Source organism: Phoca vitulina, unplaced genomic scaffold (genome assembly GCF_004348235.1).
Source record: "Phoca vitulina isolate PV1807 unplaced genomic scaffold, GSC_HSeal_1.0 scaffold5, whole genome shotgun sequence".
Lineage (NCBI taxonomy): Eukaryota > Metazoa > Chordata > Mammalia > Carnivora > Phocidae > Phoca > Phoca vitulina.
The window spans coordinates 55,478,520-55,591,980 of NW_022589708.1; the positions used below are offsets into that span (position 1 = coordinate 55,478,520).

General features: G+C 46.4%; 1 protein-coding gene across 1 annotated transcript; it reads right to left on the bottom strand.

Moving 5' to 3' along the window:
• Nucleotides 1–36,381: 36,381 nt before the first annotated feature.
• On the bottom strand, nt 36,382–101,490 carry SIAH3 (siah E3 ubiquitin protein ligase family member 3). The gene is made up of 2 exons (XM_032402995.1): nt 101,131–101,490; nt 36,382–38,040 (listed from the first exon to the last, which is right to left on the bottom strand). Exons 1-2 carry the CDS (start codon nt 101,263–101,265, stop codon nt 37,372–37,374), a joined length of 804 nt encoding a protein of 267 aa, XP_032258886.1. The 5' UTR covers nt 101,266–101,490; the 3' UTR covers nt 36,382–37,371.
• Between the last annotated feature and the right edge of the window lie 11,971 nt (nt 101,491–113,461).

Here is a 113,461-nt window from a genome sequence, read left to right on the forward strand (position 1 = left end):
TCTTTCTTTCTTTCTTTCTTTCTTTCTTTCTTTCTTTCTTTCTTTCTCTCTTTTCTTTCTCTTTCTTTCCTTCCTCCCTCCCTCCCTCCCTTCTTTTTTTTTTTTTTAACTAGGCTCCACACCCAGCATGGAGCCCAACACAGGGCTTGAACTCATGACCCTGAGATCAAGACCTGAGCTGAGATCAAGAGTCAGACGCTTAACCAACTGAGCCACCCAGGTGCCCTGTGTCTTCTGTTTCTTATAAGGGCACATATCATTGGATTTATGGCTCATTTGGGTAATCCAGGATGATCTCATTCTGAGATCCTAACTTAATTGTATCTACAAAGATATAGAAGGTCACCAAATAAGGTTATCTTTATCCAAATAAGGTCATCTTTTTCCAAATAAGGTCACCGTCACAATATCTGGGGGTTAGAGATGGATATATCTTTTGGGAGGCCATCATTCAACATACTACAGTGGTCATCTCTCTCCCAACTTGCTGTATTGGCCCAAAATTGCCACTGTTTAGAAACACAACTGAAATTTAATCACTATACCTCTAGCAGGCCCCTATTAAAAAGTAAAATATCTCCAAGAAAGGTCATTTGAACATTTAGTGCCCATTAGTACAGGGTAGAGAGCAGGATCCTGGGGGAAGGGGACAGAGAAGGCCAATATTAGTTAAGCAATAAGAGGCAAGGATGGTCTGGTACATGGGATATCATGGGGTAAAGGACTGGATTGTGTTCAGTTGAAGACCTTGTACCCCAGCAGATTGAACCCATGAAAGAGCACTCCCATTGGGAGGCAAAGGCAGAGTTTGACCATTCCTAATTTTGCATCATATTTTTTTTTAAAGTAGGCTCCACGCCCAGCGTGGAGCCCAATGCGGGGCTTGAATTCACAACCCTGATATCAAGACCTGAGCTGAGATTAAGAGTCAGATGCTCAACCAACTGAGCCACCCAGGTGCCCCCTAATTTTGCATCATATTTATGCTGTGCTCCCCTGCCTGGACTGACCACCTGACCAGGGACACTGGCCACCTTTCTGCCCTCATCTCTTGGTTCCTGGAGCATCCCAGAGCAAGTGGGAGGCCTGCAATGGAATTGAATTGGGTTTTTAAACATGGACAGGATGTCAATAGTCATTTATCCCATCATGAAACATAGGTCCATGAGTTGAGAGTCTGATGCCTAACAAGTGGCTAAGGATGGACTCCTAACTCCCAGGTGAATGTTTCTCCTACTACCTTTGGTCATCTCTAACGATCTCAGTGAATTTTAGGAATAGGTTTCATGTATACAAATCTTTCTGTCAGAATTGGACTTTCTTTAGACAAACAGTTGACATCACAAAATCCCACATTTGTAGAGATTCCAGTGGTGTACAGTACTGCTTGCTCCCCGGGGGTATGGATTTGACCTCTCTATTATATTTCAACTATGCCTTATGAGCCATTTTGTAATGAATACATGAATGAAGGAACAAATACATAATTTAAACCAACCTTCCCTTTCAGGATTTTATGTGTTTGCCCAATGTAAGAACCGACGTTAGCAAACACAGCCCCAAGGAGCGGAAGTCTCATTTAAGCCTCTTCTTACTGATAAGTGGGAACCTGAGGTCTACTAAGAGAATTGTCCATGCCGTTTACTCCATGAGACCGCACAGAGCAGAGCGGGTAAGTTGTGTTCTGGAGCCAGACAGCCTGGGTTCCCATTCTGATTATTCAATTAATTCACTGGGGGGTTTGGGGGCTAATTATTTAACTTCTTTAGGATTCAGTTTTCTCATCTGTAAAAGGAAAGGAGAATAATATTGCCATCTCTTAAGGCTGTCAAGAGAGTTAAAGCAAACTTAAAGAGTGAGTTTTTAGGAAGTGTTCATTGTTACGACTTCTCTCAGAAGCAATGCTTTTCATAGAGAGTTTGTCAAGATCAGATGGGTTGGAAACACAGGAAGTATATGGTCAATGCACTGCCCTCTGGGCTGGTGTAGGGATAAGGAGATGACAGTTCTTTATCTAAGGATCCAGTTTTGCCAATCTGGCTCTCCACCTAAACATCCACTCCCTGAACCCCTCCAGGCTCTGAACCTGTCTCGCCTATGATCTGCTCTCCATGGAGCCCAGCTCTATGTGCACAGGTATTACAATGAAATTCATCATCAGAAAGATTTCCTCCAGGCTCCCCAAGCACATGGTGTGGCAAGTTGGTAATTACGTGTGTTGTTTGGAGTGTGAGGTATTATAAAACTAGAAATGCCATAAACTTTTTAGAAGTGAGGGTTAGTGTGGAGATTACCCACGACTGTAATGGTTTCCAAATGCAAATTGAACATCTTTCTTTTGATCCCGGATGATGGCAAGAAGTGAACATAGATCTTTGATCCCATGCCAGTGTCTAGAGAAATTATGAGGTCTCTGGGATGGGATAATAGACCCTCCTCAAGACTTCTAGCTTCAGGACATTGTTTAATCTCTATTCTCAGGGGCTACAGAGTTGAGGCAGCTGTGACCGCAAGGTCCCAAGTGCTATTGAAAACAGCTCATCAGTTCAGAACAAAGCTGATTATGTAAATTGTGCATTCAGATGCAGCTCCAATTTAATTTTACTCTGTAAATAAATATCCCATTAACATCCATCTGTTGAAAGTCAGGTAAGACATTCTCTAAGACTATGTGGCTAGAGTCCCAGCAAATGCCCCGTAAAAACTGATAGGGGCAGAGCGGGGAGGGATTAGGACATACAAATTCACTATGTAGAACTTCGATTTTTTTTTTTCAATGGCAAGTCAGCTATAAAATCAATTTTGAGCAAGAAGAAACTCTGATTGGCCAAGAAAGACACTGCATCTATTTCTGGTCCTGCTCTTTTGAGGGCACACGAAAGCTTTCTCTGATTGCTGTCACAGAGATCAATAATAATTATGGCTCACCAATTCCCTCCCAAAATAAAAACATTTCAGCTGATGAGAAGCGAACACTAAATTAGCACCAGCTCTTTTTGCTGCAGGGCAATTTACCCAGCCAGAAACGCCACTTGCGAGAGTTGTCTTTGCTGAATGGGTGCAGCTGGTGTCGTAGAGTCCGGAGTGGTGGAAAATCCCACCCAGCCTCTGGAGGGAACCGGAACCGGAACCAGAACTGCCAGTGGGATTGCAGGGAGCGGAGGCAGGCTGCCTCCAGAGAGCTGTTCTCTTCTCTCAGGTCAGGCCAGTAACGACCGATGGCTCCCCAGCTCTAGGAAGAGCTTTTGATACTTCTACAGTAGCCTATTAGTATCAGGTGCTCCTAGGGGCATAACGCTTGGGTATTATTTGCTAAGATTTTGGTGGGGATGAATTGCCAATCAGCTTCCATGTGGTAAGAACCTGTTGTATTTTTGGGTGGTGCTGCTTGGTGGTGGTGATGGTGTGGGAAAGAGGCAAGGGGTGGGATTAGCAGGAGGTTAGGGACAGTCCAGGGAGTGACCCATCATGGGTTATACACTGTAATCCTAAGGTGCTGTTTTCTAAACTATTGGTCACTTTTCCTGTAAAAATTACCATTACATGTGGCTGGGGGCATCTCTGGAAGAGTGTGAAGCAGAGGCTCTTCAACCAAGGCTACCAAGCCCAAGGCCACCAGCATATATGGTGCTTTGTACATATTGCAAAAAGAACCTCTGAGCAGAAAAATTTCACAAAGGGGTCCCTTCTTTCCAGCCCATGAAGCCCTGAGTCAAGGTCCATAGATTCAGGAGAAGAAAGTACATCTCCCCTGTACCTGTCTCTAAAATATACCCCTTCTCCCAAGTGTGAGGCCTGGGCATCAGCCCCACCTTTTGTACCACAGGGATGGGACTGAGGCTAGCTCCTCCCCTTTTCTTCTTACTGTCTTGAAGGTGGACATGATGCTGGAGCTAAGCAGCCGTCTTAGAACCATGAGGCAACAACACTTTAAACTGCTTAGGAAGGTGGAAGGAAAGTTGGCTGGGGCCTGGGTTCTTAATGACTTTGTTGAATTGCTAGACTATCTCTGGACTAACTACTCCTGAACTTCTTGTTATATGAGAAAGATAAATCCCTATTTTAAACTACTGTTAATTAAATGTTCTGTTATTGCCAAAATACCCATAATGGAAGAAGGGAATGAGGGAGCTAGCAGATAGGTGAATGGTAGAGGAGTCTGGATTTCTGATTCTTGGTGAACTTGTCTTCAGAGATTCCACTCACACTTCCTTTACAAGGGGACTTCATGATCTCCTTTCCTAAATGCTTGTTGAAGACCAAATGGCTAAGTCCAATCTTACATTGTGCCCTTTTTGCAGAATTCCATTAAGCTGTTCATCCCAGGATTATTATTTTTTTTTCCGTGCTATCACCATGAGTCTTGAACCAATTAAGGATACAGATTGAATGAGGCATTATGGTAACTGTCAGCCCTAGAAGTAAAATATCAGAAGTGGTTCTGTGGGCAGGAGTGAGGCGAAAACCTATCAGCATGTGTGGGAACTATGTGGCCAAGCTAACAGCTCCAGCATCAGCTAGTTCTGCAAGCCGTGTTCCTTATGAGATTTGAAGTGTTCCTGTGATTTGAAGTGTCAAAAAGGCAAAAAGAACACTTCACATCCTGGCTTCTTCTCTTCCACAGAAATAAACAGGTGTGTGTGTGTGCACGTGCACGTGCACTCGCTCACGCGCACACACGCATGCACATGAAGAAATTGTTATAGGCAAGGTCATGATGCGGGAACATTCATTCCTCTCTGTTCCCTTCCTACTATATGTCCTGCCTCACCTTCACCCACACTGGCTCCTGGTGTCTTCATCCTCCTTTGTACCTGTTAGAATAGACTAGGTCATGCTGTGGTAATCAGTTGCTTACACTAATAAAAGGGTTTTTCTTGCTTATGCTGCATGGCCTTTGAAGGGAGCTGGAGGGCTCTCTCCACATCATTGTCATTCTTACCGCAGGCCCTTGGCTGTCAGAAGTAGCCTTATCTGGCACATTCCCAGTTGTCTAGCAGAGGGGAAAAAAAGCTCTAGGGCAGCACTGTCCAGTAGAAATCTAATACAAGCTCCATATGTAAACTCAAATTTTCTAGTAGCCACATTAAAAAGGTAAAAGGAAGGTGATTAAGGTGAAGTTAATTTTAATAATGAATTTTATTGAACTCAACATTATAATTTCAACACATAATTCATATAAGATATATTAGTGCATTTTTACATATACTTTCCTTTTTGGATACCAGCTCTTTGTCATCCAGTGTGAGTGTTTCACACTCCCAGCACATCTCAGTTTGGACCAGCCCCATTTCAAGTGCTCAGGAAGCACCTGTCATGATTGGCTACCACCCTGAATAGCAAGGTCTCGGGTTCCCTTTCAACAATTACATGCTTGGTCTAGAAGTGACTAACACACATCTCTTCCACTTACAACTCACTGGATAAAATTGGTCAAGTGGCTCCATCCAACCTCAGGGAAGCAGCAAGGGCGATCCTTCTTTGTGCCTTAATGTGGAGAGGTGGGAATATTTGATAAAAAGCAGTCATGACCAGCAAGCCCTCCTACTGCCCCTCACTAGGACACCCTGCTGGCTGGTGTCTCCTCTGCTAGGGAAGCCTTCGTGGCCAGCCGACTGTTTTGACTTGACTCCATTCCTTGCTTGACCAAGAAATGGGAGGCACATATGCCCAAATAACACAGTATATGACCCAGAAGTTGCGCCATATTATTTTTTAGAAATAGAAAATTCTTGGAAATATGAGGTAAAATACTAATGAGTTCAGATGACTGGGAAGGCCAGAGGCTGAGGTCCAGGGAGCAGAGGAAAGGCATTCATGGAGCAGAAGAGGTTTTTGTTCGTTCTTTACATTTGCCAATACGTTTAGCTTCCTTTCTGACTGCCTTGTTGCTGGCGTCCCTGAGCTCCCCCCACCTCCCAGGACAACACAGCTCGGAGGCCAGGAGCAGGAGCACTGCCCATTACACTCTATAAAATAGAAGGTGATATTTAGTTACTTATTTTTTATACTGGAAGCTCTTGGAGGTCTGGACCACAATGGATTTTTTCCTGAATCTCTAGTACTACCTGGTTTATAGTAGATGTTCAGTAAATATCTGAACGAATGAATTTTATGTTACCTTTGACAGAACCATCTCATGCACTGTTTATCTTGTTAATGGCACAGTGACCAAGAGAGGAGCTGGCCCGCATGCCAACCATGCTGGGGCACCGAGCAGTCATCACCACGCCCCCCGGGAAGGACCTTCAGGTGGTCAACAGGAAATGTACTTTGTAAAACGTCCGTAACGTGTGGATTTATATTGTTTTAAAATGTACACTTTATTATTATTTGGGTATGGTGAGGCCAGTAGATCAGGAGATGGCCGCAATTGAAAAGATAGCTTACGACTCACGGTTCTTAAGAGGAGGGTGGAACGCTGTGCCATGTAGGGGGGGCCACCCGGGAAAGCACCACAGTCGATCAGGAGACAGAGGGCATGCAGGGAAGATGTGGGCAAGCGTCTTTATCATGGTTCCTGCAGGACATGCAAGGCAAGGCAGGGTAAGCAAGCTTAGGACTGGCTAGTTTAAATAATTTCAGCGAGTTCTGAGCTACAGGGGCCATCCGTAGTCATCTGGTATGTGGCCCTGGGGTGGATTGGGACAGGGAGATAGTGACTCAGTATGCGACAGTCTGAGAGAGGAGGTGGTGGGGGTGTGGGCTTGGGATTGGTTTGTTAGCAAATAAAAGGCACACCTGCAGAGGGGTCATTTACTGCCTCTGTGAATTGGCTAGCCATGGGAGGGACAGTCCCTCCGGGGTCAGCAAGGCCCCAGATGTCAGAGCAACAGAAATACAGAAAATAAAAAGGCATTATTAATACATATATAAATGGCTCTACTGAGTTCAAAGATGCCATTTCAGTCTCTCAGGCCTAATAGAAAACTGAAACTTATATGCCCTTTACTTGTAAGCGTTCAAAAGTGATTTTTATCACTTGTCTGGCTGTTTGAAGGGCAAAAATATAAGTGCAGAAGTTAGAGACCTGAGCTGTATTTGTGGTTCTAAGTGGATCCCCTGGCATCGCCATTCTTGGAGAAGAAGTTTCTGAATTTTTGGATTAAAAACAACAGAGCTGTGTACACCCAAAAAGCATAAATTTTTAAAAAAGATTTTATTTATTTATTTGAGAGAGAGAGCAAGAGAGAGTGAGCATGAGTAGGGTGAAGGGCAGAGGGAGAAGCAGGCTTCCCGCAGAGCAGGGAGCCCGATGTGGGGCTTGATCCCAGGACCCTGGGATCATGACCTGAGCCGAAGGCAGATGCTTAACCGACTGAGCTGCCCAGGCGCCTCCAAAAAGCATAAATGTTACTTGGAAAAATTATACCTCAATCAATGTGACTTAAAAATATGTAGGTAAGCAGAATTGTCCTAAATTTTCCAGGGATGAAATTAGGGTTAATGTACTTTTTTCCTTTTTCACTCTAACCCATAGAGCAGACTCGCATTTGGGTGAGAGAATACAACTGGAGGAGTTGCGTGGGTTGGAGGATGCAGGGATGATTAGCTACCAGAACTTTCCGGCACGGCTCAGGCTGCCAGAGCTCCACATTTTGAGTGCCATATGATGAGTCCCTAGCACCTTGGAGAGCAATTGGAGGGCTAGCAAGGGAAGGTTGATATTTTTGAAGCCTGTGGTGTTTGTGAGCACACTGAGCTCCAGGAGTTCCTCCAAAGTGTGTTAGATGCTTTGGTGACAGATACTTAGAAAGTCAAGTGGGACTGAGTATATCACCTGAAAAATGTCGATGCACCATTTGGTGTGCCTTGAGCTTCCTTATGCTTAAACCCATGGTCATTTGATAGAATGGAGCGCTGAGTCCAATCAGAGGTTAAAAATTGTCTCCATTTCAAAATGTCTGAATGTCTCAATATGTCCTATAGAATTGGGGACCTTGAATGCTATGCGGCAAGGAGAACTCTTAAAATGATGGTGTCTAGGGCCAAGAATGATGATAGCCATTTATGGCCAATAGCCAGTAACTAATATTGGCTTTGTGAATCATCAAACACCCGGACAGATGCATGCGTGCAGCTGCTGGGGACACAGTGTTTTATAGTGAGGTTCTGCCAAAGCATTGTCATCTGAATGATTACAGCAGAAATGCTAGCAAATTCTTTGGGGGCTGGAAAAAAAAAAAAAAGTATCTAAAATCTGTATTTTCATTTAAAAATATATTTTTTTATAGTTAGAAAATCTTTTATGTGCTTACTCAGATTTACTTATCTAATAAAAAAGATATTCACTGGGGGCGCCTGGGTGGCTCAGTTGGTTAAGCGACTGCCTTCGGCTCAGGTCATGATCCCGGAGTCCTGGGATCGAGTCCCGCATCAGGCTCCCGGCTCGGCGGGGAGCCTGCTTCTCCCTCTGACCCTATCCCCTCTCATGCTGTTTCTCTCTCTCTCTCTCAAATAAATAAATAAATAAAATCTTTAAAAAAAAAAAAGAAAAAAAAAGATATTCACTGATAGCTGGAAAAATGGGTTAATGATAATACAATATATTGATGATACGAATAGCTGATATTTGCTATGTGCCAGGCATTGGTCCATGTTACTTATACTGATTTGTTAATTCCTTACAACACCCTTAGGAGACATAGTATGTTATATCCTCTTCGCAGATGAAAGCAACTGAGATTAAGCAATTTGCCCCCATAGGTCATGCAGCTAGTAAATGGTGGAGCTGGGACCGGAACCCATGTGGTCTAGCCCAACTGCGTGCTTGTAATCCCAGGACCATCTTAAGGTGGGGAGCACGGTTGAGAGGAGAGCACTATCTTTGCCCCAGGTAGTTACTTACTTTTCAGACTATACTGATGTCTACTGAGTACTTCTAAAGACAGATTATTTATTTATTTATTTATTTATTTATTTGAGAGTGAGCAAGCAAGCGAGAGTGAGCAGGGGGAGTGGCCGAGAGGGAGAGGGAGACAAGCAGACTCCCCACTGAGCAGGGAGCCCGGCACAAGGCTGGAGCCCAGGACCCCGAGAGCATGACCTGAGCCGAAGACAGATGCTTAACCGACTGAGCCCCCCGGGCGCCCTTATTGGGCACTTCTATAGGGAGTGGTGGCGCATATCGGGTACTGGAAGTCACACCCTCTAGAATCATGAGAGGGTCGTTAAACTCAATAGGCTTCAACAGGGCTTTTGGATCTTCGTATTACAGCTCTCCAGAAACAGAGGTCTCACGGAGTGCCAAAAATCTTAGCGCTCTGTAATTTCTCATAATTCCTGCAAAGGCTTCCTACAATTTCAAAGCTCCATTTCCTTGATTGTCCCTCGTTCAAAAGCTTGGTTGCTGAATCAGTCAGGATAGGCTAGCATGTGTTTCATAACAAACGTAATATATTGTATAGTATAACATTTTATAACAAATGCTTTTTCACACATGATACATGCCCATAGGTCATGGGTGTGTAGAGAGATACTCACATGTTACGTGCCTATCCCAGGTTACCAAGCGCGGTCTCTGCTCATAAAAATCCTTCAAGGACCCAGGATGACAGAGCAGCCACCATCTTAAAGTTGGCAGTGGCTATGCCATAGGAAAGAATGCCCTGGAAGTTCTTACACCTGCAATTAAAGGTTCTGCCTGGAAGAAACACATAATTCATGGGCCCAAACTGGTCTCATGGCCTCTTCCAAGCACAGGAGATCTGGAAGTGCAATCCTTACATGTGTCCAAAGAGGGGAGAACAAGCCGTAGTTGGCAAACAGCATTAATGACCTCCACATGGCTCAGTCTGCACAACTATGAGAAAGAGGATTTTGGAAAGCTGCCAATGTACTAATCAGAATCTGCAGAGATCTTGGTAGCACAGTGAACGGGGATCAGTGCCAAGCTTCATCGAGTCTGACTTAAATGCATTAGATTAGAGAGCACTCAATTGAGCTGGTTGTTTTCCTGATTTCAGTGACTGCTCCATCCATTTTTTCCTGCATCTCCCCACCTCTCATCCCCCATCCACCTGCCAGTTCCCAAGATTGTAATAGTGATGCTGTTCAGTTGGCACGAGGCAGGGCTTCAGGGCAGCTTTTATTCATCGTGATTTCAAAGGTTGAATGAAACTGTGATTACAAAGGGTAAAGAATAAGAATGCATTTGTAAACATTTTATGTGCCACCCACTGATTTTGTGTTCACAAGAGGAGGCTCCGGGAGACTCCTTCCCTACCCCTCATGCAATAGAATCATTTAATTCTGTACAGTTTTTGGTGTGTGTACAATGCAGCTTTTCACCCTGTAGGGACTCGCCATCAAATTTGACTCTGGATTGACCTAGAGCAGAGGAGGTTCGAGACCTGTCACTATGTCTCAGTTTGACTGATTATGGGGAAAAAGCTGAACTGCAAACGTGGTTGATCTTGGTGTGTTTTCCACGGGGAAAAAGAGGAAAGGGAATTGATTCTGAAGTCCTACCGACCTACGTTCAGATTTTAGCAGCACCACGTATTAGCCTGTGATCTTGGGCAGATCTGTTTCTTCATCCTTTGTAAACTATCAAAACTCAGTGCCAACAACTGCTTCAGGAGTTTGTCTCTTTAAACAGACGTAAAATAAGGAAAGCACTAGGCTGCCATGACCTTGTCTCTCATTTTGACATGTTAGGAACTGTAGTAGGATTATTATGGCAATGAACCCATGGGGTTCTTCTTAGGTCCCATACACGAAGCCCAGAAGACACATGTGTACATGAACTTGTCACCCCTTCCCCTTCCAAGAACCATAGTTAAATATTTCAGTGTGTGTTTCACATTGAGGGGATCAATAAGTAGAGGTTTTTTTACACGGTAAAAATACCTTTCAAGGAGAGATATGTCAAAATAGCTGGGGGTAGGGTGGAGGCTGATATTGTCATGTTATTGACTATAAGTAGCCTGACTGTTAAAATTACAATATCCAAATACATCAAAGCAAGAAGGGAGAGAGTCCAATCGAAGGGGTTACTTTTGTTCCTTCGATATCAAAGAGAAGAATGCAACAGTGCTGGGTGAACATACTCTGTTGCATTTTCCAGAAAATAGATTTAAACCATATTTCTTGTTTTCTGTTTCATTAGAGTGAGAGGTATGACAATGATTTGTGGTTGAAACAGAAACCCGTGAGTTCTGAATAAATCAGTCAATCACCAAGAATCACAGACTTTTGCCAAAACAAAGGCCCCTTACGTTCTGTTGGCCTGCCGGTTTTCCTGCTCATTCCCCGTGTGGCTGCAGTGATGGGTTACTAGAACCTAGAACCAGCCGACTGAAAATAACTCACTGAATCAAAATCCCTAGAGATGCGGTCCAGGACTCTTCATTTTTACAAGTTCTCCAAACACCCATGTTTGGAAACCACTGACTGAATGTCCATATACGAAATGATTCCTGAACTCCATTATCAGCTCGGAGGAGCCTCACACCTTTTAAGGATTATAAAAACTGGAGATGGAGTATTCTAGAGCCTGACCATGGGCAGAGAGCTTCTTGAAACCCAAGCAGTTACCCGCTTCCTCCAATTTTATACTCAAATCCCCAGTAAGCATGCTGAGTAGGAGGCCATTTGCTGGAGATTTTCCTACTTTTATTTTACATTATTGACTTTCTTAAGATTTCTCCTTAAGTTTCCACAGCTTATGTCTGACTCCTTTGACTATAGATGACTCTCTTGGCTGTGTCTTGGCACTTTGTGTTTCTTCCTGTGCCCAGCACATCATCTGTGCCCTGTGGATTTCTAAAAGTTCATTGATTGGTGCAGCTCGAGTGTCAGTTCAAAGTTGAGAGATACCTTGAAGGAAACATCTGTGTCTGAGGTTCCTGCTCCTTCCCTCGTGCCTGGAACAGTGCTGCCACGTGGCAGGGGCCCAGAAAATGCATGCTGATGGACTGAGTGACCTTAGACTTGCTATCTTTTTTGACCAGTGCCTTCATATCTTTAGGAAAATCTGCTCCTGTTGGCAGTCACCTGAGAACATCCAGGCATCATTCCAGAAATGGCTGCTTCTCAGGTGGTTCCTCCAAAAGTTAACGCTAACACCCACTAACTGCCTACTTGACATCTCCTCTTGGCTGTCTAGTGGACATCTCTCACTTCATGCACCCAAAACAGAACCCCTCATCCTCTCTCCATTCTGCCCTATTCCCATTCTTCACCATCTTGTGCAATGACAACCCCATGCTTCCAGACGTTCAGGTCCAAAACTCTGGAGTCACCTTTCATGCCACTCTTCCTCTTGCCTCCCATATCCATCCACAGTAAATTCCGCTCACTCTATCTTCAAAACACATCCAGAATCTGACTGCATCTCAGCACCTGCACTGCCCCCTCCCTCATCTGTCTCCTGCAATGGTCTCCTCCTGTAATGGTCTCCTTGGTTCCATCCTCATCCTCTAGTTTACTCTCAGTACAGCAGCTAGGGTAAGCCTCTGAAAAGTTAAGTTATATTGTGTGACTCTGCAGCTGAAACCCCTACAATTCTTTCTCATCCCATTTCTTCTAGAATAAAAGCCCAAATCCATAACTGGGCCCTTCCATATCTCTGTGACCTCATTTGTGACTCCATCTTACTCAGTCTGCTTCAGTGACATCATGCCAGGCACCCCCACCCCTCCCCGGGAGGTGGCCGTTCTGAGTGTGCCCCACGGAGAACCCCCCCCGGTTTCATCCACATCTTTGCTCAAGTGCCATCTTCACAGTGATTATCCCCTCACCACTGAATTTAAAGCTTCACCATCCCACCACCACACATAATCTTCTTGCCCAGCCCTAATTTTCCCATAACATTTACCACACTTTCACACGAGGTATACATTACTTGTTGATTATGCTTATTGGTCATAGATTTTCCCAACCAGAATGGAACCTAGGCAGAAGCTTCGGTCTGTTTGCTTCACCGATGTTTTCCTAGTGCCTAGACTATCTAGTAAACTGTTAAGGAAGGAAGAAGGGAGGGAAGTAAGGGAAGATAAGAGGGAGGGAGGGAAGAAAGAAGGAAGGAAGGAAGGACTCCATTTTGTTGGAAGCCCTCAATATTACAATCAAAGTTGTTAAGGCAAAAGCAACATAAATCCACACTGAGTGAAGGGAAGACCACCACATTTTTTGAGAACCAGTAAAGGAGGCATTTCTCACATGTCAATTGTTTCTGATTGAACTCTGTATGAGTGGTCTGCGGCACCTGCTCAGATTGATTAAATGGCTTCCTGTCTAATCAACTCTGCATCAGTTATTATCTCTGCTCTCACCCGTCAGCCATATTGAATGGCAAATGGCTTCCTCTGGCTCCTTGTCAGGCTTTCAAAACTATGGGGTTTGTGACATAGGTTTCTGAGGAGGGTGGAAGAAGACCCTCATCTAAATAGAGGTTGGCAGAATCTCCCTGTTGGTAGCCAAAGGTCCCCACTGTAAGTGTCCCTCAGAAACCAAGGCTTTTGTGGGGATACTGGCTTATGTGAGCCTGAAGTGGAAGCTTTTATCCCGTTACACCTAATCTAGGAGCCACTGCTGCCTGCAGTGAGGAGGCGGATCCAAGAAAGATGTGGATAGGTCAAAAGCTGTTTCTGCGCGTCAGCAATATCCTCTGCATTAGCATTCAACAGCAGCGCTGAGTGTTAATGGGGGAGGATCTGAGGTCATGTCAGTCCCATGATTCCCTATGAATACGGTCCTTGGGGCACTCCCACAGAGGGGGATTGAAGGTGAGCTCATCCTTCTGATACCTTCTAGCCACTCAGGAACTCACCCTTCTGGGTGTGGGCCAAGTACACCTGTGTTGTACTGGTTGAGGTCCTGATGGGTTGGGTCATCGAAAGCTTTCTCTGTGCTTCCCAAAGGCTGGGACTGCACATGCGGGTGGTCCCTCTGGGTAAGAGTGGTTGTGTTGGTTTTAAAATGTGGTCACGAGTTCTTTCACACATCCCGCCTGGAGAGGCTGGGGTCTATGTCTCTCCTTCGGTCTGGGTGGGTTCTGTGATTACTGTGTACCAATAGAGAAAGGGGAAGCGATGCTATGTATGTGACTTCTAAGGTTAGGTCATTACGTGTCATGCAGCTTCTGCCTTGTTTGTGGAAACATTCTCTCGGAGCCCCGAGCCACCATGTACAGAGTCTGACGATCCCGAGACCACCATGCTGGAGAGGCCCCAGGGAGGTAGTCCGAGTGACAGCCCCAACTGACCAAACTGAACCTTAAGTCCTCCCGACCCAGACACCAGACCCGTGAGTAAAGAAGCCTCTTTGAGAGGGGATCCTTCAGGCCTTGTGGAGCAACTCTGCCCTTTCCACATTTCTGACCTATAGAAGCCTTGAGCATAATCAAATGGGTATTGTTTTATGCCACTAAGTTTTGGGGTAGTTTTGCAGCAATACGTAACCGGACCAGCAGCATATGGGGAAAATACCAGTTTTGGAGTCACTTATAGGTCAGTTCGAATGTCAACTCCTACTTGGCTAGCTCGGCGACAGGGCACAGGGTCTGGTACATCTCTCAAGTGGGGAAGAGAGCACGTGTGCTTCAGGTTGATGTAAAGGATCAGTGAGGTAGTAGATGTACAAGGCTTATCATGTATTAGGGATCTGAAAAAAAAATCTTAGTTTCCCTTGTCTTCCCTTCCCTTCTACCGTAGAAAAAAGAAAACCATAGCCTGGCTGTGGCCATGTTGGAACCGTGAGTACAGCCAGTGCATCTTGTGATCCCAGGGTGGGCCACTCTGTGTTAGAGCTGTGTTAGAGTGTCCCAGTGCCCCAGCTGCCTCCCCTGGCTCCTTTAGGCAGGCTCTCTACAAGCTTAGAGCTTCGCACTGGCTCTGGCCCAAAATAGTTGTTCCATAAATGTTGTCAAATAAATGTGTTAAGAAATATGTATGCAAGTAGAGATCTGAAACCTGCATGTACGGCTTCATAGTGGGTCAGGGGTATACAGGGAATTCTAGTTCTAAGAATTAAACCTGATTTTCAAAAGTCAGCTGTCAAAGACATCCAGACTCTGGCTCTATTCCTTATTGGCTGTGTGACCTTAGGCTAGTTACATAACCTCTCTGTGCCTACATTTCTCCATCTACAAAAGGGGAGAAAAATAATGGTACGTACCTAAGTGGTTTGTTGTAACAAGCAAACCACTATGCAGAAAACACCTATCACAGAGCCTAGCTCATGTAACCTTGTAGTGTTGTTTCTCAAAGTATGGTGAATGGGACCAGGAACATTCATGCCACCTATGAACTTGTTAGTTTTGTGGGAATCTCAGGCCACAACCCAGACCAATCAAATCAGAATCTGCCTTTTAACAAGATCCACAGGTGATTCATATGCCTGTTAAAACTTGAGAAATATTGCTATCCTAAGCTTTAGCGATAATGATGGTGTAGAGGAGAATTGTCTTGCATTTGGAAAAACATCTTTCTAAAAATTTTGTGCAGCCCCAACACGCAGTGTTTTACAAAATGGGACGGCCTTGGGATTAGGCCCAATGAAGGCCAGTGCCGAGGGCCGCCATATACCTGTCCAGCAGCATCCTCCTGTTTTCCTCCTCCCACTATGCTCCATCCTCAGCATTTCCTCTCTTCTTGCCTGTAGGCTAATGCACACTTTGCCAGGGGCCCCCTACTTCATTCCTGGGCCTGAGCATTCTCTGGGGTTCAAGTATGGCTTATTGTCCAGTGCTTACTCCAGGTAAAGCGAAACGGTGTTATCTGCAGTGTCCCATGCCATGGAAATTGGCTTGACATTTGTCAGAGGCTTCCTCTTTTGTTATGTGTATAAGTGCACCTGTAATTTTATCTCAGACTAAGGGAACATTAAAAAACATATTCCTTTGTGTAAAGCCTTAGCTTCACAGTTAACACCCTCTGCCACTCTTATGCAAAAATAACCATTGTGGCCTATTTGTGGCCTGGTTCTTTTAGTAATATATACCTCTCTAACTACGTGTGTCACTGTGGAGACGGTTACTCAAAATGGGTTTTGGAATGAAGATAATCATTACTTTTAAAATTACTGCAATCTGACTTCTCATTAAAATTTCATTAATGCCTTTCCTGAGTGTGTCAAATGGGATACTCTTAAAAGTGTATTGCTCTATTATATTTCCATTAATATTGTCCACTATTTTAATAGCCCTGGAATGTTTTAATACCTTTGTGCACCTAATGCAAGAAAAAAGCCTTGTAGAATGACTGAACTAGAGTAAACACCCTGACACAGTGTTCTGCACAGCCCTGTCCCATTCCCACAACTCTCTAGAACTACCTCTACAGAACTCAGCAATAAAAGTAGCAATTCTGGGCAGTGGGGGAAGCCTAGGTGACTCAGTCGGTTAAGCATCTGCCTTCAGCTCAGGTCATGATCCCACAGTCCCAGGATCTAGCCCTGCGTTGGGCTCCCTGCTCGGCGGGGAGTCTGCCTCTTCCTCTCCTTCTGCCCCTCCCCCCTGCTCATGCTCTCTCTCTCTCTCTCTCTCTCAAATAAATAAATAAATAAAATATTTTTTTAAAAAGTAGCAATTCTGGGACACTATCAGTTAGGAAATCAGTGGATTCTGCATTAGGAGTCTTTGGACCCCTGTGTTGTCATTTGACCGATAAGGGCCCCCCAGGGCTGGGAATGCAGTTTTCTCGGTGGCAGGCTGGGGACAGCTAGGTCTCCTCCGGGTACAGCAGGCTGGCTGTGGCCAGCTCTCTGGACTTCACGACCAGGGCGGGGGCGGGGTGGGGGGCATCTTCCACTCCTGCTTGGAGGTGCTCCAACCCCTCCCCGCCCCACAGACTCGCCCTTGCCTCCTCTGCCTCACACAACCATAGTCCTAAGACAATGAGACGCCAGAGATGAAATGGTTTGGAACAAAAAGGGAGGAAGAAGCCACCGCCTCACTGCCTCACCAAGGCGCCTGTGTTCATGCTGATTCTCCTCCTGCTGTGGTTTAATGACTCAGTTGTGGGCAAAGAAAGCTGCATGTCTTTATGTGCCCAAAGGGAGTCATTCAAATTTGCAAAGCCTCCTTCCCAGCCTGCAGGAGTCCGAAGGTTCTGGACCAAATGATCTCTCCCAGTACAGATGTTATTGTTTTAATATAATGAAAAATGCAGTGACATCAAGGGCTCACAATAGCCTCCATCATTCATCCTTTCAAGCCAGGCAAGTGTAGTTCATAAACGGATAGAGTAATCAGGGAACACAAGGCAGGCTGATCTATTATTCAGGTTATTACAGAATCGGCAATGTTTACTTTCTTATTATAGTTTTCCAATTAGTGGGAGAGCAATGGCAATAGCCCAGCTTGGGGTCTCCAGGGAGATGCCTGAAATTTTCCGTGCAACTTAAAGGGATAGAAGAAGTTATCAGGGCTGTGACTTGTGCTAATCTTGCTTTTTCACCAAGGGATTAGGTGGAGAGTTGGGGATTTGCAGCTTGAATCAGAGGAGCTGTTGGAACTTTCTTCATGGCCTCTGAGTGCTGCCCGCGGCTCCTTCCATCTCTGACGGAGCAGGTCACTGGGTCCTTTGTGCGCAGGCTCTAGGATTATCAGGGCTTTTGGGAATTGGTAGCCGTGTGGTCAGCTCTTTCCTGTTCCGAGTGCAATGAACGTTCCCTCCACTCCCGGCTTTGTGCACCCCTGTCCCTCGGCCAGGGGTGCAGTTGAGGACGCCATACTTCGCCGTGGCCTTTCCTGGAATGCTCTCCTCCCCTCTCGTGGGCCACCACCCTGAGGTGGCTTTTCCAGCTCTGAGGACAGCATTCTATGCCCATCTCCTTCCTCTCGAGGCTCTACTGGTCTGTAAACAGGCCCTTGCTTCTTAAAAAAATATACTACACTAAGATCTAATTCTGAGAGCAATTCATTTTAGAAAATGGTGGTAATAAAGAATATAATGTAAACTAGCATATAATCCCACTGCCCCAAAAGGTAATCATTTTTAGCTCTTTATCAATGATTTTCATACATACATATTCAGTTACTTTCGTCACTTGACAGCATGCCAGGAGCTTGTTCTCATGTCATTAACAATTTTTCTAACAGCATCATTTTAAATGGCAGAAGAGTATTTTATTATACGGGGGTCTTGTTATTGTTTTAAAACCAATTCTTTATTTTTGGCCGTTTAAGTGGTTTCTAAAATTTCTCGTGCAAACTGTGCAATGATGAATGTCTTTGTGCACATCTGTTATTATTGCCTCAAGATAAATTCCTGATTGGTGGAATTGCTGATTTAAAGTGCCTGCCTATTTGAAGGGTTTGACCAACATTGACATTTTGTTCTCCATAACTATTGCTCCAACTTCCCTCGGCCCAGCAAGCAACTGTATTATTAACAACTGCTTTCTTGTTTCACCGGGGCAAATGGGCAAGTTCCTGAAGGGTGGGAATCCCCTCTCCTCATTTTGTCCCTATGCGAAATATGTGGGACTAGGTCTCTTATCCATGTCCAGCTAATCAAGGCTGGATCCGGTGAGAAGCTCACACTCAGGGTTCTGCAAAGTGCAGGGTCAGATCTGGTCTTTATTTATAATTCTGATTTTTTTTCCATCATGGATTTTTTTGGCATCAAGTTTTTAAACATATTGCATTAAAATATTTATCTTCATTATTGATTTTGGGGCACCTTCTTAAATTTGGCAGCTGAAGGGAACGCCTCACTGTCCTCACCCTATTCCTGGCCCAGTGCCAGCTCGAGAGGTCTTCTCTAACCCACTGCTACCCGCCTTGCAGGGCCTGGGCCCTGTGGTCCTGCCTGGGCTGACCAGCCGCTGAGCACTCGGCCTCAGCCGTGTCTCTGTGGCCCCTTCCTGCAACAGTAAATGCGTCCCAGTCCTTGCTGATGCTTGTGAGGGAAATGGGGGCTCTGAGGTTGAGGTGAACCTTCGCCCACGTGTTGCTTTCACTGGGTGTCTGGTGCTGGAGGAGGAGGAATTCCGGGCAAGAGAACGGGGCTGAGGGGCAATGTGTCTCGGTGCAGGGCTTTGCATCTGGCCAGGAGGTTTGGAGCATCCCAGATCTTCCCTTCCTCCTCCTGCTTTCTAAATCCCATGGGTTTCCTGCCTCGTGGTCTTAACAATTTAATGGTCATAATAATAGACCCTGTTATCAGGCACTTATTGGATGCTGAGGAGAACACAGCCAAGAGGAGGTAGAGTCCTTACTTAGACTCACGCCACCAGGCCGTGGCAAAGTAGTCACAGACCGTGGCTCTGGGTTCAGCCCTACTGCATTCAAAATCTAATTTGGCCATTTTCAAACTGGGTGACTGGGCACGTTACTTAAGCCTCCTTAAGGAAGCCAGGGTTTCTTCAGCTGTAACGTGGGACTAGCAGGAGTGCCCATTTTATAGCGAGTGCTCTGCTACCTAGTACTTTGTACGCAGAAAGTAGAAAGCCCAGTGCTCAGCACGCGCTAAGTGATGCCTCAGTGTTCATGTGGCAGAGGCAATGGTCTTCCTCCAGCAGCTGTTCTCTCCTCTTTTTTTTTTTTTTTTAATATTTTATTTATTTATTTGACAGAGAGAGAGAGAGAGCACAAGCAGGGGGAGCGGCAGGCAGAGGGAGAAGCAGATTCCTCACTGAGCAAGGAGCCCGATGCGGGGCTCGATCCCAGGACCCTGGGATCATGACCTGAGCCGAAAGCAGTCGCCTAACCGACTGAGCCACCCAGGCGCCCCACTGTTCTCTCCTTCTTATATGGAGCCAGGAGCTCCCAGTTTTTCTGGGCATATGGCCATATGAGCACTGACAATTCTTCCCAGCCTCTGAGTCAGTGTGGTCACCCGAGGTCCAACCCTTCAGAGAATCATAGGCTCAATCCCAGCATTGAGGGGTCTTAGAAATCATCTCATTCTTCATTACATAGTGTGTGACCTGAGGCCAGCAACATGGGTGTCCCTGGGGAGCTTGTCAGAATTGCCGAATCTGAGACTCTCCCCCGCCCTTTGGAATCAGAGCCTGGGTGTTTACAAGATTGCCCAGGTGATTCTCAGGTACCCTAATGTGTGAGAAGCGTGGATCTGGTCTAATTCTCAAATCTGTCTCTCCTTCCCCACTTCACCGTGTCTTCTATCTCTCCTCTTACACCCGTATTCCCTTGAGTGGTAACAGTGTACTCTTTCTCCCTCTCCTTTCTCTCTGATGCCCCTCTTCCCCCATGGGGCAGAGAAATAGGACAACTTGATGTGACATTCTTGAAAAGCCACTCGCCTTCTAATCTAGGCTCTCAAGATGCTCCTGCTTTGCTTCACATTCTGGACATCCCCAGTCCATCAGGCTTGGCTCTGACTTATATAGGAATGGTGACAGCTTGTGTGGAGCCACACTTACCAGATTCTGAGGGGACTGCAGGATTCCCGAAACTGTGTGAGTAGGCAGCGTGTCCCTGATGGGCCCCAGAGGAGGTTTCTGTCAACCCAGGTGGTGGATCTGGGGTTAGGCATGGAGAGGGAGCACAGCGAACCAAAGAGCTAGGATAGTTGAGTGACAACAGAATTGTACCAACATCGCACCCGCCAATCCTCAAATCTGCTGACAGGGACCCAGTGTCACAAAAGCCAGGAGGTGAATCATGTGGAATTCTCTTCTCAGCGTTTGCTAAAGTCACGTTGCTCTTTGCTTTCTGTATTCCTCTGGACTTACATTTTGCCACACGAGCCTTCAAATTCAGCTTTATCAAAAGTAGCAAATGTCAATTGAGCTCCTGCTAGATGCTGGGCCACGTGCAAGGGTTGAAGAAGTGGTGGTCCTTGCCTTGCTGTTAACACCTGGGGACAGAGACATCTGTGAATGACTGGAAAGGAAGAGTAGCTGGACGGAGCTATGATATGCACAGATGAAGGGGTGACAGGAGAGGAGTGTGGCGTGGGTGGGGGGGGGGCGGGAACAAACACCTGGGCTGTCCACCCAAAGGCCATCAGTCTTCCTTCATCCCAGCTACAATCGCTGTCATTTTGTGATCCCCCATATTAGGTGATCATGGGCATCAACGGAATTGGATCTTATGTAACTTTGACAACCTAAAGAGGTTAATGAAGAAAGGGAGGATTATAACTTTTTCAAAAACATCACCAGTGGAAGTAATCATATTCCTTTTTCATCTGTTTATGTCTTAAAATTTATTTCCTTCCATTGTAATAGAAGGCCCTTGACAACAGAGATTCTTCCGCCTTGTTCAGGGCTGTTTTTGAACACTTTGGGAACAATGTCAGGCATGTGGTAGGTACTCACATGAAATATGCAGACCCACCCAGGCAGGCAACTCATTTCAATTCAGCAAATAGTTACATGGCTTTTCCTCTTGCATGCCAGACCCTGTGTTGGGCCCTGGGGATACTGTGGTGAACAAACGCAGATCTGGAAAGAAACACAAGACAAGGTAGTGCAAGTGTAATGAGTGTTGTGTGGCAGAGGGTTTTAAAACCCTGTGAGCCTGGAGTGCCTGGGTGGCTCGGTCAGTCACGTGTCAGGCTCTTGGTTTTGGCTCAGATCACGATCTCGGGGTCATAGGGTGGAGCCCCGTGCTGGGTGGGGAGTATGTTTGAGAATCTCCCTCTCCCTCTGCCCCTCTCCCCTATGTGCTTTCTAAAAGAAATAAATCTAAAAAAAAAAAAAAAAAAAGCTGCGTGAGCCTTACGTTAAAATAGAGGTGTCAAGCACGACCCCCTGAGGCACGAGAAGGAGTGAGAGTTATTCATATAAATGTGGGCGGGTGGGCAGGAGGGAGAGCATTCCAGGCAGAGGCAACAGCGTGAGGACCCTGAAGAGAGAGGATGTCACACGCGTCCCAGGGCCTGAAAGCTGCAGGAGAACAGAGTGAGGGAAGGCAGGTGGATGAGGCTGATGGAGGGAGCAGGATCAGAGTGGGCCAGGTAGGCAGACCTGGGAGACAGAAGGGAGGGCAGACTGGGGACGTGCACTGGGAAGGATTCAGGTGGGGGTCAGGTGACTGTGGACGCACACAGGTGAATGGCAGCGTGCATCGTTACTGGTGAGAGCTGACCGCGGGGAGCTTTTTCCCCCTGAGCACCCCTGGCCTGAAGCCCACTGCTCAATGGCTTCTGTGGACCCCACTTGTAGCCGGAAGAACATTGGCAGTAGAGTCACCCGGACTCTGACAGTACCCCTGGGAGGGACCTCCAGGGCAGAAATAGGGGTGGTGGTGGGGTTGCTATGAAGCCGAGCTCTGGAAGCCGAATTGGCATGACAGTATGGCCTCTGAAGGGAGTGCCGCATTTATTCTCCCTTGTTTTATTGACGTGTGCTTTTAATTTCTGTTAAAGTAACAGGATGGAAATGTCTGAGGCCTTTCCTGGCAGAGCTCTAAGCCCTGAATTTAGCTCCATTAATAGGGCTCTCAAGACTTCCCTTCCCTCAGGCTCACCCAACTGGTCTTTCTCCAGAAATATTTTGAGTGTAGCAGGATTGGCTATTTCAGTCAGCTCAGGAAGCATTTCTTGGGCAGGCATTGTTGAAGTGCTGGGCACGGAGGGGGATCCGGAGATAGATGGGACAGTCTGGGCTCATAGGACACACCCGTTAGGGGAGAGGTATGCAAACAACTCAACTATGGTACAAGGAGGGACGAACTGGGCCCTCGAATGGGGCTTATGTAAAGCATTCAGGAAGAGTAGGGGATCTGGGGGCAGGGAAGCGTCACTGAGGAGTGACTGTCTACTGAAGCTTGGATGCTTGATAGGGGAGAAGGGGAGTTCCAGGGGAGGGAGCTGCATAAGCAAAGGTCTAGAGAAGTAAGCTCATCCTAGGTACTGATGCATAGCGTGTGTGATACTTCAGAAAGTATCAGGCACTAAGCGTAATATAAAGGAGAAACAGCAAGAAAGTTATTTACTATCAAATAACATGCATTTCAACAGGAACCAGTCAGATCTTTTCACCCATACTAAGATCACTGTGAAGGTGCCACCTTGCAAATACAACATGACATCGTGTGGAGCATCTTTGTGGCAATTTGCATACCTTGAGTGATACTGCCGTTTGTGATGGAATTTTCTGAAATGTGGGACAAGACTTGAAGAACCAGTGGGGTAGGAGAAAGATCCAGAGGATGCCAAGGTGGACTGGAGAAGCCTGCGGAGGAAAAGGGAAGATGCCCCAGGTGACTGAGAGTGCAGCCTTTCCTAAGGCAGGGAACACAAGGACGCCAAGTTTATTGGGGATGCCCCCTGGCTGGTAGAGGATGCAGGTCCATGTTGACCTGCGTGAACCAAATATGAGGTGCCTAGAGGAGCTTCATTGTGGCATTTAGGAATTTCCTGGAAATCCATGAGCATCCACGGCATCAAATGTGACAGAGAGTTTGGGTAAAACGAAGTCTGGAAAGAGGCGACTGTATCTGGCAGGAAAGTGGTAGCTTGTAACTTGAAAGAGCCAAGAAAAGTAGTTGTGAGGGATGACGCTGGAACGCAGAAAGGAACATACTGGAAGTTAATGAAGTAGGAGCGGCAGATTTTAAGGGTCTGGATGCTTGGAAGGAGTGGGGAGTGGGAAACGAGTACGCGAACAGAATGTGTGCATTCACGCGCAGGCGCACACGCAGAGAGGTGGCTGGGGGAGCGGAGCTAGGGAGAGAGGAGAGTGAGTGGCAATTCATGTGACTTGAGTTCTACTTAGAACTTAGAGAATGATGCCCTAATTTTACTAGACTTGTTGAATTAATAAAAAAAAAAAAAATCAAGGGCTTTTTTTTTCTTAAGACATTTAAAAGGCATCTAGCCCAGTGTTTCTGGTCCACAGCATTGCCGCTTTATCATTTTTAGTGGAATCTAGGCGTTGGTTGGCCGTGCAGTTAAATGGAGGTAACCTAGTTAAAGGATTCAGAGGCACTTTAATTATTGTTTTCCAGGGACCAGGCCAAAGGATCCCCTGGTAGCCGAGGAGGCCTCTCTTGGGCTAAGGCTTCTCCAAGAGGCGGTGGGTGGATTGTAGATATCATCTCTCCATTTGGATATGGACAAAGAAAAATATGTGTTTGTTTGTTTGTTTGTTTAAAAAAAAGGTCCATCACAGAGTACCAGCATAGAAATCCATGTGCAGCCTGAGCCCTGAGATTAGAATACTTACAGGCTCAGGTTCAGAGCTCATTTCCCCCGCAGCACAGCCCCTCAGTCCCTCCCTCCAAGCCCATGACGGGGAAAAATTCATCTAATTCCATTTTACATCTCTGACCTCTTGGGCTTATTACCTTGCCTTTCTCCCATTCACCCAATTGTTTTGTACAACTGAATCAAGCTGACATTTTGATAGTAAACTCCAAGATGGGGTGAGTTTTCAAATTTGGTGTCTTTTCCCCTAATATGGTTTTCATTGATTCAGAGAGTTACTCTCTTACAATTCCCGGGCAGGGATGGAGACATTCTTCTCCGAGAGCAGGTGCGGAGAACACTCTCTTTGTACAAAGATGGCTTAGATTTCTTCCCAGCTTCCTCTCCTGCAACAGCTCAGGAAGCTTAAATGGGTTGGGGGATGGGGCATGTTTCGAATGGAAGCTGTAATTTCAAAGCAACCAAACAAAATAGATCCTTCAGAATGGTTTTATTTTCTGTGGCGACATAGTCGTGGGCAAAAAAATCTCCTCCTCTTCTTTAACCTGCATTTGTAGCCTTTTGCATTACCACGTCACTAGCAGAAAATAGGATTTCTCACCTACAGATGGTGAAGAGAGAAGAGGCTAGCCTGAACATTAGGTAGAAATTACTTGTCAAGTTTGATCAATTCAGAGAAAATCCAAATCCCCTTTGAAAAGGCACGGTTGATATTCCAAGATTAGTGGGGATGTCCTTTTAGATCCATTGTTTGGCTAAATTGTCTGCATATGCAGCGTGTTTGCTAAATGAATGATATATTTGCATCTAAATGGTCCATAAATGATTTGATTCTGCTCCAGACAGGGTAATAAACCAGCCCCCTCCCCACCATTGGACTTGTGAGTTGTGTGTGAGTGTGGACTCCTCTCTTCTTGCTTTCACTGTGCTGCTATTTGACAAGACACTGGGGAAGGAATACTGAATCTGTTAATGAGAACCAATCTCCATTATGAGCTGAGGTTTGAGGGAGCTGACAGAGGAATCTTTCATAATGTGCCGCTTTTGGCCTCCAGCTCTCTGGGCAAAAATTTTTAAAAGGAAATCAGAAATCAGAGTTGCTGCCACTGTAGAAATTCTGCTTTGCGTGTTGGGGACAGGGTGAGGCATTAATTACCGTCTGCATGCTGCTTTTTATGAGAGCATTAAGTACCTATGTCTCCCATCCAGCACGTTGGTATTTACAGCACACAGGTCGGGCCTGAGATCTACATGTGAGTTGGTACTGCGAGGAGTTTAGCTACTGAGTGGACACGGCCAGGTATTAGAGTCGCGCAGAGCTTTCCTTCCATGTCCAAGCTGATGAGTTCCAGCTCTTACTTTGGAAGGCAGGGAGCTGACAATGGCGTTGACAGTTGCCAGTTTCCATCTGCAGTTATGTCAGGCCTGTTATGTCAAAACTGTGACTTTTTATGGCCTCCTTTCATGAGATTTGTGACATTCTGTTCTTTTAAAGGCTCCAAGGGGATGGTATACCTTGATTTAAGAAAGCTCAATATATTAAATCTCACTTCACGTGAAAGAAATGTAGAAGCCCAGTTACTCACTTTGCAAAAGGATTCACAATGGGATTCTTTCAGTAATAAATATTATATGTGGCACTTAGAATGTGAATTCATTCCTTGTTTCGGGAGTAGGTCTATTGGCACAATGCAGTCTACTTAAAGGGTTTTGGTGCTTCTCAGGGCAGATTATTAAGCCCTTGTTCCCCGGGCCCCACCAGCATGGGAACAGTCTAGAACTCAGATGACAATTCCAGTGGTAGCTGCTGCTGCTTATCACCAGTTTTGTTCCTGAAACTCTGTCATTCTTTACCGTGACAGCTTCGGTTGATGTGTTTAGTGCAGACGCCTGTCCCCTTTCAGTTTGCCTTCTTGACCAAAGCTGAGTCTGAAAGCTAGGACCTGTACCTTGTAGTTTTCCTGGCATTTAGGGCTCTTCATGTAATTTAGGGATTTGATCTTTAGGCAGGCTTGGAGGAAGGGACATCTGGCTCTTGCAGGGGAGGAGGAATCATTTTCCCTCTACCCTTCTGAGTTCTTAGCTGAGACTCTTGGAATAAAAGATGAACAAGAGAAAAGCAGTTTATTAATATGTATACCTCATGTATACATGGGAGATACTCAGGAGATACGAGTAAGCCGAACAGGTGGCTTTAGAATTCAGGGTTTAAGGGACACCTGGGTGGCTCAGTTGGTTAAGCATCTGTCTTTGGCTCAGGTCATGATCCCAGAGTCCTGGGATAGAGCCCTGCATTAGGCTTCTTGCTCAGCAGGGAGTCTGCTTCTCCCTCTGCCTGCCACTTCCCCTGCTTGTGTGCTCTCTGACAAATAAATAACAAAATCTTAAAAAAAAAAAAAAAAAAGAATTCAGGGTTAAATACCATCTTAATAGGGAAAGGAAAGGAGGGATTTAGGCCTCTTAGGAAAAGGGAATGATTTTTCATAATGATGAATGGGCCTTTAGAAAAGTAGTAGGGAGTAGGGGCGCCTGGGTGGTGCAGTCAGTTAAGAGTCCAGCTCTTGGTTTTGGCTCAGGTCTTGATGTCAGGGTCATCAGATTGATCCTCGCCTCGAGCTCTGCACTCAGATCAGGATCTGCTTAAGACTCTCTCCCTCTCCCTCTGACCTTCCCCTACCCACACTCTCTCCCTCCCTCTCTCTCTCTCTAAAATAACAAATAAATCTTAAAAAAAAAAAAGTAGTAGGGAGTTATGATAGTTTGTGACAAAGTTTGTCTGAGTATGGTGTTGACTTGAAGTCTCCTCTCCATGATAAGAGTCAGTCTTCCCCCATTGGTGAAACTCTGGGGGAGGGCATTTATGACAACTGAGTTCCTTTTGGAGGACCTGTCTTTAGGCAGATAAGGGGAGTTCAGAGAAAGCCTCTCCCTGCATTTGCTGTGTTTTAAGCACCTACAGCTCAAAATATCAGTATACCAAAGTGATATTTTGAGGGGGGCATGTCCTGAACTCCTACAGGCATATTTTGGAGTGGCTTGTTCTGCTCCTCTTCCCTCTTCTGGGGCAGCTGTGACAGAGTTTCTGAGCCTAGTGTTTAGTCCCTAGCACCAAAATGTCAAGCAGCAAAAGGTAACAACAGTGGTATTTCTGCTAGAAGAATTCCGTACTGTAGCCGAGAGTTTTCTCTGGCTCTGTTTCCCTCTGTGTGACTCTGAACTTTCTGTGAATTTCCTAATATACTTCCCACTTAAACTAGCTAAACTAGATTCTACTGTCTACAACTTGGCTGATATATCCTCCCCTTCCCTGTGTGTCCTGGGTGGTTCACACTCAAGGCTACTGTGTACAGCTGTTGAGATTGTACAAAGGACACCATTCACATAGGCTGAACAACTTTGCCTTATGGATTGCTGTCTTCTTGAAAGCCTGTTGGCTATCACTAAGCCCTGCTGCTCCTACTGCCTTAGTTTGGGTCTCACTCCACAATCTGTACATGAACCACCCAAGTGTGAAGGGAGAATTTTCTACAAAGATTACAACTCTTTCAGCCCACATGACCTTCTCCAAGAGATTACAACTCTTTTAGGATGTACTTTCTTCTGTACAGACCTTTAGAAAAAAAGTTTTCCAGGGGCTGGCGATATTAATCATGTTTTTATTTTTTGCAGTTTAGGATGCTTTGATACCTTGAGGTCTTGAGCACCTGGGGAGGTGACTGCCCCTCCCAAAGTCAGCTAATTCCTAGAGATAGCAAACAACTTGCCTATGAGCATGCCTTCAACATGCAAACCAACCAATCCTGAATCCACACCCCAACCCTATTTCTTTTATCAGGTTTTTCAAGTCTGACACTATCCCCCCCCACCCCCGCCCTGGCCTAAATCACTCCAGTGCCAAGTACCAGATAAATTCAAGACACCACCTTTGTAGCCTAGAGCCCACTGAAACGAAACTATCTAATCCTAAACCTGCTCGATGTTTACTTTGTAACACCCATTCCTTCCTGTAAAAAACCCACATTCAAATCTTTTGCCCATGCTTTTCCATCCCTCCTGTCTCCTGATCAACCCTGGGGCTACCTTGCATGGCCCTGCATGGCATGGTGTGCCCCCTTCTCTTGGGAATTGTAAGCAATACATTTTTCTTTCAAAGGCAGTTGTCTCCATGTCTGTCATTTTACCATACGTGATTAAAACGAATCCTGGTACATCTTTAAAAACTGAGAAAGAAGGTATTTGAGTAGTACTACATACTATCATATTCCAAACTCTTTATCTCTTATAATGAACTGGATTTCCCAAGACAAAACCTTTGTATTTTGATTGATTTCTGCCTCAGGGAAGTTACTTGCAGAATTATCCATCAGTGTACTCCCCTTCATTGTTAGGATTAAGCTTAATCCTAGTGTTAGGGACAGGCCACTGACCATCAGATTCAAAGTCCCTTTCATCACTTATTTCAGGGAACCCAGTAGCTATCATATAAGCAAGGCTGCCGGAGGCCTTCTAGAATCTTCTAGTTCTTCTAGAATCTTGAAGATGAATACATAAAGATTCTAACAGTACTCTAACTTCATCCTTACATTTGAGAGAAAGCTCACAGTGCCTATATAGTTTGTAGTTATTCTACCAAATCCCTAAATAATTATGGAATTCCAGAGTGATAAAGAACTCCAGGAGTTACCTAGTCTGGGTATTTCCTCTATTACTCTTGTCCTTATTCAGTACTTTATCCAACTCTCTTCCCCTTCCACCATTTCCAACAATTGATCATCCACTGCATCTGTTTGAATGTTAATTGTGTGTTCTAGTGTAGAAGTTGACAAACTATAACCCATGGGACAAAATCATTCTGCTGCATGTTTTTGTAAATAAAGTTTTATTGGAACACGGCCACACTCGTTTATTTAGGTATTGTCTGTGGCTGCTTTCACATCACAATGACAGAACTGAATAGTTGTAATGTGTAGGGTATATGTTCCTCCCTCCTTGAGTGCCTGCTCCGGATAGCAACCTGTACTCACAATAAAATGAATGTACTTTATGGGCTCTTTCCCTCTTAGGTTGGCCAGATTTAGCAAATAAGATACAGGACACCCAGTTAAACTCGAATTTCAGATAAACAATGAATACTTTTTTAGTATAAGTATGTTTATTGTGTATTGCGAGTATTGCAAAAGATATACTAAATTTTTTTGTTGCTGTTGTTTATCTGAAGTTCAAATTTAACTGGGCGTCCCGTACTTTATTACACAGCCCTAGTCTCTGCGGTCTCCCCGCTAGAGCCCATTCTGCAACTGAGCCTCTTCCTCAGAGCGTGACCCCTACTCTAAACCTGCCCCGTGATAAGGGTTTTTCTGATTCTCCTTGTCTATAGAGTAACTTTTCCTGGGTTGGTGAAGAAGCAGAGCTGGATGTTTAGGGAAAGCATGAGCCTTTGAGGAGAGTTTCCTTGAGTTTGCCCCAATAGCCTAGGACCCTCTGTCATCGTTTGCCGAAAGCAGCTGGGCTTGCCTTTTGAATGATCTGGAAGCATTTTGATGCTTTTAGGGTGCTTGATTTCCTGTTTGATTGCTTTATTTTTTTAAAGATTTTATTTGTTGATTTGTCAGAGAGAGAGATCATGAGCAGGGGGAGTGGCAGGCAGAGGGAGAAGCAGGCTCCCTACTGAGCAGGGAGCTCGATGTGGGACTCTATCCCAGGACCCCAGGATCATGACTTGAGCCGAAGGCAGACGCTTAACCGACTGAGCCACCTAGGCGCCCCTGTTTTATTCTTTAAAATCTGTAATTCCCAGAATTGTCAGGTCCAATCTAAAAAATAAAAAAAATGTCTATCTCCTTTGTATTAAAGAAAGTGGAACTGAAGCCCAGGAGGAGGAGAGAATGGGAGAGGTAGTTGCCTCCCAGATGGGTGGTAATCCACGCCCCGAACTCGGATCCTTAAGAGATGCTTTTCCCGTTGGCCCCTTGCAGAGGGTGTGCAGAGGACATCTTGTCTTCCCCCAGGCTAAGAAGAAAGCAGTTCAGTGACTTCCTTTCCTCTCAGCCCCTAGGCAAGCCTTACGTGGAGCTTAGCTCTGAGCTGCCTCACAAAGTGTCCTGATAATTCACATTCCCCACGGAGGGCCCTGAAATGGTGACCCTGCTCAGGCATCCTGGGGAGATTTGCAGAATAAATACATGCCTCCCTGGGGATTTGCCAGGTAACTCTCTGTCAGCGCTGGGAACAGAGATTTAAATATGAATTATCATTCCAACCTGGCAGGGATTTACAGATGAGCCCCTTCTGTGCTCCTGGGAAGATTTACACAGTCCTTTCCTGGGCGCCAGGCTGCGGGGCTTGTCACTGGGGGACACTCGGTCCTGGGGATCATCCTGCGCTGGCCTCCCTCAGCCGGGCCCGGCCGCGGGTCATGGCTGATGAACTCTGGCATCCTGCCTGCATAGACACTTCTCCTGCGCCTCTGTCGCCGCCGCCCTCTGCGTCTGTCCCTGAATGATGGACGAATAGTTCCCTCTCCTACTTGGTTATAGGGAACTCCTACCGAATTCCCTTCTTCTGTCCTTTCTGGTCTCCTTAAGTGGTTACTGCTTCTCCATCAGAATGAAATGTTGGCCGCTTACCCATCACCTCTTCTGCTTTCCTTGCTCTTATGGAAGGACCAGCTCTTTTCTTCAGGTGTCTTTATCGGCTCCTTGGTTTTCTGTGGTTTTCTCACCAGTGAGCTCAGCTCTGGATTTGAGAATTGAATGGTCAGCCAGACCCTTAGCAGAATCCCAGAGAAGAGAGTGTTAAAAATCAGAATCCTGGGTCTCACTTTGGACCTCCTGAGTCAGAAATCTCTGGTTCTGGGGCCCAGAAATTAAGTTCTCCTGGTATTTCTTAAGCATGCTAAAGTCTGGGAACAAAAACCCCAGATCCCGGAATGGGGCTAGGGCCGGGCTTCCCTCCCCTGTTGTCTCAGGTGGGTCAGCTTCTCCCTTCTTTCAGTGGAGTCTCGCTCTAGCACCGAGCAACCTTCCTGCACAGCTTTGAAGGTTTTGGAGGGAAGGGGCAACTATCTGGAACAGCATGGGACGCAGAATTGTCCTGAGAGAGGCCATGGCCTGAGAAGTCACCTGGCTCATGAATATTCATGCCGGCCATGTGGTCAGTGTGTGATCCCTCAGATCAATTCAAGGCCGTGTCTGTAAGCCTTTGTGAGAGCATGAAACAGATTCTGGGAATAAGGAGGTAGGGAAGAAGATAGAGGTTAACGTGAATTGACAGGCAATAGGATTAGTACGCTTGCTCAATCCCGATCTTGCGAGTAACTAACAGTGGCCTGAAATTAAAGAATTAAACCATGAAGGCTCCCTTGACAACTGATCTGATAGGCCCAGAAGTAAATTTCAGGGACATTGTTGTCAGGCTAAAGGAGGGGAGAGCCGAGATAAGGGGCACAGGGAGGAAGGGAAGGGGAGCGAACGCCTGTCTCTTTCTTTGCAATTCAGTGAGGGCAGCTTTGGTCCCCTCGGGGCTGCACCTAGCGGGCAAATAAGTTGCCAGGGCTTTTATTCACCTCTAGTAGCACTCTCTTCCTTACATCCAATTATGACTTTAAAATAGAGGCAACAATGAAAAGGAGAGGAAGATAATGAAACATGAGTCAAAAATGGCAGCTGGTGAATATTTGGTAATTGCTTTCCCTTGTAGTATTTCATTTCTGTTCCCGCATGTTGCACAGTAGCCTGTGGGGAGAAAAACAAAACAAAACAAACAAACAAAAAAACCCCACCACCAACAACAAAAAATAACTCCAAAGGATTCAGGAAAACAATATCAAATGCACTTTAATGACACTCTTCATGGGAGACAGGATAGAGGTAAATGAGCATTCTAAGTTTTCTTCTTGGTGACTTAAACATCATAAGAAAGCCTAGAAAATATATATACATCAATAATTCAGAGTAAGTAAAATGATTCTGGGTTTCTTTTCTCTTTCTTATGTCAATACCCTAAAAAAAGGTTAAAAAAAAAAAAAGAGAGGAGAGTGTTTACAGTACTCAAGGTAAAATATTTTCATACAATACTGGAAAAGACAAACTCTAACTCATGTAGGTAACCCATGTGATAGCCTGATTTGGGAGAAAAGAATCAATGCTTATCTACAACAGGCCTCTTGGATCTCTTTTCGGTGAGGTTTTTTTGGCTGGCCATTCTCCAGGTTAACACAATGGAGAACTCCTAGTTCTTGAAGGAAATTTTCAGAACGAATAATCAGAAAATCTAACAATCTACTGGGAGACTCTACTTTCGATGCTATTTGTAGTTGAACTTTTAATCAAAGCACAGTTTTGCGACGTCCAGTCCCTTCACCTTCTGCCAGAAATTGGATCTAAGTGGAAGCATCAGCAAGCATCAGTTCTTCCCTCCCCCACATCGAAACCACTGGGATCAGAGTAACCGATTCACTGTTGACCTTGAGGTTCTGCCTGCTTCCAAACACAGCCTGGAGTTTCCTGTGACTTTTACCCTAGCAGGAACCATGCCCTTCATTTAGAAAGAGTATTGGTGAGAGTAGGTAGAGTAGGCTATGGATTGTGAACAGGATCCTTTGTTGGGTTGCAGTGAAGTAGCTGGAGTAGGAAAGTAAGGTGCTGGGCTCTGTTCTTTACGTGACGTCCCTTGACTCATTGCCTTTTCTGTCCCTCAGCTTTGTGCTGTGTAAGGGTCCTACTTTGGTGGTAACACATTTTATGTGATGCTAGAAGCCACTGCTCACTGTGCCCTTCTCAGATGTGGGATATTTCCAATCATTAATTTCAAAGTAAAGTATTTCTTTTTCTTTTCTTCTTTCCAAAGTAAAATATTTCTTTAGATGAGGTTTTGGTCTACATGTAGAGATAAGAAAGATGACCTATAAGAGCAAGTAACAGGATCATCCAGTCCTGTAGAGCTTGATTTTACTTTTTGGATTGGGATGGCCAATAAGCTGGTTTCGTGGAGCTATGACTTTTCCATGAAAGTCGTCAGATAGAACTTCCTGCGCTAACAGCAATTGAGCAGGGTCTGGAGAAGGGCAGGGAATGCCCCTGAAGCTGCTTAGAAGCCCCAGACTCCTTTCTACAGAACAGATCGTGTTTTCCCCATAATTCGCTGTTCTAGCTTGGCCGTGATCTGTGTCCCTGTCAGTGTGGCCAACAGAGTTTTACTTCTCCTTCCAAAGTCCTCTCTCCTCCAGACTCTGTGCAAAAGAGATGTTTCGGTAAATGTTTAACAGCTAGTTCTCCAAGGGGGAAAAGCCCTGGCTTATCACATTTGCCAATTTCCAGTCGTGTAAACACTACCTCCACAGCCAATTTTAAACTATTGCTGTAACGTCACTCAGTATGGAGTTGGGAGCGCATCACTGTGTGATATGTTCGCCAGACAATTATGGTAGATGTAAATAATCTCAAGAGCGCAGAAAATAAAAGAGTAGTGAAATAATTAGGAAGTGAGGAGTTTTGAATAGTTGTTACCTTTGTTTTTATTATAACTAATTGTACATTTATATAATTTAATTTTTAGTCATGGCTGTGCTTCGCTTGCAGAATTCCTAAAACATTTAACAACTGGTATACAAACCAACTCTGGCCCACCAGCCTGTCTTGGGCTGGGAGAAGAGTGGGAAAAAGGAGAAACGAAAGGGCATGGTTAGTCCTAAAAGGCCTCTATGCCATTCAGACTTTCTGAGCCTTGGGTCCACGAATTCATAGAAATAACGCGAGTTGATATTGGCCTGGACTTCGGAGTTAGACATGTGGGTTCCAGACCCAGCTCTACTATTTGCTGGCTGTGTGACCTTAAACAAGGTCCAAACTCTCTCAGCTTAACTTCTCACTGGTACAATAATAGTACCTGTTTCATAAGGTTGTTATGGGGATGAAATGAGAATAATATATTCAAAGTATTCAACTTACTGTGTCACACAGTAAACCTTCAATAAATGGTAGCCACGAGTCCTGTTACTATTATTAACCTGGCCCATTTCTAAAGTGTCAGAAGTAGCCATGGGTAGTGATGGGATCTATTTCAGATGCAGGTTCATGCAAAGACTGTTAAAGATAATCTTCTTTGTATGGGCTGACCTCCATTTCAGCATCGACTATTTATGTAGGCACAGCCTCCAGGGGAGGAATGTCCACACCTCCTGAAAAAAAATCATTCTCACAGATGCCTGGAGTTTAAGTACCAGCAACTCATTTCTTGCTGTAGGTGGGGCTCTCTCCCTAGGCCTACTTCTAAAATGCAGATACCCCTTAGAAGCTGAGTCATTAAGTCAGCACCTGGGTGTGAATGAGGTCCTGGGATCCCAGGGCTCTTCACGGGACAGACTCCAGACTCTGGGAAATCTAAGAATGAGGATCCTGGAGTGGGTGGGTGATGCGTTCAAGGACACGGAAGACTCCACAGCCGGTTCCCACGCCCCCTACTCCACCCCCTGCTTCCAGGTTGACCAGTTCTTTAAGCTGAGCTGCCTTTAAAAGCAAATCCCCTCCTGTCTCTCTCTCTCTCCCTGAACCCTCAGGTATCCCAGAACAAAGACCTGGTTGACCCCTGGGACCATAGTCCACTGATGAGGTGGGAACACTGCTGAATATCTGGGGTCAGTCTTCCTTTTTCAAGAACACCAAATTGTAGTCAGTTGGCCGGGTTCTAATCACGGCCCTAACCACTTGATGTGTGACCTTGGGAAGGTCATTTCATGTCTCAGAATCTCTATTATTTCTAGTATATTGAAGATGCCGTTAAGGATTAACCTGAGACTGGAATGCGGGAGCGTTTTGTGATGCCCGAGCTCACCACCACAGGCTCTTTTAGTGCTGTTTTCTCTTCTCCACTCATTGTTTTTGGTTTGCTCTTTTTTCTTCAACTCCTCACAAGTGGCTATGGGGAGAAAGGCCTTCTTGGGAGCACCGTTGATGGATGAAAATAAAACATTTCTACCCTTTATTCTAAACATTCTTAAGTACTGAAAATACAAGTTCCTATCTGGGGCTACCCATTCATAATACAGTCTTGTGTGCAATAATAACCAGAAGTTATTCCCCTTTTGGCTCAGGTAACAGCACAACAAGAAGGCAGAGGTGATGTTGGCAGGAATCCTAAGGCCCCTGTGGACTGTAATTATATGCTTGTTGAGGTTTTGTCTGTTGGTTTCTCTGGGGCACCTGTGATGCTAGAGAAATGTTTCCGAGTAGCTGAGTATCAGAAACCAGGGGAGGGACTGCAGCTTCTCGAAGTATCAAACTTACAGGCAAGGAGATCTGAGGTTTTGGGGAAGGGCCTGGGGATAAAGGAAGGAACCAAGTGAGCCAGTCTCTCCCAGGGCTGGCCAACCAGCCTCAGCTTGTTCCCAGGCTGTCTGTGTGGTTTGAGGGCAGAGCTGGTGCCCTGGGAGGATGTTCTGACAGAGCGAGCAGGTTACAACCCTTTCCTTGGGACTGTGACCTGATGTTTGCCTCAGTCGGTGATGTGATGTTTATTGGCCCCCTCAGGGCGCCAACCTAACAAAAGGTTGGCCCCGCGGTCTCAGCGATGGCTGTGTGACTAGAGGGGGCTGCATTATGAAATCTTCTGACTGGCCCCACCCTTCTGGTGTTTGGGGTGTGGGTTGGCAGCACAGGTGGCTGGAGGAGTACCTAATTTGGGGGGGGGGATGGTATTGTGTTTCGGGATCACTTATTTTTGGTGGGGAAAAGACTGCTGATGGCCAGCCAGGGCAAGTTGCCTGAAACTAAGTACTCACTTGGAGGCCTGCCCAGATGCAGCCGAGGTGGCCGAGGTGAGGGAACGGGGCAGAGAGCGACGTCTGGGTGGCGGAAGGCTTGCTCAGTTCTAACAAGCATTGTGTGGGGTTTGGGTGCCATGCTTCTCAGCGACCAGAGAGTAGGCAAAGAGAGAACAGAAACATCAAACAGGAGGGAGAAGAGGGTCTACTGGGAAGGCTGAAAGGTGTTCACCTTTGAACAGAAGAGACAAAGTCGATTAAACATGCTTACTTTCTTCAAATACACAAGAGAGACTTCTACAAGTAGGTGTTGAATTGTTCTGACAAGCAAATATGAGAAAGCAGTCTATGTAGAGGCAAGATGGATTTTTGTCGTCTTTTCATTCACACTGCAACAGGGAGCTGATAATAGTTGACCAGTGACAATGTTTGTGTGCTGAATGGGGCCCTTGGAGCTCTTTGACAGTAAGAAAAAGAAAGAGGACGCCCCCCCCCCCCCACCCCAGGTGGATGAGCCACCTCTGACCTCCAGAGGTCAGAGGTCCTGGGCACACCCTCCCAATTCCTTGTGTTTGATGCTGAGTTGTGGTTCTGGTTTACAGACTATCAAGAGTAAAGTGGGTTCTTCGCATGATATAAAAGAGTTCGGCCCCAGTGGAAGGATTGATGGATTTTACAATCTGATAATAAAACTCTCTGAAGAGAGAACGCCCTCCCAGAGGTGGGAGATTAATTTTATCTTTTTTCTCAACGGCTTCTCTTCCCCTGCATCTTGCCTGTTCTTTTCTCCTACTTGCTCGACAGAGGGCGAAGAGGTTTTCAAGAGAGCACCATAAACATGAGGACTTTGACTCCAGAACAGGAAAGGACAGGCCAGGCTGATGGCAAGCCCACAGCAGCCTGCCAACAGAGGTCACCCTGGCAGCCTCATGATGTGATGTCACCTCCAGCCTCATGCCCTGGCCATCTCCTCATGTCCAGGCAGCTTAGCTCTGACCCTAAAGTTCCCGGGAAGGTGTCAGAGTTGTGTCTGGTTGGTCTGAAACATGACTCTGAGCTGGCCAGGTCCCCTTCCCCAACCTGCTGCCCTCACACATTTCAGAGTTCGCTTGGTCTGAAATAGACTGAAGAGAGAAGGAAGAAATGATTTGGACACTAAATCTCCTTTCAACCCCAGCAGTCTGCTTCATGGTCTCGGTGCCTTTTGCTCATGTGGGAAGCAGTGGAAAAGGGCAGTGGGGGTGCAGGACATCACCATTCAGACTGAATCGGATTACAAATGCTCTATCAAGCTCTACCGACAAATCAGGACAAGCATCACACCAAGGTCTTGAATCACAGGCTGTTTACCTACTATAATGCCCATGGCAGACAAATGCTAAATACCACAAAGTACCTGAGACAAAAAAAGAAAGGAAGGAAGGAGGGAAGGAGGGAGAAGAATAAAAAGAAGCCTGGGGTCCTGGCATTCGGAGATTCCCAGGGACACAGGCAGAGCGTCTGGGTACGGGGTGGCTGCGCCCCAACGTCCGGTGGCCTCTGGCTTCACATCTCGGCTTCTGAGGAGCAGACCTCCGCGGCAGTGATGGCGATCCCGATGGCCAGGCTGCCGTTGTCGGAGAAGAGCTGGGCCAGCGAGGTGTTGAGGATGAGGCAGTCCCCGTCGGTGATCACCGAGTCCACGCACTCGAGAACAGACCGGGGCGTGGCCTCCCATTTGAGACGCCGATGGTTTCTGTTGAGCTCCAGGCGATAGGTGAAGCAGTCGGCCTGGGTGGGGGTCCCGATCAGCATCATGGTGGCAAAGAACTGGGGGTGCCCTTCATGCCTCTCCTGTTTCCTAAGCACCAGCAGAAAGTGGTGGCCCAGGCAGGAGTGCATGATGATCCAGTCGGCTGGTGCGGGGAGGTGCATGTCCGTGGCCAGGAAGACGATCTCCGCTCCCTGAAGGATGTCGACCCTGTGCATCTGCCGCAGGTGGGGCACCACCACCTCCAGGTGGCCTTCCCACTGGCAGGAGAACAGGGGGCACATGCAGGGTGTCACCTGGGCGGCGTGCAGCCCCGCCTCCTGGTGGTGGAGGTGGTGCGGGCGAGCGTGGTGGCGAAGGTGCGGGTGGGGGCGGTGATGGCGGTGGTGGTGGGTGAGGTGGTGAGGGGGGAAGTTGCCTTGCTCTGGTGTGCTCTGGGTGACGGCTCGGCAGCTGGACACATACTGTGGGAGAAAGAGCAGAGGGTTAGTGGCTGAGGCCAGTCTCTCAGCCTCGCTGAGACTCCCCAGGTATGCCAAGTGGTAAAAGCAGACTCCCCAGTGCAGGTAGAGAAAGCTTGCTTGCTTGCTTTCTCTCTTTCTTTCTTTCCTCCTTCCCTTCCTTCCTTCTTTCCTCCCTCCCTCCCTGCCTTCCTTCCTTCCTCTCTTTCTTTCTTTCTTGAGGGGAGGGGGAGGGTCAGAGGGAGAGGGAGAGAGAGAATCTCAAGCAGACTCCGTGCTGAATGTGGAACCCGACCCGGGCCTCAATCTCACAACCCCGAGATCATGACCTGAGTCGAGATCAAGAGTCTGACACTTAACCGACTGAGCCACCCAGGCACCCAGAGAAAGCTTTATTTCTTAAAAAATGAGAGGACTGCCAGACTGTTTTCCAAAGTGGCAGCACCATTTTATAATTCTCATCAGCCATGTAAAAGGATTCCAATTTCTCTACATCCTTGCCAACACTTGTGATTATCTGATTTGACAAATACTTTTATGAGGCACAATTAATTGTTTTGAGTGTTTTACCAGATTTAGATGCTGAGACTGTTAAGTCTTCTCCATGATATTTCATTTTGGTATAGAATCTAAATTTTTCCAATTAAAAATAGAAGCTCCTGCAAAAGATTCTTCCCTGAAAAAAGAGATTTTCCAAATCTAATATTACATTAAAACAAAACAAAATAAAACAACCCAAAAATTGAGGTAGATGCCTTGGGTGGTTGAGATTCTGAAAATTCAGTCCAAGAAAATACAATATTTATGTCTTGCTGATTCTTTAATAAGATATTGAAACAAATAGGCAATTTCCCCCTCAACATGCATTATGATGGTCACTAGTCATAAAGGACAAAAAAAAATTTTTTTTTCTTTTTTGATACTGTTAATATTTTTGTGCAGGCATTGGAGGTCAATGGAATTTCTGACTCCCTTTCTTATCACTGCTATTATTTTTAGAACAAAGTTTCAGTAAGTGCCCGTCTGTCCTTCCCGTGGGGCCAGCAGCTGTGCCATCTTGGGTGCCCTTCTCCTGGGTCCTAAGGTGGGGTGCAGAGCTGATTAGGTGCAATTGGGCCACCGTTCCCAGACAGGGGGGCCTCACTCTGATTCCTGGGGCTCCACCTCACCAGCCACATTTCTGTCCTGTTCCAGGCTCACTGCTGCCAGGCAGCTTCCCGGGGGCTCAACTCGAGGCGCCCTCCACCCTCAGACTCTCCCGACCTTCTGCTCCTCGTGGCGGTGTGTCCACAAATACTCTCAAAACCACCAGGAGCTGTGACGGCCCCTTCTGATCAGGTATCAGTAGACATTTATTGAATACTTTCTATGGCCAGACCAGAGGGTGCTAGGGGTCCAGCTGTGAGCAAAATAAACTGCGTTTCTGGCTGTGGGGGGCACAGACATTAGCGTGCATATCATTAACTGTGATTTTCGCAAGGGTCCTCCGTGTGACATGAGGACTATGATTCATATATTTCAGCTGAAGAAACGGGCTCCCGTGGTAATGGTCCCAAGGTCACAAGGCTTGTAAGCGAAAGACTGGGGTCTGTTTGCATGCCTCCTGACTCTGCACACAGAGGCTCTGCTCTCCCTTCCCTCCCTTCGGTTATCCCTGCCTCCAGCACCGGGTCCCTTCTGCCCTAGCTCTCCAAGCCCTTTCAGAAGGACGACAGGTGCCTTTGGGCCCTTGCCTCCTCCCCTCATTTCCTTCCCGCCCCAGTGTGCAGAGGGTGAGAGCAAAGGTCTGCCTTGCCAACTCTGGTCACGGCGGCTGCCAGAGTTTCTAGCTGCCTGGGCTCCGAGGAGGGCTAATGGTGGGGGCCAGGCTAGCTTTCCTCTCTTTAGGGCATCCGGGGCACCCCCATCCACTGCAGATACACACCCACATGGTGTGCTGGGATGGTCACCGTGTGGCCGAGGTGACCTGGAGGCAGGTGGGGGTCAAACTAGCTCTGCTCCCGGAGTAGTCAGCTCCAGCTGCCGGTTTCCGTGCTCTGCCTCGGGAATGCAGCAGACCTGGACTGGGAGCTCCCGGGGCCCTTTCAGTAGTTCTCGCCCTGTTCCTGGACGGAAGCTAACGGGCAGCCTGCTGTCACCAATCCTGCACGCCTACCAGGCTCATGAAGGACTAGTCTGTGTTCCAGAATCCTGCTAGTGATGAGCCTGACTTACCCTTTAGTGTTAAATGTAGGAAGGGAACTAACTAGTATATAGCCTCTACTAAGAATTAGGCAACAAATAAGTTGGTGTTTTTTTACGTAATTATTTCATTTAATTTTTCACAGAAAAGATCAATTCCCCTTTAAAAAAAAAAGGACATTAAATCTGGCTTAGTTCCTACCTGCCTGCTGGTGGCATGTACCATTTGGTCAGTGGGTGAGGGGGAGTTCCTCCCACCCCTTGGGGTTGTACAAAAGTCCAGGGCTGACACACTCTGTCAGCCAGGGGCCAGCCCCCCCCCCCCCCCCCAGGTCCAAAGCTTATGGTTCTAGCAGCCTCAGGCCTGGCAGCTAAGCTCAAGGCGGCCTGGTCTCGGCCTCTCATGGAAAGCCCCAAGCACTGTTCCCTCTCCCAGCCTCTGAGAAGCTCCTCTCTCTCACTTTGTCTTTACAAAAATCACTAGAGAAACATACTACATTTGTCTTACAGATGAAGAAACACAGAGAGGTTGAGTCACTTGCCCAAAGTCACGGGGCTCGTAAGGGGAGCAGTTGGGAATAGAGCCCAGATCAGTCAAAGGTGACATAGATCACAGACTGGCAGTCAGCAGACTTCGGTCTTTTTCACTGTTTACTTGTCCAGCAGGCCTGATTAGGTCAGTTTCCCTATCAAAATATTTCTCTTCAAGGGTTGCTTGGGGATCAAATGAAATAATGCCTGTAAGACAGCTTTAATAACGACATCAAGTATTACATCAAGATGGCATTTCCATTTAGATGTGGTTTTGGGGGATTACTCTGGTGGCCTTCTGCCTCAGTCCGTGCCTGCCTCTGTCTGTCCTGGTCCACTGATCTTTGCGCTTGCGGAGCACCCTGGGCTGAGCACAGGCCAACATCAGGGCTTAGAGACCCCAACGTCACACTTGCCCTGGGGTCTCCTGTCACAACACCGACCCATGACAACAGACCATCTGGAAATTCCCATCTCAGAAATGGGTCTCTGAGCTCATTATTCTCCGCAAGCCCTTCTCCAGATCCATTTTCTGTTTCCCGCAACCTGCTCTGTTCAGCTAATATTAGACACGTGAAATCAGAGTAGGACGGGCTGGGGAAGAAATACCCTCGCCTTCCTTTCTTCCCTCCCTCCAAACTCCTGCCAGCCATTGGCCAAACCCAATCAGAGACCCGCAAGAAGGGAGCCCAGAGTTGCACTCAACAAGGACCTGCTCCCTTTGAAAATGGTGCTGGGTGAGAGGCGCAGGTGCAGAGGGAATGCCCACCTGTACACAAATGTCTCAGTTCCCTCCTCTGGGATATTTGCTGATCTGGCTGGGCTGGGCCTCCTGGGCTGAAATTTGACTAGGCTGATAGAAGGGGGAGACAGATGCATGCCTACAATTCATTTAGCCATTTGATAAAAACGTATGATGCAGCCCCTAATACGTGCAAGGGGCTGAGAATCCCCCACAGAGTAAGACCCGAGTTCCTGCCTCTGTAGCTCACTATGAGTTTGTATAATATAGAATGCAAAACTTCAGGATGTGGGGGGGCGCTAGGGCAAAGTAGGGGAGGTAGCTCTTCTAGTCAGGGTGAAGCGACATTTACACTGGGCAAGGTGTGAAGAGTGGATGCTCTAACAAAAGAGGTCAAAGGTTTGATGATGGGGCAAATAGCAGAGAGGACAAGTCCCGTGTGGCCGGGTAGATGGAGGCCGGTAGAGATGGAGCAGAGGTGGCCATAGTGCTGGAGGGCTGTCCGAGGCACCGAGATGGCACCAGTGCTCAGGGGAAGGCATTAGGGGGCCCAAGAGACACAGCTCCATGCCTTAGAGTGCTCCTGTGGGCCCAGGAGGGGGCCAGTGGCCAGTCCCCACGCTTGTCCAACCAGAGGACCTTAGCAATGGCCATTCCACGTGGACTCTCTGTTACTTCCTTTTGGCCTCATCTTCCACGAGCCTATTTTCATTTTTTAATTGCTGCGGAGAGACAAAGCCGGGGGGCGTCATCCAAAGGGACCGAAGTGAATGACTATGCAAATAAAGCACGATATTATAAACTCAGTGAGCCCGTGCCCTTACTGTGCCCCAAGAAGGCTCTAAGAATAAACACCGCCTTAATTCTTCACCTCGTCCTGCTCCATTTTCTGATGTAAAATATGTTTCATTGAAACGATCTTTGGGTGAGTGAGGTCACAGGGCTTCTGGCAGGGAGAAAAGGATTCTTTTAATTGGCAAAATGCTAATCGTTTTGGAAAATGAATTCTAATCTTCCCATCTAATACAGTGGATGTGTGAGTAATTACTTTGCTTCACTAAACTGTTAATGCAACATTGGTGATTACACTAATTAAAACTAATGAACTCTTACAGACTGATAAACTCCTCAGTCAGACAGCGGATGCCTTCCTCCCATTGGCTGTATTTAACTTCCCATTTGGAAGAGAGATCTTGAATTAACCTTTAGAATAATGTGCAAAATTGGGTTTAGAAGTGTTGGGCTTTATGGACTGGGTATAATTCTTTCCCCAAGCATTAGTGAGACCATTTCCACTGAGGGTGTAATTGAATTTAAAAAACCGCCTTCTTTAATTTTATCAGCCACACTTCCATGGTTGGTAATGGCTATGCCTCCAAATCCTGGCCTCCAAAGAGGAAACCTTCCTCTGGAAAATCGCATGACCCTTTCTCCAGCATCTGCTCTCTGTGATCAGCAAGCCCTGCTATTGCATTTCAGCAGGAGGAAGGTTTGTACCCAGTTTCAAATGACAGGCATTTGTTCGGAGTTTGCTCTGAGTTTGCTCGTGCCCTCATTTGTGAGAATGACTTAACCGGGGTTTCCAGTGCCTGAAGGGCAAGGGCAGTGATGCTATCCCTAGAGACGCATTTCACGCACAGGAAGAGCAGATGGGGGAGGGGGTAACACTTCAGGGCAGGTATCAGAGTTTGGGGATCAGATCAAGGCCTGAACCAAGTCAGGAATCAGGTCTGCTAAGAAGAGGGAGTAATTATAACTACTCCTAGGTCCCACTCTGTAGTGCTTAAAATTTTTCACTGTTTCCGGGAAGGATGGTCAAGGCTGAAGGCTGAGTGTCGCCTATTCCATTTTCCTGGGATGCCCTGGCTCTTCACCTCTTTTCCTCAAAACCTAGAATGACTGTACACGTGCACACAAAACCCGGGAGGACTCTGGAATGCCTTCCAAACAGTTAAAAAAATAAGTTCAGCTGAGATAGAAAACAACGCTTTTGTCACCTGGGATAGGACATCTTCCTTAGCAAATGTGTCTCATGCTCCAGACTTAGTTATACTCGGTCCACAGATGGATGGGATCTTCCTGTGGACAGCATGATAATGTCTAGAATTTTCTCTAAAATACTTTTAGAGGAGGGAATGTGATATGAATGTATACCTTTTTAACCTACACTCTAGGGGCTGTCAGTTCCCTAATGAGGAATTCACACTTTGAGGGGATCATCCAACATTTTATCAGGAAGGCCACACTCCAGAGGTAACGACTCCAACTGCCTCAATTAGTATCCATATTTCTGATCCACACCAGATGCTAATTAACATTTCGCAGAGGTTTTCATTGATGAAATTAGTAGTGAGTTAATCAGAATAATAAATGCTAGAAATGGACTCGCCCTGATGAAATTTGTGGTTTTCAAGCCATGCTGACTGGCTTAAATGCTTCAGAGAGATTCTTCACTTTAGGGATGGGCCTGGAAGCTTATTCCCTAAATATTCCTGCATCTGGCCGCTGAGTCGAGGACCACCTTGAGGAGATGCTGATTACTTGCCTCTGTTATACCGCTGCATACAGAATTTCTTGACTGATGACCAACATTATCTTTAAATCGAGCGAGGAGATACCAGTTATCAAGCGCACAAAAGCCTTGGGTCTCGGGGTATGTATGCCATTCACCAGTTAGAAAAGAGGAACGTGAAAATTTTGGTGGACAAAACTGTTTAAAACCAAGGTCCAAGGGCAAAGAGCGATGAGAGGGGTCCATACAGGTGTCTACAGATACCAGTGCTATGGCTTCCAAAGCCTCTAGGCCAACCTGGTCATCGTATAAATACAGTACAGTCTCATTCTGGGAGGGGCTGGGAAGGACTATGTGGGTGATATTTTGAACCCAAGAAACATGACTCAGTCCTTGAGCTCTCAGGGACCTTCTTTAGTACCTAGATCCAGGCCCTTGGCTGCCCAGGGTTGGGTGATTTATGTCTGAATAGGTTCCATGCCTTTTGAGAGCCTTCAGGGTGGGGACTTACTGCTCACATGACCTCACTGCTAACACAGCGCCTGGCATGCAACAGATGCTTGCTACATATTTGTCATGCTCATCGGTGTCTCAGCGACAGCTTTCCATATGAGGCTCGTGCTGGTTCTTGTCCTTTATATCCTGTAGGTGGGTCAGCCACAGTCCCAACTGGTGCTGTCTGTTTGAGACCGATCAGCCTCTGTAAGACGGATGCCACCATTCTCTCTGCCCAGTGAATTCAAGCAGCAGTGAAGACCTGTCCACAGAATCCCCTACTTATTGCAGCTCACACTGAAAATCACTAGCTCAAGGCCTTCTCTCCTCAACTCGGTTGGAAGTTATTGAGAGCAAGGGGCTCTGTTTGGTTTCCCCCATGCCTAGTTCAGCGACGGGCAAATCCAGCACTTTGCCATGTGTGGCATCTGGTAGACTCTCAATAAATTTTTGTTGCTTGAGTGAATGCATGCATGCGTGATTTATAAATGGAACCCTGTTCTGGACCATATCCGTAGGAAAGCTCTTTGTTTTCAGTTGGAGGCTCTGTCCTCCGCTCCTATAGAAATATGCGGGATGTATGTGGGTGTGTGTGTCCGTGTGAGTCCCCAGCTATGGGCTTATCAGGAAGGTCTCCTGGCAGCCCCTCGCCCAGAACCTGACAGCGATGGGACATAGAGTATGTACTGGGCTCTGACCGGGAGGAAGGCAATGAGGTGTGCTCAGCTGCGAGCACAGGAAGTAAAATGAAAGCTTTGAAGAACATACTTTTCATGTCAGAGAGGTATGATTATTTGCTTTTACTCTTTATGGAGATTATTCTAAGCCTCAGGCCTTCCTTTAATCAATTGCAGATAGCTTTTTATAAGTTTTGGGAAAGACAGCCTGCTGGATCAACCCAGGAAATCTGCCCACCTCCTAGACTGATCTAGACCCACTTTCCCTCCCTATACCTCAGCAGGACCGCTGGCCTAACAAAAGGTTGAATGCACCCATACTTCCTTATTAGTTATTTTCTGCTTGTAGTCACCAGGAAGTAACTTCCGTCCAACCAAAGCTTATTGGCCCTCTTCCAGCTCTACCTCTCCTCATGAGACGAGGAACGAATGGGTTGTGTCTACCCAGAGCCCCTGAACTGGACCTTGTAGCCCACGCTCCAGATAACTGGGATCCTGGAACTCTCTACCCAGTGGCTCTAAGTCAGCTTCCTGCAGCTAAGCTATTCCTGGGATCCAACATCCAGAAGGTGGACCATTAGACATGAGATGTGGCCGATAGGTGACTATTTTGGGGGGATATGCACAGATCTTGGATGTGTGGCTAGTGGGGCTTCACTTGCCTTTGCCTGAGACCTATCACAGTGCAGGATTAAGCCTCATTAGGAAGAGAGTGAGACAGGTCATTGGCTGGGGGCTGTGGCCACGAAGATCACTATGAGGGCATAATTATCAGAGTGGGAGGGTAGAACATATTTGAAGAGTCTCTTACCTTGATTTTTATTTGTAAGTATCAGGACTTGTAAGTATGTGAACCTCCATTTGCACTTTTGCCTTGAGCCCTGCAAACGTGAGGGGCGGGCCTGCAGTCAAACCAGGGAGTCAGAGGAGTGCTGCTCCGCTCTTCATTGATTCTTGGGCTCTGCCTTTCATCTGCGAGATTTTGAGCCTGCTAATGAGCGTTATGGGTCTTGTAGATGAAAGACTTTTTCTTAAAAGCAACTTTTTGTGTAGTCAGATGTTTATATCTGCAATTGGCAAGTGAAACCTGGTGCTCGTGTGAGCAGTTTAAAGCTGAAAAATAAATGAATTGGAGCCCCATTACCGTGAGCATCTCCACGGGATGACTCTAGGACTGAGGGAGTGACGTGAGGGGCGTGTGCCTAGCATGCTGGGAGCACTGCTCCAACCAGTCTGGACAAGCGCAGGCTGTGGGCGATAGGGCTGCTCAGGGGGTGGTGGGAGTCCGCGCCATCACCCAGCACGAGCGCGTGGGTGGCTAAAAATGACTACATATGCAAATGCAAACTTCAGAAGCTGGGAGGGGGCAGAGGTGTGTCCTGGGTGAGCTGAGACATTTTGACGGCCAGGCTGCTCCAAGGCCATATGCCATCCCTGGTGTTTGTTTAAGACATCATGACAGGAACTCCGCAAATTCAGTCCTCTCTGCCAGAGCTCTGTACCTTCACCTTCACCCTTACCCCCGGAGTAGCCTTTGGTACCCAGCCTGTGACTGCTGATACCGTGGAATTTCCAGTATCTGTAGGGACCTGGGGAGGCAATGCAGAGAGGTGTTCATTCATGTGTGTCCCTGATCCCAGGTGTATCTTTGAACTCTTTATTTGCAGATTCAGAGTCAAATGTAGCAGAAGTGTTCTTGAGCTCACTCTGACTAGACTTTCAAAGTGGACCCGTGCTTAGGGTCAGGACTCGCTTACTGTATATAATATTAGGCCTGTCTTCTAGGACTTTCCATTCTGTCCCTCCTGGTTCCCAGTCTCCAAATTTTCCACCATTGATGAATTCCTGCCCGCACATTGTACTCCTCAAAGTCTTCTAGGCCCATAACGGCCAGGCTGTGAGAGAAGCAGGGGTTCTCTGCCGGCCTCGGACCCCCCCATTAGGATCCTGTTTTCCTACCTGAGGACTTGCCTCTTCCTTGGATGATTAGGACTGGGAATGGCTTCACTGTCAGGAAACACCATGTCTACACACAGGCATGGGTGTGGCTGGCCGGTAGTCCATCCAGGATGGTTATCACCTCACATCCATATGCTAATACCAGAAAGGCCCAAGTCCAGAGCAGAGGACCGGGTCATTTCACACAAAGACCATCTTCCAACAGCAGGCTAAATTCCCACGTAATCATCTTTAGCAAATTAGGTCTTCCTATAAGCTTGTCTTTAAAATAGGAAGTGTGTCATTTGATGAGAAGTAGATGGAAAGATGGTGCTAGAGTAGAAGGAAAACATATTTGAAGTCAGACAAACTTGGAAATGAATCCTGGCTTTGCTACTAAAAACCGTGAGACTGTGGATTCATTAATTAACCTCTCGAAGCTTCAGTTTCTTTATAAGATGGGAATTATATGATGTCATAGGGTTGAAGCAAGGACTGAATGAGATACAAAGCATGTGGTGTAGTACCTAGCCCAGAGTAAGAAGGTATTATTACCATGATTGTCGTGTTCACTACTACTATCTTTATTGTCGACCAGCCAGTTGATTGAGATGTAGGCTAAGGCAATTCACCCTGCATAATTTCTAGGCTCATATCAGAATTAGATGAAATCGTAAAAACACCAAAGCCCTTCCAAATCTCCCTTAAAGCTCCCTGACAATTCTCACCCAAGACCGATGTTTTCGCTAGCAGAAGGCTTTTACTGACCATTTCCATCTCATCACTGGCCAGTGGAGGCTGGTTGCAATGTACAGAGTAGTTTAATATAGGTAAAGAACCCAGCTTAGTGCTTGGAACATAGTTGGTACTCAGTAAGTGATTACTGTCACCTTCATCATCATCTTCATTGTCAGCATCATTTACCAGCATTTTGGCCAGTGCAGTGCTGCTAGAAAGTTTAGGCAATCTTCTGAGCAGGTCTGATCATTGGTCCTCCCACCTTCCCCACCTGCACATCCCCTCCCCCTTTCCTCTTTGAGGCCCCTCAGACATGGTGGTGGGCCTGAAGAGGATTGCTTCCCTTAAGACCAGTTTGCCCTGCTTAGGAACTACCTCGTCCTTTCTATACTTTTAAAGCATGTTTCCTGAGAGAAGTTTGCCCTGTGCGTCTTTCTGCTTCCCCAGAGCCTCTGATCTACACTGCCCGTGGCAGTGGTATTCATGATGATTCAAACCATCATTATAAATAACATGTAAGCAGCCCTGCTTTGTGGAAGAGTCCCTAAAAAAACAAAAAACTAAAAAACAAAACAGAGGTATGGCCATATGAGAGGATGGCTTAAATGAAAGAGATCAACAATACCAAGAGTTGGCAAGGATATGGAGCAATTGAAACTCTCATACATGGCTAATGGGAGTACAAATTGATACAATCACTTTGGGTTTTTGTTTTTTTTTTTGGCAGGTATCTATTGATGCTAAATAGACACCAGCCCCTTTGACTCAGTAATTCCACTCGTGGGCATACAGTTGTTGGGAAGCAATTCTTCATTGATCTCTTGCAATTTTGCACATCTTGCAAGCATGGCAGTGAGTGTCCTTTATTCCAGACCATGTTTTCAAGGATGCTTTCGTAGTGAACAGCCTTGAATAGAGAGAGAGAGTGTTTCTCTGGAGCAAAGGACAAGTTTGTTTATAGCCTTGGGACATAGACACCGTATCTTCCTTTGGAGTTAAGGGCAAGCATGCTTACTGTACATTAGGAGAGATTTGGGTTCCCTAAGCTTTTGTAATGCAACTTACTGTATGTGCAGACGTCCTCCGCCCACTCTGCAGTACCCTGTGAAAATTGGGTTTCAAGGAACTGGTGCCAAAATGCAAATACCTTAGCGGTTGCTACTGCTGTGGCTAAGAAACTTCCCTTCATCTCTGACCTAAGAGTCTCATGTCTTCCGCCAGCATCTATGAAACTGGGCAGGCTACTTTGAGAGCCTACAAGTAGAATAAAATCTCAGGCCGTTTATGGTTATATTCAACACCTGACAGAAATGAGCATTATGTGATGAAAAAACATACACATGAATATTTATAGAAGGATCGATTCCTAATAGCCCCAAATCTAAAAACCATCTAAATGTCCTTTAAATGGATACATTGTGGTAAATTCACACCATGCAGTGCTACACAGCTGTAACAAGAGAATGAACTCCGGCTACACACAGCAACGGGGAAAAATTTCAAAAATACGTTGCATAAAGAAAAGCTAGACACAGACGAGTACATACGTAATAATTCTATTTCTATGAAGTTCAAAAACATGCGCAACTGAGCTATGGTGACAGAGGCTTGAACAGTGGTTATCTTTGTGTGGGGGCATATTGACTGGGAATGGACGTGAGGGACCTTTCGGGGAGCTGAACATATTTTAACTCTGGATCTAGGTGGTGGTTATATGGACACACACACACGTATAAGTCCATTGGGCTATTTCTATGCTATATGTATACTGCATGCTCTATGTGAACAAACAAAGGACAGAGGGGAGTGTGTATTTGGCCATTGTCTCTAGGTCACTATTAAATGGGCACATTGTACAAAGCTTAAGGAAGAACCCTAGAAAGGCTTTTCTCTCATTTTTCCATGTGCTCATTTGACCCATGGATTGATCTGGTTGCCTGTGATGTTAATACCTAGGGGATTGGAGGTTGGGGAGGAGAGTCACAGCAGGGACAGGCCCTGGGTACATAAGAGTCCTGTGGCCTGACACTCCCAGGATGAGGCAGGGTCTGGAACCGGAAGAAGGGCAGTGGAGGGAGGGTATTCCGGGTCGTGGCTGGAGTGGTGAAGCCTAGCCCATTGGTTCTACGGGCGGCAGGCTCCTCTCTGAGATGAGATTAACGGCTGAGGATGAAACTAGTACCAGAGCGTGTCAACGGGTGAGAGGAGGCTAACCCTAACTTTGGGGTGAGTGCCTGGCTGAATAAAGGTTCCTTCCCTCTCTGCAGTGTGGCCCTCCTCACCCCAGTCGAGGACCAGTACCGCCATGGAAAGTGGCTGACGGCTCCAAGTAAATCCCCATAAGCGGGGTGGGGGCAGGTGTTTTATTGACTCTAAAGCTTTCCCAGTAGCTGGGTACATATTTAATAAAAAATCTTAGGCTTCGGGGGAAGGCCTAGGAAGGCAGAAGGGTGAAGAGCTGCCCCCTGGGCTTGGGAGGTTAGCAGTCCGGCCAGTCCCTAATAACTCATTCATCCAATATTCATCTTTAAGTTATTACAGTCACCGTGTGTCTCTAAGGAACACATTTATTAGTGTCCGCTAAGGTAATTAGCCCAATGTACTTCAAGGCAATTGCAATTGTTCCCATAAGTGCATTTCTTTCCAGAATTCACCATGGCTACCTTTCAAGGTTGGGCCCGTTTGGTTCACATCTCCCCATTCCCCAGGGGAGGGTCCTCACTTTCTCCCGGTGTCCCAGGCTCTCCACCCGGCCCAAGGGGAAGGAGATTGACTCCCCCATCTGCAGGCTAGGATTGCTGCAGCGCGTACAAGGCCGGCAGCTTGGCTTACTTCTAGGATCACCCCAGGGGCTGGGCTTGCCTCCTATCTGTCTGCTTTTTCCCATGCTCTGGGGAATGTTTAGAAGGAAAGGCACAGGCAAAACTCTGAATGATCCAAAGCACCTGATTTTGTGCCTTGCACTTGTATAAATCCCATAATGTCCCTTGTAGTATGACAAGCAGCAAAACTCCTCTTACTGCTCGGCAGACGGCAGACAGTGGGCTAGCCCGGTGCGCCTCAATCACTGCAGTGTGCACACGAGTCCCCTGGGCATCTGGGGCAAGTGCAGACTCTGAGTCAGCGGGTCTGGGCTGGGGCTGAGGCTCTGCATTCCTCACCAGCCGGCTTGCGGATCAGAGCTGCTGGGCCACTGACTGCACTTGGAGGAGAAGCTAGACCGGCTCGTCCCCGCCCACTTCTAGCCTGCCGGGCAGCCCATTTGGAATCAGATAGAGGATTCTCAGTGATCTAAGACATTCCTCTTCACTTTCTGATTCTTTAACATCCTCCAGTCCTTGCAGGTTCCAAAGTACCTTTGTAACATAGAGAGTAAGGGCTGCCTGATTCCACAAGACACCCGGTAATTTGTCAGTTCTCAGAGCCCCCATGGCCAGAGGGAGCTTGGAACGCAGACTGACTTCACAGGAGGGGCGAGAAGGAAGCATAACTCTGAGGGAATTTTTTAAGCACAGGATGGCAGGATGGTTTATCTTCTTTCTTTTCGAAGTATTTAAATGCATTCTTTCAGAGAGCCTAGCTTTAATTAATAAATTCTTCATTTTTATGACTGTCTGCAATTTCCTACTATTTAGTTTAATTGGGTTTTCATGTTCAGAAGTTAGAAGCAGCTTCCTCCTCCTCATTTTTTTTTTTAAAGATTATTTATTTCAGGGGGAGAGAGAGAGCCTGGGTACGCAAGTGGGCATGGGGGGCAGACTCCTTGCCAAGCACAGAGCCCAGTGTGGGGCTCGATCCCAGGACCCCAAGATCATGACCTGAGCCAAAAACCAAGAATTAGATGCTCAACCAACTGAGCCACTCAGGCACCCCCTCCTCTTCGTTTTAAGTAGTAATACATAAACAAACATCACTCTCTTCAGCAGCATCCAATGATTTCCACACTGTTCTGCTGTTACATAGTGAATTCATTGATTCATTCACCCACTCATTCATTCATTTAAAATATATGTGGAGCAGTTACTAGATGCTGGGAATAAATTGGTGAATGAAGCAAATATGGTCCCAATTGTCACAAAGCGGGGTTTTCTGGTGAGTATGGCAGAGGCGGTCAGCGGTCAGGAAGGGGTGTGTAGGAGAACGGTCAGGGCGGCATCCTGCCCAGTTTCGTGCAGAGAGTTGAGTGCAAGTTGCCTTGTCCTTTTTCACTTTCTCTTCTCTTAATGCTGAACCCAATGGGAGGAGAGGGAAAGTAAGAGGGAAAAGAAGGAAGCCTTGGATGGCAGGTGACGAAGGAGCTAGGATGCACTTTAAGGGTCTGGAAAGTGATTGATTTCTGTGTGAATTACTGGTAAAGGAAGGGGGGTTTGGAAGGACTTTATCTTCCTCCCCATGCTTTCCCCCGTTCCACCGCTGCCAAAAAATTCTTCCATGAATCCAATATTGGAGAATATTTCTGAAGGAAGACAAATTGCTAATGGCACTAAAAAGCCTTCCTCCATAAAACACAGAAATGACAAGTCCTCAATCCTAGCCCTGCTAACGTACCAGCCTCATGACCAGGAGCCAAAAAGAACCGAAGTCTCTTCAATTTCTCCCCATTACCAGACTTAGGCATTTGCATAGCATTTGATCTTGGCCAAGCACTTAACAGTAATTGCCTGGCTCATCTTCCCAAGTCTTGAAGAATAGGCCTCAGGATGAAACCTACATCTTGTGTTGGCTAAGAAAGGGAGCGGAGGCAGAGATTATGTGTGATGCTGGCAGGGCAGGGGCTCATGGCAAAGCCGGCTCATGGAGAACTAAGATGTGGTCTCAGTCCTTCCACTCCTTATGAAACCAAGAGCATTCTTTTCACTTTTCCAGGCCTTCGTTTTTTTTTTTTTTTAAAGATTTTATTTATTTATTTGAGAGAGAGAGAGAGAGAGCACATGGGAGGGGGAGGGCCAGAGGGAGAAGCAGACTCCCTGCTGAGCAGGGAGCCCGATGCGGGACTCGATCCTGGGACCCCAGGATCATGACCTGAGCCGAAGGCAGTCGCTTAACCAACTGAGCCACCCAGGCGCCCAGGCCTTCGTTTTTATAACTGTAAATGAGAATGACAAACCTGCCTCCCCTCTTCGAGGATATGAGGAATATGTTAAAATGTGTTATAAACAGTGAAATCCATTTGGAAGGAGGTATTATATGGATGCAAATCATGGCAGGGTGTGCCCCCAACACACAGTTGTCCTGGCTGACACCTGCTGAGGGCCTGTGTTAAACACATTACACGCATCGTTTCATTTAATCCTCCTCTGGGCTCCAGGAGGTGGGGACCATCACCACTAGCAGTTTGCAAATGAAGAAACAAGAAACCAGAGCACAAAAAGGATAAGGGGCTTTCCTAAGACCTTGGGATTCGTAGTAGTGGAACTGGGTTTTGATCCTCAGGAGTCTGGCTTTAGAGCATGGGAACTGAGCCCCGCAGAGCCTCCTACCCATCTCTGTGTGTGCAGCCAAAGCTCCCTTAGGTGCCTGTGGATTATCTGCAGCTCATATTTCATTTCATTCCAAGCTGACTTTTCCTGCCATGTAGTTCAGCTCATTAGTTGGCAAGGGAGCTCAGGGACTTAGAACTAATCCTAATATTAAGTAAAGAGCAAAGCATAATTAGGAAGATAAATCTTCTGGGGAAAAAAATGTATGTAACAGATTCCAAAGTCAAGCATGGGTGATTTTTCCCATCTTCTAGATGATCTACACCACTGTTCTCTTTTTCTAGCAGATAACTAAGGGAGGATGATAGATTTAAAAAAGAATAAAAAAACACAAAACTTTTTTTCTGATTAGAAAGGAATGTATGCTCATCACACAAATTTTAGAAAATTCTGCATAGTATGAAGAAAAGAATAGAAAACTCAGAATGCCACCGTCCTGGGGGCACCTGGGTGGCTCAGTCGTTAAGCGTCTGCCTTCAGCTCAGGTCATGGTCCCAGGGTCCTGGGATCGAGCCCCACATCAGGCTCCCTGCCCTGCGGGAAGCCTGCTTCTCCCTCTCCCACTCCCCCTGCTTGTGTTCCCTCTCTCACTCTCTCTGGCAAATAAATAAAATCTTCAAAAAAAAAAAAGAATGCCACTGTCCTGACAAATGCCACTATTTAACATTTTGGTGTGTACTTTTTTCAAGGCCTTTTAAACAGAAATACCTAAACACTATATGCAAATTCTTATAAGTTGTTTTTTTCCACTTAATATCTTATGGAACAATACATGTTCAAAAAGGTTGATTAACACCAGCATTTTCATTGGCTCCATTTGGCCCTGGAGGACTCACGAACTGGTAGGGATGTGGCATAACTGGTTTCATTCAGATCTGGCTAAGAGACACAGTGGCTACATGCATCCCATCATTTACTAGTTCGTTCATTCAGCAAACCTGCCAGATATTGGGATAAAAAGAAAAATAAGATTTAGTTCAGATCCTTGAAGACTTCATTGTCTTGTGTCAGAGACTCTGCATCAGTGTTTTTTACTGGCCCAGTTTCATCGTCTTCGGCTGTCCCCTCCCCCTTGTCTACACAGTCCAAGAAGTAGCTTTGTCGCTGGAAGTGGTCAGGCCTTATTTGCTGCCCCTCCCCCACTTCCAATCCCTTCCCTTTTTTGCCTCTGGGTTTAACAGTAGCATAAAACTAATTTATAGCTCTTGCCAGGAAGAGGACAAATTTTCATCTCAGCCCGTCATGCGAAAAGCACTAGTACAAATGAATAATTGTTGACCCATGCTACCTATTAGAGATTGTGCTGGGGTCACCTCATTTGTTGTTTTAACACAAGAAATTAAGGGCCCTGGCGAGGGTTTCCCCGGAGACTGAATTGGTAATGAGATAGAATGTCGTCTTTGTGGGTGACCTCTCCTGGCACCATGTTCATGGCAGGCAGGGGGAGGGGGCCCCTCTCCCATGACTATCCCTCTATCCCGTGAAAAGGGCAGATTCTGCCTGTGTCCACTTTCGATTGTAGAGACCCCATTTTCTCCCGGGGTCTCTAACAATTAGCATATGCCTGTAGAGCAATTAGAATATACTGGATGCTGTCTGACGTAGTGAGGGGACATGGCCGTTGACATTGCTGTTCTGGCCGGCAGGCTGCTCACCAGCACCTGCCATGTGTGAAGCCATATGTTTCCGCAGTGTAAACGTTCATGGAGTGAAGCAGGCTGTGCTCTCCTCAGTCTCAGATGGCTTGAGTTGTAGGAAAAGCCTTGTGCAGGGGGAGACCCTAGAAATGGGCCAGAAACAATAGACGAGGACTGGGTGGTGGAAGGATGAGGGGAGAGCACTCCTGGAGGAAGGAGAATGGCTCAAGCACGGACAGGAGCTGGTCTTCACTGACTGGTGAGGCCTCAGCAGAGGACCGAGAACTAAGGCTGGGCAGGAACAGGACACCCTGATTACTGAGAGCTTTGAAAACAAGACTGGGGGGTGGTGGGCAGGAGGGGTGGCGGAGGGTTTCACAACACTTTTGATCCGTTCCGTATCCTGGATCTATGACCACGGTACAAAGGCTCTGTTGAATGCCTTCTAATACGAGTGACTAAAAATTATGACAAATTGTCATCATTGTCACGTGTGTGTGTGTAGAGCCTTTCGCACAGCAGGGGCTCCACAGATATTTAATAACATGTTACATTATTCATTCTTCCGCCATCTTTCCAGTCAAGAACTATTACCTTGAACCATCACTAGCATTTAAAAAAAGGGTTTTCATATCTAGTGTTTCAGGTAATCCTGAACATAGGTGAGGTCAGCCAGCTGCCCAGTTGATAACACTTGCTGCCTGGTGTTCCCTTTGTTCCAGGCATTGGCCTCGGCCAGCAGATGAAAACATTAAGGGGCAGCGAGGCTGAGTTCTGGAGGAGATTGTGCCTGTCCATGCTGACTCTGGAAGGTACAGGTAGCAAGAGGGGAAAATGCTTTGTCTAGGGACTGGGATATTACGCAGGAGAATCCACCAGAAAATTAGTACAAAGAGTAAGAAAATTCAATAAAGTGGCAGGGTGACAGGAGTCTAGTTTTTTCTAGCCACTGGGCCCTGATGATGGTGAGGTTATAGGGCTAGGTGGGGTGAGGCAGGGAAGGAGTTAATCCTTCTTTTGGACCTTGGAGTGTGGTCCCCGGGCAAAAAGAACAGTGGGAAACCTTCTGGATCATTACGATAATTCTCAACAAAGGTATTCCCACACTAGCCAGGGAAGCCACATTTGCTGTTACTAGGAGCCACAGTTCATGTCTTGAAATAGGCAGGGGGGATGCTGAGGGATAATGCAATATTCTAAAACAGAGACCAGAGGCCTTGGTGAAACTCATGAAAGCACCAGGTACTTCCAGTTCTGTATTCAGCACGTGGCCATCCCAAAGAAACACTTGAGCCATTATTAAAGGACACTGGTAAAATATGAGATGAGAATCGGCGCAGACAGAGAGGAAATCTGTAGAAATTATAAAACAATATTTTGCTACAGCCTATATGAATATATGTATACTTTCTCTAAAAAAGATGAATTAACAAAAGTACTCTCAGGAAAAGATACAAAATCTAAACATATCAGTTGCTAAGAAGCAAGAGACAGTTGTCACTCCTCTCCCATTAGCTCTTCCAAGAAGTAACCCCCAGGCCAGATGGTTTCAGAGGGGTTCCTTACCAAATAAATGATCTACTTAAATAAAATAATAAAATTTAATGAAGATAATACAAAAAGAAAGCTGTAGACAAATCTCACTTATGAATATCATTGTAAAATTCTGAACAAAATGGAGTACAGCAACAGCATATGGAAAGAATTATAAGCCTTGGCTAGAAAGGGCTCATATCAGGAATATAAGGATGTTTCAATATTTAGAAAGCTATTAATATGATTCACCATTTAAATAGATCAAAAAGATCTTCCTTGATGTTGAAAAACATTTGATAGTGTGAAAAGTGAGAGAAGATACCCAAATCATATATCTGGTGAGGGTCTTGTATCCAGAATATATAAAGAACTCGTACAACTCATCAGCAAAAAGACAAAGAACCCAATTTAAAAATGGGTAAAGGAGAAGTGTTGAATCACTATATTGTATACCTGAAACTAATATTACTCTGTATGTTTACTAAGCAGAATTTAAATAAAAACTTAAAAAAAATGGGCAAAGGATTTGAGAATACATTTCTCAAAAGAAGATATATAAATGGTCAATAGCTCATAAAAAAGATGCTCTGTGTCACTAGCTCTTAGGGAAATGCAATTCAAAGCCCCAGTAAGAAACTGTACCCCCTAGGATGGCTAAAATAAAAAAAAAGATAAGTGTTGGTGAGGGTCTGGAGAAATTGGAGCCCTCATACGCTGCTGGTAGAGATATAAAATGGTGCAATTGCTCTAGATAACATTCCAGCAGTTCCTAGAAAGTCAAACATAGAGTTACCATATAATCTACTCCAAGTACATACCCAAGAGAAGTGAAAACTGATGTTCACCCAAAAACTTTTACAAAAATGTTTATAACAGTATTATTCAGAATAGCCAAAGCCTGGAAAAAAGCAAATGCCCATCAACTGACAAATGAATAAACAAAATGTATATATCCATTCAAGGACTATTGTTTGGCAACAAAAGGAATGAAATATTAATACGTGTTACAACATAGATAAACCTTGAAAACACTATCCTAAGTGAAAGATTTCCTTCAGAAAAGACACAAATTGTATGATTCCATTTATATGAACTATCCAGAATAGGCAAATCCTATCAAGCAGATTTGTGGCTGCCAGGGGCTGGGGGGAGGAGGGAATGGGAGTGCTTTCGAATGGGTATGGGTTTCTTTTGGGGGTGATGAGAATTTTCTAAAATTAGCGAGTGGTAAAATGGTTGTGCAACTCTGTGAAAATATGAAAACCAACTGAATTATACACTTTAGAAGGTATATGAATTATATTTCAATAAGACTTATAAACAATAGGATGAGATAGAAACTTTCTGAACAAGTAGGCAGGCATTATTTATAATGGGTAAACTCTGGAAGCATCACTGAAATCCGGGACAAATCAAGAATGTTCATTGTACTGTTATTATTTAAGATTCCACAGGAAGTAGCCAATGCAATTTGATAGGAGAAAGAAATAAGAGGTATAAAGATTTGGAAAGGAGAGGCATAACTGGAAAATTATTATAAATATCAAAGAACTCAGTAAAGCCCAGGTTTAATAAATATAGGTTAATAATTATATTCAAACACAAACTAGTTATACACATTAAAAACAATACCTAGGAATAAATTTTACTGAAAACATTCACAAGCTATAAGAAAAAGAAAGTTTAAAATGCTACTGAAGAACAAAGAATTGAGTAAGTAAAAAGTATAATCTATTCATGAATAGGATGGTTCAATATTACAAATATGTTGACATTCCATAAATTTAACAAGATCATCACAAATATGCCAATACACAACGAAACAAGTTGATTTAAAAAGTTTATATAAAAAAGCATGCAAGTATAGTTAGGATATTACCGAGAAGTGAGTAGCAGTGAAAGAGACTAGCCGACCAACTTGTAAAACACAGAATGAGTTACAGTATTTAAAACAGTATGATTCTGCCACATGAAAAAGCAAGCAGACCAATGGAACAGCACAGAGAGTCCAAAAATAAACTTAAATAGATATGGGTCTATTTAGTACATTTAGTGGAGCAGAAAGCATTGTATATCATTAGAAGATTCTCGAACTGTCCCAATGAGTTTTAAAATCTGCATCTCCATTTATCCATAGAAGTGAACTGAGAGAGAGCTTATGGACCTGGAGAAGACAGTGTGTATAGAGAAATCAGGACATAGCAGTGACCTGCTTAGACCGATGACCAGAGGCCAGATGGCAGTGAGAATTCTTAGTAGGTGTCATTATGGACAGATGACAATAGCTAGAAAGAATGCCATCAGATCCAACCATTCGACAGTGCACAGGTCCTGTGTGTATCAGCTCACAAGAGCTAATTATGAAAGTTTCGGGAATTTCGTGAGCTGATTGTTAAATACAGCTGTTGTTAAAATTACGTAAACTGACAATTAGATAAATTATATTAAGAACAAAGGTAATACCCCAAACTCATCACTTCCTAATTTTTTTACCATTAGATGTATTCTTGAGGTTATTTACATATCTATAAATCTGTATTTGTATCTTTATCTGTATGGTGGAAATACTAAATAATGGTAAACATCTCCTCCCAACTTCACGAACAATGTCATGTTGGTAGCTTGAAATTAGCTATGGGGAGAGCATTTATACCAAGGAAATTGACAAATGCTGGGAATCAGGGCTTAATTTCCTGGTTTTTTGTCTAGAGCAGACTGAAGAAAGCAATGGAGAAAATGCTAATAAGGCAAATTAAACTTAAAAGTGTTGTGTGGGAACACTTGGGTAGCTCAGTGGGTTAAGCATCTGCTTTCGGCTCAGGTCTTGGGTCCTGGGATTGGGCCCCACCTTGGGCTACCTGCTCAGCAGGGTGCCTGCTTCTCCCTCTTCCTGCCCCGCCACCCCCGCGCTTGTACTCTCTCTCTCTCCAATAAATAAATAAAATCTTAAAAAAAAAAAGGTGTCGTGTGTGTAGCTGTTACTTTGTGTTAGATAGCACACAGTATTGGTGGAATATTTTTTTAGTATTCTTAAAATTATTATCCAGTTCAGCCAAGATGTCGTTCACATCATTGATGAGTGAGTGATATTCTGACATTTACTTTTGTTTTTTCACTTGTATCTTGTTAACATAAAAGAAAATATCAACCAACATTCATATGGAAATCACACACATTCATCAGTGATGTGGTGGCTTCTTGTTGTAATCTGATTTTGTTAAATAATGGCTGAATTACAACCATAGGTTGCCTAGGGGTATAAGAATTCAGCAAAACAGTGAAGGCATTCTGTGTGGCTGTGTGGAATTCAAAATGAAAAATACTGCATATTTTATTATTTTAACAAACTATAGAAATGGTCCCTGAAAGTATAGCCTTTATTATTATTTTAAAATTGTGTCACACAGCCTTTATGTCAGTAAAATTTAAAATGAACCTATGTATGTGTATGTATGCATACCCTGCCCCCCCCCCCCCGCCCCCCGCCCCCGGAGCTGATTGTCAAACATCTAGCAGAATTTCACTTCATTGGCCCCTCCAAACTTGGACACAACTCTGGACAAAAGTGGGGAATCTTCAAGTTGGCTAAGATTAACTTTCCACTCTTGATGGAATGGGAACCTAAAATATGTATTAAATTCAGTTACAGTTAATGCACACATCAAATTATCAATGTTCAAAATTTATACCCATTTCTCATCTGAAGCCAGAGTGCCCTCTCTTTCTGCCTTCAGCAGGAAATGAGTGGGCTTCCAACCCAGTTGTAACAATATTGATGGTCCCTTCCTGGTCCTGACTCATAAAAAAGTCGATGAGGGTCAATGAGTCCTGAAGTGGACATAAATCCTGAGGCTGCCCTTCCGGACTTTTGACCTTTCAGTGGTTGTTGCCTTAAGGTAATTGGCTGAGCTGCTGGGAGTTAAGGTAGGGGAATGGGCGTGTTGGGGGCTCCACAGAACCAAGACCTTTAAATGGACTCCATAATATTCATTTCGCACTTAAGGCTACACTGGAAATTTATAGACTGTGGTTTAGGAATCATTGCAAGTACTAGACATGTTTTTTGTGCCTGTAGATCTGGGAAATGAGTATCTCTGGACATTGTGACAAACACCCCAGATAAATGGTGTATGCCCACTGAAGATGGAGAGCTTTGCCCCATGTACAAGTCGCTGGGCATGACTCCTGACTATGGGCAGGATCAGCGGCTTCCGGACTGCAAGGAGACTCCCAGTAGAGTGTCAGTGATTTGGCCCATGTTCCTTCTGCCTGGCAGAGATCGAATCAGGGAATACAGGGCTAAAGAGAGCCCAAAGTGCTTACCCAAGTAGGTCCTACCTTCATACTGACCTTGTAAAGTGTTTACAATATGTTATTTTTAAAAAACCAGGTAGGACTGTATAGGCATATCACTATGTAATTCTTTTCTTATAGAAAAATACAATCAAATATATCGCATAAAAAATGTACTAGAAGTACAAATACCAGAATTTTTTTTTTTAAGATTTTATTTATTTATTTGAGAGAGAAAGAGCACGAGTGTGGGGAAGGGCAGAGAGAGGGAGAAGCAGTCTCCCTGCTGAGCAGGGAACCTGATGTGGGGCTCCATCCCAGGACCCCGGGATCATGACCTGAGCCGAAGGCAGATGCTTAACGACTGAGCCACCCAGGTCCCCCAGATTCCAGAATGTTAACTGTGGCTATCTCTGGGTGGGAATACAGGCAATGTTTTTCTTGGTGGCTTTCTATATGTACTTTTTTTTTTAAAAAAAAGATTGATTGATTGATTGATTGATTTGAGAGAGAGAGGGAGTGTGCTCACACAGGAGCTTGAGTGGGAGGTGCAGAGGGAAAGAATCCCAAGCAGACTCCCTACTGAGCATGGATGCCCATGCGGGGCGCTATCTCAGGACCCATGAGACCATGACCTGAGCTGAAACCAAGAGTCCAACACTCAACCGACTGAGCCACCCAGGCACCCCTATATGTACTGGTTTTGTAATTAGAAAAATGTTATTTTTAAAATAATGTGTTGGGGTGCAGGGAGAGAGAGGGAAGGCGGGGAAACACAGCAAAGACAAAACCAGAAACACTTCCATTCTATCGGCAGCCCCAAGCTCAGAGCTGTCCCTGGTTCCCTCCTTGAGCTCGTCCTGACCCAGAGCACCCAAAGCTCCTAAGCCAGTGCATGGTCCTGGGGCAAAGCTGAAGGCAGAACTCAGCAAGGGTAGCGGACAAGCGTTCAGCTTGGCTCACAGTGGCCCGTGTTATGTTCTGGACCTTCCCAGGAAACTGAGCTCTACGTCCTCCCTTAGGAGAGGCCAGGGTCCTCCACCCACTCTGCCCCACCTGCGCCTCCCAGTGAAGGTGAGGGGCAAGCAGGTCCAGCCCTGTCTCGTGTGCATCGGGGTTGCTCCGTAACGGCTAGGCGGCTGAGTGGATGGATGAACTCCTTCGCGCCGGAGTCAGCTTTCACACAGTGCGGGGTGAGGAATGGCTGGCACCAGGAGCTCACATGCATCTTGACTCTTGCGTGTGTTATCCAGCTGATGTAGTGCTGTTGCAAACCACTCTGGATACTTAAAATCTGGGAGGCATTTTTCAAAGGCTGCTACCAGCAGCTGGTGTTTAGTGGCTTAGACGTGGGGTATTGATGTGTGCTGGAATCAGAGCAAATCACCCTCTGGAAATAGAAAAATGCTAGGACACGGGCCAAGGAGGGCTGGAACTTTAGCCTGGGCATGTGCCTGAAGCTGGCTGATTTCAACACTTCTAAGCTTGAAGTCAGAGGCAAACCCTTAGAGAAATACCATGTTGCTATACTCTGCCACTGTTGGGAGTCTAGAATTGATACTCTACAAGAATGATTCCTTTGAACAAATTCTGCTGCTAAAATTTGGTTGTGCATAGTCTACTGACTCAGTTGCAGGCAGCTCTGGAGACAAGAGGCAACAAATTTCCTCGGGGCCCTCTGGTTCTTTGTCTCCGTGGAACTTTTAGTTAAAATAAGGGTCTGCACATTCGGTACCTGAAAGGGCCTGGGACAGACTTTCCAGGAATCAGGCACAGGGTCAGAAAGAAAGAGAATACATAGCTTGCATGCCCATAGCCTTCTGGTTGGCTTCCATGAGAATATGGTTAGGGAACTATTCTGTTATGCCCCAGAGAAATAAAGTAGGGAAGAAGTTTAACAGCATGAGTTTTGGGGACCTGGGTTTGAGTTCCAGTGCCGCTGCTCATATGCTGTGCCACCTGGGGGAAGTTACTTAACCTCTCTGAGCTTCATCTGTAAAATTAGGCCAATAATAGAAATTCTGTCATAGGGTAATTTCAAGACTTAAAAGAGAGATTCGTATACCTCAGCACGTTGCCTGGTAAAGAGCAGGGGCTACTCAGTGCCAGTGGTGGTCATGATAATGATTCTCTGAACTCAGGGAAGCACGACTAGTGGGAGGGGATGAAGGATGGTAGCGGTTGGTACTCTGGCCATGGTGGGGGCAATGGACGTTTCTCAAGGGAAATGAATGTCTTCAGCCTAACTAGATTTTGAAAACTGCAATTAGGCTTTGTTGATAGGAAAAATAGATATTCTGGAAAAGTCCTTTTAATGTCCCCTAAGTGAAGCCTCATGGCTGACGTTTTCTTTGTGTGTCAGGAGACCACTTGAGGATCTCAGGGCTGTGAGGCTATGGTGTGGGACAAGTGAGGACTGCTTTTGTTGTCGCCTACTCCAGTTTCTCTTCCCAAGGGTTCCCAAGCCCGTCCTCTCTGGGAGCTGGCTGCTTCTGGGTTTCACTTCTGCTCCTCATGTACATCAACCTCTACTGACCTAGGGCTCAGAAGTCCTTCTGGAGAAAGTCTTCCAAAGGGAAGGCGATTCTGCCTCTGGGAAGCCAGAGCACGTTTAGCCTGGTCCTGCTGGGAGAGGCTTCAGGGCTTGAGCGCGGCTCCACACCGGAACCCTGTGGAAAGGTACCCTCTGGATTTTCAGAGTCCTTAGCTCTCGACTGGGCAGGGACACATCACCCGGGCAGGGACGCTGAGGACATTCAGAGAACAGAGCTAGACTCTCCCCATGTGCTCCTCTTAGCCCAAAGCCACTCATCCAAAGGACACCTCCCAGCACCTGCGGAGGTGGAGGAGAAAGTGCGTCACGTTTGAACAAACACAGGGATTTCTGAGAAAGAGTTGCCAGTCCATCCCCAAGCTGGTTGATGCAGAAACCTGGCCCTAGAGTTGATAATGCAGGGCCGAGCTTGGGAGTACGTCCCAAGCCGGCTAGTTTTCATAGGCTATTCACTCACATGATCTCTTTTTTGTCCTCCTCAATCCCCAGAGAAAGGACAGATAAGCCCTGTGTGCCCATTTTACGGATGAGGAGACAGAGTCAGAGAGGATCTAAGACTGGCCTAAGGCCCCACAGCTAAGACATGGCAGGGCAGTGGCCAGGATGTGACTCCGTTCCTAGTTTATATTTTCTTCCCCACCTGAGAGAGCTTCAAGCCCGTGCCTGCTAAAGAGCTTTCCCCAGGGACTCGTGGCACTTTGTTAACACATCCCATTACTCCTGCAGGCGTTCTGGAGCGGCGGGTGGTTAACATTACAATGATTATAATGATTGTTATCATGACAGAGAATCACTAGGAGCCCAGGGTAGACCTTCCTTAATGTCATGCTTCTTTGTGACACACATGGGGGTGTACACACACACACACACACACACACACACACACACACCCCTGCACCAAAGAGCAACCTGATGAGGCAGCTGAGTGCTAAGAACAAGGCCTGAGGCCCCAGGACCAGAAAGCAGGAATGCCCTAGGATTTTCTGGTGCTCAAGTGGTACGGAAGCCTTTGCCGATGACACACACACAGGGCGTTAACACAGTTAGAGCAAGTTTTGGGGGTCTTCACACGCTCAAGTGCAGGTAGCAAATAAAGGTGCTGAGCCTCTTCTGGGCTGGAAATGGGAGGCTACCGTCTGTTCTCAGGAGCAGGAGGAAGCTGGTGAACAGAGGCCCGCTCAGGCCTCCTAGGCTCCCGCGGGGGCTGCTGGGAAGTGAGAGAGCACCTGGCCCTTGTGTGGGCCCATCCACACTCAGAAGCAGATGGGCTGGACCCAGACGGAGCCTGTGAGGCTGCCCCAGGACCTGGCCTCAGCGCTACGTGCTGGTGCTCTCATGCAGCTGAGAAGGGGAGAGGTCGAGCGTGGGCTCCCATGGTTTAGGGAGCAAGAAAAAAAAAGCCCCAGACCTGCTACCAGGGAACCCGAATGATATGGTCTGAATGTTTTTGTTCCCTCCAAATTCATATGTTGAAATCCCAATGCCCAGCGTGATGGTATTAGGAGGTGGGGCCGCGGGAGGTGTTTAAGTCGTGAGGATGGAACCGTCATGTGTGGGATTACTGCCTTACTCAAGAGGTTCTGAAGAGCTCCTTTGCCCCTTCTGCCAGATAAGGACACATCTGATCACCTTGGCACCCTGGTTTGGGCTTCCAGCCTCCAGAACTGGGAGTAATAAATTCCTGTTGTTTATATGATGCCCTGTCTGTGGTACTTTGTCATAAGAGTCCGAATAGACGAAGACATGGAGAACACTGTTCCTGTGGTCTTGCGTCCGAGACCCCTTCGGCCCCCTTCGTAACAACAAGCCCTTCTACCTAGCCTGACAAAGTCATTCCGTCTCTCAGTTGCTTATCTCTCTTGGTTAGTTCAGGTAGCTGTAACAGAATGCCATGAACTGCATGGCTTAAACAACAATTTGTTTCTCACAGTTCTGGGAGAGTCCAGGGTCCCTTCCCACAGGCTGGGGAGTCCAGGATCAAGGAGCAGCAGGACTGGTGTCTGGTCTGCAGATGGCCATCTTCTTGTTGCACCCTCACATGGCAGAGGGGGGCCAGATCCTCCATTCTTGGGAGGACATAAATCCCATCATGGGGGTTCCACCCTCACAGCCTCATCGAAATGTCATTACCCCCCAAAGGTTCCATCTCTTGATATCACTGCACTGGAGGTTAGGTTTCAATGTGTAAGTTTCAGGGGTTGGGTACAACCACGCAGTCCATAACACCTGTCCATCCATGCAAGAAGTTTTTTGGAGCATAGTCCCCAAGACACTGAGAATTCAGTGTCAGGGAGTAGGGGCGCCTGGGTGGCTCAGTGGGTTAAGCATCTGACTCTTGATTTCAGCTTAGGTCGTGATCTCAGGGTTGTGAGATCGAGCCCGGTGTTGGGTTCTGTGCAGGGTTGTGAGATCGAGCCCGGTGTTGGGCTCTCTGTGGAGCTTGCTTAAGATTCTTAAGATTCTCTCTCCCTCCCCCCCTCCCCTCTCTGCAAATGCATGTGTGCGCGCTTGTGCTCACTCTCTCTAAAAAAAGAATTCAGAGGGAGAAACTGACAAGTTGTTAAGCAATTACATACCTGGGGGAGGTGCCATGGCGTGGGGGAAGTGCTGGGTGCCAGAGGATATTTAACAGGAAAATCAACATCATCTTGGGGCATCAGGGAAGGCTTCCCAGAGGAAGTGACCTCTGGGAAGAGAAGGAGCAAGAAGTGGGCAAGCAGGAAGAAACAGGACAGCATAATTGCTGGCATGGGAAACAGCGCGTACAAAGGTAGTGCTGTGGTCTGTAGGCTTCCTTCTCTCTCACCTACCCAGATCTCGGCTCGCCCCACAGCACCAGGCTGCTCAGATTGTTCTAGACTGCTGGAGGAAGTTCTAAGTTTATTTGTTCATAAAGATCCAGCAGAAATAAAAATCTATCACTGGGTGCTTGCTGGGGAGCTGTCATACTGATGTGTTTCATCTTTTTGGATGTGATGATTTTAGGTGTCAACTTGGCTAGTCCAAGTACTCAGATATTTGGTGAAACACCAGTCCAGATATTGCTGGGAAAGTTTTTTTTTGGGGGGGTGGATAAGATTAACATTTATTTACTTATTTTTATTTTGGGGAGAGGGGCAGAGAGAGAGAGACTCTTAAGCAGGCTCCATACTGATTGTGGAGCCGGACAAGGGGCTCAATCTCATGGCCCTGAGATCATGACCTGAGTCGAAATCAAGAGTCAGATGCTTAACTGACTGAACCACCCAGGTGCCCCTGGGTAAGATTAACATTTAAATCAGTAGACTTCGAGTAGAGCAGATTACTCCTGATAATGTGGGGGGGCCTCATCCAGTCAATTGAAGGCCTTAAATGAGAACAGACTGACCTCCCACGAGGAGGAGGGAATTCTGCCTGCAGTCTTTAGATTCCAGCTACAACATCAACTCTTTCCTGGGTCTCAACCTTCCACCTGCCTTGCAGACTTTGGACTTGACAGCTTCCACAGTCGCATGAGCCAATTGCTTATAATAAATCTCTCTCTCTCTTTTCATAAATAGATACCATTGGTTCTGTTCTCCAGAGAACTCTGACTAAGACACTGGTTAAGCCCTGGCACCTTTAAGGTTGCCTGATTCATTTGAAGGCATTACATCTTATCTGCCAGGAAAGACTAACCTTTCTGGCTTTTCCCACTGATTACAGGTATTCACACTATGATCTCAAAGGGCTCGGTAGAAAAAACACCCCTGAATTCCATTCTTGCCCCATCTGTAGTGAGACTCCAGAGCTTAGACAAGTTGATTAACTTCCTAGGTGTCTTCTTCATTTGTCATACAACTCACAGAGATTGTTATGGTGATGTGGCAATATGGGGGATGCTTCTAATAAAAATGACAACAGATACTATTTGCATAACATTTTCCAAAAACCAGGAGTCACATTATGCACGTCACATGCATTGGCCCACAGCAAAGCCACGTGTTAGGAATTATCATCCATCCCACTCTAGAGATGAGAAAACTGAGGCACAGAGCAGCTCAGCTCATTGCCCAGGTTCTCACGAAGCTGAGGCAGCCAGGCTGGGCCCTTCTGCTTCCCCACGGTGCTAGACCTGGGTTGAGAGCAGAAGGAGCCAAAGCTGGAGCTCCATCTGATGTGTACTTCTGTTCTGTGCCACTTCCAGGGCGCCCCCCTCCTCTCACAAGCCTGCAGGGCCTCGTGCCCTGCCGTCCGGCAGACTGGTGGCCCGGCTTCTGTGGGCCTCTTCACTTCAGGATCCTGATGGCTAGACTGGAGTAAGCACAGCGCAGTGAGGTTGGGCCAGTGCAACCTGTTAATACCCCAGCTGGAGAAGAGACGTGTCTCTAGCCACTTCTTTCCACTGACCCGTGGACCAGAAAAGTCTGCATATGCATTTCTCTTTAGAAGTCTCATTATACATTAGAACCTTGAGTTATAAAACCCGGGAGGGATAGTGTGCCTCTGTCAATGCAGCCCTCACGACAGCAGTACTCCGGGGCCACATCCTGTACGCACGTTTGCTCGAGGCAGAGCCGCAACGACACTGCTCACCTTCGCCTGCCTGGCCTCCAAGGCGGTGAAGGCCCATGGGACCGCTCTCTGACGTCACATGACTTCAGCAGGGGGCTCTCTTCGCTTTGCGCAGCGTTTAACTGCTGCTCACCTGCCCTGGGACAGCCAATCCAACATGGCAGGAGGAGAGCCCTCGGAGAATGTCCGTGGTAACCACACGCGCCTATGTGTTGCAGCCGTGAACAATAATGACAGCAACAACAGCAATGGTAATACTATTCTCAGAGCCTATTACCAACCAGGCAGTTACTACCTTGAATCGGGAATACTATTTCACTGAAAGAAGGCGGTCGTACATCATGATTAGGAATTTGCACTAGACAACCAAATCGTCTCTCTGCCACTTCCTTGCCGGTGCCTGAATTTCCTCATGGGCAAATAGGAATAATAAGACCACCAGCCTTTTAGTGTTACTGAGGATTAAATGAGTCATTCACATAAAACACTTACGATAGTGTCTGGATCACTGTAAGCACCTTAATAAATATCATGTATATTCATATTTTATACATAGTTTTATCTTTATATGTGTTTTTTACTCCTTCCAACTATCTCACGAGTCAGGCAGCATCACTATTTCCATTTTACAGATGCGACTCTGATGTGAGGTTGGCCAGAGCCCCGAACCCCTGCGGTCGCGCACTGTGCCCCGTGGCCGCCGCCCGCACGTGTGTGGGGAAGACCGCCTGTTTGTTACCCACCCCCGGCAGGTCTGCAGGCGCGTGGCCCACATCCCCGGCCACCCCCCCTTCCCAAACATGCCGATGCCTTACACTGCAAGTGTCTGCGACTCGGCCCCAGGGGCAGCCATTGCCACATGATGACTAGAAATTGGGGGAAAATACCCAGATTCCTCCTTCTTAAGGGGAGAACTCTGAGGTGTGTCCTAATGTCTCCCAATGGGTCCCCAGGGCAACCGCGCCCCACGTGCCAAGGTGGTAGCAAGCTGACGCGTGCACCTCGTGTGGCTGCCTTCCATTTGTCTGATGGTCTCACTCCCCTGCTGGAGTTTCCTCAGTTTACCTCCCAGAGAAGCCACCTGTGTTCATGTCCTTTCTCAGGGTTTGCTTCTGGAGAGCCCAAACTATGACACATACACACACATGGAGGTATTGGTTGTGTTTATATATGTAGTTGCATTAAATGATGATGTTTTAAGTGGTAAATGAGTAGTATTTTCCTAGGACTGCTGTAACAGATTTATTTATTTTTTTTTTTTTTAAATTTTTTTTATTGTTATGTTAATCCCCATACATTACATCATTAGTTTTAGATATAGTGTTCCATGATTCATTGTTTGTGCATAACACCCAGTGCTCCATGCAGAACGTGCCCTCCTCAATACCCATCACCAGGCTAACCCATCCTCCCAACCCCCTCCCCTCTAGAACCCCCAGTTTGTTTTTCAGAGTCCATCGTCTCTCATGGTTCTTCTCCCCCTCCGATTCCCCCCCTTCATTCTTCCCCTCCTGCTACATTCTTCTTCTTTTTTTCTTTCTTAACATATATTGCATTATTTGTTTCAGAGGTACAGATCTGAGATTCAACAGTCCTGCACAATTCACAGCGCTTACCAGAACACATACCCTCCCCAGTGTCCATCACCCAGTCACCCCATCCCTCCCACCCCACCCTTCTGTAACAGATTTAAACCACCATAAACTTGATATTCTCTCACTGTTCTGGAGGTCAGAAATCTGAGATTAGTAGCACTAGGCTGAAATTCTGTTGTCAGCAGGGCTGTGTCTGTCCGGAGGCTCTGGGGCAGAATCCTTCCTCGCCTCTCCCAGCTCCTGAGGGCCACCGGCGTCTCTCGGGTTGGGGCTGTATCACTCCAGGCTTCAAAGCCAGCATGTTCAACTCTCTCCCTGCTTGGCCTTCACACGCCTTCTCCTCTGTGCGCCTGTGCCAGATCTCTCCCTGCCTCTGTCTTATAAAGATACACGCCATTGCATCTAGGGCCTACCCGGTAATGCAGGACAATCTCTCCGTCTTAAGATCCTTAGCTCAATCACATGGGCAAAGACTTTGCCATACCAGGCAGCATTCCCAGGATCCGGGGATTAGGATGTGGACATCTCTGGGGTCTGTTACCACAATAAAATAGTAATTCATGCAAAGGAATTTTACTCTTAGCCTCTGCCAGGTGCTGGAGGGCTAGGGACACAGAGATGAATAAAGCAGTCTTTGTCCCCTAGGTGCTCATTTGCTGATGAGAGATGGACAAGAAACCCTAACTTTACAAGGTACTAACTAACTGCTAAACCAGAGTCAGGAAGAGGGCACTGAGAGGTCACAGAGAAGGGCACATAACTGAGCCTGTGCAAGGCATGGAGGGCTTCTTGGAGGAGGTGCCCCTTGAGTCAAACCTGAAGACAGGCACTAGCAGAACAGAAACTGCCAGCGACCACTCAGCATCCAACCTCCCCGTCTTCCTCCAGAAGTGGGCCTGAATTTTGTTGGGGGCCATCATGTGCTTGGCCAGGTGGTACCTTTTTCCTGCCTGCCATATAGATGAGGGTAGCCATAGAAATGTAAGTGGAGGCTATTGGTTGGACTCTCTGGAAAGCTCTTTAAGGGAAAGCGGCCTCAGTGCATGTGCCCTTCACCCTTGTCCTTCCTCCTTCTCATGGCTGTGTGGATGTGATGGCTCAGATGTCCAGGGCCAGCTATTGACCGTTTGCAACACTGAGAAAGGAAGCAGGAGAGGCCAGTGTAGAAAGGCAAAGAGCCCGGGGCCCTAATGTCCTGTGTGGTCACCATCTATCGTGGGCCTGCCCGCCTGCCTCCAGCCTGCTTTCACGTAGCAACATGGTAAATCCCACATGAGCCGTTGTTTTGTTGTTGTTATTATTTGCTGTTGAACTTGGTTTCTAACAGATACTAGATGGGAAGAGCATGTCAGGAAGAAAGGAAGGACGGTGGGCACCAATTCACAGAGGCAGGAGGAAGTGGGTACATCTGGGGGCCGCCCAGCATTGGGCATGGCTGGGATGCGGGTGTGTGTGAGGAGTGGTGGTTGTTGAGGAAGAATCAGATCACCAAGGGCCTCTACGAGAAATCAATAATTCCGAATTAAAAAAAAAAAAAATAGCAAAGAGGAAGTCAGACTTTAGAGGAGAGGACTGAGGAAAATTAGAAAAGAGAATTTCCCAGAAGTTGGTATTCAGAAGAAAGCTGTTTCTTAGGTGGCCACACAATTAGCTGTTTTGTGTTCAAGGGTAAAACAGGCCTTTGGTTCACTCAGCAGAGCCTTTGAACTTGCCCCTCTGACCTGCTTGGCTGTGCCCACACACGGGGCAAAGAGTCCACAGCACCTGTGCCCTGCAGGGCCTCCTCCTAAGGATGGATCATCCACCAGTACACACCCAAAGCCGAAGGGCAGTCAAGAGGCTCTGTTTGTGGGGGCGGAGGGTCTGGTTTTCTAGGTGGCTGACCCCTCCCTCTGGGTCTTCCTCCTCTCCTCCCGGGACTCTCCCAGCAGATCTACTGTCCCACCTCTGTGGTCGCCTCTCTTCTTTGTAAATATAGACGGGTGCAATTATGGGTTGAATTGTGTCCCTGAACAAGATGTTGAAGTCCTAAGCCCCAGTACCTGTGAATGTGACCTTATTAGGAAACAGAGTCCTGGCAGATGATCAAGCTATATGAGGTCGTGAAGGTGGGCCCTAATCCAATATGACTGGTGTCCTTATAAAAAGGGGAATTTTGGACACAGAGACAGACCTATTACAGAGGAAAGATGATGTGAAGACACAGGGAGGGAGAAGTCCATCGACAAGCCAAGAAAGTCCTCAGGCCCCCAGAAACTAGGAGAGAGGCATGGGACAGATTCTCCCTCACAGCCCTTAGGAGAAACCAACCCTGTGACCATTTTGATCTGGGACGTCTAGCCTCCAGAACCTGTGAGACAACAGATTTCTGCTGTTCATGCCACCTACTTTGTTGGACTTTATTATGGCGGCCCTAGCAAACAAATGCAGGTTAGCCCAAACCCGGTGGGTTACATTGATTTGGTTTCCTGTCTCTCCATCTAAACTGTCAGCTTCTCTAGGCCCCAAACCATACTGCCCCAGGACCTAGTACATATAGTAGGCCTTCAAAAAATGTTGGTATTGTAAGAATCATTAGACTTCAAAGTGCAAATTTAACTGTCATCCTCATTAACCATAGCATAGATGCAAATTATGAGCAAGTGTTATTTAAATGACTCTGTGGCCCTCTTAATCATCTCATCACCCAGTGATGGCCCTGAGCAAATACCCGTTCTCCCTTATTGGTTTGTTAATCCATGAAGGTGGGCAGAAAAAGTAGCGAGGGGGGGATGGGGGGGAGTTCTGTTCTGCAAGTTGGGTGGGAAGAGAGAACCAGAGCTCTCGTTCACCATGAAATACCCGGAGCTTCTTTCTCCCGCATGGAATTGATTTTCCGTGCTTGTCTTTTGGCACCACCCTCCAGGAAGCGGGGTTGAGGGCCTGGGGACCAGCCAGGAGTGATTTATGGGGCCTTCAGCGGCAGTTACAGGGAATGCATCATACCTGCATGTTCCTGGCTCAGACTACAGGCCTTGGCTCTTGGGGTACGTGTTCCCCACTGTAAGTGAGGAGTGGGGCCCAAGGCGTCTCAGAGAAGTCCAGCTCCCAGAGCTACCAGTCCAAAGAGCACCAGGGCCCTCTCTGAAGACACTGGGGTCTAAGCTCAGACCTGTATACTAGCCCACTCTCATGATTTGGGGGCAATGAGCAGGCAAATTGCAGTCTTTCAGGGATGTGATTTGGGGACTTGTTCTTCAGCTCCAGGATAACTTTCTTAGAGGTGAATACATTTCCCCAATAATTCATGATTTTTTAAAAGTATAGTAGGCAGCATATTGGATCATGTGAAAACACACTGCATTAAAAGGAATTACCTTATAGTCAAATAAACTGCATTTGAATTGGAATCTTTTTTGCCCTAAGCTTCAGCTCTGGATTATTACTCAAGAGGGTTCAGTGCCATCAGAAAGTGGGCTTCAGTTTTCATTACCAAATATCCATATGAAAACTAGGACAAAAGGCAAAAATAGCATTAATATTAATAATGACTGCCTCTGGACCGTGAGATTATGGGTGATTTAAAGTTTTTAGGTTTTTCATTTCCAAATTTTGAAAATGAACACGGATTTTTTAATGCAATCAGAAAAATCATACTTTTAAAAGAGTCAGAATCCTCAGTACAGATGACAAATATTTATTGAGTGAGAGCCAGGTGTCCGGCAGGCCTGGAAGATAGAAATTCATCCTCATTCTAGAAGAAGAGGTTTTAAAGGAGGAGCTGTTTTTTTAAAGCTGTTGTGTTCTCACACTCCACCTCCCACCCCCATGGTCTCCAGCCCCAGCCTTAAATATTACCTATGTGCAGTTCTATTTATTTCCTGTATTAAAGAACAGATGAAGACCAGAGTTCATGGGCTCTGCATGGCAGTCTACACTCGAGTCACCCTGGAGAAAGGCAAGCCCTAGGGATTCTCTTAATCACCTTCTGGATTGTCAGCTCCTTAGGCTTAGCTGGTCCCTTCTGCTATTGATTAAAGCTGTAGTCCTTATTTGACCCTCAGCAGAAGGTGGGCACCTTATTCCATAATAGTCCTGGATCCACTCGCATAATAACGGAGCTACAAGTCATATTTGCATGATGCTCCAGAATGGCTGTTTCTCAGCTCCAGCTGCTCAAATGAATTGTCTGAGGAGCTTTTTACTGCCCAGCTCCCCGCAGAGTACTGACTTTGTTGGTGTTGGGTGAGGCCCCGCTCGCTCCTGGAGTCTTGTGAAAGTTACCCTGGTGATTCTAATACGCAGCCTGCGCTGAGAACCGCTGCTTCCGACTTGTTTAAAGCACCTGTCCACTGCCTCAGTTGATGATCAGGGCTGCTGCCGGCGAGGCGAGTCGGCCCTAGTTTTCCTGGCAAGGCTTTTTATAGGCACTACTTTAGAAACCTTAAATCTCCTTCTACCTCTGGAATTTTTCCAATTCTCTCTTTTTTTTTTCTGTGAAAGCTATGCTTGATATGCCTTCCAGCTTTAAAATTCTTCAATTATCGGAATGTAAACTCTCGACTCTAGAGAGCTTGGTCTATTCTGTGATTTCCCAAGCCCCGAAAACATTTTGGTCTCGAAACTTTCGCTATCCAAAGACAATGGAAAGCCTTTCCGGCTTCTCTCCACCCAGAAATTGTCCTACCTTCCTTGTTAGGCGGAGGCCAAAAGACGTGGATGCCTTCTGGGCAGGCACGTACTGTCAAAACGTCCATCTGGTGGCCTCATCCTACTACAGACCCTACAGTGTAGTGAGTGGTGCTGAATCATAGCAAAAGGACGGTGTCCGTCCTAAGAAAGGCCTGAGCGCCCGCCTGTGACCTTGGGCAAATAGCTTACTGGCTCTGAGCTTCAGTCTTCTTCCCTGTTGTGTCACTGGGATGATGTTTTATGGGTCTACAGAGTAGACCCTGCAAAGTTCAAAGATATACTTTCTTCCATTTGATCTTTACACAACCTAACTTAGGGCAAAGTTCCACGTCCTGTTTTACCAAGTAGGCAGATTTGACTTAAAGAGGTTTAAGTGGCTTGTTCAAAAATCACACAAATAGCCACTGGCCGAACTTGGTTTTGGAGTCAATTCCTCTTTGTTCCAAACCCTTTGTTTGTCTCACTATGCCATATTAAGTTCCCTAGAAGTGTCAATAACGTCCCCTGGCTCAAAGGGTTGTGAGTAGGATTGAGTGTGATAAGGCCTGGCACCAAGCAGGGCCCCTTACTCACCCATGGGCTCTTACTCACCCATCTTTTCTTCCCCCTTAAATATGTCATCTTGTCATTTTGTCAATAAGCTGTTGCTATGAATAAAAATAGAGTACCCCCCCCACCCCACCAGTATCTTACCATATTCTTCCTTCTCTCTCTGTAGTGTAAATCTGGACAGTTTTTGTTTTATTTTGTTTTGTTTTTATATTTTGTAATGCAAGCAGCCGACTTAAGCTCTGAGGGCCTAAGCATCCACTTCAAAGATGCCTGTATCTCAGATACGCCTACTGCCCACCACACAACCCGCCATACAACCCAATAAAGAGCCAGGCTCTCTCCCCCTCTGAGGCCTCTTTGTTTTAGAAATCTTGGTGGATTTCGATGACTGCCCATTTGGGCCACTTGTTTTTTTTTCTCTTCCCTTGCTTTAAATTCCTGCTTTTATGTTTTAGAATCACCAATAAAGAGTGAGTCCTGAAATCCTAGGCCCCACCCTCAACCTCCATAAAAGCAGAACCCAGGCCCTTGAGCTGGTGGGGTGGGGGTGGGGGTGTCTCTCTCTCCCTCACCTTCCTTCCCCCCCTTCCCTCCCTCCCTCTCTCTACACAGGACCTGCTGCGTGGCCTGTGTGCTGTATAATTTCCAGGCCCTGTAAGCGATAAACCTTTAGTTTTTCAGTTTCCTGATGGTTATTGCTGTAGGCTTCTTGCAGTCATGGTAAACCCACAAAGACCTGCAGGATCACAACATTGGTTTTTGAGAGGCTGAGACTGGCACCCAACACTCTCCCATACTCTGGAAGCTCGAAGGGTCTGGGCCTGCCCTCATCTAATCCAAGCAGAATCTCTGGGAGAGGGACCCAGGTTCAGCATTTTTGCCTTTTTTCAAAGCTTCCCAGATGAGCCTCACATGCGGGCAGAGTTGAGACCCACTGTTACAAAAGAGACCGCGTGCTGACGTTCTCGGCACCACCCGACCTCGCGACATAGAACCTGGCACCTAAAGAAAGTTCTGTGGTGTGCTTGTGGAAACAGCGCACTGGGATTGGAAGATCCAGACTTAAGTCCTGCTCTACCACTGACTAGAGACGGGAATGTATTCTTTCTGTGCCTTGAATTCCTCCTTCATTAAGAAACAAACATGGGGTGGGGGGGGGGGCGCCTGGGTGGCTCAGTCGGTTAAGCGTCTGCCTTTGGCTCAGGTCATGATCCCAGGGTCCTGGGATGGAGCCCCGCTCTGCCTACTTGGGCTCTCTCTCCCTCTCTCTCTGTCAAATAAATAACAAAGAAAGAAAGAAAGAAAAAGAAACAGGCATAGAAAAACAGGCCGTCCTGTACTGTCTCAGGGCTGGGCTGAGACGCGAGTCAGAGAGCTACCGTGGGCGCTGACGTGTTCTCGCTCGCGAACGCCGGTGCGTTGTGCGGAGGTAAGGTGCTGTGACGCCATTAGGGGGGCCTAATAAATATTTCTTGATTTTCACGAGCTCTTACTCACCCATCTTTTCTTCCCCCTTAAATATGAAGCCGGGGGAAATAAAGAAGAAATATAATTGCACCTCACACTTCAGGACTCCCCCGGCATCTCAGGTTAATAGGCCTCTTCAGCTGTCCACTAAGTGCTAATAATTCCTGGGCGTTTTGATGGTAGCATTTTCTCCTCGAGATGAATTGACCCCAGCTAAGAGCCCAGCTCCTTCCCAAATCTCATTACAATCAGGCTTGATGGCAGACAGGCTTCAGAATGTAACAGAATTAGAGCTTTTAAATCATCATCTCGACTCCGGGAGCATCGCGCTAATAAACGGGAGGGAAGATGCTAGAAAAAAGGCAGGGACAGGGACTGCAGCCTGCACGCCAGAGCTTCCTTCCCACCACGCTGCTCACCACGGCACACCGCAAGGGAAACCCATGTGGCCCAAGCCGGAGCCAGAGGGCCCACGGCTTTCATGAACCGTCTTGGTGAGGGCGAGGGGACACGGGAGGCCGCACTTTCTGGACTGCATCCGCTCTCCCCCGCTTCCCGGCTGCCTCGTCTGTTCGTTCATTCCGCAAGCATGAGTACGGACCTGCCATGGTAAGGCCCCGGGTGGGCCCTGCAGAGCGGCCAGAGAGGGAAGCCCGGGCACCCTTCTACTTCTACTTACCTCCCCGGTCACCTCTGTGTTCCCCTCCAGCCCCCTCCGCAGTGCGGGCCCTGGTCGTTTCTGGATATTGTGACACCTCTAACGGGTCTCCCATCCATCTTTCCCCAAGGTGGTCCTAGCGCCTAACACACTGCCACTCACTGCCCCACTGGGGAGCTCCCAAGGGTCGAGGGCAGGGACCTTCTCCTTCCCCCATGTCACACCTGCTGCAGCCATGCACAGCCTCTGGGCCTTTGTCATTATCTTGCTTTGGCCGCAGGATGGCCTTTCCTCCTGCTCCCTCCTGGCTACCTGGATTCATCCTCTAAGACTCGGCTTTCTTCCCAGGCTCGCGCACACATAGATGGAGCCCAGGAGCCTCGGCACGCAGGGGCCCCTGCCTTCTTCCCTCTGGCCCTCAGTACCCCAGCCCTGTGCCTTCGTTTCTTGGTTTCGCCTTAGCCTCTGCCCAGAAGGTGTTTTCCCTTGAACCTTGCAGGGCTCCTCCTCGGAATGTCCTTTTCCTTCAGATTCTAGGTCGCATGTCACTTTTTTTAAGAGAAGGCTTTCCTAGATGACCCAGTCCATAGAAGCTTGTTTTAACTCTCTGTAAAGCATTTAACATTACCTGGTATATTTATTTGGGTTTTTTTCCTTCCTCCCTGGACTAGATTGAGATCAAGCCCATGAGATCGGGGACCTGTTTATCTCATTCACGAATGCATCCCCAGTGCCTAGGACAGTGCTTGGCATATAGTAGGTGCTAAATAAATATTTGACTGAATGAATGAAGAGATGGATGGATGGATGGATGGATCAGTCGTCTTCTCTGCAAGGCCTCCTCAACTTTCCAAGCTCTGTTATTACAGGCACTCTGTGCTTTCTCCTCTCACTGCCCTCAGGTCTGTGTTGTCACCTTTACTATACGTCAATGGACTGTGGCACCATCACAACTCCTAATGCAGTTGGCAGCCTTAAGTACATGTCTTCAAACTGAACATGGATTTGCCCGCTAGAGAAGTCTGCAATCCCATGGGAGAGGGAGGCATGCTCAGAAAGACCTTCGCCCTCTATGTGAGCTGTAAATGCCCCAAAGGGAAGAGAGGAAGCGACACGGGGCTGCAGGCCATGGGCTGCCATCTTCCCACGTTCCTGGGGTCATAGGCACCCCCAGGCCAGCCGTGACCTCAGGATCCCCTAGGACTGTTTCTGGGAGACATACAAGTGCACTGGGATGAATTCCGGGCACAAGGTCAGTCTACAGAGTAACCAACAGTGCCTTTTCCATCCCAGTTCTTCCCCTCTCCACACACCCCCCCCCCCCCCCCCCATGGCTAATAGTGCTTCAGTTTATTCATGGCAGGCCTGAGCTAGTCACTGTTCTCGGTTTTCCCAGCCCTTCTTGGCAGTTCTGGTTGACTGTGTGACCCTGTCCTGGTCCGTGAAACTGAAGGGGCATCATTTGGAGGTGGGGGCTGTGAGGAAGCTTTTGCTCTCCCTTTTGGCCACGGTTCATCCTTTCCCCTTCTATTATTTTTGAGAGCAGTCAAGATGGCTAAAGCCACAGTGAGCATCCTGTAACTATAATGTTGACACCCCCAGGGAAAGAGCAAGGAAATCACAGGGAGGCCAGTGTTGATATTTTGAGCACCTGAACTAATGCTAGAAGCTCTCTGGTCTGAGTCTTTGTTCTGTGAGATGAATAAACCTCTGTTTGTTCAAGCCACTGGTGCTGGATCCTTCTGTTATTTACAATGGGTCTTATTCCTAACCGATGGGGAATTATGCAGACAGGGCCAGTCCAGGCCTGGAGCTGGTCCAGAGGCCACAGAGTTCATAGAGGGATTGAGAAAGTTCCAGACTGAAGAGAATGAAGCGAAGAACTGGATTCCTTCCCACCTTCAGTACAGGCAGCTTGCTCCCGGGACAGACTCTTCAGTCCCAAAGGCTTCAGGGGATACCTGAGCTCCTGGCTGCATCGGGCTCTGGTTAAAAGGGTCACCAGGTTAGCCTCGTGTCCGTCTATATGAAACCAAAGTAACATTCTGCGCCCAGTTCACTGCCATGTCTATCAAGAAGGCTTTTCATTGTACCAATCTTTCCCATGAAGATTAGTCCCTCCCTCCTTCCTCTGTGCTCCCATAAGTCTTTGCATCTCCTCCACTCCTGGTAGGCTTCACGGGCATCCTAAGTGTGCAGTTGCACTGAGCCCCGAGCTCAGAAGGGCTCCAGGCTTGATTTAATGCACCCTGTCACTACTGCGAAATTCTTAATTTTTTAACCAACGCCCCATATTTTCACGTTGCACTGAACCCCACAAATTAGGTAGCCAGTCCTCCACTTAGGAACTTTGTGACGTTGGGCCCTGGCTTCTCTGAGCCTCCGTTTCCTCATCTGCAAAATGAGAATAATGAAAACTGCTTTGCAGCGTTGTCGGGAGGACTGAATGAGACATCATGAGCAAAGCAGCCCCACGGTGCCCGGCCAGCCAGAGCACCCTGTTCAGCTTCCTTCTCTCGAGTGTATATTTCTGCCTGACTCATAATGAGATGAGGTTGGCCGCATGTCCGGCTGCATGGCTGAAGTTCACGGTCCCAATGCCTCATCTAGAGGAGGGCCAGTTAAGCGCTTTGAGGGCCAAGAGCCTCTTTATTTCCTCCCACGGTGCTTGGGATGGTCTCTTGTCCTTGGTAGGTGCTAGGAGAGGTCTGATGAATGTATGAATACTACTCTTGAAGCTCCTAGAGCTCTGTCTCTTTCGAGGTTGATTTAGAGAACAGCATAATTTAAATGCGGTATAGTAAGGAAGGTATATTCAGTATTTTGGAGACTTGAAAATGGCCATCCCAACTTACCTAATATAAGAACAGTCAAACTCTCCTTTCCACCCATGCTGAGCTTCCAGTGTGGAATGAAATAAGAGCCAGGCCATTACCATAGGAATCAGATGCAGCCAGGACCAAGCCTCTTTCGGGGCCAAGGTGAAGTCCCCCGTGAGAGCAATAAAGGTCTTTTTCAACAAGCCAGTCTCAGCAGCAGCAGAGCGCTCTAGTTTCCCTCAGGATTGAATTCTGTCACATCGTCATGCCTGATGGTGAAGGGGAAACCTGCTTACCATGCAGAAACGTTGACGCCTAGACCAAGTGTGGTTGAAAAGAAATCAGTCCGTGAGAATGAGTGGTATTGACAGAATAGTTAGAAGGGAGGAGAGTTTTGGATAGAGCTAACTCGTTTTGTTGTTGTTTCTCTAAGAAAAACTACCTTGAAAAATCCATACATCTCGAAGTTTCAAGCGTTTTAATAAGCAACAGCTCCCATAGCTAATTTGGTAGTAGATTATACGGCTGGCACGATAAAGAACCACCGCCGACCGAGCACGGACTCCTTCCACCTTTCCTGCAGAGCTGCGAGGAGGCAGACAGGTTGATCTTACCCACTACAGATTAAGTAAATTGAGGTTTAAGAGGATAAGTAACTCGCTCAAGGGCACTGAGCTGGCAAGCCCAAGGTGACTGACTCCAAAAACTGCTTGTGTGTAAAGTGCATTAATCTCAGGCGTGCAGCTTGGTGGATTTTCAGTGTGCATGACCCAGTCACCCACTCAGATCAAGGTATAGGACACTGCCAGCATCCTGGGAATGTCTCTTGTGCCCCCTTCTCAGGCAGTCCCCCTGCCCCGCACCCACCTTGAGGTAACCCCTCTCCTGACACCTATCTCCCTCAAGTAGTTTGAGGCAAAACAATCTTGTTTCTGTCCCTTTCTGCATTTTTTCCTCGGAGAAGACCAAGAGGTGCTTCTTTCTCTCAGGTCTGCTAATGAGTCATACATACGTGTGTGCACACATACATGCACATGCACATGTGTGTATATATGTATGCACACACATATATAAAGGTCTTTAAGGTCAAGGCTTTCCCTTCACCATCAGGCATTCCAATGCAACCACATTCAATCCTAAGGGAATTTTCTAAGGGAAACTGGAGCATGCCACTAAATCTAGCTTATTGAAAAAGACCTATTTAGTGTAGCAATTTCCTTGTGTTTTTAGAGGCTTTTTGTTTAGGACATGAGAACCGTATCTCATGATCCCCCTCTCTTCATGGTGAGGATGTCCTTCCTTCTGGCTCAGGTGGAGGCCCACCCTCAACATTAGCAAGACTGAGGACAAGGATCAGATAGAGGCTCACAGACCATTTGTCTAGACGTTTCAGAGTTATATACCAAGCCAAGAGACTGTCAAATAAAACACATGCTTTCTTCCTATCTTAATGAATAAACATCTTCACAACACTTCAGAAAGCCAGCCATAAATTTAGAGGGCTTGGACTCCTCAGAGTTCCGGAACATGGGGGTGGAGAGAGAGTCAACCACGGGCAGCCCGCCTCCCTTTTCTTCCCATCTCTGGCTCTGTCCCATACCTGATGTATGTATGTGGCCCCCCAGCCTGCACATCAGCTTCTGCCGCAGTGTCCACAAAAAGGAAGCCTTGACTACCTTCCAGGCCCTATGGGCATGCTTGCCGGTGGTATGGTGTGCACTTGGGAGAACAGATCTGCCGAAAACAAGCTCTGGATACCCAGAGAGAGGCCTGGAAGGGAAGGTGTGAGGTCCAAGTAAAAACATTCACTTGGGGCTGCAGATTCCTCCCCCACATGGTGGGACACAGCCTGAGGAGGGCCAGGTGAGAACCACAGAGCACGGGGTTTAGGATGCCCTCTTGTTTGGTCCAAGGGTGGTTCCACAGAATGGAGATCACTTGTCTCAATCAGGAGACAATCCTCTTCATTTTCAAAGTCACTCTGAAGAGTTCAGTTTGGTTAAAGCCCTCTTCAGGGAATGCTTGCCATATGCCAGGCAATGAGCCACGCACGGAGATGGATGGAACTTGCTCCCAGCTCTCCAGGACCTCAAGTCTAGTGGGAGAGCTCAACAGTTAACAGTTTTGTGTCATGATAGAAACACACACATTCAGGGGAGGACTTCTGGAAGGAGATGGCATCTGAGCAGCCTTGAAGAGTGAGAAAGTACTAACCAGACACAGAAGCGGGGAGAGAGAACAGCCAAGTTAAGAATGGTCTACGCAGAGAGCGTGGGAGGGTTTCAGGGGTGACATGAGTAGTGTGGGAAGAGGCCACTGTATGCTCTCCCGGGAGCATGGACCTTACCTCCAGGCCCTGGGGGAGCACTGGAGACTTAGAGCAGAAGTGGGACAAGGACACACTGACATTTGTAGACATGTGACTCTAGCACCCATATGGAGACAATGAAATTGAGTAGAAGATAATCCAGGTGGGAATTAATGAAGATGTTATTCATTGATTCAATAGATGACTACTAAGCCCTGCAACATGCCAGGCATTGTTGTGTACCAGGGTGCTGCTGGGGGGCAAGGCAGAAAAAGTCCCTGTTCGCAAGGGGTTTGCATTCTGATGAGGAGGCAAGGACACCGTAGATACGTAAAGGAATAAATTCTTCACGTTATTTCAGCAGATGTAAGTGCTATGGATAATGAATAACGGGATAGAGATGATGGAGGAGAGATAGGGAAAAAGGGTGGAGTAGCTCATTTGTTTATGTGTTTCTTTATCCAGAATGTATTTATTTACTGAGGGCCTACTATGGGCAGGAGCACTACAGTAGAGAGATTCCACAGACACTGGCCCTGTTACCACCGCATTGATGTCTCATGGGAGCACCAGACGTCATTCAAATATTCCACCGCTGGCGTCTTACTTTGAAGAAGGAGCATGGGTCTCTGAGAGTACGTAACCAAGGAACAGGCCCGCCCTGGGTGGTCTGAAAAGGCTTGCTCTGGCTGAGGGGGGGAGCGTCCCAAAGGCCCAGGGGTGGCAGGGAGCAAGGCGAGCCTAAGGCTGAACCAGCCCCAAGTGGCTGGAGGGGCAGGGAGCGAGGCTTGAAGGGAAACCACCCGGGCAAGCAAGGGCCCTACCATGCCCAACCCTGTTTGGGAACTTGGCCTGAACGGGGAACTTTGCCTTTTTTTTTTTTTTTTAGTGAGTATATATTTTTTATACGATAAAATATATAAAAACCCACAATTGGCCATTTTTTACTCTTTTTAAGTGTACAATTCTGTGGCATTAATTACATTCATAATGTTGTGCGACCACTACCACTATTTCCAGAACTTTTTCATCACTCCAAACAGAAATTGTGACCATTAAGCAAGAATAATTCCCCATTGCCCCTTCCCCTCAGCCCCTGGTAGTTTTGAATCTACCTTTTTTCTCTATAAACTTGCCTATTTGAGTTATTTCGTGTTAAGTGGAATCATACAATATTTGTCCTCTTGTGCCTGGCTTATTTCACTTAGCATCATATTTTCAAGGTTCACCCATGCTGTAGCATGTATGTCAAAATTCTATTCCTTTTTATAGCTGAGTAATATTCCATTGTATGTATAGACCGTATTTCGCTTCTCCGTTCATCTGCTGACAGATTCTTGGGTGGTTTCTACCTTTTGGCTATCTCGAAGAACGCTGCTCTGAATGTTGGTGTACAGATACCTGTTTGAGCTCGTTTCCAATTCTTTGTGGTATTATATATTCCAAAGTGGAATTATGGGGTTACGTGGTAATTCTATGTTAAATGTTTTGAGGAACCTTCATCCAGGCACCTCCTGTTTTTTAAAGGAGCTGCACCGTTTCATACTCTGACCGATTGCATATGAGGTTTCCAGTTCCTCACATCCTTGACCAACACTTGTGACTTTCCAATGCCTTTATCCTAAGAGCATCACATCTAAGTCATCCCTCAGAACCTTCTCTGACCTCAAGTCTGGCAGGCCATCTGGGGAGTCCTCACCTGTGGTGGGACTTGGATGAAGGTGCGTTCCAGTTGAAAGAATTCAGGGGAATACCGTTCAGCATCTCTATTACCAACGTCCGCTAGAAGGCAGGGATGGAGATGGGAGGAAACCGGATAACTGGGAAACTGGGGAAGAATTGGGGCCTGTCCCATGAGGTACCCATTAAGTAGGTCTTGTGAGGGTCCTTTTAATCTCTTCATTATAGTGCTGCTTCCCATAACAGCCCCCCAGTAAATAAATATATCTTCATAGCCGGAGCCCAATAAATAGACACATGAATGAGTGGGCTACTCCATCTTCTCTTCTCTCTCATCTGTTATCTGTAGCCCCTTCTGAAGACCTGGCAAGGGTTCTACTCCCTCAGGAGCCCTTAGGCTCCTGTCCAGTGGACCCTGCCAACCATCCTGGGTCTTTTCTGGTCTTTTTTTGGTCTTTTCTGGTCTTTTCTGGTACTGAACCACTGCTTGCTTTGACAGTTATCCTATGTGGTACTCACAGCTCTGCAAGAAATTAGAAAAAAAAAAAAAAAAAAAAGGCAGGTTGCCTCAAGTCCTTTTTAGAACAAGGCAGGGCTAGGCAAACACATAAAACGATGAGAAAGGGGGTCATTTATCCAAATACTGCTCTCCACCCACATTGTGGTATAAAGATCTCAGAGCACTTTGTTGTTTCTCATTTGAGCCTCACCATAAGCCACTGAGGTTGGCAGGCTGAGGACTGTTTGCAGGGGGACCGATTCAGAGAGGACAGGTGACCCGCTGAAGGGCAGAGCAGAAGTGTCAGGGACGGCTCTGACTCCATGCCCAGTGCCCGCTCACCTTCCCCTAGCACAGTCGTGACTCACCCCTGCCTTGCTGCCCCCACACCTGCTCGGGGCCCTTAGGAAGAGCTCAGCCAGGCTTTTAATAATCAATCAAGAGTTTTCCTGAGGCGTCTGCACAGACTTTTGGCTAGTCTTCTCAGAAGCTGTTCTTGCAAAATGCTTTCTTATTTTTTGCCCAATCAGAACTGAGGTCAAAAAAAAAAAAAAAAGCCCTTCCATTCTCTTTATTTTTTCTGCACCAGCCAGCCTGGCAAAGCCTATTTCATTCCCGAAATTCAAATTGGAAACTGCCTTCTGTTCTCATTAGTTTGGGTTGTAGCAGTCATTACATTCTAAACAATTAATCCCCGAATGCCAATTTCTTACTAGAATTATCCTGGACTCAACAACTGGTTTCCTTAGCAGCAAGGCTGAAGCAATTATTCCTGGCTTTTGTAACTAAACATGCTGTGCTTGGCACTTTACCGTGTTTTCATCATCATTGAGTTATCAACATTTATCTCTATCAGGGGAAAGAAAAGGCTGTGCAATTGTGAAGGCCCACAATCAGGCAGCCCTGTTTACTGACATCCACGCGGCTCCCTGGGGCTCCTTCCCTTTGCTTGGAGGAGAGGGAGGAAGTCCCCCAGGCCCCAAGCCCTACCTGTTCTCCCACGGGGACTAAGAAGGCAGATTTCCCAGGGGAAGAGGCAGCAGAGGGGTCTCAGGTTACAGGGCAGTGCTCGCTGGGAGCTCAGGGCCTGTGGCTGCTGGACAGTGTCTTTCGTCCTTGTGGGGGCTGTCTCCTTGGGTTCTTGGCTCAGTTCTGTGGGGCACAAAACCGTCCTTCCAAAGCTGGGCTCCCAGAGTCAGCAGGAATCTGCGAATCTGATGGGATCTGTGGGATTTCTCTTTCCTTCCAGCAGGGAAGACAAGGCTGCTCTGAGTGGGAGACTCTGGCCCAGCAGGCAGCTCAGCTCACCCCGGGCTGGGCAAGGCCGGCTTCCCTTTTGTGCATTTCCCCAAACTTAGCCCTTCCGGAGAAGTGGCTCGGCAGGAGACACGGGAGCAGCTCTGGGACCAGACTCCACCTCTCACTGCTGTGGGGCTGTGTGAGCACATTGCTTACCCTCTCTAGGCCTCATTCCTCACCTGTAGAGTAGTGATAAGGAGAGTTCTATTTCACAGGGTTATTTTGAGGATCGAATTAATATTTATAATTAGAATAGTGTGCCTGACACAAAGTAAGTGCCTTATAAATATGTGTTTAAAAACAAATAAACAGGAACTTTCCTTAACAACTGAAGGGGTTTTTAATGTTCTCTTGCCCCCTTTAAGTCTGAGAGCCCACAAGATAGCATATAAGGACAGAAAGCTTGATCCCCCATCCCCTAAACCGCAAAGCCCCCTGATTCACTTGAATATACCAGCAAACAAATCTCAAACTCGTGTTCTTTTCAAAGTCAAGCCGTGCCACCGCTGTGGTCATGACTGCCCCCAGCTCCCCAAAAGTGGAACCTAAAACATTTTCCAACAGCCTGTAGAGAACAAATCTTCAGATGGTCAACTCCTAACCGGTTACAGTTGGAGCAGCTCTAATACGGTGGCTGGAAGCCAGAACCCACTAGCTTCCTCTCTCCATGGACTGCATCGCTGTCAGGCCCTGCGGACGCGGTGGGTGCCCCCCTTGCATCTGGTAATGACTCCACCACCACCACCAGCAGTACTAGGAGCTAACACCTGCGTAGCATTCGATCTGTGCCAAGCTCTTTACCATATTAACTCATTTAGTCTTTATAGCCACCCTAGGATGCAGGCACTATTATCATTCCCATGTTACAGGTGGGAAAACTGAGGCATAAGATAAGCTAAGTTACGAGTCCAAAGTCACGGGGCCGATAGCTGCGGGGGCAGTAGTTGAACCAGGCAGTGCGGCTCTGGAGTCCATCACTTGGCATTGCACTACATTTTCCTGTATCATTGACCTCAACCAGGAGCCCAGATCCAGTGCGGGCTCAGAAACCCAACCCTGTCTTCAGGCGGGAAGGATCTGGTGGGGGTTGGGACCGAGTCTCACTGTTGGTCTAGCTCTGGCCCTATCACCTGACTGCTCTCTTCATACTGAGTTCATAGCTTAGAGCAGGCTTCAGGACACAGGCTCTGTCTTTTGAGTCTCCGTCTTGATAACCCTCTCTGTTCTCCGGCTTCCTTTCCTTGTTCTTATGATCCTGAGCCTTCTATTTATTAATCAGACCTACATTTGCTAAGCACCTATTATGTGCCATTCATTTATGCTCAGGCTGAGGACATGGAGCCTTTGGGGGGCTCACGGTCTGATAGGGACACAGATATGCAGATGACCGCGTAGAGTGAACGAGTCGGAGGACTGCGAATAAAATCAGTGCGGGATCTGTGAGGTAGATGAGGCAGCTTTGGTTCTCCCCGGGGAAAGAGGCTGGCAGGAAGGGCTTCACAGAGCAGGTAGCCTGAGCTCCTTCCTGCCGCCCCACACCCCTGATGCGAACCAGCTGCTGGGAATTCTTGCTGGCTGTCTCTTTGCACACACCTCAGCCTGCAAGCCTGGACATGCCCATGTGACCTGAGAGATCAGAAAGAATTGAATTTGTCACCTCTATTTTCTAATTGGTTAGTGGAAATTGTCCAGGCATCCGCTGTCCCAGCACCTGCACCAGGCAGGGGGAATGGAAGCTTCTAGCGCCCCCTGGACCCCCCCGGCCATCCCGTGTGTCCGGGAGTTGTGTCCTGGCCCTCCATTAACAGCAGCCCGGTCCGTCCCTGGTCTTCCCGGCTTCACGTGGAACGCACATCGTCCCAGCGCTCCTTCTGCTCTACATCCCTTTGAGAGAGCTGAGGTGTAGGAGGGGACCTGTCTTACCAATTCCTCATCCAGAGAACAAAAACCAGATGCAGAACATTTGAAGACTCACCTGGTGACTTTGGATAAGTTAATTGCGTCATGCCCCGTCTTTAAAATTTTCCCTTCCCTGCATGACAAGGATTTCTTCCTTTCATAATCCCAAAGTCTTTGTCATGCCCAAGAGGCCCTTTTAACCCACTAATCAAATTACGGCAGAAGCGTTTCCTGGAGACGTTCTTATTTAACAAGGAAAGACAAATGAAAAGAGAAAAACAAGGAAGGAGAAAGGCAGAAAGAAAGGGAGGAAAGGACGGAAGAGAGGAAGGAAGGAGAGAAGGCAGGCAGGAAAAAGAAGCCAGTGTTTATGAGGACACTACCATGTGCTTGGTGCTGGTCTAGGTGCTTTTCCACATATTTGCTACATTTAGTCCTCCATTCGCTTCACACCGCATGCCTTCTTATAGACAAGGAAAATGAAGCTCAGGGTGGTGACAGCACTTGCCAAGGGTCACACAGGAACATTGGAGCTCAATCTGAAGCCGCGTCTGAGTCCAAAGGCCATGATCTTTTTAGCATATTGAGAGGTCCATGGAATTTCACTTACTACCAAATTGTTGTCACTCACTATAAACAGGTTAGGCTCCTAGAGTGAGCCCACTTGCACTCACCATTTTACTTCCCTTGCCACTGCACCATTTGGTGTAAATTGCCTCAAACCTTTTCGCAAAAGAGGCAGCCTGGAGATAGGGTCAAAGACAAAGACCCATCTCCGCACACCAAGGTCACCTTGCAGAGAGGCACAGAGCAAGTGTCACCTTCTCACCTGACAGATGGAGAAGCCAAGGTTAAATGACTTGCTCAAGACCCACTGGGCACCGAGCCAGACTGCAGAGAAAAAGCTCAGCCTCTTGGTTCTGAGAAAAGCTCCTCAGCCAAGTATTTTGAAGAAGTGGGCGGAAGTGCCTGGGAGCTCGCCTTCCCGCCTCTAATTTCTCTCGGATTCTTGGAGAGCCCCGTGTATCTGGCACTTGCTTCAGTAAGCACGCCGAGAAGGGTCCAACTGGCATTTATTTAATTACCGTAAACAGATGCGTCACTTTGGCTTCAGTGAGGCTGGTTGTCATTGTGCTCATCAGCCCTCCTGCTTACGGGGAGGCCGGGCTGGGCGTGGCGGGCGGCAGGGGCGCCTAAGGTGCCAGGCACCTGCCCCGCTGTCCTCCATCCCATCCCCCTGAGGGGCGTGGGGTGCCATGGCGGGGGCACTTTCCTCACGACGTCCTGTCATTCCTTCCCCGTCCAGGTCCCCTGCGAGCCCCACGCAGCCCCCGGGGCTCTCCTGGGGTGTCAGGCTGCTGGAGGAGGGCACTGGCGTTTACTCTGGTAATCTCCCCTTGGCGGCGCCCTGCTGAGTGGGTTCCCCTGCTCTCCAAAGTCATTATCAACCTTCCTCCGCATCTCTCCGGCTTGCACCCTGGAAGCAAAGCTCACCAACATCAAACACCGTTCCGTTTTTCTCTGATAAGCTCGCCTCTCAGACTGATGCCTCCCTCCCTCAGTTTGTCTCACAGCAGTTTGGGAAAGAGAAAATGTTTGCAAGGAATTAGGGGAAAGGTTTACCAGAAATCAAGGTGGAGGCTGAGTTTAGATAGCAAATGGTCATTAAAATTTCATTTCTCTTTGGTTTTAGGAAAAAAAAAAGTAATAAATATGGCTGCCAGTGAGACAGGACATTTCAAAGGCCTGTGGATCTTCTTAGAGAACCGGTGTGACATCGTAAGAGGCACGTTCTCTTAAAGGACATTTTCACTTTTGTATAAAAAAATTTCCTTTCTTTTTTTTCCTCAGAGAAAAAGTGGCCTGTTGAATGCTATCCCCATGTTTAGAGAGCAATTTGCATTTGTGATGTGGTCAACTAGCTCCCATTGTCATTGAGAAGCAAGTGAGGTATGGACAAGATAATGTGCATGCCCCAGATTTGGGGGTCAGTGCTAGTTTCAGACATCTGTCTGCCTGGTAAAACATGTAACCATTTATCTCTTTACTTATATTGAGGTAAACCTGTGTATAACATTATATTAGTTTCAGGTGTGCGACATAGTAATTCGATTCTTGCATACACTGCAGAGTGATTGCCACAGTGAGTGTAGTTGCATCTGTCACCATACAATTGTCCCCCTTTACCCTTGTCACCCACCCCCAAACTCCTTCCCTTCTGGTAACCACCAGTCTATTCTTTGTATCTATGAGTTTTGTTTTGTTTTGTTTGTTTTTGTTTTTTTAGATTCCACATCTAAGTAAGATCGTATAGTATCTGTCTTTCTCTGTCTGACTTATTTCATTTAGCATAATGCCCTCAGGGTCCAAGCATGTTTTCGCAAATGACAAGATTTCCTTCTTCATTATGACTGAATAGTAGTTCATTGTGTGATGTCTATCTGTAGATTTAGATATCTATAGATATGTATAGATATATAGATAGATATAGATATATAGAGATATAGATAGATATCACATTTTCTTTCTTTTTTTTTAAAGATTTTTTTTAACTTTTATTTATTTGACAGAGAGAGAGATAGAGAGAACAGGAACACAAGCAGGGGAAGTGGGAGACCGAGAAGCAGGCTTCCCGTGGAGCAGGGAGCCCAATACGGGGCTCGATCCCAGGACCCTGGGATCATGACCTAAGCCGAAGGCAGACACTTAATGACTGAGCCACCCAGGTGCCCCGATATCATATTTTCTTTATCCATTTGTCCATTGATGGATACTTAGGTTGTTTCCTTATCTTGGCTGTTGTAAATAATGCTACAATGAACATAGAGGTCCATTTATCTTTTTGAACTAGTGTTTTCATTTTCTTTGGATAAATACCTAGGAGTGTAATAGCTGGATCAGGTAGCAGATCTACTTTTAATTTTTTGAGAAACTTCCACATGTTTTCCATAGTGGCTGTACCAACTTACATTCCCACTAATAGTGCACAAAGCTTCCTTTGTCTCCATATCCTCGCCAACACTTGTTATTACTTGTCTTTTTGATAATAGCTGTTCTAACAGGTGTGAGGTGATATCTCACTGTGGTTTTGGTCTGCATTTCCCTGATAATGAGTGATGTTGAACATTTATTCGTGAGCCTGTTTGCCGTCTCTATGTCTTCTTTGGAAAAATGTCTACTTAGATTCTCTGCCCATTTTTTAATTGGGTTTTTTGTTATTTTTGCCACTGAGTTGAATTCTTTATACATTTTGGATATTAATCCCTCATCAGATATATGATTTGCAAATATTTTATCCCCTTCATGAGGTTGCCTTTTCATTTTGTTGCTGGTTTCCTTTGCTGTGCACCCATTTAAAAAAAAATGGCCATGGAGGACAAATTTCTTTTATTCAGGATAATTTAGAGTTGGGCGTGTAGATAAGGTTGTTGCAAAGTTTTCTCTGAAGTATTTTATGCAAATCATAATTTTTATTGAGCCTGAATTTGGAGGGCTATGCTCTTTGTGGAAATTTCAGGACAAGCAATTGTGTTATCAAGAGGGAGAGACAGCTTAAGACAGAGGTTAAAAGCACTAGCTAAACCCTACTGCTTGGGCAAGTTACTTAATCTCTCTGTGCCTTAGCTTCCTCCTGTGCAAATTGGGCATAGGCTGATGGCATTGTCCTGAGGATGTTAAAAAAAGGCAATTCAGGTAAACCACTTAGCACAGCAGTTGGCAGTTTGTAAGTGCTCAGTAAACATTAGCTAATAATAATAATAAAAAGCACACACACATACATAGTCTTAACTTGGGTTCTCCAAAAATAGAGCCTGAGATAAGGACTTGGATACAGTAGTTTGTTTGGAAAGTGATTCCAGGAAGCAGGAGGAAGGGAGTCAATTCACTGCTATAGGCCACAGGGGCTTGGTTCCACCAGGCAGCATAGAAAAGCCTGGAGAATGCCTCCCAGGAATGTCCACCAAGAGCTGGAGGAGCTACGGGTGGATCTGATGTATATACACAGGGGTGAGTAGGACAGGATCCCACCTCAGTGTTTTTAAATGAAATATAATGTACTCAATCCTGGTCCCATGGCCAAGCAAGTGGGCTCCATTGTTTGTTGTGGAAAGAGAACACTAACGGATTTGACTTAGCAAGAAGTACTTAAAAGCACAGGATTTTAATTTAAGAAGGCTCCGCCACCATGAACAAGCTCTTCCACCTTTTCCGCTTTGGTGTTCTGTATCATGGAGAATGGTAATAACACAGCACTTCCTAGTGAGAATTAAATGCACAGCACTTAACACAGGTCCTGGACGTAGCCTGCCTTCAGTGAATGGTAGCCGTTTTGGGGCTCTTACTGTCATTGTTGTTGTAATTGTTTGTATACCTGAGACAGCAGAAAATGATTGTCTAAAGGTTTCAGGATGCGTAGCTGGCTTAGCTTAGTATAAGTCACAATATACCCCTGATTTATAGAAAGGAAACCCGACGTTCTGGGTGGTTACTTGCATTGGGCTTCCTGGGACATCTTTGATGAGGTTGTAGGGGTTAGATCTGGGGGGCCTTGATATCTGGCTGCAAAGCGGGGCAGATGTTTAGATTTGCTGGCCAGTCTTACAAAATCTGTTATTGATCTGTATATGGTTCACTCTGTGTGGCCTTCCTGATGCCAAGCAAACCCCATCTTCCCTCTCCAAATGTGGTCTACAATGGACTTTCTCCTCCATAGAGGACATTCTCCAGTCTTGTCGTGGGGGGCCCAGCCTTGCCCCTTCCACAGGCCATTCTCTCCTGGCTGGAGTTCCCAGTGCCTCGGCTGGAGACAGCCCTGCAGCACACAGCTCCCTCCTAATCACAAATTCCTGATTAAAAATACATTAAAGGACAGAGAGATTATTAAGAGATACAGCATCTTGCAAGTAAAACTGACATTTCCAGTTAGACCACAATTCTCAATGATCCATAAGGACCTTGTTCTATGGCTAAAAACATTAGGCTGGTTTCAGATCTGTTTTCTGAGGGTGTTTTCATCTAGGGTCCATGGGTAAGATGAAAATGTAGCTTTTTTGTAGAACTTGATCCATCTGCTATTCGAAAGTCTGGGGTTATGGCTTCGTGGCTTTGGTGACTTCATTTGGAGCCTCATCCCTGTCCTTGCTGTGTATTTGTGCCAGCACGAGAGACCCGAGGAATATTTTTACCTTTTAATGCCCCACCCCTGCCTGGCTGGCTTACAGTCTGGCACATTCCTGAGGACAAGGACCCTCTGGGAAGATGTCCAGCATTGCCGTGGAGTCATATTAGAGAGGCAGGGTCCTTAACCGGCATCCTCACCCCCAAGCTGTCACAGAGCAATAGACCGTGCCCCTCATCAGCTGTGACCTTGGGCAAGTCACTTCATCCCTTTGGTCCTTGTTTTTCATACCAGGACCTGGGACTCGAGCGTCACTCTACATCTCTTACCTTGAACAGACAGTGCTTCGAAATCTTAGTCACTCAACACAGGTCATCTTACTGCTGACCCTTCCCTCCGTCTAGTTGGAGTAGGAGAAGTTTGGCCACCCATGCGAGTTGGGCAAAAGAAGCTCGGTCAACTCTTGTGCACCAGGTGACATCACTATGGGACCCAGTTTCATAGTAATGATAGGTCCCATTTATGGAGTGTTTATTATGTGCTAGGGGCTGTGCTAAGCACCTGATGCCAGTCACATTACTTCATCCTCAAAGCAGTCATTTTACAGGTGAGGAAATTCAGGCTCGGAGGTCAGAGAGATCACTCAAGGAAAGCAGCTGCATTGGACTCAAACCCAGATCCATCTGACTCCAAAACCTGTACATTAAAGCCTCAGCTAGAATGGTACTCTCTTCTTTCCCGACACTGCTTTCTCCCTTTACCTCTCTCCTGGGCCCGGAGTGACCAGTCACAGATTGGACGGGGAGAAGGGTCTTGTTCAGTTCCGTCTTATTCTTTCTTCCACCATGCTGGGGATCAGTTTTCCCCGTCTACTGGGCTTTGCATCCTGCCAGCTTGCACCACTATTCAGAGGCCACGCAGGGTCCAAAGAGGTTGGCACCCTCAGAATCACCATTGGTTGTGTGTGTGAGTGTGTGTGTGAGTGTGCGTGTGTGGGGAGAAACTCAGGCTGGAGTGCAGGGGACCTGGGTCTGGGGCATAGCTCAGTAGTTTTATAAAACTCTCTGATGACAGTGGGATCCAGGAGTTCTTCGTTGGCTCAGAAAGGGCAGAGCATCTCTCTTGCCCCTCCTCGATGGCAGAGGCTGCAGCCTTGATGGAACACCATCCCCCTTCATCCTTGCCCTGCTCAGAGGGAAGCTGCTTCTCAAGGCAGAATGAACTGAAGGGCAAAGAGAAAACGTCCCGTCTCCCAGGGAGCATGCAGTTTCTGCCCACCTCCATCTCCCCACCCTGCTGAATCTCTCAGTGGTGTCACTCAGCTCAGATCCACAACCCTCCGGATAAGATGCCCCTCACAGAGCCACTTACCCATGTGCTTACTCAGCTGCTACTAATGAAGTCATGCATAAGTCATGAGGGGCAAGTTTCAGGATGGGTGGAGATGGGGACTTCTCTGCACGGCTTCTGGCTCTGTGAATGACAGGGGACCCAGCTCTTCAGCCCCTGTCCCCACAGGCACCTGTGTCCTCCTGAGACCCAGCCCCTCCTCCGTGGGATGAACGGGTTCGGAACCCACTCAGTGCTCTACTTCAGGGCTCTAGCTGAAGCTACACACTAAGGACAGATCTTACTTTTACATAAGGCAAGAAATTGTTCTATTCAAAATTCTCTTCAAGGCCAAGGGCAATTCACGAATATCAAGAAATAGCAAGCGGGAGGCTTGCAGAGAGGGAGGGAGGGCAGGGAAAGACAGCCAGGTCGGGCTGCAGGGAGTTGCCAATGCTTCTGAGGAGCTGCTTTCCTCATAATGACCATGTTGAGAATAACAACTGCTGTTTACTGACTCTCTCTACAGCAGACACTTTTCTCATGTGAGCTCATTTCAGCCTCACGCTGCCATAGCAGGTGGGCATTATTTTCTCTCCTTTAAAGACGAGCAAATGGAGCCTCTGGGAGGCTAAATCGTTTGTTCAAAGTCACACACCCACAAGTGGCACAGTCTGGATCTGAATGCGGGCCTGGCTGCCCCAACGCCTGTGTTTTTCCCCTACGCCCACTTCTTCTCCCCATATTGATCTGGTGGATTTAAAGGTCTATGCTTTTGACTATGTATCTCTTTATCCTTCGATTTAAAAAACACAATGTGTGTGCATTCATGTTAATTATATTATTTTTTAAAGAATTCAAAAAAATGGAAAGGAGATTTATGGCAGGGGGGGTCAGGGATTGGGGGAGGCAGGATGATGCAGAGACTTCAATTTGCTAAGGAAATGTGGGTTTGGTGAAGGGGGGGATGGTAAGGTATGTGGTACAACCCATGGGGTCATACTGCTGGGGCACAGGAAGGGGTCCCTGCAATTTTCTGCTCTGACAGCATGCACCTAAGCAAGGGATATTTCATTTGGGCTAATTTGAAGGGCAGCCTGGGACAGTGTCGGGGATATAGGTCTGGCATTAGGAGACCTAACTCATGGTTCCATTTCTGTCACTCAATGGGTTGACTTTGCAAAAGTCCTGTAGTGGGTTGAAGGGTGGCCCACAAGATGATGTGTTCACATCCCGATGCCTGGCACCTGTGAGTATTACCTTATATGGCAAAAGAGTGAATGTGATGTGACCAAAGGTAGGATTAAATTAAGGATCTTGAGAAGAGAAGCTTATCCTGGATTGACCAGGTAGGCCTTAAATGCAGTCCCGTGTCACCTTGTAGGACAGCCACACAGAGGAGAGGACACACAGAGACGAGAAGGAGGCAATGTTACAGCAGCCCTAGGAAAAAAATGTACATCGCTCCCCCTCTCTGGCCTCAGTCTCCTGGACTATACAATAAGAAGGTGTGACCTCCCAGCTCTGACACCCTCCCTGTCAGTCCCCGAGCCTCAGGACCCTGCGGGAGGACAGGTCTCTGTCCTCCAGATTGACCCCTTCCAGGTGACATGTAGCGTCTTAACAGGTCAACTTCCACCTGTGAGGAACAGAGCTATTGGAGTCAGGATGACTTTGTGAAGGGTAAAATCCCTTCACAGACAGTTATTTTATTTTATTTTTCCCTATTGTTAATTGCTAGAAAAATACTCTGCCTTATCCCGGGGAAGTCATCCAAATAGCTTTGACCTCTCTGTGGATTTCAAGGAACGCTTCCAGAACCCGTTTTCTCATTTCTGCCAGTTTCTGCACCTTGAGGGACCGTGGTTAAGGGAATTGCACAGAATTTGCTTTGGCGCTGCTGGAGAAATGGGGTACAGGGGTAAACGGCTCCCCTCCCCTCAGCGCCAGCTTCGGCCTTCCTGCAACTCCATCACTAGCTCCCAGCTAGCCAAATGACTTCTCGGGGCCCGGGGCTGTTAGTTATGTGACTCAGGAGCCTCATTTGCAATCATCATTAACCAGGAAAGCTGCACAACTGCTCCGTGCCCGTGGAGTGGAGCGTCCTACAATATTCACAGGAATCCAAGGGCTGGAAGAGGCTGCACGGGGAAGCTTTCAGAAGAAAGCCCAGGGAGTGCCCACCGCCACCGGTTTCAGCCCCTCCCTTATCCTTTCCCAGCCCCTCCAAGGGGCTAATGAACTGCGAAGAGACTCAAGACAGGGCAGCAGAAGGAAGACGGTGACATTTCCAGAGGATGGGCAATGGGATCCTCGGAGGTGGGTTATGTCAACAAGAGCTGAGTAACCCACACTCTAGCTATTAAACAATCTTGTCAGAAGCCTTGAACTGCTTTAAGACAGGTATTCAGGCTGAACACTCCAAAGGCCACCTCTAAATCTCTAAAAACAATGTTGGGTCTTTAGCTCTCCTTCAGCTCCCTGCTGCGCTGTGTCAAGCAGTCAGTGAAAGCCCCAGGGTGAGAAGGGGATTTCCAAAGATTATCCCACAAACAGCAGAGGCGGGGTTTGGCTTTGCCACACATCTCTCCTCCTCGGTTCTCTCCTTTGGTGGTCCCCCTCCTCCTCCATGCAGCCCCCTCCCCTTCACCCGTCACTCAACACACGTTCATCCACACTGGTCAGGTTGGTCTTAGAATGAAAGGCATGTGGATGTTTCAAGTAATGGTACTAAAATGCCCAGATTTTAGATTTAGGGTCAGTCAGGCACTGAAATTAAAGCCATTGTTGTCCCACAGGCCCCTCCCATCTTGTGCGTGCATGCGTGCCGGTGTGTGTATATCTGTGTATGTGTGTGCGTGTGTTTCTGTCTGCAAGCCCAAGGTTAATGGGTACAATAAAGAAGAGGTGTGTGGGGGGGACCTGGGTGGCTCAGTCGGTTGGGCATCAGGCTCTTGGTTTTGGCTCAGGTCATGATCTCAGGGTGGTGGGATCGAGCCCCGTGACGGTCTCTGCACCCAGTGGAAAGTCTGCTTGAGATTCTTACCTCCTCCCTCTCCCTCCCCCTCTGCTCCTCCTCCCCTCCCCTCCCCCCCCCCCCCTTGCAGTGTACTCCCTTTCTCAAATATGCCTTAAAAAAAAAAAAAAAGAAGAGGTCTAGGACTAGCTGGATGGAGGCATGAGTAGCCTTCCAGGACAAGTGGGGGAAATTATACCCTCTGTTCTAGATGCTGGGGAGGGCACTGGGGGTCTTAGCAATGACTTTGGTACTAGCAAGGGCCTTCAGAAGTTTGCCAGAACGCTTTTTGCTAGCCTTTCAGAAACCTGTTTATCAAGGGCTGTGGTCAAGAGGAGGAAGTCATCCAGCCAGCCTCAGCACAGGTACTGTCTGCTTGGGAAGCGCTAAGAACTGACCCTCGAGGGGCTCTGGCTACTGCTACAGGCCCTTCCCTGGAAAGGCCTGGGTGTGGGGACTGGCCGTCCCACCCCTTGAAGGACATCCTAGAGATGGGGTGGGAGAAGGGAGAGCTGCCCAGGACAGGGCATTCTAGAAGGGGTTAGTGCCGATGGGAGAGGAGCCAGGAAAGAAAGGACTTGGAAATAAGCAAAAAACATGCGGGAGAAAGGACTGCTGAATCAGGACCAGGAGCTGGAGCCCTCGCCAGTGCTGGCCTGAAGCCTGCTAGCCACATTTCTGTAGCTTCTGTGAATGAAGCAGAGAGCAGCAAGCCAAGAACTCTGGCTTCTTGGTGGTCACCTTTCATGAAGTGGGAAGGAGAAATGGGGGGCATCATCTGGAATCCCAATCTGTCTAAGGAGCCATCCGTACAGGCAGAGACAGAAAGACAGACACAGGGAAACACAGTGTCATTTGTCCTCCATGGAGAGGGCTCTGCCATGCATTCTCCCTCTGCCTGCCCCGTGCTTAAAGCAGAGATCCCCGGGGTTCCGATCCCTCGTGTTCCAGTCTAGCTGCTCTAAATGCCCCTTTCAATCCAGGGGGGCTTAAGGGGTGTAATGGCTTCACCAGGGTGTCTGCATTCCCAGAAAGGCTTCCGCTTTCCATTTAGAAAGAAAGGCATCAGCTTGCGTGAAGGAATCCCAGGTTACTGAGTAATCGCCATAATAAGATTGAGAATGAAGGTGACCTATAGAAGCATGGTAAATACACGATTTTCTCTGCTCAGTAAGTGAATTTTGATTATAACTCAGCACTTGCCTCCGGTCCTCGAATACTGTTAGCATTCTCAGGAAAGCCCGGGAAAGGACAAAGTGCAAATATGCTTCTACAAAGAAAAACACAGGCTTCCCAGCCCTCTTTGTAGCTGCACACAACCTAGAAAATTGAAAGCAAGGTTGCCGTCTCTGTCCTTGGTCACCATTTCATGTACCCGCCTGTCATACAAAGTGCAGGGAAGCACCACAGATCAATAGCTATTCTGGGTTAACATTGCCACAATGTTTTTTTCTTCAAAAAAAGAATCCCCCCCCCCATGTAGATTGCCACTTATTATATCCAAGGCATATTTCTGTGGTCTGTCTATGGAAATTAATGCTTAGAAGAAGCACTTTTCCTTTGAGGTTTTATTCACTTTTTAACGTTAAGTGCTGGGGCCAGCCACATGCCTATAGAATTGTTCCTTTAAAAGCTCTGCAAATGGCTGTCAGCCCCCAGGTTTGTAAAGCAGGTAAAACTTAGCTGACGAGCCACCTGGACCCTGGAAGCACACAAGGTGCTTATCGAGACCACCATAAAGGTGCTCTGGGTTGCAGAGGTCTCTCTGCCTGGCATGGCCTCTGAATCCTGTGCACCCTGCCAGACCCCCGGCAGCATTAGCAGTCCTCACCTTGCTTTGTTTACCTTGCTGACGCTTGTCTGAGCAAAATCTCGAAGTGGTTTTTTTATGGGAAATGAAAAGCCAAATGAATATGTATTTGAAAAAGTGAGCCACGGAAAATAGCCTCCCAAAGCATATGTCACCTATTTTGATGTTGCTGCTTATATGGTTTCTAAGTGGGTTAAAGGCTTGAAGTGACAACTTTTAAAGTTCCTTATGGAGCCCCACAAGTTATGTACAATAACATGATTTTTAAAAAGATTTTATTTATTTATTTGAGGGAGAGAGAGAGCACAAGCAGGGGGAGAGGCAGAGGGAGAAGCAGGCTTCCCGCTGAGGAAGGAGCCCGATGCGGGGCTCGATTCCAGGACCCCGGGATCATGACCTGAGCCGAAGGCAGACGCTTAACCAACTGAGCCACCCAGGAGTCCCAACATGATTTTTTTTTTTTTTTTGGAGGAGAGTGCTATAAAGCACATCCACCTCTAGTAACTCTTGTTAGCCTCACAGAGCCATGGGCATTCCTATGTCCATTTTAAAGGGGAGGAAGGGAAGGCTCAGAGAGATTGAAACTTTCAAGGGCCCACAGCTGGTCAGAGCTGACCCTGAGCCTCCAACCCTGACTCTGAACTCCTGGGTTTCGGGCAGCGGGACAACTTACCAATATCCAGGCAGACATCACTGCAAAATATTCACAGATGCATTTCACCCCACCCTACCCCACCCCAAGATCTTAGCACCCCTCTCCTCCATCATCAGCTGCAGTCAATGAGCCATACAAATTCAAACTTTGGAAATGCTAAGTCTCATAAACAATTTTAAAGGTATTAAAATGCAAAACAGGAGTAAACAAAATTTCTTGCCACAGGGAAGTAACTAATGTAAAGTGACAAAATAATGGGAGTTCGAATGCGGTCTCAAAAGTGGCCATAAAATGGAATTCAGAATCATATTTTAGTATGTACGCCATACACTTGCTTTGCCAAGGGTGACTGGCAGCGAATTCTCATTTATAAAACTAAGGCATGAAGGCAAAAAGAGACAGTGGAATGCGGGGAAGGAGAGCGAGAGAAAGAGAGAGAGAGAGAGAGCATAGGAAGGAGAGAGCACCAGCAGTTGAGCCGAGAGGGTGCTAGTCACAGATGGGGTACCTCAGAGAGCCCGTTCCTAGGTCTGTGCACTGTAGCAGTCCCAGGGCGGTCCATCACCCCTCCACCCAGGACTGGCCACCCATAGGGCCTCCGGGCAGCGGTCCCTCCTAGGGACCTCCAGGAATCGGGGTGGGGGGAGGGGAAAGGCACCCATCAGTGCTGACCCGCGGGGCTCTGGCTGAGGAGAGCCTGACGCTTTATGGGAGTTTATAAAGTGATGAACAACAAGCAACACTTTTCGTACCCAAGAGCAGCGGGGGGTCGGAATGACAGACCCAGGCTCACAGAGACGGTTCGGGCGCTCCTGCTCCTCCCGGTCACTCAGCCCTGCGCACAGCGTGGAGGGCAGGAAAGCAACTCCCTGCGCGTCCATCCTTTATTTTCAAACAGAGCCAAGGTGGCTCCGAGTTTCCTATTTGGGGAGCTCACCCGCGCCACCGCCAGCCCCGGCACCGTCTTCCTCTCTTCCCCAACAGCCCTAGCCAACGGCTCCTCATTCGCCTCCCCAGCGGTCTGGGCTGGGAGGTGAAGCGGCCCTCCCAGATCCCGGATTTGGGCTGTTCGGGGGAAGGGCATTGACCTGAAGGCACAAACGCAGAGGCAGCGGCAGCCAGGCGGCCTGCGCCGATGCAGACAGCAGCAGCTCCCAGCCCGTGTCATTATTACACAACCGCCGCGAATCCTGCCCCCTCCCGTCCCCCGTGCGAGGGGCGCAGCCAGCTCCCAGCAAGCGAACTCCTCCTGGTCTTCCCATCCCTCTCTCTCTCTCTCTCTGTCTGTCTCTCACACACACACTCACAACGACAAACACTTCGCAGAAAGAGCCCCCTCACCCACTCCCGGGTTCCGTTCTTGGGGGTTCCTGCCCCCCCTCCCCCGTCCCCCATAGCTACTTCAGCGGTGGCCAGAAGGGGCTTCCAAAATCCATGTGCTTGCCTGCCTTTCCAAACACACGGGACGGTCTGCAATTTGGGTAACTTTTCAAATCCTGTCTCCCGAACACTTGCACACGAATATTTGGGAGCGAGAAGAGGACGCCCCCCTACTCCCTCCACCACCCTTGCTTCTGACCCCGACCGACCCCCCTCGTAGGCTGACAGCTTGGGGAGGGGGCGGGAGGCTAGACCATCACTCCAGTCGTTCCTGCCAGTCCGGGAAAACAACACGCTGTCGCCGAGAGCACGAGACACTTAGAAAGCGAGAAGGAGCCGCGGCAACCCCTCCGGGTACCCGGCGTGTCCTAGCATTTGCCCGGAGCTCCAGGAGCACGCGGGAGTCCCTGACCCCGGGGTGGGGGTGTGTGTGGGGGGGAAGGACTGGAACCCGAGCCGCGCGAATATAAAATGATAGACAGCAACTCACCTTTAGGTTGTGCGTGGGGTTTACAACGCAGACAAGTTGCCCAGCAGCGGAGAAAACCCGTTTAGCCTTGTAGTGCTGAAAGCGGAGGTGAATGAGATCTAACACAGCCCCAAAGCACTGGGTAAAGAAAAGCATCACAACTTTTGGAGGGTTGTTGGCACAGGGAGGCAGCGGAAGAAGCTGTTAAGTCCTTGGGCTCTGGAAGGAGCGCAGCCTCTGAGACACTCCGCTCCAGCCCGGCTTAGCGTGCCTTCATATTCATCATCAAAATAAGACGGTTAGAATCTTGCAGCAGTGAGGCGGCCAATCAAAAGGACAGAAATGTTATCCTTGAGGTGCAGAGACAGCCAATAACAAATGCCTCCCCTACCGAAACTCCCTGATGAATTGAGCCTGGCGGAGAATGTATTATTGAACATTACCATAGATCAGCACATTGCATTTATCTTGTGATTACAGCCAACCATACATAATGCTGGGGAGATAGGCTGACAAAATTGATTGCTTAATGTGTCTCCATTTATTAATTGACTTAATTTAACATGAGAGCCTTTCTTAATGCACTGGCAAAAACGTAAAGCATTTAAACCGCCAAATAGTAAAACACCCTGCTCCAAAGTAGGCAGATGGATCACGCAGATCGGGGCTCGACTCACCAGAGCTGGTTGGGAGAAAATCAAATATTACAAGACTCCGATTCCAGATAAGGATTTGGCAGCATAGAAACGTGCATCTTTCAATCTTGTGCTCTCTGCAATTTGGATTTCAGCCCCTTGATAAATCTTACTTTCCAATCTTTATCAAAGGAAAGGATCCCTAAGAAATAAAAGCATTTGGAGGTGGTGGTGCTGAGTGTGTGTGTGCGTGTGTGTGTGTGTGTGTGTGTGTGTGTGTATCTATCTATATATAGATATATATACCATAATTACTGAAGCCTGAGAATATTAAAGCATAGAAATGCACAGAGTATGCTTTTAAAAATAATGAAATCCCTGATGCATGAATGCACACACACAGAAAAACCTACACAGAGAGGAAAGTGGCTTGTAAATCAGCAAAATAATTACAGATGTGGAGGGCCTTTGCTTGTCATTCATTTGCATATTGGTGGGCAGCAAATTGCTAATTAACCACTAGATTGTTGGAGACATTAAAACAGGGATTAGGAGCACACATACCACATCATTTACTTGTCTCCATGAATGCCAGCAGCACATTTCTGTGCTGGAGCAGGCAGAGGGCATTCCAGTCTCCTGATTGCACTCCCTCTCCAGAACGGGGCTGGCGGGGGCACTAAGCCCACTCACTGGTTCTGGAAGAAAGGCTCCTGAACAGTACACAAAGTGCCCCAGGGTATCTTGGGAACTAGTTCTGATGGCTTAGTCAGTCTTTGCCCCTAATACAGGAGAGTTGAGTGTGTTGTGTTTCCCCTGGTCTTTAGTTGTTTTTCTGTTGAGAAGTCACCCAGCACCTGGGTGAGGAGGAATCAGCCTTGTGTGTGGATTGCACCTAGAATATGAGCCCATTGTTCCATCCTGAAGGGCTCTCACTCTCCTCTGGCTACAGTGCTTGGGTTGTAATGTATGCAAAAGCATGCACACACCTAGGACACCCACATCTATGACCTGGTCAGGAAATTAAAACAACAACAGATTAAAATATAGGGGAAAATGCATAGATTTACCAAAACCAGGACAAAGGCAGGTGTTAGTTTTAACTTGAATTTAAAACCAAACCAATGTTTTAAGAAATAAGTAAGCCAAACACCTAATTGGGTGCTTCCATTTTAATTAATGGAAACTTTGTACTTTTAAAAATAATTGCACTGACACAAAACTAGAAGGTAACAACATTTGAACTGATTAGAAACCCATACAATCTGATACAACATTACAGGAGGTAAGTCCCTAGAACCTCTCATTACATGGTTCATAAATAAGGGCTGCTGGACCACAATACCCGAATTTGCTTTCTGAAGTTTTCATTTTCCAGAACAAGCTTTCAGCAGTCCAGCAGGAAAGGATTCAGTGTTCTTTCATTGCCTCACTTTAAAAAAAATAAAATAAAAGTAAGCATATACTTTCATAGACTCCTTCAAGACACAATTTACAATTCAGAAAAGCCCAGACTACCCCTTTCTACATCCTCTGTTAGAATGGAATCATTATCTTGTTTGTTTCTCCCATTGTATCACCTCAGACAGGTTTCTTAACCTCACTGAGGCTTGGTTCCCACACTTGTCACATGGGGATAATAGAAATTTGTCTCTCAAGGTCATTGTGAAGACTAAGATGATGTATCAGGAAGTACCCGGCACAGCGTCTGATTCAAAGCAGCCTCTCAATACTTGAGTCTATTGCACATCTCTGGTGGAAGGGTGATTATTTGGCAGCATGTTTTTTCTTCCTGCTCCGTGAAATATTTTTCCTCATGGATATTCACCCTACCCTCGAGGGCCACACAGGCATGAAAACAGTGGACTTGGCTCCTCCTATGTTCTCAAGGGTAGGTATTCCTGATATGACCTGGAGACCGGGTCTGGGAGTAAGGGCTGAGGGGCTGAGGAGTGCATGTTGACATCAGCAGTGAGGACAGTGCCACAGACCTGCTCTTGTGGATGCTCTTCTTTGGTCCCAGACTTGAGCCCTTGCTCTAACTCTCTACCCAAACACTGGTGTATGTCACTGTGTTTTAGAATATTAAACACATCATCTGTCTTCAGAATCAGTCCTCAAAATAATCACCCATTGAGAAATGTTTGGAATTAACCCTAACAGCAGATGCTCATGCTTCATGTCTCCAAAATAGGGTGGCATAAGCCAGCCTTCAAATAGAGATTTAGAGCTTTGTCACTGTTTACCACTAAGGTACCCCTCTGCAATCGTCACACCAATGTGCTCATGCTACCCATGATGCCCAGGGCTTCCCCTTCACCTCTGTAGCAACAATTTACATTTTATCTGGACTAGCAAGTCCCTGAGGTTGGTAATCAGACAAATTATACTTCAAACCCTATATTGCTACTTACTGTTACTGTTAGAAATTATTTTATTTCACTGATACTTAGTTTTGTTGTCTGTAAAATGAAGCTAATAATGCTCTTGAAAAGTGGCTTAAATATTGAGATAATGTAGGTAAAGTGACCAGCGCAGGACCTGGTTTTTGTAATAACTTTAATGAGAAGCTCTAATCATCATCATCATCATCATCATCATCATCTTCTTCTTCTTCTTTTCATCAAAAATATATTTGTTCAAGTCAACCCAAAGTGTTGGTAAAGATGTGGAACAACCAAAAATTTCATGCACTACTGCAAACCACTTTGGAAAACTGTTTGGGAATAACTGCTAAAGCTAAACTTATCCATACCTTGTCTACGCCCAGAAAGTCCACTCCATGTGCCCAACAGCATTGTGAGCATGTGCTCACCAGAAGATTTGCACTAGGATTTTCACTGCAACGTTGCAGCTATATCCATAGTGGTTACAAACTGGACACAACCTAAGTATCAACAATAAAATGGGTAAATTGCCTTATTTTGTCCTCTTTTTGCTAAATACTACATAAAAATGAAAAAGTGAATTATTTGCTACATGCAACAATGCAATAACATGGGTGGATCTCACAGATGTAATTCTGAAGTCTAGAAGCCAGGTATGAAAGAATACATGTTGTGTGATTCTATTTATATGACGTTCAAGAACATAGACAAGGTAATCTATGGTGTGGGAGATCGGGGCAGTGGTAATCTTGGCAAGGGGTTATGGCTGAAGTGGACACAAGATAGGTTTTAGAAAGCTAAGTATATTCTGTTTCTTGGTCTGTGTTCTAATTTTGTGAATGTTGTGGTTTGAAATTGTTTCCGTAAAAACAGATATGGTGAAGCTCTAACTGCCAGGACCTCAGAATGTGACCTTAGTTGGAAATAGGGTCATTCCAGAGGTAATCAAGTTAAAATGAGGTCATTAGCGCAAGCTCTAATCCAATACAACTAGCATTCTTATAAAAAGGGAGAATTTGGATACAGAGACATACACATAGGGAGAATCCCATGTGAACATGAAGGCAGAGATTGAGGCAAAATATCTATAAGTGAAGGAACACAAAGTATGACTAGCAAACCATGAGAAGCTAGGGCAAAATTGTGGAACAGATTGTCCCTCACAGCCTCCAGAAGGAACCAATCCTGCTGACATTCTGATCTCCGATGTCTTGTTTCCAGAACTGGAACACAATAGATTTCTGTTGTTTAAGCTACCCAGTTTAGGGTACTTTGTTATGGTAGTCCTAGCAAACTAATACCATGAATACATCTATTTTGTGAAAATTCTTTAGGCTGTGAACTTACCATCAAGACACCTTTCTTATATGTAAGATACATGCCCGAAATCATATAAAAGTAACATGTGGATGAGCACATAATTGCATTTTGAAATAGCAGAGTACTTCATTAAGATTTTAAAAGTCTGTTGAAGTAAAAAGAGAAATACTTGATTACATAAAATGTTAAATTCTGTCACATAATGTCTAACAACTGAAATGAAAAAAAACAAACACCTAACATGTTGGGGGATATATTTGCAGCAATTATGACAACAAAAGATTTGTATTCCTGATAAGGAACTCTTGTACACACATTTTAAAGAACTAAAATCATATAGAAAAAAATAGATGAAGGATATAAACAGATTACACAGGAGAAGAAATAAAAACACTTTTTAAAGAGTATTTATTTTAGAGAGAGAAAGAGCGTGCAAAGGGGGAAAAGAGCAGATGGGGAGGGAGAGAGAAAGGGAGAAAATCTCAAGCAGACTCCACACTGTGTGTCTAGCCCGACACAGGGCTCGATCCCACAACCCTGAGATCATGACCTGAGCCAAAACCAAGAGTCGGAAGCTTAACTGACTGAGCCAAACCAGGCGCCACAGAAATGAAAATATTAATAAATGAAAAATGTTTAATAGAACTAGAATTCTAAGAAAGGTCAATTAAAACAAGATAGCACCTTTTTGCTTATCAAATTGGCACTTTTTATTTTTAAACAATGCTGTCCAGCATTGATGAATCTTCTGTGAGACTTGACATTCTCATCTACTGGTGGTAAGACTAATAGTAACAAACACATACATGCTTGTAGCATGCCGGGCACTATGCTAAACACTCAGCTTATGTACGCAAGTGTCTCCATAGTCTGATGTCTTATTTTGCTCTTCACAGCAATCCCCTGAGATAAGCATTATTTTTCTTATTTCTAGACAAGGAAGCCATGACTCAGGAAAATGAACTTGTGCGGCATTATTCAACTAGTAAATGGTAAAGGTAGGACTTGAAACCTCGACTTCTCCAGTGCCAGATACTGGGATTTACTGCCTCTGACAGGGTAAACTTATTGTGCCCTTTCCTTGAAAACAATTGGACAATATGTATCAATGCCTGAAAAGATTCACAAACTTTGACCTACTAACTAAATTTGTAGGAATCTGTTCTTATGCTATACGCAGAAATGTCAACAAAGACTTAACTACAAGGATATTCATTGCTGTATCGCTTATACTGGTGGAATAAATAGAGAAAACCTATGTGTCCACAATAGAAGTGCACTTAAATAATTTAAGATACAGCTATTCAAAACGTGGAATAAATTATAGCTATAAAAATATGTTTCTGGAAAAAAATTTAGAAAGACAGATGCATAAAGCTATTCAACGCAGCACTATTTATAATAGTAAAAGACTAGACACCTCCACATTATCCCTCTGAAGGGGACTGATTGCATAAACTATATACCTCTATATAATGGTAGCCATTAGCCTTAAAAAGAAATGACAGTTATCTCCAAATACTGTTATGGAGTGAAATCAGGTGGAATTAGTAGATAAAAAAATGTGAAGAATCTTGTGCATAACATGCAAGTGTTTATCTTAGAATGGGGGATATGTATTTTTATTTATGCTTTAAAAGTGGAAGAATAAATAAACCAAAAACAAGGTCACTGATAGGGGAGAGAAGGGAAGAGGGAGGAGAAGGCAGAAATGAAGCTAGACTTCTCTGAATATACCTTGTTCTGTAGTTTGACTTTGAAACCTTGAAATTACTCTATATAATTATGAAACAAAAATGAAAGCAAACTAAAACAAATCAATAGTTTTTCAAGTTGGTGGTAGATGCACACAGATAGGACAATTTTAGGTGACTTTGGTACATGATAATATGACTGTAAATCTTTAGTAAAATATACCCTAAGAACAAAAGTAAGTTAAAAGTTTAACTACCTTTAGTAATCATATTGTTAACGATAGTGTTCGTAGTGGCTTAAAACTATAATACCACCTTCAAAAAGTGGAGCTGGACCCCCCTTCCCATGAATGTGAGACAGACTTAGTGATTTGCTTCTAATGAAAAATGTGGAAATGATGATGTGGGACTTCTGAAGCTAGATCCTCAAAGGAATTGTGGTTTCTCCATTGTTCTCGTGGATCGCTAGCTCTGGGGCCAGCCTTCATGCCATGAAGACATTCCATGAGCCCCCTGGAGAAACCCATACAGAAAGGTACTAATGTCTCCTACCAGGAGCCAGTCCCAACTTGCCAACCATGAAAATGAGACCCCATGGAAGCAGATCCCTCAGCCTGGACCATGCCTTCAGCTGACTGCAGCCCTGGACACATTCCTTACTGCAATCTTTGGGAAAGCGCCCACCAGAACTACCCAGCTGAGTTGCTCTCAGATTCCTGACCTACAGAAACTGTGGCATAATCCATGTTTCATGTTGCTTTAAGCCACTAAGTTTTAAGATAATTTGTCATGCAGCAATAGATAACTACAGAATTTGTGCTAGGAGTAGGGTGCCTCCATAACAAAACCCTAAAATTTAGGAGTGACTTTGGACTTGGGCATTGGACAGAAGCTGAAAGTATTAATGAAATCCTAAAGGGCCTTGAAAGGACTGTTAATAGAAGCCCAAGGTCAAGAAGGGCTTATTTTTGAAGAGTTTGTGAGTGTGGTCTTGTCTGAGTGGGCCAAGATAAGAATTGTAGGAGATCCCTGGAGTTTTTAAGAGAAGTAAATTGGCAGAAATGCCATAAGCTTGGATTGAAAGGGGGCAGAATCAGTATAAAATGATAAGAGGTCTTTGGACCCTGAAGCTTCTGCAGGCAGGAAGCAAGCTGAACAAACTCTTCTGCAAAAGACCTGGGCTGCCTTTCTCAACAAAGAGAGGGTGACCTAGAGGGTGGAATGAAGAGCATAGAGGCTGGGCCTGAGAGTTAAGGAGACTCATTTTCAGGCCTTGAGTCCTAGTCAAGGAACTTCTAACATTTGCCCTGATGGATTTTGCTGTGAGTCAGAGGCTCCTATGTGTCTCCTGTTTTCCTCTATTTTGAAAGTGTGTGCGTGTGTTGTGTGTGTGTGGGGGGTCCATAGTAGTTATCCTATACTTGTACTACCAATGTATGTATTGTATGTTAAGTGTGTGTATGTATGATGAGGTGGCAAATAACTTTTCTTTTTAGATCATAGGTCTTCAGGCTTTGAGAAACCATACTCAAGGAGATGTACTCTAGGCATCCTGAGGCATCTCCTCCACACCGAGACCTCATTTAGGTAACAAGATCCTGGATTTCAAGCTGATGCTATATAAGAATGATTTTCGGGGAGTCTTTGGAAAGGTAAGTGTATTTTACATTTGCAGTGTAAATCAGTAAGCCAGAGACTAGAAAGAAATATGCCTGCAAGGGACATTACCCTTTCAATGGATGGAGATTAATTGTCCTCTCCTTGAATATGAGCAGACATAGTGATTCACTTATAATAACAGAATGTGATAGACAAGACAATGTGTGATTTTTGAGGCTAGATCATCAAAGGCATCGTCATCTTGAATACTCACTTTGGGGGAAGCCAGAAATCATGCCGTGAGGACCCTCCAATAGCCCTCTGAGAGCAACCAAAGTCTTCTGCCAACGTCCAGTCTTCTGGCAGCCATTTAAATAGACCCCCTTGGAAACAGATCTCCCAGCCCCAGTCATGCCTTCCCATGATGGCAGCCCTGGCTAACATTTTGTCTGCAATCTCATGAGAGGCTCTGACCCAGAACCATGCAGCCAAGTTGCTTCTGATTTGCTCCTTCAAACACACTGTGACATCATTAGTGTGTATTGTGGCTTTGCACCATAAGTTTCGGGGGTATCTGATGTGTGTGTATTGTTGATGAAGCAAATGGGTAATTACGTTGGTGTCATTGGGGTAAGAGACAGGAGCCACGGGTTTAAGATTGATGAGGTTAAAAAAATACTGTAGTCTTGAATTCAAATGGCAATAATTGCAATGGCATATTTTATGTTAAGGAGCAGGCAGAGGAGAAGGAGAAAGAGGAGGAAAAGGAGAGCAAAAGCAAAGTTTCTTAATTCTGTCCACAGAAAAGACTTTGAAAAATGAGTACCTTAAAACCCAGATAGCAGCTTCCATATAAATTTTCCCACTTAAAAACAAACTAGATCTTTTTGAAGAAATGTCTTGTTCCAGATCTGGAGCAGAAAATGTTTAAGATGAGCCTGGAACATCTCATCACACCAGAAAGTAAGGATGCAATGAAAAAAAATACTAGAAAAAAATGCTAGGGTTTTCTTAAGGATTCAGAAAACAATGTGAAGAGGCCCCCTACTAGCTGAAGATGGGACAATTGAAGCATGATTACGAATAATAACTGTAATGGATTAAAACACATCAAATATGTTTAAATCCATGCATTCATAATGATACTAGAAAAACTAATTAGTTCTCTTTGGCTCGTAGTTGGCATTTAATTCATTATTTTGATTATCAGTGAATAAAAGGAATAAATTAGGCATTTATCCTGCCTTTCTTCTATGAACGATACCTTAGTATAATTAGATAGCCAATGAGGAGAAGTTTCTCTTTGTAGAAGTACTCCAGTTCACAAGTGAAGAAATAATGGTGAAATGAGAATATACTTTTTGGAAATTCCTAATGACAGAATGGATCTGGGCAGCGAGTATCCCCGCTGACATCCCAGAAAGACAGCCAGGTCCTGTGTGCCACCTGGGAGCTCTACAGCATTGCCTAGAGAGCACTCTGGCCGAAGTAACAAATGTGCGTCTGATCGAACTTCTAGATTTAGCTACCAATTATTAGGAAATATAGGGGACAGAGGAACAGGATAAATGACAACATGGGGATCTGACTAGCAAAATCCAGGTTGTAGGAAAAATAACAAATACACTGCAGAGACAGAGAGAGAGAGGAGAAAGAGAGAAATCAAGTTTCAATTAATTTTTATAACATGCAAAAATGCCCAATGTATATTGAATTAGGAAAATCAGGATATAAAATTGTATTTATAAAATAAATCCATCGTATTTTTAAAAGAAACATGCAGTACAAAAGAAAAGAAATGTAAAAAATAGTAACAGTATCTGTGGGCAGCAGGATTGTTGCTAATATTTCAATATTGTTCTATATTTGCCCAATCTGTTTTTTACGATCCAAATATTTATTTTACAATCACTACATTATCTCTTTTTTGGAAGAGGACAAATAGATAAATTACTACAAGTATGTCTATAGTCAAGAAAAAGTGCATATCATTATGAAGTGCTTATTATTTCACATGGTGGTCCTGTGATTCTGTCCATTGAGATTCTGTTTTCTACAAGAACGTGCACTAATCCCATTGGGTTGAAATGTGTTGGTGGGTCCTGTCTCCCTAGTTGCAGGTGTATATTTTACTAAGGGCCCTATGGAAAAGACCCGAATCCAAAGGAATGAATCAGCCCTTCTAACTTTGAGATAGTTCTCCTAGAACATCTGAGAAGTTCAGTTAGCCCTCATACAACTGTTCAGGAACGTCAGCATCTAAATAGGAAGCCCGACTTTTGGCGGATGACAAACAGGAAAAGGAAACAAACAGCTTCAACCCAGCTCAGGTTGGGTACAGATGGTCCAAAAGCAACAAGTTTATTCTGTAATGTTGCCAAGGCAACAGCAGCTGCTTCTGTCGTGGTGGAGGGTGGGGGAGGGGGAAAACCATAGAAATGAAGCCGAATGGTGCCGTAAATCTTTCCTAGGAAAATAGGAAAGAATGCTATAAAATACTGAATATTTTCCGGGTGAACATACTTCCATAACACGTGAAGTGTCATCAGTGAAAGGCAAATGGTGTTTTTCATATTATAATCTGCCTAGACCCAAACAGGAGTCCAGTGTCTGTTGTCATATTGTCATTTTCCCTTCCATGACTCCAAACAGCAGTAGACAGGGCTTTCTTACAGCTCTATCCTCTTGAGTGTGAAAACACATTGACGTTTTCTTGTGACAGTTACTGCAGCATCTATTCAGGAGGCTGAAAGATGCTTATTATGTTTTTACTGTGTCTGGACTTGAGAGGGAAGAAGAGAAGAAAGGAATAGCATTGGGCTTCCTCCTCCTCTTCTCCTCCCTTTGGCTCTTGCCTCCGGTTCTTTTTAGCTGCAAAGGAAGAGGATGAAGGAAGGAGAGTGTGGCAGTGAGCAGAGAGAGAGAGAACAGCAGGTCTGGGGAATGTGCTAGAGATATTTTCAGCCAACGGGTTGTGCAGCCAACAGGCTACCTGGCCAGAAGGCGGCCCCCAAAGGGATGCTGGGAGCCGGGGGAAGAGCGCAGTCAGGAGCCCAGCTCTGCGTGTAATGAGCCTTCGAGAGGGATCAGCACTGGACATGAAGACAGAGGTTCGGAAACAATTGGTGGGAGACGTTGGGCATCTCAGTCATTCTCCAGGTGGAGAAACTGAGCGCTCTGACCTACCGGCTCAGGGAAAGGCTCTCTAGCCTGCCTGAACCGCATTTTGTGTGTTCAGAACCTGAAATAGTCTTTGGGTGGTTTTCACATGCTCAGAAGTAAAGAGAATTTAAAGCCCTGCTCATGCCCAGTGGGGACTGAGTCTTTTTTCAAATGTCAAACCATTTCTATAACAAGGCGGCATGGCTTAGATAGGTCAAAAGCCTGAACTTGGAAGTCAGGCAGGTCAGGCGAACGTGGATCAGGACCCAGGCCTGCCACCTGGAGCTGCTCAGACTCTTTAGTAGGAGTCACATTTACAAGGTTAGCATCAGGCTCCCTGGGCCTTAGCTTCCTCTTCTGTCAATGCGGGCTCCTAGGCCAACCTCCTAGTGCTGGGTTGTGAATTTGGCATAGCACCTGGGACATTACTATGGTTACAATTGTCATGTCACCTTGTCTTAGAAAAGTGGGAAGGCATGGATTTCACCTATGCTTGCTTCTTGGATTTGGAATTGACACTAGATAAGGTAAGAACCCTGACCAGAAACCTCGGTCCCAAGTTGATGATGGGCCTATATTAGGATTCTCCAAAGAAAGAGAACCAATGGGGTCTATAACTGTATCTATGATAGAGAATTGGAGTGAATTTATTTTAAGGAATTGGCTCACATAGTTGTGGAGGCTGGCAAGTTCAGAATCTGCAGGGCAGACGAGCAGCAGGTGCAGGGAAGATTTGATGCTGCAGTTCAAGTCCAAAGGCAGTCTGAAGGCAGAATTTCCTCATCTTCAGGGGAGGTCAGTTTTTTCCTATTAAGCCTTTCAAATGATTGGATGATGCCTGCCTCCCTTATGGAGAGCAATTTGCTTCACTCAGGCTCTGCTGATATTAAATGTTAACTCATTGGAAAAAAAAAAAACACTTTCACAGAAATATCTAGAATAACGTTTGACCAAAATATCTGAGTATCATGGTCTAGCCAAGTTGACAGAAAAATTAGCCATCCCAGGGCCCTTAGGGCACTGTCCAAACTTTGGTATCTCCTCATAAATCAGTAACTGTGACCCCAGAGAGTCACTCACAGAATAAATACAGTCCCATTAATGCGGTTAATGTCATGGCATAAACGCAGACTAGCTGGGGCCAGATCTCACTGTTTCTTTATTTGTGCTGTCCCCTTCCTTAGGAGAGGCTCAAAGCATGACAAAAGTTTATAGCAAGAATTCTGTAGAAAAGGCAATTTTTTACTACAGATCCTGGGGCTAATATGTATTTATTCCAATGTCTTACATATTAAGTGAAAGAGGAGCATATTCAAAGGGAGCCCTAGCCTGGGGACCAGGGGCTCAACACTCTACCCTGCCATCTAGGCAAGTGTCCTAACCCGCAGCGAAGTGGATGATTATACCTGCCCCAAATCATGCAGTAGTGGGGAGGATTTGCTAGGCTGATCTTTGTTTTTTTTTTTTTTTTTTTTTTTAAAGATTTTATTTATTTATTTGAGAGAGAGAATGAGAGACAGAGAGCATGAGAGGGAGGAGGGTCAGAGGCAGAAGC

Bases quoted from the DNA above. Each gene is read 5' to 3' on its own strand.
- SIAH3 (XM_032402995.1), bottom strand. From the start codon at position 101,265: ATGCTTTTCTTTACCCAGTGCTTTGGGGCTGTGTTAGATCTCATTCAC. The intron at 38,041-101,130 runs GTGAGTTGCTGT...TTTCTCCCACAG, and splicing joins ACCCCACGCACAACCTAAAG to TATGTGTCCAGCTGCCGAGC.